Here is a 128,319-nt window from a genome sequence, read left to right on the forward strand (position 1 = left end):
GTCCTCATGGGCTGCAGTAAATTTCTAATATTGATTTGACACAATATGCTGCAGTTTTTTAAATGAGGGCCTGAAGAATTTAGTCCTGGCTGCAGCTTCTAGAGTGTGGGTCTGGATGGCAGTCTGGCAGTTCATTTATTTCAAATACTGGTGACAGGATTGGTGTCATGTGATGCAACACAATGATTTACAGACATGTTTAAGTCAAGTTTCTTATTAATTCAAAGGGGCGGTCGGGTAGCCTAGTAGTTAAAGCGTTCGCTCGTCACGCCGAAGACCCGGGTTCGATTCCTGACATGGGTACAATGTGTGAAGCCCATTTTGTGTGTCCCCCGCCATGATATTGCTGGAATATTGCTAAAAGCGGCGTAAACGCATACTCACTCACTATTAATTCAAGGTATGGTATTAGAATCAAAAAGTAAATTTGTAGAGTTTTAAACTTTTCATTCCTGTATCAACTTCATTTTCCCATTGTCAATCATTTCACAGTTGAAGTTGGAGTCAAATGGCAACAGAATGTATTACTGTTACAAACATTCATGACCTGTTCATTGTTTTGTTGAAAAGTTGAGTGAATCCTGTATTAAATATGCATGATGTACATCAGATATGGAGCACAGTTCTAAGACCGTGGAGACTTTGATCAACTCACAGAACAATGGGGAAAAGACATTTGTGATGGTACTGCTGTTTTTCTACCCAAGGGGTGCTCCTTTAAATGATGGGTCTGAAACGAAGACCTTTGACTATTTAGCTCTGTAAAATGTTCATATGATCAACCATACAGATGATAACTAGGATTAAAATATCCTTACTACCAAAGGGTGTTATGTTTCATTGTGGGTGCCTGTGCAGTGTTGTGTCCCCTGTTATGCAAGGATCTGCTGATTATCGATTCCAATCCCTGATTTGCCCTAATTGTGAGGTTTGTTTGGTCAGCACCATAAGTCATGGGTTTCACCATAGTGGAAGACATCTATGGCCTGTGACACTTGGGCTTTTGTCCAACAGAAGCTGACAGGCCTTCATTTTTCTGAAGGGGGGCACGGGTGGCCCAGTCGTCTGAGACGCCACGATTCGCTGTGCAGAGTTGCGTCCCTTGGGCACGCCAGAAACCTATGATTGTGGGTTCGAATCCTGGTTCGCCCTGATTATGTTTCTAGGTTTGTCAGCACCATACCCATGCTCGTGGGTTTCACCGAAGTGGTAAACGTCTGAGACTTGCATCACTTCAGGCTTTCCTCCCACATAAAGCTGACACGCTGTGATATAACTGGAATACTGTTAAAAGCGGCGTTAAACCCAACTCACTCACTATTCATCCTTTGTGGGCAGAAGGCGCTAAAGGAAGAATCAGCTGATGGATATATATTCCAAGGTAAAGATGTTACCTTCACAAATTGAATGCTCTGTCACAGCAGTGAATAACAAGTCAAAGATCAAACTGGCCAGGGTGCTACCTTGCACTAACACGTCCCACAGCAAAGATTACTAGTTATCATTTCAAGAGTTGGGTGGTGTGGTAGCCTAGTGGTTAAAGTGTTCGCTCGCCATGCCGAAGATCCGGGTTCGATTCCCGACATGGGTGCAAGGTGTGAAGCCCATTTCTGGTGACCCCGCGTGATATTGCTGGAATATTGCTAAAAGTGGCGTAAAACCACACTCACCCACTCATCTCAGGAATACAAAATGGAAACTGAACTTCTAACTACCGTTTACAAGTGTAATAGGAGTGCTACAAATCTGGGTTGTTTTTTACAACTGTACAGTTCTGATTTGTGAATATTCGGACAACCTTATGACCCAAATTACATAGCGGATAGGGGAGAAAAAGTGATTAGAGATCAGCATTTGTCCTGTTCAAACTTAAGATGGGGCAGTAGGGTAGCCTGTTGGTTAAAGCGTCGCTCGTCATACCAATCCTGGGTTTGATTCCCCACATGGGTACAATGGGTGAAGCCCATTTCTGGTGTCCCCCGCCATGATATTGCAAGAATATTGCTTAAAAAATGGCGTAAAACCATACTCACTCACTCACTCAAACTTAAGGGTTAAAAAGGCATTGACAGGCAGGCTCAGGGGTTCAAATATTCCTGGCCCAATAGAAAACTAGCCACGATAGGGGTTAGGCAGCTATTTCATAGTGTGACTTCAGCAATCTACAGGTGATGGGGATAGAGTGGGGATGGTGTGGAGGACATCCCACTGTGGACATAGGGTATTTGTATGAAATACATTGATCATATAATAAAGTTGAATATTGATTTTATTCTGTATTGTAGTTGACCCACTCATATATTAAAGATGCATTGCCAAAATGATCATTGATATGTAATGAATGGAAAATGGTGGTATGGTAAATGTGTGAAAAAAAGCAAAAATACATAAATATCATATGTGTATATTAAATATTAAAGTGAATATACTAAATTGTCACAATGTGAAAATCAGAGTAAAAGGAAATGTAACATTGGGTCAAGACGTGACATGACCCACTGTGCCCCTGGTTGAGCCTGGACTCACCCAACCATCCAGAAGTCCTCTATATACAAGTATGAAACATGAATAAGTGATATTTGTAATTAATATTGTACATGATGTCTTTGCTGTAACAGTCATGTATTTTTGATTAATTTGAATAAACAGCCATGTTTATGTTTTATCTGCATGTTTGTTTCCACCTGACCACTTAACCTCATCCCTGTTAAGATCAGGGTTAAGGGGCGCAGTGTCCCAGTCGTCTAAGGCACCGCGATTCGCTGTGCAGAGTTGCGTCCCTTGGGCACACCAGAAACCTATGATTGTGGGTTCGAATCCCAGTTCGCCCTGATTATGTTTCTAGGTTTGTCAGCACCATACCCATGCTCGTGGGTTTCGCTGAAGTGGTAAACCTGAGACCTGCATCACTTATGGCGTTCCTCCCACATTAAGCTGACACAACGTGATATAACTGGAATACTGTTAAAAGCGGCGTTAAACCCAACTCACCAAGATCAGGGTTAGAATTGGTCTTCAGCTACCCATGCTTGTCTTTAGAAGTTACTAACGGCATCAGGTGGTCAGGCTTCCTGAAATGGTTTCCCCCATGTATCCCAATTTCCTAAATCAATTGACAGCCTCCGTGGTCTAGTGGTAGAGCGTTCGCCTGGAGAGCGGAAGGTCCGGGGTTCGATCCCCGGTCGCGTCATACCAAAAGATGTTAAAAGATGGTACTTTTTGTTACCCTGTCTGGCGCTCGGCATTAACGGGTTAAAGCAAGGACTGGTCGGCTCGGAGTCAGTATACTGTGTCTGAGTGGGGCATTCATGTTAAACTGCGGCATGGTATCTCAGTGGGCTAGCACTATAAATCGGCATCACGTCGCTATATAAGTGCAATAATCTTGGGCGCGACGTTAAACCCAATTTCACCTCACCTCACCTAGATCAATTCTCGTGATGTCTGGATTTCCTGGTCCAGAGTTGATCATTTGCGGGTCCTTATATACCTGGAATATTGCTGAGTGCAGCTTAAACAACAAACAAAACACACTTCACTTAATCCCCAGGAAACACTGCTCCCAAAACCCCAACACCCACTTTGTATGCAGGTCAAAGTCACTGTGAAGACTATTCTTTGACATCTAAGTCCAGGGCCCACTTGCACAAAGCAATCTTAGCACTAAGATGATCGTAACTCCCATACTTTTACGTAGGCTTACAATAGTCGTAGCGCTGAGATCGCTTTGTGCAAGTGGGCCCAGGAAATAGTTTCGGTGTAAGTAATGAAACGAAAACCATCAAGAATATGAACATATATTTATTTACACATACTTAAGAGACAGAATGTCTGCAACCATAAAAAGCTAAAAACATGTTTGTTATATCTCCATTAGATATCATCAATTAAAACAATTGGAAACAGAACTGGTGGGTCCAAGGATGGCATGACGTCCGGAGGGCATCTTAACTACTAGCAGTTCCAACTGGGTAAGGGAGGGAACCCAGCACAGAGAATTGCAGCACCTTAAAGGGGTGGACGACCCCATCTTCCCGAGGCAAGAGAGTTAACTGACGTTAAAAGTCCATTTTCAACCCTTGCCGACCTAGGCTGGAATTACTGGGGTCGATCGTAGCGCTACCAGTGGCTATTACCAGTTATGTCCCTTCTAAGTCTCTCCTATGGACCAATCAGATTCCACCTCTCGTATCACTTGTGTTTGCTTCACACAAAATGGTGGCGCCCGGTCAGGACGATCTGATCGATGATCAAGATCTATATTGTGATAAAACGGGTCTTACATCGCGAAATGCATCAAATCACGTGAGCACCTTGATTAAAAACATGAAAAGATTTGGAAAATATCTGCTGTCAACGAGTTGGCGGTGCACATGCTTTGCAAATCCTGCAATCGACCGAAATCTGCACGACAGTTTATGAACCGGATTTCGATTTCGGTGCGCGATTTTGATTGGACTATGCATAGAGTCGTTAGTCAAGCCAAAATGTAACTCCATAATACCAGCCTAGTTCGGCAAGGGTGGAAACTGGACTTTTATAGTCAGTTAACTCTTCTGCTTTGGGAAGATGGGGCCACCCATGCTCGAGCTGCAAGATTGGCATGGAGAATCTCGGAACTTTTAAGCGAAATTCATGCATATTCATGTACTAAACCATCCACGAATATGCATGAATTTCGATGAAAAGGTCCTGTGCTTGTAATCAACATTTGTTGAACATTTTGTGAATATTGGTTTCAGGATATTAGGGACCTACTTTGTGACGAGAATTTGTTTCACTTGCAAACCGTGATATGCCACTCTAAGCAACCATGGAAAGTAGAGCGTTAAATAAAACACAGCTTTTGATCGTTATCATTACACTACGCCTAGTGTATATTTAAGATGGTGGAGGAAGCATGAGTCCGGCGTTTCCCAGCGTGACGTCGCACGTCAATTCAACGTCTAAATGAACGCCCTATGGCGACGTTATCAACCACTCCATAGACCCTCTAAACAGCGGCGCATCTGCGAAGTTGTCTACCTAACATCAATGCACAAGGTGGAGACACTCGCTACTGTGTGGAATTCTGTAAGGGACATTCTCGCGATCGCCACCTTTAAAAACGAGCTTAATTAATATGCCAAAAGTGCGAGATTGCGAAATGTCCTTACAGCATTCCATACTACTATGAACTTGCCGCTATCGTAGGCACTTTGGCGGGGTTCATATTGGCTGCTGCTAGTCCCCGTACCTTCAGACATTGTTCTCTCCATGTGATATAAGTGCTTCCGCGACAGCAAATATGTTCACGTGTCACAATAACTTTTGCTTTTGAGTGTATTTGTAGATAGAAAAAGGAATATTCTCGTATATACAAATCAATAAAGCGTAAAAGCTGAATAATTTTAGGATACGAAACTTGTTTGGTAGACAGTTAATATTGCCAGTCATAACACAGTGTCAAGACATAACACATACGGACACGGTGGGTTTGTTGAGGCCCTTCTTCCCGAGGCAAGTGAGTTAACTGACTATAATTTGGCTGGAATTCTGGAGTCACATTTTGGCTGAGTAAAGAGTCGAAACATTACGTCCGGTTCGTAAAAATCATGGACTTCAACGTTCAGATTTCGATCGACTGCGGGATTTGCAAAGCACGTGTACCGTCAACTAGGCATAGACAGATACTTTCCAAACTTTTTCATGTTTTTAATCAAGGTGCTTGAATGATTTGATGCACTTCGAGGGGTAAGACCCGTTTTATTACAATAAAGTTCTTGATTATCGATCAGATCGTCTGGACTGGTTGCCGCCATTTTGTTTGAAGCAAAATGCAAGTGATATGATAGTTGGAATCTGATTGGTTAATAAGATGGGCATTGAAGAGACATAACTCGTATCAGCCACTGGTCATGCTACGATCGAGCCCAGGAATTCCAGCCTAGTTAGGCAAGGGTGGAAAATGGACTTTTAAAGTCAGTTGACACCCTTGCCTCGGGAAGAGGGTTGAGGCTTTACTCTAACCAGGTCATTTAAAGAACACTGACAGGTTTTTACATTAACGTTATCTGCTTCCACCATGCAATGTTGGAAAGAAGACTGCCTCGTTGTCTCTTGGTATTTTTATCTTGACAGAGAGTATAGACTTTCGGATCAAAACCAATCTCATCAATATCAGATCTTAGTTCTCGCTATCGCAAAACAAAGATCTGAGGACATCCCATTTTGGGTCACGTCAGCACTACCTTTCATCAGACCAATCAAAGCGTCGCTTACCAGATCATGAAAGTGACAGTCGGAATGTGTTTTCTAATCATGCATCCCCGAAAACATTAACACGGGGTATTCCGAACGACAGTTACGACCCGTACGACTGATTCTGTCAAAATTATCGTCTACCTCTCGCTTCCATGGGATAAACATTTGAACGGAGGAGGCGTTGCACAGTATGTGGGAAGCACTGCCATACAATCGCAACCATATATTAGACATTCCGGAATGTTCGTCTGTTCAGGTTTTTTTAAACGAGAACTGTGTCAACATATTTTTCAACCGTAGTCTGTAATGGAAGTCGCCAGGTTGAAACGAGTGCCGTAAAGCTCGTGAAAGCTGCTTTCTAATGGGCTGATGTCGACTTCTTGTTAGTCGTTTCAGTGGTCGGTCAGAGTTCGCGAAAGGTCGTTCTGACGTGACCCGTAATGGGATGTCCTCAGATCTTTGTTTAGCGGCAGCGAGAACTTAGATTTGATTTTAATGAGATTGGATCTCAACCGAAGCTGTATAGCTGTGTACAAGGCGTTGAGATGTGCCATCTTGAATGCTGGTCTTCAATCCACAAATGTCGTGATGACATTAATCAAGCATCTCTCTCCAGACAGTTTATGCACACTCTGGTACCCCGAAGGGCATGGTCGTGGGTATAACGTCCTGGCGATATGGGGAACAAACTGCTAACATGAAAACAGTTCAGTCAGAAAATGAAGACACTTGGAGAAATTGGATCTAGTCTATGGCGTCGCTGTAGTCACGTCGTGATCGTGGTCGTGGTCGTGCACGTGTACGTGGACATACGTCAGGTAGAAGACGGCGCCGAGGAGGGCGCCGAGGAGGATAAAGAAGATGCCGAGAGTGATGGCCACGATGGATAGGTCCTTGGCGTTCTTGCCCTGCTCGGCCGCAACCTGCATGTCTCCACGTCTCTTGGCTGATCGGCTCTGTCAACACACAACACTTATTTAAAAGCTCCATTCACAGAAAAACAGGGGTGGTCGGGTAGCCCAGTGGTTAAAGCGTTCGCTCGTCACGCCGAAGTCCCGGGTTCGATTCCCGACATGGGTACAATGTGTGAAGCCCATTTCTGGTGTCCCCCGTTGTGATATTGTTGGAATATTGCTAAAAGCGGCGTAAAACCATACTCACTCACTCACAGAAAATCAGTTGTCACTGCCTTCCTCGCATTTTATTGAATACACTTCCGTTTACATCAAAGTGCCCTGTCCACAACAACTACAACGTTACATGAAATATACAGGTACAAAATCTGCAAACTGACGAGACCAAGGGAGATAACTTGCGAATGGTTTAAATACATTAACAGGTAAGGATGTTGGAATCGAACCTTTGACTTCATTGTGTTCCGGGAGTGATTGAACCATAAGACTAACCAGCGTCCCTTTAAGACTCCAACTGCCATTGGAGACAATTACTGGAAACTGTGAATAGGGCTTAACGCCGTGTTGAATAGTATTTCCGCCGATGTATCACAGCGCGTCCGTTTGATATGTGAAGCAAGCCAAGGGTGATTCAGGTCATAGATGTGTACTTTGGTGGTGGTGGTGGTGGTGGTGGTGGTGGTGTTGATTGTTGATGGTGTTTGTGCGTGTGTGTGTGTGGGGGGGGGGGGGGGGGCTGGTCAAGGTGTGTCCTGTTGGGAAGACGAGCATGTGACAAAAAACTAGGACGGTGGGGGGGTTGCCTATTGGTTACAGCGTTCGTCTGTCAAAGCCCGGGTTCGATGGGTACATCGTGTGAAGCCCATATCTGGTGTCCCCTGCCGTGATATTGATGGATTATTACTAATTACGGCGTAAAACCATACTCGCCCACTAAAAACAAACTCATTCACACCTGGTATACCGCAAATTGAGCTCCTGTCTATTCCTTATTTCCGTCTTGGTTATAAACGGCGGGTATATGCAATCTACGTCTATTTATGTACGATATACTTGTTGAAAGGACCCACTGCGTGTCAACAAAGTTCACCCATCAGATGGACAATTTTTCCCAACAGTACACGTCAAACCCTGTAGGCGTACGATAACGCCCTACATTACATATTCACATACCCTGCAGGCGTATACAAGCGCCGTGATGCCAGCCGGGGTGAAGCAGCAGAAACAAGCAAACAGCGCCAGCTTGAAGTGGCTTGTCGGTCTTTCCGAGAACATGGGGTCGTTTCCGTGGATGTCCTGTCAAGTAATAACGGTACATTGTATAAGCTCTAACTCAAACGACTTACTTTTTGACTTGCTGTGATTTTATGCGGTAAACCTTGTTTATATGCTGTATACGCCATAGTCGGCAATATTCCAGCTATATGGCATGGAAACCAATCTGGATCAGACAAACGAGTGCCTGTAGATCGATGCTCCTGGTGTCAATCATTTGATTATCTTGACCATACTTAATTATTAATAGACCGCTGGAATAAAATGCTGAGTGCGACGTTAAGCGAAAAGAATTGCTTGAAGCAAATGCAAGTGATATGAGAGATTGAATCTGATTGGCCAATAGGAAGGACATAGAAGGGACATAATTCGTAATGGCTACTGGTGGCGCTACGATCGAGCCTGAGAATGCCAGCCTAGTTCGGCAAGGGTGGAAACTAGACTTTTATAGTCAGTTAACGTGTTTTTATAGTCAGTAAGGGAGCTAAACCAACTCCCTGGCTCAGTCACATCTCCTACTCACCAGCCGTACCGCGGGCTCATCCAGGGGCTTGGGGGTGTAGGAGGCCAGGTACGCCCCATTGTAGACGGTGTAGGGGGTGGGGATGTCAGACGCTGGAACAAGATAGCAGGTTAATACAACGAAGCATAGCAACCATGACCTATATTGTCTATTACAGAATATACTCGGCGCCAAAAGAAACGCGAACAGTAGACACATATGGAGAAGTATGTATGTAAAAAGAGATGTTTCCAATGTGTACCAATTAATGACAAAACTAACAATCAGTGAAGTGTTACCGCAATGACTTTATTCTTATCACGATATGCGGCACATGATTTCCAAACTTTACACGCTAATCCTGCACGAGACAAATGGTGCATCTCGTGTCATGGATCTATGACGTCACATGTGATGCGTTCATGAGCGTCAGTTCACACACTATACCAGTATGTTGGTTTGTGTATCGAACCAATCTAACAATCTTGAATATGGGGAATTATTCTTATATTAATCAAAATGTATGGTATTCGCGTTTCTTTTGGCGGTGAGTATATAAACTGCCGGCCAAAAGAAAGCATCCACTTGAACATTAAATTTGACCAAATAATTATTGACAAACGTTATCAAAACGTACTAGGCTAAAGAAAGTCACCGAAACACTGCCAAATTAAGGTCCAAAATACAACCATGACAGCCGTATAAAATACGCCATCAAGAATAACCATGTCTTGTTTGTTTCATTTCTAGCCACCATTAAACATAGGTGTGTACTTTCTTCTGTCCGGCAGTATATGTGTGCAGCAAAAGTCTGAGGCGTCGTTTTGTTTTTGTACAGTTGGTCCTGTTGTGTAAGGTCGTCTGAGCTTTAGTTCAGCGTTAAACCCAACACTAAGGCTGAAGAGTGAGTTGGGTTTAACGCCGCTTTTAACAGTATTCCAGCTATATCACGGCGTGTCAGCTTAATGTGAGAGGAAAGCCCGAAGTGATGAAGGTCTCAGACGTTTACCACTTCGGTGAAACCCACGAGCACGGGTATGGTGCTGACAAACCTAGAAACATAATCGGGGCGAACCGGGATTCGAACCCACAATCAGAGGTTTCTGGCGTGTCCAGGGGACGCAACTCTGCACAGCGAATCGCGGCGCCTTAGACGACTGGTCCCCGGGCGGACGCTCTACCACTAGACCACAGAGGCGGCCTCATTCAGTTGAATACATACATACATACACGACTCAAAAGAAATTAAAGAACATATGATGTTTTCATATGACTACAGTTAATATGTTATGACACGGCATGAGAGATTAGCTGTAGCCATATGGAAATAATACAGGTGTTCTTTAACATATTTTTAGCGGTGTATCTAAAATCTACCGAAGCCTTAAGGGCCAATTGTTTTTTGTTTGATTTTTCGATACTAAGTTGAAATTTCAAGATACTAAGTTGAAATGTCAAGATACAGAAGTTAGTATCTTGAAATTTCAATTTAGTATCTTGAAATTTCAACTGAGTATCTTGAAATTTCAACTTAGTATCTTGAAATTTCAACTTCTGTATCTTGAAATTTCAACTTGAGATTTCAAGATACTAAGTTGAAATTTCAAGATAGTATCGAATTTTTTTTATAAATTAATGGCCCTAAAAGGCTTCCGTAAAAATCAAAACGTCCAAACATATTTCATCACAAAGTGAGATCCAAGTTAAACATCATGTACCAGCCTTATGATCCTTCAGTCACTGTACACGTCCGACTAAAACTTTATCCATGGGCACTTTTTTTAATCATTGTCCATCTATCATTCCGAGGTTTGCACGTTCTGCTTGGCGAGCAGGTTCACCCGAGGCCTCCTGACAGCGTCATCTGACACCGACCCACCAATCAATCACTCGGCAACACCCAGTCAGCACTCGTGCAACTTATATAGCAATATACCAATTAGCCTTGCTCTAAGGCTGTACTGAATGTTCATGGGTGTTTCGTAATTCTATCCTTATAATAGGCAAGTCTAGATATGTAGTCTCAGGACGCCAGTCTCTTATAGGGACACCTTGTTCATATTATTTCTATAATCAAGAAATTATGATTTGATCTATCAATTATTGCCTTAGAGACTTGTGCAAGTCTATATACCGATCTGTGTATAATCGACAACATTCGACCTGACTCCATCACTTGGAACAGAGGAAATAGATTAATTAAAACGACAGACGTGTGTCACAACCCGAGCTCCTGTGTTCCATTCTCGATTCAAACATTTGAAGGAAAGATACCACTTTAAAAAAGTTTAAAAGAAAAACAGATTAATTTCACATGTCTATAGTTAATCTGTTATGCCGACTGATCTTCTCATATGACTGTAGTTACTCTCATGACCGATTAATTGTAGTCATATGACAAACAGACCCGTGAAGATCCGGGGTAGAATAGGTCTTCAGCAACCCATGCGTGCCGTAAAAGGCGACTATGCTTGTCATAAGAGGCGACTAACGGGATCGGGTGGTCAGGCTAGATGACTTGGTTGATGCATGTCATCGATCCCAATTGCGTGGATCGATGCTCATGATGTCAATCACTGTATTGTCTGGTCCAGACTCGATTATTTACAGACCGCCGTCATAAAGCTGGAATATTGCTGAGTGCGGCGTTAAACAACGAACCAACCAACCATATGACAAACATCCGGTGTTCTTTTGACTAGTATTATGTTCTCAGCAGTAAAAAAACTTCTGAATATGGATGCTTTCGTGCTCTTCGACATATGCGATAAACAAACCAAAATAAACAAGCATGAAAAACTTATATCCCCCGCCAATATGACATGTCCGGTCCTCCGGAAACGAGCACGACTGCCATTGTCAGTCTAAGTCAAAGTCGTTGCCATAGAAACTCGAAAAATAATTTTTCCAAAATCCCAAACTATCAAAAGGCACCAGTTCCCCACTAGACTTATTTATGTGCCAAGTTTGGTTAATATATCTCACATGATTTTTTAGTTCTGCTCCGGAAACGAAACGTGACAGACGGACAGACAGACGGAAGGAGAGAACCCATTCCTAAAAATGACAGTGATCACTTGAAATTATTGATAAGTGCAGGCTAAACGTAATTCTGTTGAAGATTCCGGGGTATAGAATAGGTCTTCACCAACCCATACTTGCCGTAAAAGGCGACTATGCTTGTCGTAAAAGGCGACTAACGGGATCGGGTGGTCAGGCTGGCTGACTTGGTTGATACATGTCATCGATCCCAATTGCGTGAATCTCTGAATATCTTGGCATTTCATAATGTGTGTAGAACACAACAACAGCTCGACAGAATTTGAAGTTGAAAGTTTGATAAAGTACCGCAAATATTAACTTCAGACTTCACGCGATGAAATATACATCGTATTAATCAATGAGCGTCCATTTTTCCCATCGGAAAAAGGAATGAAATCATATTTATTTTTCAAGTTAACCAATCGATAATTAATCTGCAGCAACAAATGAGTATTTCAATGTTTAATACCCAAGATACATAATTACACGGTAGACGCAACATTACACACACTTCTGGCGGCACATGAATGTGCGTTGTAGTAATTTCCAGCATGAATTCTATACATACAAGTATGTTTTACGTTCGGCCAGTAAAAATGCATTATTGGTATTTTTCTGATAAATAAAATTGAATAATACTTACTTATTTTGGTCATGATTGCGTCCTATTTCGTACGGCGGATGTGCACGCGTGATCACTCCTGTATCCTGCAGCAGTGGGATGACGTCAGATCCTAGAAAAACTAACTCAATACACGACCTGACAATACACGTATTTATCGCTAAATGTTTCAGTGTTTCTTTAAATAATGTCGAAAGTATGTAACATTCTTCATAATTATATTCCCAAGACGTTGTCAATTGACAAAAAAAAACACAATTAAGTCAGAATAAACTCTCACCGTTAAGTTTTCTATTCATCCATCGCACACCTTCAAACCGTATTTCCAGAAGTGCGAATATTCTTACAAATAGATCAATTCAGATATTTTTAAGAGAGGTCCTTCTCAGCCGTGTATCGTTTTCTGCATCCAATGCTAACTCGATCTGAGTGTGATGCCCTCACCCCAGAGCTGCCGAGCCCCTACCCCCGGGCCGAAGTGACGTGAGTGATATATGCGTGCATGATCGCACCTTGAGGTGAGTAATTAGTCAGACGCCGGCGCATTACCTGACCATACCTTACCTGTACAACAACGCGGGCTTAATTGATTTATTATGTACGCGTTTCTTCCTGGGTGTCGCAGGATGCCATAACTGCCACCAAGAGGACATTTTTGTATCAGCTGCTATATTGTTATGTAAGACGGTCAAATTGTAAGATATAAGCATTAGGAAGAGGACCTCGTTGAGTCGGAATGTGCCTATGGCGATTCCTGGACAGACTGCCTCAAGGCGCAAGAGGATGTTTATCATTAAGACGACGAAGATGATCGGGGGTCTACAACGGATTTAGTTTGGTTTAACGCCGCTTTAAACATTATTGCAGTTCTATCACGGCGTGTCAGCTTAAGGTGGGAGAAAAGCCCGTAGTGATGCAGGTCATGGACGTTGACCACTTCGGCGAAACCCAGGAGCACGGTATGGTGCTGACCATTCGTCACCACTCGCCCCTTTCCGTAACCCGCAAGAAGACTTGTCCCGGAATAACACGAGTTGGTCACGAATGGGTGATGACAACCCGAGAAACATAATCGGGTCGAACCGGGATTCGAACCCACGATCAAATGTTTCTGGCGAGCCCAAAGGACGCAACTCTGCACAGCGAATTTCGGCGCCTTATACCACTGTGCTTCCTGTGCCCGCTCAACAGTGGAGTGTTAAGTTAGGATATGGCGGGGATACGCCTGTATAAGGATCTATACAGAAACGTCGCTCTGATAGTATAATAAAGAAGTTGTTATCCATAAATTATGTCTACCTTGGTTATTACAGTGTCGGACCGTGAAGATCCGGTGTAGAATTTGTCTTCGGCAACCCATGCTTGCTGTAAAAGGCGTCTATGCTTGTCGTAAGAGGCTACTAACGGGATCGGGTGGTCAGGCTAGCTGACTTGGTTGATGCATGTCATCGTATCCTAATTGCGTGGATCGATTATTTAAAGACCGCTGTCATATAGCTGGAATAGTGCGGCGTTACACAACAAATAAACAAACAAATTAGTGTCGGCGGTGACCTGACTGTCCTTGTTTCCCTGGAGAAAGTCAAAGTTCATTCGATCGACCTCGGACTTGTTATAGGAGTGGCTTCCTTACATAACTGTTGTCATAAATCTATACGAGTTAAGCCCACAGAGCAACTCTTCATTTCTTCCCTAAGAATAGGTGCTGACCCTAGCTGATGGTGAAATGCGCATCAATGAGTGAGTGAGTGAGTGAGTTGGGTTTAACACGGCTTTGAAAAGTATTCAAGTTGTGTCACAGCGTGTCAGCTAAATGTGTTCGCAAAGAGTGAAGTGATGCACGTCTCACAAACCCACAAGCACGGGTATGATGCTGACAAACCTAGAAACATAATCGTGAGAATTCGAACCATAACAGGTTTATGAAATGCTCAAGGGACACAACTCTGCACAGCGAATTGAGGTGTGTGTGTGTCTGTCTGCCTGCCTGCGCCTGCTTGTTCTTGTCCGGAGACCACTGGGATGCAATGCTGTAGTTAAACATGAAGACCCCACTCACACACAGTATACTGACTCCGAGCCGACCAGTCCTTGTATTAGCCCCATAATGCTGAGTACCGGCCAAGTACCATCTTTTAATCTTTTGGTATGACGCGGCCAAGGATCCAACCCCACCTTCCGCTCTCCCGCCGGACAATCTACCGCTAGACCACGGAGACGGTTGCAGTGCCTTAGTGCATATATGGACATAGTATCTATGTACATGTAAAACCAAAACAAACAGTTATTCGAATCTGTTTTCTCTTTGCATATTTTTTTTCATGAGTTTACTGTTTTGTTTGTTGTTTAAGGCAGCACTCAGCAATATTCCACCTATATGACGCAAGTCTGTAATTAATCGAGTCTGAACCACACAATCAAGTGATTGACATCACGAGCATCGATCCATGCAATTGGGATACGATGACATGCATCAACCAAGTTAGCGATCCTGACTACCTGATCCGTTAGTTGCCTCTTACGACAAGCATAGGCAAGCAAAACCAAAGGTAAGATATTGAGGACTTCTCAGCCTCCTTCTCAGCCGTAAGATACTCTAATATTGTGGCTCTTCATGTCTCACCAGCAATACGAGTCATAACATAACCTGTTCATTGTGAGAACACTGTTCGTGAAATAGAACAAGAAAAATCAGGGGAAGTTCATCTGATCTGTTTACCATATGACATCAGTTACAGTATGTCTCGGGGGAGCAGTCCAGTGTTCGCCTGTCAAGACAGTTGGGTTCGAGTCCCATCATTGGTATTTTGTGAGTCATTGCTGGAGTGGGGGGAAAAAGGAACAGAACAGCATGCTTGACGTAAATATAACAACAAAAAACATTTCCATAGTCAAAGAATATCTGCTATCAGCAATTCCGACGTGAGCATGTGTTTATAAACTACCATCAAATAGCAATGATACCAGGTGTTTGTGAAAAGGTGAGCGTATCCTGCCCCACCAGTGGAAGAACTGTCTAAAATGAAGATTGGATGGTCAACTTATGTTTCAGCCTAAGGGTGTGGTCCTGCTTCTGGTAAAACCCACTGATTTGCCAGTCAAGAATCGATTACTTACAGACAGCTGCGACGAAGCTGAAAGCGATGTTAATGTCCACTCACTCACGATGTGAATCCAAGATCACAAATTCTGTGCTGTGTTCACACCTGATGCGAGCACAAATCGTATGTAATGAAAACGTACCACAAATAAAATGAAACAAGACTTGAACTTTTAAGTAAGTCCGATATTCCAAAGTCTGATATTAAGTGTGCGTGTGCATGTGTGTACATTTGTACCTGGCAAATATGTGTCTTGTTTTTTAAAGGTATTGAAACACGGGAAATGATAATTGTTTCGTGTTTGATGTAATGACATGTTTTCCATCCTTGAGAACTCTGGAGGAGAACTCTTGAGATACCAGTGAATATCCGGGATAGAATAGGTCTTCAGCAAGCCATGGTTGATGTAAAAAGCGACTATGCTTGTCGTAAGAGGCGACTATGCTTGTCGTAAAAGGCGACTAACGGGATTGGGTAGGCAGGCTTGCTGATTGAGTTGATACATGTCATCGTATCGCAACTGCATGGATCGATGTTCATGTCAGTCACTGGATTGTCTGGTCCAGACTCAATTATTTACAGACTGCCATCATACAGCTGGAATATTGCTGAGTGCAGCGTTTAACAACAAACAAACAACAAAACTGAAGGATGACCACAATGTTGTATGGTTGATCATTGATGCCTCACCGTCCTTCATAATCCTGTGTTATCTCCATTCACCCCTTCTCTTCCCTGTGGTCTCTCATCACCAACTTATCACTCAATTTCTCCCACTCATGAAAGTCATTTGACTGGATGGCAATTTCAAGGGTGGTCTAACTCAAAAGGAGTCGAGCATATTTATTGTTTTAGAATTGTATTTAGAATTTAATACACTTATCCCCATAATCGTTCGATCTGTCTGAACTGAAGTGAACGTTATTCCACCCAGCTGCTATCAGCGGCATTAGAGGTACATCACTTAATACAAATATACAATATATATATCCACAGATTTACCGAGCATTGGCTTAAATTCGTCTTGCCCAAAGTTGAAAAAAGGACAATGATTTTAGTCATTCTTCTAAGTGAAAGACATGCTGTTCCTTTTGGTGTACTGTTGACAAAAACAAAGTTGCACCTGAGTATTTATAATGGACCAAACCAACATCAACATTTTCACCATGTTTATTCCCTTAAATATCATAAATTTTACAAACTCACTTTCAATATTCTTGTTTTCCAACAATGAAAAGTATTTTCTAATACTGCAAGCAGTAACAGCATCAACCCAAGCTCCGGGGTGATGCAGGATGAAGCTCAACATGTGGACACACACACACACACACACACACACACACACACACACACACACACACAAGCAAGGTTACCATGGTTACACTCACAACTGTACACCTCCCTTTTCGTCCAAAGCTTTGGTATTTTCATATTTTATTTCCCATATACACATGTTCATTTCAGCAAACAAAACCCCGCATGAAAGCATAATTTTATCTTCACAAACACACATAAGAACATTCTGAAACCAGGTAGTACATTTTTGAGACTGATGAAAAAAAAATGGCTGACATATCACGACTATTTTGTGGAACGTTTATTAAATTGTGCGCTCAGTCTTCCTCACATGTACAAAACTATATCGCCAAAAATATTCATAATCTCTAACTTCTTTTTTTCAGTATATTTGAAACACCAATGCCTGAGATGCAATTGTTTGTTTTTTTATGTCTTGATATAGCGGCCATAAAATTTCAACAGAAGGCACGTCCCAGGCCGCATACTAGGGTACTGAGACTTATTTTGATCAAATTTTACATGAACGTGCTCAGCCCCACATTGGGTGCTAATGTAGCGGCCATAAAATTTCTGAGTCCCATGATGGGATTCAAACCACAGACCTTCTGATCCGAGGTATGACGCCTTGTCCACATGACCAAAGAGGTTAACCCGGTCAGCAAGCTAACAAGGTAAGGATGTCATCTGTGGGATGTCTCCACGCCCTGCTACATTGACAATACAATCTCACTCTGACATGATGTTAAGTGCTGGTCCTGTGAATGTATCCGCTGAGCATCCAGTAACTCCTGTCTCTTCCTCCCCCAATACAAGATGATCACACTATAAGCCTCATGCATTCATTCCTACAGAATATACACATCTAAAGACATAGGCACATGGAGCCAATGCAATGATTCCACAAACACAAGCAGAGAAATGGCTTGGACTTGATGACTAAAACAAGGTGAAAATTGACCAGCAAAAAGTAACATCTTGATGTCTTCTATGCTATCACTATTGATATTGCCGGAGTAATTTTCAAAATTAACTTTTATCCTTTAAATAGAAATACACATACTACTCAAAAGAAGTTAAAGAACTTCAAGACAGGTTAACTAGTCATTGAAAAAATTAGGTGTTCTTTAGCTACTTTTCAGTATATGCTAATAGGGATGTGTGTTAAAATATCTTGGTGGAGTTGTCCCCCTTTGTTTCTTATTCTTCAGTTGTGATGACAGAGGACTTGTAGACAAAAAGAAAATGGCCTCATCTTGAGGATCTGACCAACTGATTCTGGCATCAAAGTAGGACTTATAATCTAAGATTGTTGCTGGCTGGGCCATCATGAAGCAGGCATCTTGCACAGGTATTTGATCGGCAGCATCTTGATCTCGCCGCCATCCGTTTTGATCACACCTTCGATTCCGTCAATACTGAGCAGGGTGCCAGTCAGTTCTCTCTCGTCTCCAAGGATGACCTTGGCCTGGAAGAGAGGATGAGTGAGTGAGTGAGTGAGTTTGGTTTTACGCCGCTTTTAGCAATATTCCAGCAATATCACGGCGGGGGACACCAGAAATGGGCTTCACACATTGTACCCATGTCGGGATTCGAACCCGGGTCTTCAGCCTGACGATAAAACGCTTTAACCACTAGGCTACCCGAAAGCCCCTGGAAGAGAGGATGAAGTCACAGTTAGACTTACAAATATTCTGTCAGTAGGAAAAGTAAATCAGTATTTACTCAAACAAAATATTTGATTTATGGACACAAAAAATATAACAAATAATTTACATTTGCTTTAAAATTGTGCAGGGAGGATTGTTGGGATCTGCACGTCCCAGCCTACACGCAATGTCCTCATGTAGATATCAAACCCAGTGCCACAGGTCGGAATATCCATTCAGCGTAGTTCTTCCCTGGGGAAGGTTTGGCCTAGGTACTTGTTTTGTAGGGTTGTGCACCTTTGCAATGCCAGGATCTGCTTATTGTGTTCGGACCCCAGATTCACCCTGATTATGATTCTTTGTTTGTCTCTGTCATACACATTCTCACAGGTTTCACTGAAAGATCTGAATCATATTTAATTTCTTCCACATAAAGCTGACATACATAGAGAATACTACACTCATTCTCATTAGATACCATTTTTAAGAAACTCGTGAACTTTCTATGGTTTCTGACCGAGCGAAAGCGAGGTCAGATACCATAGAAAGTCCACTCGTTTCGTAAAAATGGTATCTAACGAGAATGAGTGGTATTTTATTTATTCCCCATGTTAAATATATATTTAAGTGTAAATACATAACAACTTTCGTTCGTTGACAGACCAAACTGAAACCGGTTGCAAAATCTGGTTGTGCATGAATATTGATATATGACCAAATATGGGCATTGTTGACATGTTTATGCATACGCATTAACAACATGCGCCTGCTGTTCTGTTTGCAAACAAACCAGCACCAACGCTCAAGATCCTTTTGGAAGAAATTCTTCAACTTATGGTAATTCAAGCGCCATGTTGTCAGTACGCAGGACACCGATAAGAAAATTTGAAATGTCACATTAGCGCCGCGCTTTGAATATCGGACCAACAGTCACACACATCGCACTGCCGGGGTCCCGTCTGTGCAATCAAAATGGTTCGGTTAGAGGGAAATCAGACTGTTCGCCAAAGACATTCATGTTAACTGTACCCCCCTTTATACTGAAGACGTGAAAATCAACAAACTCAAATCTGCTTGCATGTCAGTGACAGCTTCGAACGATCGAAGGGCAAGGTCGCCACCGGAATAAGAAAAGACAACCGCGATCCACTCACAGCGTTTTACGCTAGAGATAGGGAATGTTATTGTTCACATTTAGGATGTTTGGGGCCACAAAATCAGAAGTCAAGCACACTTCCACGGGGTTTTCGAATGATTTGTATCGGAACTGTGAACTTTAAGTGATCTGGTCATGCTGTCGTGTTCGTTCATTCATGAACAACACCTCCCGAAACAGCGCCACAAAATACGCTTCAAAGGGGACACCGATGGCACAACCAGATCATCCCAAGTAAGTCTATATATCTGTCCAGATAGTTTAAACAGACTTAATTTCACCACGCTTATCCTTTTACGTTAAATCAAATTGAAAGTTGCGAAAATGGTCGGGTGCGTCATGCTCAAGGGACGCGCTGGATCGGAAGTCGTACATTGTAAATCGATTTATAGATCTAGCTCGATTATATGTCTGTAGGATCTCTATGCATAACTTATATAGAATGCAAACCGAATTTGATGCGTGTGACTATCTTGTTTGGTTTAATAAAGTGTTTGTAAATATCTCTCGTTCTCATGAATTTCTTCAGTTCTGCTTGGTAATCGCAAAATGAATGACGTCTCGCGATTTTTTATGGATGAAAAAAGTAGTCCCGGTGTGACAGAGGTCACGGTTATCCAATCAAAATGAATAAAACAAGGTCAACCTTGTACGACACACGTGTGACGTACAGATTCACACATTGTACCCATGTCGGGAATCGAACCCGGGTCTTCAGCGTGACGAGCGAATGCTTTAACCACTAGGCTACCCGACCGCCCCAATGACCACAAAGCAAATATGAAGTAGGTCTAACAAATTTAGCTCACCTTGTCCTGTTTTTCAGGCTGCACAGGTTCCAGGTGCTCACAGGACACGTTGACGACCTTGTCTTCATCCGTGATGTACACAGAACACATCCCTCCCTGGCAGCAAACAAACAGTTCAGACAATCAACTTCATTACACGAAGCCTAAACACTGATACAAGCTACACATTACAGGTGCAGTGACATCATGGGTACTTCAAATGGCACTAGGACATCTTCATGATTAGATATATCGATTGGACAGAAACACAAATCAAATTTCCAGTTGACAAACAAAGCAATTAAGCTGATGAAAAGCCTTTCGTTTCTTATCCTTTAACATAATGACCAGTCGCTTGTGAGTATAGAGAGTTCTGGGAACAGGCTCTGTGAGAAGCTTGGTTGCCAAGCACAGTGGAGAATTCTGACTGGCTGCAGCAATAGAGTTGAGAGCTCCAGGAACAGGCTGTAACTGTGAAGAGCTTGGCTGTAGGCCGCCAAGCACAGTGAAAAAGCTCTTACTGGTGTAACTCTGACTGGCTGCAGCAATAGAGTTGAGAGCTCCAGGAACAGGCTGTAACTGTGAAGAGCTTGGCTGTAGGCCGCCAAGCACAGTGAAAAAGCTCTGACTGGTGTAACTCTGACTGGCTGCAGCAATAGAGTTGAGAGCTCCAGGAACAGGCTGTAACTGTGAAGAGCTTGGCTGTAGGCCGCCAAGCACAGTGAAAAAGCTCTGACTGGTGTAACTCTGACTGGCTGCAGCAATAGAGTTGAGAGCTCCAGGAACAGGCTGTAACTGTGAAGAGCTTGGCTGTAGGCCGCCAAGCACAGTGAAAAAGCTCTGACTGGTGTAACTCTGACTGGCTGCAGCAATAGAGTTGAGAGCTCCAGGCACAGGCTGTAACTGTGAGGAGCTTGGCTGTAGGCCGCCAAGCACAGTGAAAAAGCTCTTACTGGTGTAACTCTGACTGGCTGCAGCAATAGAGTTGAGAGCTCCAGGAACAGGCTGTAACTGTGAAGAGCTTGGCTGTAGGCCGCCAAGCACAGTGAAAAAGCTCTTACTGGTGTAACTCTGACTGGCTGCAGCAATAGAGTTGAGAGCTCCAGGAACAGCCTATAACTGTGAGGAGCTCGGTTGTAGGCCAAATGCAATGCCCTATTGGGTGTTACTTCATTCAGAGTGGAAGTTCTAGTTTAGCACTGACCTCAGTATTGGAGTTAGGAATGGATTGGAGGAGGAGTTGAGTGGTTGCTACTTACAGTGACGCTCCTGATCTCCCCGGTCTGGAAGATGAGGTTGGGATCATCGTGGGTCTCCTTGATCTTCACCATGATGTCCTGCGTGTGCCAGTCAGCCATACTGTGGTCCATGGCTGTCACAGGCAAACACACGTAAGACGAGCAGAGGCGCTTTTACATTAGATGTTGTCATAGTTTTTGTGTGTCCTTTAATGCCTCACTCAGCAATATTCCAGCTACAGTAAACTACTGTTATAACGAACTCAAAGGGACCACTAATTTTAGTTTGTTATAACCATAGTTCGTTATTAGCAGATATACAGCATATATACAACAAAAGGCCGGAACTAAAAAATAAGTTCATTATATCGGTCAGTTTGTTATAAGCGTGTTCGTTATAACCTTGGTTTACTGTATATGACAGCAGCCTACATATAATTGTGTTTTGACCAGACAATCAGGTGATTGATATTATGAGCACTGACCCACACCGCCAGGGTACCATGACACAATCAACCATGTCAGAGAGCTTGATCTCCCAATCCATAAAATCACCTCCTATGACCAACAGTTTGGTGGTGACAAATTTTAACCCAGAATCCCCGAAGGGCAATATTTGGTTGTAATCTCAACACCAAAATAAAACCGGACCCGTGAAGATCCGGGGTAGAATAGGTCTTCAGCAACCCATGCTTGCCATAAAAGGCGACTATGCTTGTCGTAAAAGGCGACTAACGGGATCGGGTGGTCAGGCTCGCTGACTTGGTTGATGCATGTCATCGATCCAAATCGCGTGGATCGATGCTCATGATGTCAATCACTGTATTGTCTGGTCCAGACTCGATTATTTACAGACCGCTGTCATATAGCTGGAATATTGCTGAGTGCGGCGTAAAACAACGAACCAACCAAAATAGCAAAATGTGTACAACTAACACATGCATCCAGTACCTTGTCTGATTCATGGTCAGACCCCAATGTCACATGGATGTGATGTCAAAGGATACTGTCAGTCATATCTTGAGATTCATCTTCCATCCCCATCTGCACCCTTTGCTTCCAATATTTTTAGGCTTTAGACAATGATATGTAAATCTCAAAACATCATTTTTTTACTTCTTTAGGAAGTGATTTATATATGTGAGTTTGAAACTTCTCGACATCATCACATGCCTACCTGTGCCTGGTGTCTGTGGAGTGAACGGAGCCCCTGGGGTCATGGGGCTGTAACCCATGGGCGAGGGCGTGCCTGCGTAACCCCCGGGGGACGGGCTGCCCTGGTACCCGGCAGGGCTGGGGGTGCCTACATAGCCAGGACTAGGAGCTGCAACAGAGAAAGATGGCAGTGAAGCAACAGACATTTGTCAGCAACTCACAAAGCTACAGTCATTAAATAATCCAGTCAGGGCCAGACTGCCTCCATGGTCTAGTGGTAGAGCTTCCGACCGGTGAGAGGAAGGTCGGGGGTTCGATCCCCGGCCGTATCATACCAAAAGACATAAAAACATGGTACTTGTTGTTACCCTGTCTGGCACACCGCATTAAGGGGCTAAAACAAGTACTGGTCGGCTCGGAGTCAGTATACTGTGTCTGAGTGGGGCATTCATGTTAAACTGAGCCATGGTATCTCAGAGGGCTAGCACTATAAATCTGCACCAGTCCAGACAAGCAGCAACACACACATGCATGAACTTTGCTATATAAGTGCAATAATCTTGGACGCGGCGTTAAACCCCATTTCACCTCAACTCAAGTCCTTCCAGACAAACATATGACAGATTGATAGCAGAAGCAATGTTCCAGTCAAGGCAGGTGCCATCAAGCTGAAAGGGACATTTCACTCACCCTGGTAGCTGGCTGGAGAGGGGGAGGCCTGGTGGTAGGGGGAGTAAGCACTGCCTGGAGTCTGGGGGGTGTAGGGCCCCATGGGGCTGGGTGTGTCCGCCTGGTACCCAGGGGTGCCTGGGTTCGGAGTCGTGGCATAGTCAGCTGGAGAGGGTGACTCATCAAAGTTGAAGTCAAATTCATTTGGTCTGAAACAATGACAAACAATATTGCAAATTATCAGTCAACAATTACTTAGAACAAACAGTTCTTACCATTTTCAGTATTATTGTTATTAAATCGTGTCAACAAATTATACGCCAAAAACATTTTGAAGAGAGAGAACAATGCTTAACGTCCCAGTCAACAATAACCAACCTAGATCATGTAGATTACAATGGCCAGTAAATAATCAAGTCTTTGCCTTAAAAAACCAGTGCCAGTGACAAAACTGTTTTTCGCAAGTTCACATTCACAAACTGATCTTTGTAGATATTAATTGGTAAACTGAATTTTGTCATGTGAAACCACCTTAAGACATCAAGCAAACACTCTAATACACTAAAACATCCCCATCTTAACATGGCACTAAACACAAGGGTACCAAAACATCCCCATCTTAACGTGGCACTAAACACTAGGGTACCAAAACATCCCCATCTTAACTTGGCACTAAACACTAGGGTACCCAAACATCCCAACCTTAACATGGCACTAAACACAAGGGTACCAAAACATCCCCATCTTAACGTGGCACTAAACACTAGGGTACCAAAACATCCCCATCTTAACGTGGCACTAAACACAAGGGTACCAAAACATCCCCATCTTAACGTGGCACTAAACACTAGGGTACCAAAACATCCACATCTTAACATGGTACTAAACACTAGGGTACCATAACATCCCAACCTTAACATGGCACTAAACACTAGGGTACCCAAACATCCCCATCTTAACGTGGCACTAAACACTAGGGTACCAAAACATCCACATCTTAACATGGTACTAAACACTAGGGTACCATAACATCCCTATCTTAACATTGCACTAAACACTAGGGCATCCAAACATCCCCATCTTGAAAAGGCAATAAACATTTTGGTTTCCAAACATCCCCATCTTAACTTGGCACTAAACACCAGGGTACCCAAACATCCCAATCTTAACATGACACTAAACACTAGGGCATCCAAACATCCCCATCTTGAAGAGGCAATAAACATTTGGGTATCCAAACATCCCCATCTTAACATGGCACTGAACACCAGGGTACCCAAACATCCGCATCTTAACAAGACACTAAACACTACGTAAGATATCGGTTCTGACCTGGATGGCGTGTTAGCACTGGAGGGGTCCCAAGCGGATGATCCCGGGGTGCGGCTGCCTGGCTCATGGGATGGTGTCTGACTTCCATAGTGAGGCGTTCTGCTCCCATCCTGCACTGGTGTCTGTGAACCGTACATGGGAGTTCTGGAGCCACCATACATAGGCGTCTGGCCACCATACATGGGCGTCTTCTGGTAGCTGGAAGTGAAACCACCGACCTTCTGCCCACTGTGAAGAAAAGGAAAGAAAAAATTGGATAAAAAATCCCTCTCACACAACGAAATGTGCTAAGAAGTGATGATCAACTAAATTCTTTAATGATATCATTCATTATTGCAAGACAAAAGCTGAGGGCAAAATAATTCAATTATTAACCATTATGATGACGTCCTACTATTGCAACTATAGGTCATTATGAAAATTTATCCAGAAATTATATATCAACCATTACATGGTTAAAGTCAGAGAAATCACTCGAATAGGTTGATTCTGGAAGTAGAATCAATGGGTCCTGGGCCCACTTGCACAAAGCGATCTTAGAGCTAAGACTATCGTAAGCCAATGTTAAAGTATGGGAGTTACAACCATCTTAGCGCTAAGATCGCTTTGTGCAAGTTGGCCCTGAATGTTTATTCTACTTCCGGAATCAACGTTCTCATGATTTCTCCATTACGAACATCAAACTTTCCTATACACAAACTAACAAATGTCAGGCACATCAAAGGAACAGGGACATGTTGCAATGTAAATGGGAACTGTGGGACATGTTGCAATGTAAATGGGAACTGTGAGAGTGAATGTTGTTTTACGCTGGAGTCGGCAATATTCCAGTTAGCCTGCCTTCATGAGTGAGTGAGTGAGTTGGGTTTAACACCGCTTTTAACAGTATTCCAGTTATATCACGGCGTGTCAGCTTAATGTGGGAGGAAAGCCCCAAGTGATGCAGGTCTCAGACATTTACCACTTCGGTTAAACCCACGAGCACGGGTATGGTGCTGACAAACCTAGAAACATAATTGGGGCGAACCGGGATTCGAACCCAAAATCATAGGTTTCTGGCGTGCCTAAGGGACGCAACTCTGCACAGCGAATCGCGGCGCCTTAGACGACTGGGCCACCCATGCCCCCCCCCGCCTTCATGACGTACAAGGGCTAATGCAGGTGTAGATTTAACAACAAACTTGTATGTAGCCGGCAGGACTTGCTCCTTTTAAGTTACTGGCCCTTCTCTAAACTAACTGGCCTACAACCAAATGGTGGAGGCCGCGAAGTGGTCAAACCTGAGATCGCGTAGCCAACCAGCAGGGCTTTGAAAATGTTGGAATTCCTCACCCCTACAACGATTTTTTTCCTGCATTCCGAGATTAAATCTTAGCTTCCGTTTGCCTAATTCATGGCGATTTATGAGCAAATAATGATGTTGTTGTACACACCATTACAACTAGGGGGCTGGTTGTCATCCAATTAAATAAATTAAATATGCACAGAGAAGGGTTTAATTCTGACTAGCCCGATGAGCCATCTACTTTACGTTTCAGCAAGCCCTTTATAATTTTTACTGGCCACGGGCCAATGGGCCAGCAGTTAAATTGACCCGTCTCATGGGACTGCCCATGGCTGCCATCAAGGTAAAAGATACAGCAGCTTGTACTGACGTGAGTGTGGCGAGTCGACTCCTGTCTACAGAGATGGTCTTGCAGCTGGCATGTAGCTCCACTCTTGCTGTTGATTCGGTCGCATCCTTCACAATACCAATATAACCTGCACAGAAAAACATCTGGTCAAACCAACTAGTCAAACACATCAAACACACTTACCGGTATACCCAAAGGATTCAATTAAGAATTGACTTCAATATTTTTTGTGTTATTGGATATATAAACATGAAAAAAAGGTGCAGATTTACACACCAAGTGTTTTTCATGTTCATAAATCTTTAAACATAAAAACATTCTGCAATCAATTCTTATGGATAAATATGATAACAATAATAGTGAGTGAGTTGGGTTTAATACTTTTAACAGTATTCCAGTTATATCACGGCGTGTCAGCTTAATGTGGGAGGAAAGCCCGAAGTGATGCAGGTCTCGGACGTTTACCACTTTGGTGAAACCCACGAGCACGGGTATGGTGCTGACAAACCCAGAAACATAACCGGGATTCGAACCCACAATCATAGGTTTCTGGCGTGCCCAAGGGACGCAACTCTGCACAGAGAATCGCAGCGCCTTAGACGACTGGGCCACCTGATAACAATAAAAACTTTACAGACTGCTTACTTAATTATTAGAAAAACAAACAACTTCAGAAAACACTTTGAAACCATGACATCATTAGCGCAATAATGCAACGCAAGCAATTATCAACTAATCAAGAGACAGTTGTCCGTTAGTAGGTGTGGGTTTATGGACAAAGAAAATTTCTTGGTTAGTGAATCAAAATCCACGGAATCACTTTCTTTATGATCAAATGAAACAATGACAAAAGCTTAACCAGAAAACACATAATGTTTAGCAACATTGTGAACAAAACGAATTCAATTATATTCAACATTCTTTATGTACATGACCTAAACATGCTAAACAACTACACACAAAAAAAACATTTCGGGAAAGCCACATGGAGGAGACATCCACCTACCCTTGAAGGGGCCCTGTCTCACTCGGACGGTCTGTCCAATAAGCTCTCGGTCTCTCTTACTGATGCCGCCACGCCCTCTACCCGCGCCCCCTTGGCCCCCGCCCCCGCCCCCACCACTTGGGTGGGCGGGGCTGGCCAAACGGGGAGACATTGGCACAAATCCTCCAGCACTAAAGCTGGTGTTGCTTTGCTGCAATTGAAAAGAATGAGGAGATTCCAGCATCACTGAATGATACATTCACTGAATTACAGGTTTCAATCAGAGTGAGTGGGTATGGTTTTACGCCGCTTTTAGCAATATTCCAGCAATATCACAGCGGGGGACACCAGAAATGGGCTTCACACATTGTACCCATGTCAGGAATCGAACCCAGGTCTTCGGCGTGACGAGCGAACGCTTTAACCACTAGGCTACACGACCGCCGCTGGTTACAATCAGAAGTGTATGGAAGTCACACAACCAATTTTGCAGCAACGTTTAAACACTAGCATGCAAGAGTTATATCTGCTCACAAATAGTACCATATTCCACGTAATAAGCGCCCCGCTCTAATAAGCACCCACGGTGTTATTTGTTAATATATTGGCTAGTGAACAATCCCAATTGGCACCCCTTCCGATTGATCAATGTACACAAGACTTTTTTACTTGTGTGTAATATGCACCCTTAATTATGGGCAATTAAATTCTGGAAAAATGTGTTGGTCGTGTATAATATGCACAGACTTTTCTTTTGTATCATTCAGGCTGTCAGCATAAACTACCAAAATTACAATCTTTCAACTCTGTTTTTTTTTCACTAAAATAATATTCTAATAAGAGCCCCCTATTTCTAATTTTAAGAGCGCCCTGGGAGCTTATTACATCAAATACAGTATTACTTCATGGTATGACATATTTAATACATGTGCAAACAATATGTATATATACTGCATGCAAATGAACCCTTGGCCAAGTGGCCTATATTCATGAATAAACTTCTCATAAAGTATAACAAATATCTTTCATGTTCACTTATTGAACATTCTTGAAAAGTATTTTTGAAATCTACATGACATTTAGTCAAGATGTCATTACAAAATTTAAACCACAATTCCTCGCAACAATCCCTATTTTTTGCAGAGGTATTTTTTTACAAATCGTTGCCTACCCGTGATCCTCCTGCTAGCACAAGATGGCGAGTCCGGCACACGAAGTAACCACCATTTTCTGTCACCATTCTCGACATGAGGAATGCGTAGCTGCGGTACAGATGTTTGATCTCCCCAGATCGGCCCTGAAACACAACCATGTCATGACATTAACACACCGGCCCTGAAACACAACAATGTCATGACATTAACACATCGGCCCTGAAACACAACAATGTCATGCCATTAACACATCGGCCCTGAAACACAACAATGTCATGACATTAACACATTGGCCCTGAAACACAACAATGTCATGACATTAACACATCGGCCCTGAAAGACAACAATGCCATGACATTAACGCATCGGCCCTGAAACACAAAAATGTCATGACATTAACACATCGGCCCTGAAACACAACCATGTCATGACATTAACACATGGGCCCTGAAACACAACCATTTCATGACATTAACACATCGGCCCTGAAACACAACAATGACATGACATTAACACATCGGCCCTGAAACACAACCATGTCATGACATTAACACATCGGCCCTGAAACACAACAATGTCATGACATTAACACATCGGCCCTGAAACACAACAATGACATGACATTAACACATCGGCCCTGAAACACAACCATGTCATGACATTAACACATCGGCCCTGAAACACAACAATGTCATGACATTAACGCATTGGCCCTGAAACACAACAATGTCATGACATTAACACATCGGCCCTGAAACACAACAATGTCATGACATTAACACATCGGCCCTGAAACACAACCATGTCATGACATTAAGACATCGGCCCTGAAACACAACAATGTCATGACATTAACGCATCGGCCCTGAAACACAACAATGTCATGACATTAACACATCGGCCCTGAAACACAACCATGTCATGACATTAACACATCGGCCCTGAAACACAACAATGTCATGACATTAACGAATCGGCCCTGAAACACAACAATGTCATGACATTAAGACATCGGCCCTGAAACACAACAATGTCATGACATTAACACATCGGCCCTGAAACACAACAATGTCATGACATTAACGCATCGGCCCTGAAACACAACCATGTCATGACATTGACACATCGGCCCTGAAACACAACCATATCATGACATTAACACATCGGCCCTGAAACACAACAATGTCATGACATTAACACATCGGCCCTGAAACACAACAATGTCATGACATTAACACATCGGCCCTGAAACACAACAATGTCATGACATTAACGCATCGGCCCTGAAACACAACAATGTCATGACATTAAGGCATCGGCCCTGAAACACAACAATGTCATGACATTAACGCATCGGCCCTGAAGCACAACAATGTCATGACACTAACCACACCGGCCCTGAAACACAACAATGTTACGACATCTCGCCAGACTGACCCAGAAACACAATGTCATGATATCTCTCCAAACCAGTCTATTATTTCTCAATGTTAAACACAATTCAGGAACTCTAAACACTAAAAAGTCCCATGTTCATTCCCAAACAATCGACAAAACATCAAGTTCCACCTACTGACTGAGGTCCATCGATGACCTTGACAATGTCCTTGACCTGAATGTTATTGTTCTCGGAGTCCAGGGCGACTGCGTTCCGTGTGTCCTTCTTCCTAGTCAAGGACTGGGGCTTTAAGTTCTGTACCTAGAAAGTGGACGACACATTGTTTCTAAAGCCACATCTCACACAGGGTTTCAAATCACAAGGTCATGCTGACCATACATTTTGGGTGTTCAGATATGATGCTTTTGAGAAAGTCTCACTAGATTGTCTATTCACATTATATATATCAAAATAGAGTTGATTTCAGTTGCAAATAGCTTGTCTGCAACTTATTCCCTTGGGTTTCATTTGAGCATTGTTACAGCCTGCCAACACTTACGACAAACAATCAATCAGGATAATACATGTTGATATCTTTTGGTATCAAACACGTAAATAAGAATGGGCTGAAAATGCCATTACTGCAGCATTGGGTAGTTATCTTCCCAACAAACCTTGTTGTGTATGCTAGGGTAGATATCTCCCCAACTGACCTTGTTCTGCATGCTAGAGTAGTTATCTCCCCTACTGACTTTGTTGTACATGCTAGAGTAGTTATCTCCCCTACTGACTTTGTTGTACATGCTAGAGTAGTTATCTCCCCTACTGACCTTGTGAAGGCTTGAGTAGTATTCTTCCCTACTGACCTTGTTCTGCATGTTAGAGTAGTTATCTCCCCAAATGACCTTGTTGTACATGCTAGAGTAGTTATCTCCCCTACTGACCTTGTCATGCATGTTACAGTAGTTATCTACCCTACTGACCTTCTTGTACATGCTCGAGTAGTTTTCTCCCCTCCTGACCTTGTCATGCATGTGACAGTAGTTATCTCCCCTACTGACCTTATTGGGCATGCTTAAGTAGTTATCTCCCCTACTGACCTTGTTATGCATGCTGAGCACCTGGAAGTTCTCCTTCTCCAACCTCACAATGGCTCCCACTGTCTGGGCACTGCAACAAATGGACATGTTACCACTCATTGGTTGGACCAGGCAACAGGCACAAGGACACGTTACAACATTGAAACAGTAGTCAGTTATTTCATCAGCCTTTCAGCTTATTGTGGATCACAAGTCGCTGCCATTTTCCACTTTAGTGATGAGATGATATGGATGCAACTGGACGTGGACTTAAGTATCCAATGTGAGAACATCACAGTGGCTGCCTTACTCTACACACAATGTGAGAACATCACAGTGGCTGCCTTACTCCACACACAATGTGAGAACATCACAGTGGCTGCCTTACTCCACACACAATGTGAGAACATCACAGTGGCTGCCTTACTCTACACACAATGTGAGAACATCACAGTGGCTGCCTTACTCTACACACAATGTGAGAACATCACAGTGGCTGCCTTACTCCACACACAATGTGAGAACATCACAGTGGCTGCCTTACTCTACACACAATGTGAGAACATCACAGTGGCTGCCTTACTCCACACACAATGTGAGAACATCACAGTGGCTGCCTTACTCCACACACAATGTGAGAACATCACAGTGGCTGCCTTACTCCACACACAATGTGAGAACATCACAGTGGCTGCCTTACTCTACACACAATGTGAGAACATCACAGTGGCTGCCTTACTCCACACACAATGTGAGAACATCACAGTGGCTGCCTTACTCCACACACAATGTGAGAACATCACAGTGGCTGCCTTACTCCACACACAATGTGAGAACATCACAGTGGCTGCCTTACTCCACACACAATGTGAGAACATCACAGTGGCTGCCTTACTCCACACACAATGTGAGAACATCACAGTGGCTGCCTTACTCCACACACAATGTGAGAACATCACAGTGGCTGCCTTACTCTACACACAATGTGAGAACATCACAGTGGCTGCCTTACTCCACACACAATGTGAGAACATCACAGTGGCTGCCTTACTCTACACACAATGTGAGAACATCACAGTGGCTGCCTTACTCCACACACAATGTGAGAACATCACAGTGGCTGCCTTACTCCACACACAATGTGAGAACATCACAGTGGCTGCCTTACTCCACACACAATGTGAGAACATCACAGTGGCTGCCTTACTCTACACACAATGTGAGAACATCACAGTGGCTGCCTTACTCCACACACAATGTGAGAACATCACAGTGGCTGCCTTACTCCACACACAATGTGAGAACATCACAGTGGCTGCCTTACTCCACACACAATGTGAGAACATCACAGTGGCTGCCTTACTCTACACACAATGTGAGAACATCACAGTGGCTGCCTTACTCCACACACAATGTGAGAACATCACAGTGGCTGCCTTACTCCACACACAATGTGAGAACATCACAGTGGCTGCCTTACTCCACACACAATGTGAGAACATCACAGTGGCTGCCTTACTCCACACACAATGTGAGAACATCACAGTGGCTGCCTTACTTCACACACAATGTGAGAACATCACAGTGGCTGCCTTACTCCACACACAATGTGAGAACATCACAGTGGCTGCCTTACTCTACACACAATGTGAGAACATCACAGTGGCTGCCTTACTCCACACACAATGTGAGAACATCACAGTGGCTGCCTTACTCTACACACAATGTTAGAACATCACAGTGGCTGCCTTACTCCACACACAATGTGAGAACATCACAGTGGCTGCCTTACTCCACACACAATGTGAGAACATCACAGTGGCTGCCTTACTCCACACACAATGTGAGAACATCACAGTGGCTGCCTTACTCCACACACAATGTGAGAACATCACAGTGGCTGCCTTACTCCACACACAATGTGAGAACATCACAGTGGCTGCCTTACTCCACACACAATGTGAGAACATCACAGTGGCTGCCTTACTCCACACACAATGTGAGAACATCACAGTGGCTGCCTTACTCCACACACAATGTGAGAACATCACAGTGGCTGCCTTACTCCACACACAATGTGAGAACATCACAGTGGCTGCCTTACTCTACACACAATGTGAGAACATCACAGTGGCTGCCTTACTCCACACACAATGTGAGAACATCACAGTGGCTGCCTTACTCCACACACAATGTGAGAACATCACAGTGGCTGCCTTACTCTACACACAATGTGAGAACATCACAGTGGCTGCCTTACTCCACACACAATGTTAGAACATCACAGTGGCTGCCTTACTCTATCATGACCAGGTCCCCAAACTGGTACTGTCCCAGCGAGTCAACTCCTGTGGCCATATCAGTACACAGCTGTAGATCTTTAGGCAACACTTTCAGCTGAAACACACAACCAAACAAGTCAAACCTACTACCCAACACTCGAAAAAAAAAAATCCAATTTGAAATCAATATTATTTACAATTAATCACACAACTGATATGAATTTGGAAAAGTACCATGTACTAATACTTATTTTCAAAATATCTGTGGACTGTTATACAGACTCATGACCACCATGACAGCTCGGCCTGTGGGCAGCTTGGACATGATGTGGCCACTAAATATAACCACTAGGGCTGTTACTCGCGTATTTGGTGAAACGAACCGTAACCATTCATGAATCGAATTCGTTATTCATGGCCACTAGAATCGAATATTTATGAATATGCTATCATGTATATTTACATACCCTGTACCTAAAAATATCCATAACAACATATTATATGCATAGATTTCTTTCAATGACAACACTCTAATAATATTTAATTTGATAGTATTGTTTTCACTGGTCATTGTCGCATTTGAGCAGATACTAGTACCTGGATAAGTGCAGTATATAAATGTAAAATTTATTAATAATTAACAAACCATGTCAAATAAATTATGATGTTATTGTTTCACTGAATATAATAAATAATACATAAACTGCTGACTTGTTATTGTAATTGTGAATTAACATTCGTATTCGTTACCCTATATTCGTGATATGAATCGTATTCGCCTCAGTGTATTCGTTGCAGCCCTAATAACCACCCAGATCTAAGTACGTCCTCACCTCGTGCATGGTGAGATCAGAGAAGAGGACCACCATGTTGTCCTCCACCCTCACGATGAGTCCTGTGTCTCCTTCGTACCGTCCTCCGATGACCTTCACATGGTCCCCCATCTTGAAGTACTTCTGCAGCTCGTGGGCTGGGAACTCAAGTGGATCCTGGAAAAAATTATGTGTCCCATGATAAATACTCTTAATCCCATGCTATAACACAATGATTTATCACACCTCCATGTCAGAATTGATTAGATCAGATTGGTTCACGAGATCTTGATAAAATATTATGTATCCCGCCTCGGAGGGAAATATATAAGAATAAATCCCTTCTACCCCGCAACAAGCAAGACAGGCTGCACATGGATTTGAGAGGCAGAATATATCCCTTAAACTAAACTGAACAGCTGTTTTTTATCAATTTTGAATTTGTTTTAATTCTTTTACGATGTCATATTTCAACAAGTTGGTAAGACAAATTCATTGTAGCAGGATCACTTGGAGTACATTGGCTCCAGCTTGTGGCATAAAACACCATGTACCCCTTGTGATCCTGCTTCAACTTACCGTATTCGACGTAATAAGCGCCCAGGGCGGACTCAAAATTAGAAATAGGGGGCTCTTATTAGAATATTATTTTGGTGGAAAAACAGAGTTGAAAGATAAATTTCGTGGTTTATGCTGACGGCCTGACTGTTTATATACGACAGAAATATTTTTCCCGAATTTAATTGCCCATAATTAAGGGTGCATATAACACACGAGTGGGTATTATACACTAATAAATAAGTCTTGTGTACATTGATCAATCGGAAGGGGTGCTAATTGGGATTGTTCACTTGCCGATATATTAGCAATATCGCTGTGGGCGCTTATTAGAGCAGGGCGCTTATAACGTCGAAAACGGTATATTATAGCATTCAGGTAAAGCAGTTCATTGGGGTATCACTGTGATACAGTTGTCTGCATGTGCTCCTCACCTTCAGGTCCTCGTGTTTGGGCATGATGGTGATCTTGTTGCCCTCCGTGCGGATGACACGTCCCTGCAGATGCACCAACTCCCCCTCGCACACCTCCACCACGTCCCCGGGGGCCAGGTTGTGGGTGACCTCCGACGTCGATGACTTCTTCTGGGGTACCACTTGGCGGTGTTAAGGTGTACTGACATTCCAGGCTACAACAGGATTTACCTACGTTCTCTTCAGCAGTGAGAGCGTGAATGTTTGATCTACACTGTAGCCAATGATCTTACAGCTACAAAACAGCAGTCGGACAATAATCCAACCTGGCAAACTAGTGGTTGACAGTATGAGCATCTGAAATTGACACAAAATCAGCCTAGCCACACTTTTGTTTGTTTGTTGTTTCATGCCAGTCAGCAATTCCAGGAACATCATGACAAACCTGTGGTTGATATTATGAGCAACGTCCAATGCTTTTCGAGTATGATAACACACAACAGTCTTACTACAAGCAGTGATGGGGCTGATTCTAGCTCAGGTACCTGCGATTTACCTACATTGTATCTCCCCAACACATATTTTGAAACTGGCAGAGCTTGAATGACAGAAGGATACAATCAACATCAAGACCTTCCGGTGTGTTGTCAAACCTCTCCAGCTCAGACAGTGTTGGCTTCACTCCATCAGGAATCTGTCAACGATATAAAACACTCATTACAATCTCATATGATTGGCTCCAGAGTGAAAGAATGAGTGAGTGAGTGAGTGAGTATGGTTTTATTCCAGAAATAGGGACGTATATTTAAGTTTGGTTATAGGTCATGTACTAGGTCTGTAATGATGCACTGAAGTATCGTTATAGGTCATGCTTTGTTTGTTGTTTAACGCCGCACTCTGCAATATTCCAGCAATATGACGGTGGTCTGTAAATAATCAAGTCTGGACCAGGCAATCCAGTGATTGACATCATGAGCATCGATCCAAGCAATTAGGATACGATGACATGCATCAACCAAGTCAGCAAGCCTGACCACCCGATCCCGTTAGTTGCCTCTTATGACAAGCATAGTTGCCTTTTACGGCAAGCATGGGTTGCTGAAGACCTATTCTACCCGGATATTCACGGGTCTTATAGATCATGCAATGATACCAAACAATTCAGATTCCTAGTCCGGCTCATTTAATGGACCAGATTACCACACTGGGCCTGTGTTGGTTATCAATCTCACATGAGCAGTTGATGGAGAGTATCGGTACTCACAATGGCCGACATGACGAAGCTCTTGAAGAGGAAACCTTTCCGGTTGTATCTGTTTCCCTCGAATATGAGGAAGTCTCCATCAGTTGACACATCGCCACCAATAGCCCTGCAAGTTTCATCACATCATAGGTTTTCAGACATCGGATGTTTTCGGACGGACATATTTATCGCAATTACTTACGCTATAACGGGTTGTGTAGCATCACACAGACATAGTAAATACCCAGATGTTGGCTTGTTTTTAAGAGAAAGTTGTCTTTTACAAGTGAATGAGATGTTTTACACTTGTTCATGTTATTAGAGAGAAAACTACGAATGTTTTTTAAGTTTTTTAAAAGCCCATAACACAGGGATAATACAGCCTCATCCATGCACACTTAAGATGATAGGCATACAAAACAACTGCTTCTGGTTAAAAACAAGTACACTCACTCGGTAGAAAAACTTAGTAACACTGAAAGTTATACTCATATTGGTAGTGTTGGTGACACAAACAGACTTGGTATAACAGCCATCAAACTTTTCTGCATTTTTTGGTCTTGGCAAACACAAGTTACAGTTATGTAGGGGTGTTTTACTGATACGAGCGATGTTGATGGTGTTGGTGGTGTTGATGATGCTGACACATTCATCAAGGAAAAGATCCAATATCTACCTGACACCATCAATATCGAACAGCTTCTGTGCGGGGCGACGCTTCCGTTTCTTGTTTCTCTCGGCCTCCTGACTGGCTGAGGTACGGAACACTCCGCGGGGCTTGGTGAAGTCGATACGTGGGATCAGCTTCAGGTGCACCACGTTCTGGGATGGCTCCACATAGTCCACCTGCAAACAGTGAGGAACATGGAGAGTATAATCTGAATGAGCTACTGACAAAAAAACACAGATAGTTTCACCAACCAAAGGCAACAAAGAGTTGGTTGGATCATGCTGCAGCCATATTCCAGCCCTATCATTACATCAGATATTTAATCCAGTCTATACCAGGGATACCAATGTTTAAAGCATTGGCAACTGTCGAGTCAGCCAGACAAGCATGGGGTTCTGGGGACCAATTCTACCCTGGAATTCTCATGGGGACAAGCATGGGGTACTGGGGACCTATTCTGCTCTGGAATTCTCACGGCAACAAGCATGGGCTTCTGGGGACATGTTCTACCCTGGAATTCTCATGGGGAAACAAGGGGTACTGGGGACCTATTCTGCCCTGGATCCTCATGGAGAGACAAGTAAGAGGTACTGTGGACCTATTCTGCCCTGGATCCTCATGGAAAGACAAGTAAGAGGTACTGTGGACCTATTCTACCCTGGATCTTCATGGAGAGACAAGTAAGAGGTACTGTGGACCTATTCTGCCCTGGATCCGCATGGAAAGACAAGTAAGAGGTACTGTGGACCTATTCTGCCCTGGATCCTCATGGGGAGACAAGGGGTACTGGGGACCTATTCTACCCTGGATCCTCATGGAAAGACAAGTAAGAGGTACTGTGGACCTATTCTACCCTGGATCCTCATGGAAAGACAAGTAAGAGGTACTGTGGACCTATTCTGCCCTTAATCCTCATGGAAAGACAAGTAAGAGGTACTGTGGACCTATTCTGCCCTGGATCCTCAAAGAGAGACAAGGGGTACTGGGGACCTATTCTAACATGGATCCTCAAAGAGAGACAAGGGGTACTGGGGACCTATTCTGCCCTGGATCCTCATGGAGAGACAAGGGGTACTGGGGACCTATTCTGCCCTGGATCCTCATGGAGAGACAAGTGTGGGGTACTGGGGACCTATTCTACCCTGGATCCTCATGGAGAGACAAGTGTGGGGTACTGCGGACCTATTCTACCCTGGAATTCTAATGGAGACAAGCATGGGGTACTGGGGTCCTATTCTACCCTGGATCCTCATGGAGAGACAAGTGTGGGGTACTGGGGACCTACTCTACCCTGGAATTCTCATGGAGACAAGCATGGGGTACTGGGGTCCTTTTCTACCCTGGGTTTCTCATGGAGAGACAAGCATAGGGTACTGGGGATCTATTCTACCCTGGAATTCTCATGGAGACAAGCATGGGGTACTGGGGTCCTTTTCTACCCTGGAATTCTCATGGAGACAAGCATGGGGTACTGGGGTCCTTTTCTACCCTTGGTTTCCCATGGAGAGACAAGCATAGGGTACTGGGGACCTATTCTACCCTGGAATTCTCATGGGGACAAGCATGGGGTACTGGGGACCTATTCTGCCCTGGATCCTCATGGAGAGACAAGTAAGGGGTACTGGGGACCTATTCTGCCCTGGATCCTCATGGAGAGCTTTAAGCTTTAAGTCTTAACCGTCTCGAGTCACGATGAAGAGACAAGCATGGCAAATGGGAACCTGACCCTGAATCCCAAATAAGCAACAATGAGACGGGGGATCCTCAGAGTCATTACCTAAACAGTAACCATGGTAACATACCTGAGCAAGATCATCCTTGAAGACACCTCTCTTGAGTCTGACCCAGGACTTGGACTTGAGGTTGGTGGTCTCCTTCACCACTTTCATGACGTCCGTCATCTCTTTGATGGGAACCATCTGTACATAGACATAATATTGTTCAGGAAAATAATGCTCACAAAAATCACAGCTATGACATCCAAAGTATATTGTCATCCTAAAGGCGTGGAGCTGGGCACCATGATGCATATCGGAGTATGCAACTCTACTTTGGAGGGGGTCTCACAGTGCCACTTGTAGCATGCAACTGAATCTCAATACAGACCCCTACCTGTGCCCAAGTCAAATGGATCACTTGTCCTATTTATGCGACAAAATGCCAGCAATCAACTAATCAAAATGGGTACTCGTGTATAGCTGACAAAGCTGACAACACTAGAGTTACCTCCCATGGTCTGAGAGACGACACTCATACAATTGTTGACGGTGCTATAAATCACCCAAGTTGCTTCTACAAACCCCCTTATCACATTTAAAGTGAATGTATGGGTAAGAAATATATGTACCAATACTAAATCAAGTAAATTGTTTTAATGTTTGAGGGGCAGTTGAATCAGAGAATGTACATGTTTTGCTTGTTGTTTAACGCCACACTCAGCAATATTCCAGCTATATGACTGTGTAAATAATCAAGTCAGCACCAGATAATCAACTGATTGACATCATGAGCATCGATCCACACAATTGGGATACGATGACATGCATCAACCAAGTTATCTAGCCTGACCACCCGATCCCTTTAGTCGCCTTACGACAAGCATAGTCACGGAAATATATGCACCAAAACTAAATCAAGTACATTGTTTAATGTTTGAGGGGAACAGTTTGGCACTTTAAGCAGGGAACATACATGTGGACAGGGAACATTGAAAATATCAGTACGGGTCTCAGCCAATCAGAATCCCACGTTCACGTTCAAGGTAAGATAAAAGTGTCCCCCACCTGCTGTTGCCATAGACCGATCCTGAGGTTGCCCACTCCCTCGATGGCCTGCTTGACGTGGGTCTGCTTGTACGCCTCGATGTAGATGTAGCCCTTCAAGCCCTCCTTGGCGATCACAGACTTGATTTGAAGTGGCTGGCGACATACACATTGATTTGTCATGAATGGGACACAAGTCTTATTACTGCATGGCGAAAACAGAACGATTAACATGAGCTTCCCTCCTGGGCCATGTTTTTACAAAGCGATATTAGTGCTACGTTGATCGTAAGCTTATGGTAAAGTATGGGAGTTACGACAAACTTAGCACTAAGATCGCTTTGTCGGCCCTGTTTTTTAGTTCCCGTTCAAGTGGTACTTTATTGATAGTCGCATAAATCAGTTGCAGACATGACTTGTTTGTTTTGTTACTTTTTTAACACTGCACTCATCATTCGTCTTGCTAAATGACGCAGGTCTGCAGAGAATCAATCTGTACCAGACAATCCAGTGATTGACTCAAGTACATCGATCTACGCAATTGGAATACAATCAACCAAATCAGCGCGAGACAAATTCTAACTCAGATCTTCAGGGGATCGTAGAATGAACCAATTTCATTCACCGGTCCTTTTGATCATATATATTGTAACAACTTCCAAGTTTTGGTACTCTCTGCCAGTCCTATGGATATGTTAACCACCGACTAGGATTACAGGCCTACAACCAATATCTAACCGGATGCTATTTTAATTAGGATAAACTTTGTTTCTTTGTCTGTTGTTCAACACCGCACTCAGCAATATTCCAGCTATATGACGGCAGTCTGTAAAATAATCGAGTCTGTACCAGACAATACAGTGATTAACATCATGAACATCGATCCACGCAATTGGGATCGATGATATGCATCAACCAAGTCAGCGAGCCTGACCACCCTATCATCGATTAACACAACTGAGATACAATGACATGCACCAACGAAGTCAGCAAGCCTGGCCAAAGAATCCTGTTAGTCACCTCTTACGACAAGCATAGTCGCCTCATACGACAAGCATGTGTTGCTGAAGACCTATTCTACCCCGAATCTTCCAGGACAGCACAAACACGTAGTCCTGGCAATCTATTCTATCCTTGGACTTACTGTGCATTCCCTTTTTAATGCCTCACCTCATCTGTGAACTGATAGGCAATAAACTTCCTCATGAGATGAATGACGGTGGACTTCTCCTCACCCATCCTGCACTTGACAACCCACAAGTTGGGGTCCCTGAAAGCCAATCACTAGCATCAGCATCTCTGTGACTATTGGTGTATGTGCTGTATAAAAGTGCTGAACACAACAAAAATGATGAAATCAATAAATTCAAGCATCAGCAACAAGGCACCTTGTATACATAAACATAATGACCTGTGAAATGTGATTCGAACCAACAGTACTCAGTCAACTAAATCTAGTTTGTTGTTAACTCCACCCTCTCAGTGTTCGCGTTAACGCAGAAACCAGCGTTTTTCACGCATTAAAATCATATAAACACGCAAAAAATATTTTGCGCGCATGTTTTGCATGCACAGATTGTGATATACTTAATTTTGTATTAATACCATAAAATAAAAAACTATTCAAAGCTGATAGCCTGCTTACGATGTTCAGACGAAAATAAATCAAAACCTGGAAATTCCCATTGCTAAAAATAGAATGTGGCCAGATGGCGCTTTGAATCGCGTCCTTTATATTTCCATATAGGGTCTTTGGGCAACGGAATAACTAATCTCAGACACAGGACGTCATTCGTTACTATCGATGGAATTCCCTGGAAGTCGTTTGTTTCATCCAATCAGAGCTCAGCTTACAAGTAATAGTTGGTAATACGAACGATCATAAACAGAGCGATGGAAGAAAACTTCCACACATGGCCATGTGCTAACAACAGTCATATTTATTTTATTAATGTTAGAACGTTCATTATATCAAAACTTGACCGTAAGTTAAAGCTTGGTCATAATTATTAGCTGTACTTGTACTGATTTTATTGAAATAAAAACTTCACACGCGAAATATTTGAATTGAAAATTTATTATTTCATTTCTGCACACACTGTACAAAAACCTACCGCGAACACTGCCCTCTGCAATATTCCAGCTATATGACAGTGGCCTGTAAATACTGTGAACAACGATCCACACCATTGGGGTACGATGACACGCTATCAACCAAGCCACCTAGCCTGACTACCTGATTCATTTGTCATCTCTTACAACCAGCATATGGAGCTACAGATAAGCTTCGCATTTGCGTAAAACTATTCAAACCCAATTACTTTCAATTAACTTGCGTGCAGAAACGCATGCGTTAAATGAAAAACTCAATTGTTTGAAACCAGCACGCGTAAATACCCAAAGACGCTTTTTCAGCACGCGTACAACAGAGCTAATTTCCGAAACACAATTACAAGCTAATTTACTTTCCGAGTCAAGCCTATATTTAGAACCATTATATACATCTAAAACATCATTTCATCTCAAAATGCTTACTCATTTTGGGAAAAAACAAATAGAGTGATGAACAGATGAGTGAGAAAATAATGGTTACCCAATGAAAAATGTAATAACCCAAATAAAATAGAAACCTTTGAGTAAAGACTCAATTGCTCAAAAAGTTATCTGGAGATCTGGAGATGGCTGGGGACCTTTTCCAACCCAGAATCCTCTATATCTGGAACATCTTCACCAATTACTGGACACGAGCAGTGACAGGAGAATCTTTCATCAACCAATAGAGTGTACTCTTCCAAACTCAAGTACCTTTTGGAACAAGCCATAAAAAGATTAATACCTTTCGGATACTAAGGAGAGAAAGGAGTACTTACTTAACGCCAGGCAGCAGACCCTGTTGTGTGATCTCGTCTGACATCTCCTCTCCCTCGCCGTACCTCTCTGCGGCAGGTGTCTCCCCATACTTCTGTCTGTAGTACTCCTCGATCTCATCCTCACGTTGGCTGCTGCTCACCACAGACAAACATGTATTAGACACACACTTTATTATTAGTTTGTTTGTTTGTTGTTTAACGCCGACCTCAGCAATATTCCAGCTATATGATGGCGGTCTGTAAATAATCGAGTCTGTACCAGACAATACAGTGATTAACATCATGAACATCGATCCACAGAATTGGGATCGATGACATGCATCAACCAAGTCAGGGGGCCTGACCACCCGATCCCATTAGTCGCCTTTTACGACAAGCATAGTCGCCTTTTACGACAAGCACAGTCGCCTTTTACGGCAAGCATGGGTTGCTGAAGACTTATTCTACCCCGGATCTTCACGGGTCTATATGAGGGCAGTCTGTTGATAATGGAGTCTGGAGCAGACAATAAAGTGATTGACATCATGAGCATTGATCGAGCATTGATCCACCCTGATCCACCCATTTGGAATACGATGACATGCATCAACCAAGTCAGCGAGCCTTACCATCCAATCCTGTTAGTCGCCTCTTATGACAAGCATGGGTTGCTGAAAACCTATTCTAACCCAGATCTTCACGGGTCACACACTTTAATAGACACACAGGATAAGACATAACTGCCCCAAACAGGGTTTTACCCGACGCACAAATGTGTGTCCAGTAGGGAATGGATGCAGAAATAAAAAATACTGCATCCCCAGGAAGGCACAATATTCAATGTACCTACAGCACATCAAGGTGAGGTGAGGTGAAATGGGGTTTAACGTCGCGTCCAAGATTATTGCACTTATATAGCGACATGCATGCACGTGTATGTGTGTGTGGCTGCTTGTACTAGTCCGGACTGATGCCGATTTATAGTGCTAGCACACTGAGATACCATGCCACAGTTTAACATGAATACCCCACTCAGACACAGTATACTGACTCCGAGCCGACCAGTCCTTGTTTTAGCCCCTTAATGCCGAGCGCCAGACAGGGTAACAACAAGTACCATCTTTTAACGTCTTTTTGGTATGACGCGGCTGGGGATCGAACCCCGGACCTTCCGCTCTCCGGGCGGACGCTCTACCACTAGACCACGGAGGCGGTCTTACAGCACATCAAGAACAGCCATGAGCATCTGTTATTTCGTCCATCAATCATTACTACTGTCAACTTATCATAGATTCATTACAGGCTCTAAAGTAATTCTCTAAACATACAGTACACCAAACCATTTCATCACTTTACAGGACCCTCTTCTTGATCGAAGGACCATTAAACTTAATTATAGGGGTCCCCTGGACCATCAGTTTTGTAAGTCAAGGTAAAACCCTGATCCCCAAACCTCAGTTCTATTTCACATATTATTTATCATTTCCAAGATTCAAATTCATTCGCGTAACATGACCTTAACCCACAGGTAATTCCAGGTCTCTAGCTGTATGTTCAAGGTAACCATGGCAACACTTACTCCCAAAGGTGCCGCAGCCTCTGATGGTTCTCCATCTCGCGTGCGCTGTTCCCATCCAGCATGGTCTTCTTGTCGATGATGTCCTCTGCGCCCTCCTCCCACTCCACGTCATCCTCTTCGTCGCCCTCATCATCAACATCTGAAGGAAAGAAGAAACACGCAATTTATTGAAATCTTATTATTTCCAGTGCCATATTACAGATAGGAGTTTCTGCTTCTTTGTATGAAAATTGAAGTCTAAAAACACGACACCAGGTTCTTCAACAGATTCATTAACACACATACACTCTCACCTGTAATTGTATATGAAGCATAAACAAAGTCGTGATTGACTGTGCTGTGTTAGAAATTGGCACTAGACCTGTAGTCCTTGCCATACTGCCCAATCATTAAGGGATCACAAGGACTAGTAGCCTTTTTCAAGGTTTTTGCTATATATTATCATTAGAGGTGAGGTGAAATGGGGTTTAACGTCATGTTCAAGATTATTGCACTTATATAGCGACATGCATGCAAGTGTGTGTGTGTGGCTGCTTGGACTAGTCCGGACTGATGCTGATTTATAGTGCTAGCACACTGAGATACCATGCCACAGTTTAACATGAATACCCCACTCAGACACAGTATACTGACTCCGAGCCGACCAGTCCTTGTGCCCCTTAATGCCGAGCACCAGGCTGGGTAACAACAAATACCATCTTTTAACGTCTTTTGGTATGACACGGTCGGGGATCGAACCCTGGACCTTTTGCTCTCCGGGCGGACGCTCTACCACTGGACCACGGAGGCGGTCTTATTATCATTAGAAGCACCAGTGGACTAAAAATGTTAATTTCTACTGCTGCTGTGGTATATTTCTGAAGAACATGGGCCTTACCTGTAGTCATACAGTTGACATAGCAACGAAACTGCTCTCTGAGCAGACACTTTATCCACTTAATCATGGAGGAAGTCTAGGCTTGATAAAGAAAAAAGTATTATTGACAGAATGTACACACCAGCCTCCTCAATGATGAATTTGCTGACTCTGGCACGTTTCTTTCTTCTCTGACGTTCATCTTCATCTTCGTCATATGCCTTGAAGACAAATTAGAAAACATGAACATCATAACCATGGCAACTGAAAAGTCACAAGCAGGATATGAATGACTCTGTTTACTGACATATACTGACAGGCATGCACTCTGTACATTTTCCGATTTCAGCTATGACAAGTATTTGTCACAAAGTGACGAAATGTCCCCCGCCTGTATATACACCATAGTACCAAATATGAAGACAATCCAGCGATTAGTTCTTGAGATATTGCGGTAACACCGTTTTCCAACTCCAAAAACAGATTTGCCTGCTGTGACCTTGAAAATGGGGTCAAGGTCACCAAAACCGACTGGTGTATGCGGTGTCTGTATATACACCATAGTTCCAAATATGAAGACAATCCAGTGTTTAGTTCTTGAGATATCGCGGCAACACCGTTTTCTAACTACAAAAGCAGATTTGCCTGCTGTGACCATGAAAATGGGGTCAAGGTCACCAAAACCTACTGGTGTCTGCGGAGTCTGTATATACACCATAGTTCCAAATATGAAAACAATCCAGTGTTTTGTTCTTCAGATATCGCTGCAACACCGTTTTCCAACTCCAAAAGCAGATTTGCCTGCTGTGACCTTGAAAATGGGGTCAAGGTCACCAAAACCGACTGGTGTCTGCGGAATTTGTATATACACCATAGTTCCAAATATGAAGACAATCCAATGTTTAGTTCTTGAGATATCGCGGCAATAAACAGGTGGGACGTACGGACGGTCGTGAATACTATATCCCCCGCTTCGCGCTTTCGCGCGGCGGGGGACAAAAACAGGCAAACAGTTTTTCAGAGAAGTATGATTTCAATAAATGCTGTGCACTGTTCATATCAGTATGATCAAAATTGTGTTAACAATGATAAGTTCCACAAGTAATTAGTTTCATCCAGAACAAATATTGCCAATGTAAATGTAACGTGGGAATAATTTCTTTACAGAAATATAATACAAAAGAACATTTTCACTACAGGAACAGATAACTCTTTGACATTTACACATCAACGTTTTACAAAAGACTGATAATGCTGATTGTCTCTTAAAAACTATACCAATCACCTGTCAAGGGTGATGTACAAATAAAAAATGTAAAAAGAAAGCTCCAAAGAAATCCCTACTACATCATCTTCTTCTTCCTCCCCCTCGTCCTTGTCGCTCCCTTCATCACTGCCACTTCCCCCGCCATCACTTCCCCCGCCATCACTCCCCCCTCCCTCACTGCCTCCCCTAGGACTCCCTGCAGGGCTCCCACTCCCCGCATCGCTGCCCGCATCACTTCCTCGACTCTGGTCCAGCTGACCGCCCTGGAAACAAAACAAGGATCATTTCTCCATTCTGTTGTTTTTGTTTATTGTCTATTTAATGCTGCACTCAGCAATATTCCAGCTACTGACAGCGATCTGTAAATAATCCAATCTGAACCAGACAATCCAGTGATGGATATCATGAGCATCGATCTACACAATTGGGACACGATGACATGCATCAACCAGGTCAGCAAATCTGATCCCATTAGTGCCTCTAACGACAAGCATGGGACTCTGAAGACCAATTTTAACAAGATCTTCATCAGGTTCTCCATTCCATTCAGCATTCTAAGGATACTGATCTTGTACACATATCCACTGTATAAGTTCCTTGAACTTTTTACCAGAAAAGAAATCTTTTCACAAACATATTAAATAAAGCTAGTTCACCTATTTTAGCATTTCACAATATTAGTACTGGACATGCTGATGCAAACCATCTTGTGTTTAAAAGAAAATTAAAGAAACTGATAATTCATCTTAACATGCTTAAAGCATCCAAATCCAGATATTTCTACACAATGCAAGAATATTCCAAACTGAGTGAATGAGTAAGAGGAAGACAGTCCTGGCCAGCTTAGGTCAACTGAACCATGCTCCTGGTCTGAAACAATCCAGCCTTCAAAATTCATGCTAGTCTGTGAGCTCCAGACTACTAAATTGTGCTGAGGACAAGCCAAAATCCAATGATGGTAGTCCTCAATGACTATTAGCACTTGAGGGCTATTACTCTGACCTGTTCTCAATTTTGCTACAAATTGGAACTGAATAAAAATGACAGTAGTATATATATATGATAAACATGTTGGTATCATTAAACCAGGACCAGCTACAAACTCAAAGACTAGTGAAGTAAGGTGCCCACTAGTCCTCTTGACTAGTCTTCTGAAAAAGATAGAATTCCCAGAGCTCCAGATAAGCTTTTGGTGTTGTGGGTATTTTACCCATGCATTTTAAAATCATTGGGTATCAGTAATTCTATCTGCGTATTCAAATTTCTGTTACCCCCTAGTTTTTACACATGTGGGTATTTAAGTTAAATATTTAAAAACAATATTCATCTAGTCCCTGCAAACTAGTGTCGTGTGGGTTTGAGAGCTTTATAGGACTCAAAAATACCACGATACTTCCACACGAAAGTGTGATGGCAAATGATCGTGATGTAACTGTCATCGTGGAGTTTGGCAAGGTTGACGGAATGCCTGTTTATAATTTCAAAATATGTTGCTGATTTGCTAATCGAATACGCAGGGTTACTTCACAATATTTTGATGATACGCACAAATTTTATTTTTGTAGCGTATCTGTAATGTTCGTTGCGTATTTGATACGCTTGGGTTATATTTTACTGCATATTTCTCCATTTCTGATGCGTATTTCACGCAGATACGCAGCTAATCTGGAGCTCTGATTCCTAAGGTTTCCATCTTTTGTTTGTTTGTTGTTTAACACTGCGCTCAGCAATATTTCAGCTAAATGATGGCAGCCTGTAAGTCAAATCTGGGCCAGAATATTCAGAGATAGGCATGAGCATCGGTCAACAATATTTGGACAGAGTTCCATATAAGCCGCGTATCTGCGTAAAATAACATCAGAAATCCAGAAATATGCAGTAAAATAAAATACAAGCGTATCAAATACGCAACGAACATTACAGATATGCTACAAAAATAAGACTTGTGCATATCATCAAAATATTGTGAAGTAACCCTGCGTATTCGATTAACAAATCAGCAACTTACTTTGAAATTATAAACGGGCATTCCGTCAACATTGCCAAACTCCACGATGACAGTTACATCACGATCATTTGCCATCACACTTTCTTGTGGAAGTATCGTGGTATTTTTGAGTCCTATAAAGCTCTCGAACCCACACGACACCAGTTTGCAGGGACTAGATGAATAGTGTTTTTAAATATTTAACTTAAATACCCACATGTGTAAAAACTAGTGGGTAACAGAAATTTGAATACCCAGATAGAATTACTGATACCCAATGATTTTAAAATGCATGGGTAAAATACCCACAACACCAAAATCTTATCCAGTTAGGGTGGCCTCTTGCCGATGTGGCAATTCAATGTCCCATAATTCTGTGTAGAAATTCAGTTTGGCCTGTTTTTACATTTTTTCCCCCTTTTTGTTATCAATTAAGTATTAACTTGCATGAAGAAAGACACAAATAGTAACATACATTCATAATGTTTGTTTTAATGTACTTTTGGAAAACAATTAACAGTAATCTTGACTTAGAAAGGGAAAATGTTAAAAAAATGATGCAAAACAGTATGTTAATTTCAATTGGCAACTGCAAACTTCATGTGATGAATTTTGTAATAAAACTTATATCATTAGAATTGCAAATGCTTAAGGAATACTATAACGCACTGTAACGCGATGATTTTCGCCAACTTCCTGTGTAACGCGGTGGCGAAAAAATATCAAAAGCAGGAGAAATGTGTTGGAATTGGTGGACAAGCCATTCACGTGCGTTCAAGGGAGATAACCGAGTGCGGCTTATTTACCATCAGCTGCCAAGAAGGAGAAGCGGCAATAAAATATACACCTCTAAGTACAGGTTATCTGGAGCTCTGTTGGGATATTGACACGTCATCACCCAAGTCAAACGATGGGTGAGGGTGAGGGGATACAGTAATTGCAACTATCCCATTGCAGTACAAGAATGACAGACATACTGGAGACTTTCGCTACCCCTAAAACTTCCAAGAGATGCATCCAATATCTCTACCCAACACCACCCAATACTGACCTCACTTTCAGCGTCGGAGATGTCGCTGTCCTCACTGTCCGACATTTCTCAAAATTGCAATCAAAACTGAAAATAGATAATTTCTATGTTCACAATTGAAACCTATTCACCATGTTCACAGATTCAACCCAGCATTAAACCAAGTTCAAAGGAAACATGTGTTAGACCTAATGGTTAGTGATTGTTGTTAGATGGTTGATAATTTTAATAAAATATGCAGGGTTAGAAAAAAATTCTTAAACCCAACTTGTCCTGCTGGGCAAGTAGATATTATATTGTACTCATCCTGCACTATTTTCACTTGTCCTAATAATTTTAAAACAGTTTATGTACTCAGTTATTATTACCATTTGCAGTAATTAACCTTTGAGTTGAGGATATTTACGTCAGACAGTACAAAATAATTCACTGTCACCTACATTCATCTCCGCCCATTAAAGTCACACAGCAGTGAAAACTCTTGTTTTGTTTTTTTCTACTTCATTTTTTATCTGTTTGGTAATCAAATCATGTTTTTCTTGTTAACCTTACCACTGCCAATTAAAAACAGAGATCACACTCACAAAACCATTCACTTTTGACATTTGTGAATCAGCAACGAGTCACTTACCATGCTTACAACTGCAAAAAATAAACATAACTGCCTAACTTTAAAAGAGTTTCACTTTCTGTTTATTTCTTCAACAGACAGTAGTTCTTTATTTTAGGTTTGAAATTATCCTGAAGTGATATGACAAGTAAATGTACTCGCCCAGTAGGACAAGTGTTTCTTCACTTTTTTCTCGTCCTGCACATGCTGCCACTCGTCAATACAAACAGATGAGTGGATTTTTCAAGCCCTGGGATAAGGAATATATTTGTTTCCTTTTTCTTTTCAATGAAATATTTCACTTGTCCCTTCTGACTAACAGTGATCAGTTTTGACCAGATAAAGGGTTGCTACGACCGAATCGTCTGGTTTGGCACTGGTCCATTTTATCCCATATCCACGCTGACATCTTGAATATGCTTACTGTTTTATGTATGTGGTTCAGTGCAGTTTGTAGAATTAAGCAAATATCCTGGGCATACTATTTGTGCTAGAATTAGCATGTTTGCAGTCCATGGAGGCTGGCCAACAGAGCAAAAATACAGAGAGTTAGTGGGTTCAACTTTGAACAGTATTTCAGTTATATCATGGTATGTCAGCTTGATGGTTGGAAAGCCTGAAGTGACACAAACCTAAGATGTTTACTAGGGCTGCAACAAATACACCATGAGGCGAATACGATTTGTATCACGAATATAGGGAAACGAATACGAATATTAATTCACGAATACAATTACAAGTCAGCAGTTGATGTATTATTATACATAAATTATTTGACATGGTTTGTAAATCATTGATATATTAAACATTAATATACTGCGCTTATCCAGGTTCAAGTATCTGCTCAAATGCGACAATGACCAGTGACCACAATACTGTCAAATTAAATATTATAAGAGTGTTGTTTTTGAAGAAATCTATGCAATTAATATGTTTTAATAAACTTTTATGGATATTTTTAGGTACAGGGTATGTAAATGCACATGATTGCATATTCATAAATATTCGATTCTAGTGGCTACGAATAACGAATTCAATTCATGAATGAATACGGTTCGATTCACCGAATACACGAGTGAATTGTAACAGCCCTAATGTTTACCACTTTGGTGAAAACCATGAACACCGGCAGAGCTCCAGATAAGCTTTTGGTGTTGTGGGTATTTTACCCATGCATTTTAAAATCATTGGGTATCAGTAATTCTATCTGGGTATTCAAATTTCTGTTACCCACTAGTTTTTACACATGTGGGTATTAAGTTAAATATTTAAAAACACTATTCCTCTAGTCCCTGCAAACTGGTATCGTGTGGATTTGAGAGCTTTATAGGACTCAAAAATACCACGATACTTCCACAAGAAAGCGTGATGGCAAATGATCATGATGTAACTGTCATCGTGGAGTTTGGCACGGTTGACGGAATGCCCGTTTATAATTTAAAAATAAGTTGCTGATTTGCTAATCGAATACGCAGGGTTACTCCACAATATTTCGATGATACGTACAAGTTTTATTTTTGTAGCATATCTGTAATGTTCGTTGCATATTTGATACGCTTGGATTATATTTTACTGTGTATTTCTGCATTTCTGATGCGTATTTCACGCAGATACGCAGCTTATCTGGAGCTCTGACCGGTATGGTGGCAAACATATATGCAGTTGGTAGAACTAGTATGCCTGTTGATACTAATGATAGTACCATGTGAACCGCAATGGATGTAAACATGAGCTAATTCACACCCAAATCAATATGCAGAGAATGAAGCTATGAAATATTGTCTTGGTTTGTTAGTACCCAGTCAATACATCAAATCTCGGGAAATATCCCGTCAGGTCGGGAAATATTAACACCAGCAGTCGCAGTATGCTTTCAGTAAACTGGATAATGACAAGTAGTCGGTTTACCATTTCTGAAGAAACAGATACATTAGTCGCGTTTCAAGATAAGGTTGGGAGAGTATGATTTCTGGAAGACATATTGATCTAGTTTCATTTCTCTTCTTCGGAGACAGTTCGAAAAAAGACATGACAATCATTGTTCATAAACAGATGTTTACGTACTTCAAATAAACGAGTAACAGTGCTATTAGTTGCCTTAGTGATATATATTCAATTGGTCGAACATCTTGCATCCATTCTAGCAGGTACACGTGTTCAATAATAAAGAGGTATTCCCATATTTACCTCCAAAAGTTGCTGAAGTCACAAAATGCTTCTTGTTCACAGATGGCGCTCACAGATCCGCTTCCGGTTACGAGGTTGTCTCCCTCTAGTTACATGAAGACGTATTGTGGTAGAGCACCTATCCAATGTACATGACTTTGCATATCGCTCATCTCAATCCATACTGAACCGCAAAAGAAACGTCACTTCACGAAAATAATTCATGTTTCCCATTGAAATATCAATGCATTTTTCGGAAGGACCTCGTTTTTCACAATTGATGTTGACGGGCAAACAGTGACACAAATGTGAATATGGATATAATGGATCACCAAAACGCAGGACCATGGTTCAAAGTTCCGAAAACTTTCCCTGAAAAGCAAAATTCACTTGCGTTTCCAAGCAGTGTCCTGAATGTAAAAAAAAAGTCCGGGGGTCCGGGGGTCCAATCCCATTCACCCTTGGGGGTTACATGCAAGAATATAGGTCTCCAGCAACTTAGCTAGTCGTAAGAGGGGACTTGATAGATCGGGTGGTCAGGCTCGTTGACTTGGTTGATGCACGTCATCGTATCCCAATTGTGTAGATCAATGGGAATCGATGGTGTCAATCACTGGTTTGTCTGATCCGGACTCGATTATTTTCAGACCGACGTCATGCATCTGGTGAGGTAAGGTGAAATTGGGTTTAACGTCGCGTCCAAGATTATTGCACTTATATAGCGACATGCATGCACGTGTGTGTGTGTGGCTGCTTGGACTAGACCGGACTGATGCCGATTTATAGTGCTAGCCCACTGAGATACCATGCCGCAGTTTAACATGAATACCCCACTCAGACACAGTATACTGACTCCGAGCCGACCAGTCCTTGTTTTAGCCCCTTAATGCCGAGCGCCGGACAGGGTAACAACAAATACCATCTTTTAACGTCTTTTTGGTATGAACCCCGGACCTTCCGCTCTCCGGGCGGACGCTCTACCACTAGACCACGGAGGCGGTCCCCATGCATCTGGAATAATGCTAAGTGCGGCGTTGAACAACAAACAAACACAAGCTGGAAACCTTAGTTGAAATAATTGTAGAAACCACATTTTCCAAGGGAAAATTCATGTGTATCGAGTGCGGTGAGGTGAAATGGGCTTTTAACGCAGCGTTCAACATTATTGCACTTATATAACGACACGCATGCGTGTGTGTGGCCGGACTGCTGCCGATTTTATAGTGCTGGCCCACTGAGAAACCATGCCACATGAATACTTAGAGACAGCATACTGACTCCGAGCCGACCATGCAGTTTTAACCTCTTATGCCGAGCGCCAGGCAGGGTAACATGCAGTACCACCTTTAAGCACCATTGGGATGAAACCACCGACCTTCCGCTCTCCCCAGAGGCGGTCGCAGAAGTATTTAACTTGAAATTACCAAGAAGGTACACATGCAAACCTGACCCGTGAAACTCAGGGGTAGAAGAGGTCTTCAGCAACCTATGCTTGCCGTAAAAGGCGACTAACGGGATCGGGTGGTCAGGCTCGCTGACTTGGTTAATGCATGTCATCCATCTCAATTGCGTTGATCGATGCTCATGATGTCAATGACTGAGTTGTCTGATTCAGACTCGGATTATTTACAGACCGCGTATTATTTACAAACCGCGTCATATAGTTGGAATATTGCTGAGTGCGGCGTTAAACAACAAACAAAAACAAACAAACATGCAAACCTGTAGTCCTAACTCCTGCTATTTCCTACATGGTGATAGAGAATATCTTTCCACGCGACCAGTAACAGTCTGCCATTGCAATCTTCGTCTGCATGCCATGGGTTAATGAGAGGTTCAGGTGTGGGCAGTGGTGAGTGACAATATCATTAAACCCAGGCACATCTTTACGCACGGGTATCGTAAAGGTCTGATTTTAATGAGATTGCGGTGAGATCTATTAAGTGTCTTTGGTGGTAATTTATACAGAAATAAAGATTTTTTTCGAAATAAAAAGGGGGGGTTGCGGGGATGCCCCCCCCCCCCCCCCCTTTTTATTTCGAAAAAAATCTTTATTTCTTCTGTACCCCCCTTCTGTATCCGCCCCTGGAGTTAGTAAAGTGTAGGACAAAACACGTCAGAGGATTATTATGAGATTTAAAACCCGAATCCAAGAGATAAAACCGAGGATTTAAATCTCATAAAAAACCGAGGGGAAGTGTTTTATCTAACTTAGAAACCGAAAAAAGAAACTTAAAACAACATCTATCATACATACTTTCCATGAACCTTAAGAAGCGGGGATAAAATATCTGTTGCTGGCGTACTGGTACTTGGAAAAGACATTCTTAAAAGCATAGTGATTTATCACAACGGTACACTCACTAGGCTACAGATACGAAGATTGCATGTTCGATTCGTGGGAATATAAAGAAAACATTCGATATTACGTTACATTATATTGTGTTCAAATGCAAAATAAATTTCTTGCGAGAAACATTCACATGTTACAATATAACGGAAGTTTTATTAATAAAATCCCCGGGATATTATAACACCCCTGTTTATGACATTACCCCCACTTTAGGTTTATGACAGGATTATGGCATCTTTGTGGGTCGGAAGTAAAAAGTGACACAGATCGACTTGAGACTTTTACCATTTTGGTGGGAACCGACAAGCACGTGGGTGAAAGAAGCATGAATAATCTTGGGAGAATCTGGTATTTGACCCATGACATGCGTATTTATGCGTCTTGGAACACTGCCTTCTGTGGGAACAGTGATGTTGAAGAATGTACCAAACATGTATTTAATCGATATACATACACAATCAGCATGGGCTTGTCTTTAGCAAACCATTCACGTGTGCAGACCTCAAGACACTCTACGGCTGCTTTCGCTGGGAGAAATGTGATTCTTTTCTAGTTGTTGTGGGATCACGCAGATACATCACATTTAAACTTCCAACAGTGCAGTCCAGTTGCATCTGGAATGAACCATTTTGAACCCACATTCACTGTTACTTGACATGTATTGCACGGGAGTGGGCTTAACCACTGGTTGCGTTGAGGCGTTCCTCCATCAGTACAATCTTACACCTTTTGCCACCATCTGTCTCTTTGTAGCCAGATCTGAACCCATTCAGACTCTCTTTACAACCAGATCTCCTGAACTCATTTTAGTTCCTTCTCGCATACATGTCCTGAACACATTCAGTCTCTTCACACACCTAAATCTGAACTTATTCAGCCAGATCTCCTGAAATCTTTTCAGTCTCATTACAGTTACACCCAGATCTCCTGATATCTTTACATTCTTGCAAGAGCTATTTCAGTCACTTTACATCCACACAAAATAATTTAACCTGTTTTTGCAATCTTATCTCAGCTTGTTGCAATCCCTTCACAGAAAGATCTCCTGGGTATTTCTTACTTGCATCATGATGACATCCAGAGCCCATTTCACTCTCTGTACAACTCTGGATGCTTTACATTCTCTTTAGAAAGCCATCTCCTGGAAGTAACTTCTTGTTAAAGGGATTTTTATGTTTCTTTTGAAACAAAAAAAACTTAATTGCAAGTGCAAACTGTATGATGTGTTGTTGGGTCACGATGGCAGATCTCTACAAGCTTTACTCATGGAGTCAGATGCTGAAGCCATTTCACACATTGTCCCTATGTAGGGAATCAAACCCAGGCCATCAGAGTGATGAGCCAACGCCTAACCAACAGGCTACCTCTTCGTCCGGTTTTTGTTTGTTGTTTACCGCAGCACTCAGCAATATTCCAGCTATATGACGGCAGTCTGTAAATAATCGAGTCTGGACCAGACAATCCAGTGATTGACATCATGAGCATCGATCCACGCAGTTGGGATATGACATGCATCAACCAAGGCAGCGAGCCTGACCACCTGATCCCGTTAGTTGCCTCTTACAGCAAGCATGGGTTGCTGAAGACCTATTCTACCCAGGATCTTCAGGGTTCCGGTTCAATGAAGAAACAAGAAGACAGTCAGTGATAGAGAAATCTACATTTATTGTAGTAGAACATGGTAAAATGCCCACATTACAAAGAAACATTTTGTAGTTCAAGATAGCACCATATGATGTTTAGCTGACAAACACTACTAGTACTACAAGTAAGACATGGATTTAGCTCACAAACAGTTCCATGGCGCAGCGCCTCTGATCTGCAACAATACTTGATGTGCTATATATATATATATAAGATTTACACACTGAAGTACAGACACCCTACAGTGTAAAAAGTGTACATATTTAATTCTGTGAATTCTAGTATTATATATTTATGCAGGGTAACAATTCCAATTTCATTTTCTTCAAATGAAAGAAAAATATTCAACTTAACAATATCTTATGTGTATATACAACGTTTGTCTTGATTGTATTTGACCATAAAAGTAGTATTATAAAAATGGTTTCAATGATACACTTGAAAATAAACAACTCCTTGCACAACAGATGAATACGCACATGTAATATTCATAAACAAATATCTTTATGCTTAAAACCTCCTTACCTATCACAACAAAGTTCATATTATAGCTGTTTCTGTAGGCAGGGCCTGTTGCACAAAGCGATCTTAGTGCTACGGTTGTCGTAAGTCTATGTTAAAGTATGAGTTGCGATTGTCTTAGCGCAAGATCGCATTGTGGAACTGGCCCAGGTGTAGCCACAGTTTCTTGCAGAAGATGTACACTCATTCCTTCGTCCTTATAGCCCTATCGGAGCATAAGCTTGATATGATGTCCTCGACGAGCACTCTCTGTTCAACCAATCACATCCATACCACAAATGCTCTGTTGCCCAATAAAATACCCCAGCTTAAATTGCATGATACCCTCTTGACGTTTCCAGTACAAACAAATACGTAACACAAATGTGCTACTATGTAACATCTCAATCAATATTACATTCAGAGTGAGTGAGTGAGTTTGGTTTAACGCCGCTTTTAACAGTATTCCAGTTATATCGCGGTGTGTCAGCTTAGTGTGGGAGGAAAGCCAGAAGTGATGCAGGTCCCCGACGTTTACCACTTCGGTGAAACCCACGAGCACGGGTATGGTGCTGACAAACCTAGAAACATAATCGGGGCGAACCAGGATTCAAATCCACAATCATAGGTTTCTGGCGTGCCCAAGGGACGCAACTCTGCACAGCGAATCGCATCGCCTTAGACGACTGGGCCACCCATGGCCCCCTATTACATTCAGATTTCACAATACGGTTTACTATGCAATATTACCTTTTAAACATGCATTTGAGTAACAGACACATACCTTATTACCTTGATTCAAGATGAATAAATGAACATACAATACCATTTAGAAAGTGGTCAAATGTAACAAATGTTACACTGTCTTGGTAAAGTACAGATTCTTGCTGTGTGGGTTCGAATCCCGGACGGGACTCAACCCCGAAAAGATGAAGAACGTTCCCATGCCTCGGGAAGATGATGCACATTGGGTAGGTCTGGTTCTCAACACCAAATATTGGTTTCCATCTACAGTATATAATTATAAAGTCAGGGGCATGTTCAGCAACTCATCATCTCAATGCTGAGCTACCCAAATCATGCTGAGCACTAATCATATTCCATATTTCCTGATGCTGTTCCAATCTGAACTGTCTCTAGAATAAACAAACAGCTTCAGATCTATAGACAGCCACCACAATGGGCAGTGTTCCAAAGGGTTTGGCCAGACTTGGGAGTGAGCGACTTTGTCTAAAACCATATATTTCTGTTATATCACAGCATGTCTGCTTAATGGTTGAGAGTCGTGGTGATGGATGTTTACCCTCTTGGTGTACCAGGTATTATGCAAGAGAGCAAGTACAATAATCTGGATGGACCTGGGATTTGAACACATGACTAGCAGATCCCGGCACGGCGAAGTGACATTGTTGAGTGAGGTGAAGTGAGGTGAGGTGAGTAGAGGTGAGGTGAGTAGAGGTGAGGTGAAATGGGGTCTTGCCACTCTCAAGGTCATTGTACTTATATAGCAACGTCAAGGAAGTAGTGAGTGAGTGAGTTGGGTTTAATGCCGCTTTGGACAGTATTCCAGTTATATCGCGGCATGTCAGCTTAATGTGGGAGAAAAGCCGAAAGTGATGCAAGTCTTAGATATTTACCACTTTGATGAAACCTATGAGGACGGGAATGGTGCTGACAAACCTAGAAACATAAACCAGGATTAAAACCCATGGTTTTGGTTTCTGGCATGCCCAAGGGACACAACTCTGCACAGCAAAGTGCAGCACCTTAGACAACTGGACCGCCCGTGCCCCCATAACCCAAGAAAGGTGGTGAGGTAAGGTGAAATGGGTTTTGTCATGTTCAAGATTATTGCACTTAAATATCCAGGCAGTAGTAAGAGTCAGTCTAGTCAAGAACATAAAGCAAACAAAACATTTCACCTTAAACAGGTCCTAATACCATATCTACCTTGTCACGTAAATTAAGAAATCAAGGAAGACATATAATTTCGAATAATTTTGATGAGATTTCCGGAAAGCAAGCACTCTATCTTGTGGGTCACTCTCTACCCAGATCCTGGCTTAGAGATAATACTGTCATGATCTTACATGTAGAAGGATCTAATATATTCACATAAATTCATAAAACAACTTTTAAAACGTCCTTCATGTTCAGACCAGAATCTTGAGAATCACCCAAATATGGGACATATTATTCAATTCTTGGATCTCACAGATAATAGCATCCTATTATTGATCCCTGCTCAAATCCCAAAGTAGTATCTATCACATCATTTTTATCAACATCAACCTAAAAAATACAACTAAAAAAATCTAAGGATTACCCGATTCTTTCAAATTACATGACATATTAAGCATAAGGCTTAAAAAAAATAATAGTCTTGGTTCTCAGGCACTGCAACATCTTCATTAATTCTGCCGCATGTTTCTTTTGTATTTCCATTTTAATAAAACCCCAAAAGAATCCTAATACTTAAAAACAATGTGATCGAATATAGCACACAGTTACTTCCCTTTACATGCGCACTGCTTTACTGCACATCTCGTGTTATGGTCATGGCAGCAATAGGAGTTTGTATGCTTGTTTATGTAGGGAGGCCTTTCCAAAGTTGATGGTACACAACAGTTTACTTGAACAAGCAACAACAAAACAACACCACCCATCCACACTATATTTTCAAAAGTCATTGCCTGAGAACCAAATCTTATATTTTTTTTAAGCCTAATATGAAAAAATTGGGAGGTCCTTAACTTCTTTCAAGTGGTATATAACGCATAACAATTTCATTTAATAGCTAAAAGCAAAATTATTCCTAAATAATACAAATTATTAAATTACTGTTTCATCATGGTAAGATGCAAGAGGATGAATAAGAACAAAGCTCCATCTCGAACAATCAATAAAACCATGGTTTTCGTCATAGGTAAGGAGCAAGACACTAAAATATTAACTCACTAAAACAGACCCTATTATTACCCCAGTGTAAGTTACAGGATAGAAGTCTTCATACAACGTATGCATGAACAACTATAAAAAGTGTTTATTTTAAAATTATATGCATGAGGTGTATTTCATAAAATATGTAACAGTAAAAGCACAATACTAGAGAGGTAGATCTTAAAGTTGGGATGGAGAATGAATTCTTCACCAATGATAATCCATATTATGTATAGAGTTTGGTACATTAGTTTGAAAACATTTGTCACAACATGGAGGACATACAGGTATAAATGGCATCGTACAGAGGTCTAGTATTTGTTGAATATAGCGTTGTCAAAATATTATGTCAAAATACAGTGTACTGTAAACATTGATTGAATAAGTGGTCTGGAAAATATTATATTTGTTTAACAAACGAAGATGCTTATTACCTAACAACTATGAAGACATTCTTGATAATGTATGAAACAAACAACATACAGACACACAATCAGGTGATCAAATCTCACAAATCATTGTCTCGTTAACAAATGAATGCATATCTTTTCTCATAAATTTAATTTGCTATCATTAAATGATGCATATTTCACATAGCCTAGTACAAATCAAGGGAAGAACAATCACATAGAATAATTCATTACAAATATTAATCCACTCTACATACAGAGCAAATTCCTATTGCTAATATGGAGTATAGAGCAATCATCTTAACTGTGATTTATCGATGTTTAAAATTCATATACATATGATCACACAAGCCATACCCCGTAAGAAATGTCCTAATTTATAATCTCTTACTAATCAGAGTAACATTTGAAACAGACTGAATCACTGCCCATTCACCTCCAGAGGAACAAAATGCCATTTGATGTCTCACACAACATGTAAACGCTGAAGTTGTGTGACACACGTGAAGACGACATAGACAAACACCAATTGCACAATCACAAAGAAACATAGAGGACAACAATCATGAACCATTCAGTTCCTGTACCATACAACGCCTGGACCTCCACCTGGACCTGTCCTAGCTGAGGGAAGTTCATGCCACGCACACTAATGCCCATGTGTTTGTGCGCTCCTCCGGAGTCACTGACAGCAGTGTCCGAAATAACTGCCCGTGGCTAGTAACTTTTCAGTTGGGCTGTATGAAATTTTCCACCTGCCCGACTGTCTGGCACATAATTTGAAGACTATTTACGTATTCACTTTTATTATAACTCCTCGTAGATTCTCAAATACTTGTTTGCATTATTTCAACTGAATCAAGTCGAAAACTGCCCTTGTATTTTGCAGATCTTCAATATTTACAATGTCTGAATGCAGGCAGGTAACTTTGAAGATCGGCACTCAACACATAAGAGTCACTTGCCCAACTGTCTTGTTGGTTTTAAAATTATTTCAAACACTGACTGACAGGCTGTCTATAGACAATAATCTGCAGCCTGAGTATAGAATATTTCTCAGTCCAGTTAGAACAGCCCATGGACACTAAAACCTACTGAAAATGATGCCAAAACACCGCCTAGTAACTTAAACAATGTCTTGGCTGCAGTGACACTGATTATCCACATGTTCAAAATTTCAACTCAATTTGGAAATAAATTTGAATAAAATATTAACTTTTCGTTTCTATTTAAAACAAATTCCTAGAAAGGTATTAAAACTCATGTTCACCAATGTACTTCAGGTTTTCAGTATGATTGAGCTTATCTCAGCTAAATTCCAGTTTCAGTTAGATCTTGGGTAAATAAAACAAAAATATGATTATTTCCAACTGAAATGGACAAATTGCAACTGTGGTAAATATAAAGTAAATAAGTATTCAGGGAGAAAGGAAACAGAGGTAGAGTAATCAAGTGATCACTTTCACATGGAATAATGACAGAAACTTGTGTTATCCTATTGCCGTTCTACAGAGTAGAAATACTACCAGCAATAACGTGCACTTGTGTGATTATAAACCTTCTAATTAAGCAGGAATCATATTTCACGTATTTATTCTTATTTTTGAAATCTTAAAAATGCAAAACACCTACTTCTGATATGTTGTTACCATAGCAACCATGCATATGTCTTCCTGCATCAAATGTGTTTAGCGACAGGTGATTTACAAATATGATTCCAAATGATTTCAGATAATAATGGTGGTAACCATAGTAACAATGAAATGAAAATAAACAAAGACCTGAATAAATTTGACCTGCAGTAACTAATGAGGTAGAATTAGTATTGCTTTCAACATGACAAGGTACGGAGAAAAGTAACCATCTTTTGACGTTACAGAACGATTCATAAAAAAATCATTTCAATTTAAGTTCAGTCTATAAACACCTGGACACGGTATAAAACTTGATTGGTTTGAAACTTTAAAGATAAAAGTAGCAAATTCAAACATAATTCTAAAATCAAACAATAGACTTTTAGTGAATAAAACAGTCATGTTATTATTTGTCTAAAAATAAGGTAAAATATCAATATCAACAAGTTCAAACCCAACAAGTAACATGCATAACTTATTTGAAACACAATTAATATTTCACGGTATTTAACTTAACCTTTCCAAACAATGGGTTATCCATAATAATATGCCAGGATCCTGAACTTATAAAAGGTTATCTGTTCATGTGCAAAATGTATTGACACAACCCTGTCTTGATAGGTTATCCGTTATTCCATTTTAAGAGTGGCCACAAGCCTACTTAATAATAGGTCATCCGTTATTCCATTTTAAGAGTGGCCCCAAGCCTACTTAATAATAGGTTATCAGTTATTCCATACTAAGAGTGGCTACAAGCCTACTTAATAATAGGTTATCAGTTATTCCATACTGAGAGTGGCCACAAGCCTACTTAATAATAGGTCATCCGTTATTCCATACTAAGAGTGGCCACAAGCCTACTTAATAATAGGTTATCAGTTATTCCATACTAAGAGTGGCCACAAGCCTACTTAATAATAGGTTATCAGTTATTCCATACTAAGAGTGGCTACAAGCCTACTTAATAATAGGTCATCCGTTATTCCATACTAAGAGTGGCCTCAAGCCTACTCAATAATAGGTTATCCGTTATTCCATACTAAGAGTGGCCACAAGCCTACTTAATAATAGGTTATACGTTATTCCATACTAAGAGTGGCCACAAGCCTTTCCTTATAATAGGTTATCTGTTATTCCATACTAAGAGTGGCCACAAGCCTTTCCTCATAATAGGTTATCCGTTATTCCATACTAAGAGTGGCCACAAGCCCTTCCTAATAATAGGTTATCCGTTATTCCATACTAAGAGTGGCCACAAGCCTTTCCTAATAATAGGTTATCCGTTATTCCATACTAAGAGTGGCCACAAGCCTTTCCTAATAATAGGTTATCCGTTATTCCATTTTAAGAGTGGCCACAAGCATTTCCTAATAATAGGTTATCCGTTATTCCATACTAAGAGTGGCCACAAGCCTTTCCTCATAATAGGTTATCCGTTATTCCATACTAAGAGTGGCCACAAGCCCTTCCTAATAATAGGTTATCCGTTATTCCATACTAAGAGTGGCCACAAGCCTTTCCTAATAATAGGTTATCCGTTATTCCATTTTAAGAGTGGCCACAAGCATTTCCTAATAATAGGTTATCCGTTATTCCATACGGAGAGTGGCCGCAAGCCTTTCTAAATAATAGGTTATCCGTTATTCCATACTGAGAGTGGCCACAAGCCTTTCCTAATAATAGGTTATCCGTTATTCCATTTTAAGAGTGGCCACAAGCATTTCCTAATAATAGGTTATCCGTTATTCCATACTGAGAGCGGCCGCAAGCCTTTCTAAAGAAATGGTTATCTGTTAATATGTCAATGTAGCCACACTCCTGACCTACTAGGTTGCCAGTTTATCAGTATTAACTCGAGCCACAATCCTGTCCTGAGAATAGGTTATCCGTTACATCTTAATGAGTAGTTACAATAATAATAATAATAATAATAATATTAATCCTTTTTTCATTGGTAGTGTGGCCACATCCTGTCCCTACAGTAGGTTATCAATTTAGTAGTCCTTGTCCTTGGGATGGGCATCTGATATTTTCATAAAGAGCAACCAACTAGGTTAAAATATAGTCCACATCCTTCTACCAAATTAATGGTAAAAATCAAAGGTCAGTTGGAGTAGGTATTGTGAGGCCATCGTGTCGTGTGCATGTGTGTGTATGGTTATCTTAAGGTTTAGGGTTGGTTAATATGAGGTAGATCCGATTAAAAAAAATATACATTAGACGAGTGATTGTAAAATAGCCACAACACTGCAAATTTAAGATGTCAGAAGTTGAGAAAGTAGGTCTTACTCTAACGGTTCCGCTGGATGATTCCTCAGTACCCTGGGCCATTCCCAGAAGAAATCAGCCAGACTAAAACAATTCTGGATTAACCAACCATGGCCACATGGCACTGTCCACTTACTTGAATACAGACATCCAAACCAGTACCAGGGTAATTGTCCACAAAGACTTACCACTACATTCTTCTTTGCTTGGATTAAGGATCCGCTGATATTAAAATTTGAAAATTCAGAAAATCAAATCCAAAAGTTTTTTTTGATATCACCAACATAAAAAGATCGCTTGACAATAAAACTGACAATGAAACGCAGCTGTCAGATTTTAGATCTATAATATTTCTAAGAACCCAAACCAGGTAAGACTTAGTTTTTTATCACCTAAAATCCATATCAAACCTTAGTATAAATAAAATATTCCAGTATAATGCTTTTCTTTTTTTGGACACATTTTTCACGATCAAAATCCGTAAACCCCCAAAAAGTAAAGAAAGACTGGCCTGGGCAGGGTTTCTGGTTTAAACAGGGTCTGGCCCTACATGGTTTCACTGTACAGGATTACACGCGTACAATCGGTATACATGGCATCCTGGCCCCTCCTGGTGCCAGACTGGTCCTAATCTCTGCCTATTTGGATGATCAGCAGTTTTCCATCACAATTAAAGGACCAACTATTTGATGTATTCTGGGGCTGGGATTTTAATAAATAAATAAATTGTTCTATGAAAATAAACATAACCCTGAATAATATTTACCTGCAGTAACTAATGAGGTAGAATTAGTATTGCTTTCAACATGGGATGGATAAAAGTGACATCTTTTGATGTGTGATACTGATGTTCATAGAAAACCTTCAAGGAAATACTTGAGAAATACAATTTTGTCTCAGGTTTCAGAAAAAGGGGGTTGACTGGATATGCTGGATGTTTGGTGAAAAATGTTATGGGGCTCTCAATAATTGTTTGGATGCTCCTTTCAGACCGCTTAATGTACGTGGAAAACCTGAAAAGATGCAGGTCTCAGACGTTTACCACTTTGATGAAACCCAGGGGTATGGTGCTGACAAGCCTAAAAATATAATCTGGGTGAACTGGGATTCAAACCCACGATCAAAGGTTTCGTGCATGCCCAAGGGACACAACTCTGCATGGCGCCCTATGCCACCTGTATGTCTTGGAAGCAGTGACCCCCACTCGATCTGTACCAAACAAAGACCCAAGGCCTCCCAGTATATCAAATGTCGGTCCCTGAACTGCATGAACTACTGCACTCCATCCACAAAGCATAAACTTCCCACAAACTAACACAACACAAACCTTCAAAAGCTCTTCGGGTTGAAACAAGAAGGTCTGATTGTTTTCAATAATGACGCACCAATATTGCCCTTTACAATATTTCAAAAATAGAAAATGTCACAAGATGATACACAAAGACAAGCTACCATTGGATGGTTCACCCATAATGTACATGGGTAGAAATCACATTCATATTTGTCACAATGATATTTAAAATGCATCATGATACAAAAGCAGCTTGAACGACATGGCCTCATATTCCAGATGAAGTCGTACTATAGTGGCTTGCTGTATGAACCTACACCAGCATCACCACAGTTTAGAAGACTCAAGCAGCGTTAGAAACAACAGTCTTAGTCCACTATACCTTATAATAACAAACAGCAAAACCCTAAAACTTGGCAAATTAGTACCAGTCCTTATGATACCTTTACTATTGGGCAGTTGGGTAAGGACTACAGGTTTAGCGCCAGTTTCTAACGCTGCTCAAGTGGGATGGAAGGGCACACTGCTTGAGTGAATGTTTGTCTAAAGCCACTTTGAACAGTATTTCAGTTACGTCACACATGTCAACTAAGTACATGTATGTCCAAAGCCTACAGTAAAGCTGGGCTCAGACATGTCCCATTTGTAAAAACCATGAGCACAGGTAAACCAACAACTTACAACTTAAAAAGAATTCATCATTGTCCATCCCAAAATTGATCCAAGGATTCTAAACTTAGTGCCCATGGCAAGCAAATTGGAAGGAAATAAAATTATTTTGTTCAAATTGGCTCTAAAAAATACACAAACATTTTTCAAAATTCAGAGGTATTTTAACATTGCACCTCAGTGCGATACTGTAAAACTAAGCATTAATGCCTCTTCCATGTTATTGCCGCTGTTGTCAGTGATATACAAATTACCTCCACAAACCATATATTAAAATGAATTGGAAAAATCATAATCCCAATTTGGGAAGTTTTACTGACACTTCCTGCAGATGCAGGGCCTATAGGCCTTTGAGAAGGTCAAGATAAATCCCTTAACAATAAACATGATAAATTAACAACTAATTTTGTACCTTGTCATAATACAAATAATAAAAATGAACACAATAATTAAACATTCCCTGTACCAGAAAATAACAAATCACTGGTCAATCTGGTACACGGCAATGCCAGTGTTGCCACGGTCACATCGATCTGGAGTATGAGGCCGGATCATTTATGCTTATTTATAGTCTCCAGTAAAGATGATGTTTTATCCTGATTGTTGTGGTTTGGTCTTGCAGACCCGACAACCTGTGAAATACTTGTCCAGAAAATGCTGCTGTTTTCGTCCCTGAGATCAAAGAATGTACCAGCAGGCTGAAGCCTTGGTTGGACTCTACTAGTGGTGACCCAACTGTCAACGAGAGACGTATGTACAACATGGGGGTGTAATGAGTGACGAGGCTGGACTTGTACGGACATCACCACAGAAAATAAAACCAGTGCACTTATTCTGTTTCATGGATGAACCTGCCTGTAGTCTTGCAGAATTTAAAATATGTTTTGTAGTAGTAGTAGTAGTAGTAATAATAATAATAATATCACTTGAAAGTATGCTTAATTATAATAATAAAAATAATATCACTTAAAATAATAGTAATAATTTCACTTGAAAGTATGCTTAATAATAAGAATAACAATAATAATAACACTTGAAATAATAATAATAATAATAATAATAATAATAATAATAATTTCACCTGAAAGTATGCTCATATAAAAAAAACCTATGCCTTGGTAACTCTGTAAAGATGTTTTAGATACAATATAGGAAACAAAAACAAGCTGTATAACGCATTTGCAAAACAACATAAATTTTAGGTTTTAAACTTTACAATCAACAAGCTGAAGCTTGCCCTTGTAGCATGTTGTAGTTGGCCATTTGTTTTGACTCTGCATCGTCATCCATGAATCCATGAAACAAGACCGTGCAGCCACGACTGTAGGATGTGCAACAAATGCAAGGGAGGGCGATACGATACGTATTGCACTGCAAGGGTCATGATGCCATACATATCAAAACACCAATGTTGAAGATGGGAGCAATACTGCATCTTGTGAGTTCTCTATGTACCATATCATTCTATTGCAATATGATACGGTCTTGTTGTATTCATACATGGCACCAGAAACTTCAACCCTCCGAAACAATGCTTAACAATGCTTAAAGTGAACAGACCTCGGAATACAAGCCACATCCTGACTTCACAAATCTTTACACCCCTATACCCATACACACTAGTTACAAAGCAGCTCTGGACATTATGACTTTCATCTACACAACATTGAATTCTTTTATATAAATCTAGAACTGAAAATACAGTTTCAAAATAAGAACTCCACACATTCTCAAATACACCAAACACATTGTGAGATCAGTTCTTATCAAATTATACTGTTTCCCCCTGTTTTGGGCCCGAAGTGAGGATTCATGTTCCGAAGTGATGACCGATGCCGTCCCAAAGTGCATGTCAATATGTGGACCAGCATGACACAAACATGTCAACACAAACATGAAGTGGTCCATCACTGAATCCTCGTATCTACAGTGGGGTTTACACTCTCATCTAGAATGTCACTCTCCTCCTGCAATAGCAGAATTCAAATTCTAAACCTACAAATTCTCATGCAAATGTCTGAGGACGATATAGTCATCCTAAATATTTGAGAACTATTAAGCATCAGAACATCCTCACTTCAATGGCAGAATGGATTCAGAAATAGTATCATTATCTGCTATAATGTTATCAGGAAAAACATATCAGACAAGAGTTTGTGGGTGTTGTAAATGTGTATCAATCAATCCATGGTGTTGCTGTTCAACTTCTTATTATATATCATCAGGACACACAAACACAAACTGACACGCTGAATCCCACAACAGCCCATATCACAAACAGATTCAGATTATGTGAGAAATATCATTCAGGTATTATGATGCCTTGAACAAACTGTTCATATCATTTTCAAGTTTCAGCTTTCTGAGCCTTATGGAACTTTTTTCAAAAACATGAGATCTTCTGAATATCTCAAAAGGAGACCAAAAGATAATGACATGAGCTCAACTGGCTAATATGTTCTTGGGACCTGAAAGTTCACTCAGACTAAACAAATAACAGACAGTAACATGACTTTTGAACCCTTAGAGCTAGCTATACTTGATGTGATGACATTGATGTGATGAAAAGCCATCCACAGTCTCACATGCTGGAGTCACAGCTTGTACACCAGTATAGTTGTTGTATTGAGTACAACACCAGTGTCAGACTGTATTTAGTACAACACCAGTCAGACTGTGTATTGAGTACAACACCAGTGTCAGACTGTATTTAGTACAACACCAGTCAGACTGTGTATTGAGTACAACACCAGTCAGACTGTGTATTGCGTACAACACCAGTGTCAGACTGTGTATTGAGTACACCAGTCAGACTGTATTGGGTACAACACCAGTCAGACTGTGTATTGAGTACAACACCAGTCAGGCTGTGTATTGAGTACACCAGTCAGACTGTATTTAGTACAACACCAGTCAGACTGTGTATTGAGTACAACACCAGTCAGACTGTGTATTGCGTACAACACCAGTCAGACTATGTATTGAGTACAACACCAGTCAGACTGTATTGAGTACAACACCAGTCAGACTATGTATTGAGTACAACACCAGTCAGACTGTATTGAGTACAACACCAGTCAGACTGTATTGAGTACAACACCAGTCAGACTGTATAGAGTACAACACCAGTCAGACTGTATTGAGTACAACACCAGTCAGACTGTATTGAGTACAACACCAGTCAGACTGTGTATTGAGTACAACACCAGTCAGACTGTATTGAGTACAACACCAGTGTCAGGCTGTATTGAGTACAACACCAATCAGAATGTGTATTGAGTACAACACCAGTCAGACTGTATTTAGTACAACACCAGTGTCAGGCTGTATTGAGTACAACACCAGTCAGGCTGTGTATTGAGTACAATACCAGTGTCAGACTGTGTATTGAGTACAACACCAGTGTCAGGCTGTATTGAGTACAACACCAGTCAGACTGTGTATTGAGTACAACACCAGTGTCAGACTGTGTATTGAGTACAACACCAGTGTCAGGCTGTATTGAGTACAACACCAGTCAGACTGTGTATTGAGTACAACATCAGTCAGACTGTGTATTGAGTACAACACCAGTCAGACTGTATTGTGTACAACACCAGTCAGACTATGTATTGAGTACAACACCAGCGTCAGACTGTGTATTGAGTACACCAGTCAGACTGTATTGGGTACAACACCAGTCAGACTGTGTATTGAGTACAACACCAGTCAGGCTGTGTATTGAGTACAACACCAGTCAGACTGTATTGAGTACAACACCAGTCAGACTGTGTATTGAGTACAACACCAAGCAGGTGTACAACATAAGAAGTAACCTGAGAATCATGAAAATATTGGCACAAATGAATTATGCTTGGTAGAGACAAATTTGGGTCACCACTTTCAAGAACACTAATCCTGAAATTTCTTAAATATTATTGGTCATTGCGTTTATGATTATTTCATGCTTGTGCCTGAATATTATGTAGGCTTACGGAGAGGAGCGCCCTTTCCAATAGCTGAAACACTGTGGATTAAGCACCAGTGACTTTGGCATTGACTCGGACAAAATAGCTCAGAATTGTCTTTGTCTCCTTATAATGACCCAAAACATACTGAATGTGAAGAAGCCTATCTCAGGTTCTTTAACACCATCAAACAAAGCCAGTTCACACATGTTCACATGGAATCTTTACAGCAGCATACAAATACTGTTGGCAACGTGGTATTATACCATCACTTGGCTCCTGATCAAGTTGTCTCCCTTCCCTTGAGAGTTGTCTCCCTTTCCTTGAGAGCTGTCTCCCATTTTGTGTGCCAAACTGCAAACAAGATTAGCAGCATTGATATGCGGACTTTAACAATAGCCCATTTTCACAACAAAATGGGGGAAAAACCAGAAAGAAACATTTCTTTTGTCTTCTTTCGATGTAACAAAGTTTGAAAAGGCAGTAACTGGGTTTAAAGATAATTCCATACAGGACTCCCTTCAACCAACTTCAAGGATGTTGACACAAGCCACCACAGGCCAAGGAATTCTTCTTCAACTATCAGGAATCTTCTTTCACAAAATCTTCATCCACAGTACCACCAAACCTGGCTCAGACAAAGACCTCTTTGAACATAACTGTGACACCTTTATCCAAATGCCAGTGATGAATGAAAACACACAGAATAATCTCCCCTTCCACTCACAGCGGTACAGATACTAATCCCAAGCTACATCACCCTCACAATTACTCCAGCACTCTACAATCAGTGTAGCAGTCACTTTTGTATGAAGTCTCCAATCATGGGCCCAAATAAGCTGGAGTTATCCCCCCTTGAACACTGGAGTTATCTCCCTTGGCACTTTGTCTCCTAAGGAGCCACATCTTCCTCTGCCTTTGGTATATCATAAATCTCCGAAAACAATGGTGGTAGGGCCACATGTTCCCAGTGTCCTCGGTACCACTTCAGTGTTTCCTGGTGTTTTGACCCGAGGGTTCTCAGTTCAGGCAATTTCATTATGATGGAGGCGAACAGATTCTCTTCTGTGGAATGGTTCCGGCTAACCTGAAGTTTTAAAGCTTCTATCAAATTGTCCTGAATTTTTTCAACAGATTTGGAATCAGACAGGCCTTGTCGATCTGAAAGAAACACAGAATATCAAGATGAGAATGTGAAACATTAGCTAGATGCAGTTACTAGCTCATCGTAATCACAATTTGATACTTCTGACTGTTGGGGTCATATCCGTCAATCACTTGACATACTGGCACACCAGTGGCCTATCCTTAACCATTAGGCATTTATCTTTCACAAAAAATAAAGTGATGATGGAAAATCCAAATCCTGGCACACGTTTTCACACACATCTTAAAACTACTCTCATTCTATGTTACAGACGTGGTGGGGACTTGTTTCTAAAAGTTTTCTGAACTAGTTGAGATCAAGAAACTACAAGATTATACCTCAGGGTTTTACACAATGCACAAATACAAAGAACGGACTCAGAAAAAAACATACAGCGTCCCAAGGTTTGCACAAGCATATTCATTGTACCTACAGCACACAAAGAGCAGTGACTGGTGTCTGTTATTTCCTCCATCAATCATAACCACTGTACACATGACCATTGATTCATTCCAGGCTCTTAAGTAATTATGTAAATGTAAAGTACACCATTTCAATACAGGAAAATCCTGCAAGGACCCTTAAAATTTATTAATAGGGGTCCCCACTTCTGTAAGTCAAGGTGAGGTGAGGTGAAATGGGGTTAACGTCGCGTCCAAGATTATTGCACTTATATAGCGACGTGCATGTACGTGTGTGTGTTTCTATGGCTGCTTGTACTAGTCCGGACTGATGCCAATTTATAGTGCTAGCTCACTGAGATACCATGCCGCAGTTTAACATGAATACCCCACTCAGACACAGTATACTGACTCCAAGCCGACCAGTCCTTGTTTTAGCCCTTTAATGCCGAGCGCCAGACAGGGTAACAACAAGTACCATCTTTTAACGTCTTTTGGTATGACGTGGCCGGGGATCGTCGGGCGGACACTCTACCACCAGACCACGGAGGCGGTGTAAGTCAAGGTAAAACCCTGTTACTTGTATGATAATAGGGTAGAAGTAACTGCCGTACCAGCTGAACTTAACACAATGCCTGTGAAGAGGCCCACTTCTGTATCATTGAGGTTTAGGACATTAAAGCTGGCAGCCACATCAAACATGGACGACACAAATTCAGGCTGAAAAAGAGCAGAATAAACAAGATTACAATTGATACATAAAAACAAAGCAAAGTAAGTTCTGTGTGACAAAATGTAGGGTACGGATCAACACTATTGAGAGAGTCACCAGGTTCACACTAAAACATTTATTTGTTTCTGTTGTTTAACGCTGCCTTCAGCAGTATTCTAGCTATATAACAGTGACTCTAAATAGTCAAGTCTGGACCAGTGATTGACGTCATGAGCAATGAACCATACCATTGGGGTTCAGTGACACACAATCTGTCAACTAAGTCACCGAGTCTGACCACCCGATCTAACTGATCGCCTCTTAACACTTTCAACACCGTAGGCCGGTATACCGGTCAAGAAGCATCGAGTCCCCAGACAAAACGTTCAGAATAACACGATTTAACAAAAATCTTTCGTCAACTTCTGAAATTTATCAAACACGAGCCTGGTATCACAGCTGTAATTTGATTGGCTGCCTTAGGTCACGTGCTCAAAATTGACCAATCACGAACCTTGTAGCAGATTTCGGCAAAAAAGTGTCATAAGAAACCAATTTTATTCCAATGAAATCGCTTGATATAACAACGAAAAAAATAAGGCGATGTTACGAGCGTGTAGATGGAGGAATAAGCTTTCCAGCGATGTGTCATATGCCAGTCATCGACGAACGTGTTATTCATAAGAAGCCTCGAAAACGGGGGTATTTCTTCATGTTACTGAGCGGACAGCCGCTGTTATCGGGAAATGGGTGATGACAGATACTATTTATAATTCTTCTTAAAATGATTTTCCAATTACATAAACAATGAAAATAAAACAGAAATAGGTAAGTGGATTTAATGAAATCTTATATTTGCCGAAAATCGTCTAGTTTTCGTTTCCTTGGTCCTTAATCTGGACGTTAACAACGTGTTAGCTTATAATTTTTATTTACAACGAAGTTAATAAAGTTGTAAATGCATTTTCTTAAATAATGTGAAAAACATAACTTTCATATGTATAAACCATAGGATCAGACCTTTCAAATGGTGTATAACATGTAGTAGCAAAGATATTTTACATGCAGATATTTTCTTTGATAAATGTTGGCTTCATCTATCACACAAAAGTCTCTGGGAACTCGCTGTCACAGCAGTAAACACTTCTGGTTGGCTGGTGTTGAAAGAGTTAAGAACAGCATAAGTTGCTGGGGACCTATTCTAACCCGGATACCCACAACCAACATAGGTTGCTGAGGACCTTTTCTAACCCAGATACCCACGACCAGCATAGGTTGTGGGGGACCTTTTCTAACCCGGATACCCACGACCAGAATAGGTTGCTGGGGACCTATTCTAACCAAGAATACCAACAACCAGCACGGGTTGCTGGGGACCTATTCTAACCAAGAATACCCGAAACCAGCACAGGTTGCTGGGGACCTATTCTAACTCAGAATACCCACAATCAGAATAGGTTGCTGGGGACCTTTTCTAACCCAGAATACCCACACCAGCATGGGTTGCTGGGGACCTATTCTAACCCAGATACCCACGACCAGAATAGGTTGTGGGGGACCTTTTCTAACCCGGATACCCACGACCAGAATAGGTTGCTGGGGACCTATTCTAACCAAGAATACCCACGACCAGCATAGGTTGCTGGGGACCTATTCTAACCCAGATACCCACGACCAGCATAGGTTGTGGGGGACCTTTTCTAACCCGGATACCCACGACCAGCATAGGTTGCTGGGGACCTATTCTAACACAGATACCCACGACCAGCATAGGTTGCTGGGGACCTATTCTAACCCAGATACCCACGACCAGCATAGGTTGTGGGGGACCTTTTCTAACCCGGATACCCACGACCAGCATAGGTTGCTGGGGACCTATTCTAACACAGATACCCACGACCAGCATAGGTTGCTGGGGACCTATTCTAACCCAGATACCCACGACCAGCATAGGTTGTGGGGGACCTTTTCTAACCCAGATACCCACGACCAGCATAGATTGCTGGGGACCCAGCATAGATTGCTGGGGACCTATTCTAACCCGGATACCCACGACCAGAATAGGTTGCTGGGGACCTATTCTAACCTGGAATACCCACTGCACCAAGGGAATAGATAATTACATCTAATGTCTTGAGGTATTTGGATGGACTGGGTTCCTATCTTAACCATGTAAACAGCACCCTCTTCACGTTGTTTATATTGATGACATAGTAGGTAGTCTTTTTTATCCATACTACTCATCTTGCAAACTGAAGTCTGCATTATTGAATGAAGAGTGAGTGATGGAGTTGGGTTTAACGCCGCTTTTAAGTATTCCAGTTATATCACGGCGTGTCAGCTTAATGTGGGAGGAAAGCCCAAAGTGATGCATGTCTCAGACGTTTACCACTTCGGGGAAACCCACGAGCACGCTGACAAACCTAGAAGCAGAATCGGGACGAACCGGGATTCGAACCCACAATCATAGGTTTCTGGTGTGCCCAAGGGACGCAACTCTGCACAGCGAATCGCGGCGCCTTAGACGACTGGGCCACCCGTGCCCCCTGAATGAAGAAGTACCTTTTAAACAGTACAAATACATATAATTTGGGCCCCAATACATATTGCAATATGGAGGCAATACAAGTCTCTGTATTGGGATATGTTGCAAGACGATTTATGTGTCAACACCACATTCCACTCGCGCTACAAAACCAGAGACACGTCGCGAATGTGCAAATACGGTTGCACTGGTCACTTACAGAGTACACAACATCTAGTTCATCTTTGGGTATAATACTCCCATCCTCAAACGTCACAGAGTTCTCTTCCTTGTTGAACATACGAGCCATGCGAGTGAGCCAGATCTCAAAGAAACCCGTCTTGATTAATATCAGCTGGTCATCTTGGGACAGCTCAGAGAAACCTGGAGAGAGGAACATAATGTGATCAGTAACAGTTGGAACAACAACAACTACAACAACAACAACAACAAAACAACAAAAATATGCCTATTTAAAAAAACGCTATGACTTGGACAGTTTGGAGTCCATTTATAATGCGCCATACCACTCAAGTCAATGATTTTAATTCTCAGCTCCCTGGGGAGTATACTGCTCAAAATGGTGAGCAACAGTACACAAGACACTGTCTGCACAATCTTAGACAGCTCTACAAAGCTGAGAAAAAAGATAGTATTGAATATAGACTCAACCCGCACCCACAAAGGTAACTTACAACACTCTGTATTGGTGAGTGAGTGAGTACGGTTTTACGCTGCTTTGAGCAATATTTCAGCAATATGACGGAGGGGAGACCAGAAATGGGCTTCACTCTCTGTATAAGTATGAATTAGTCTCTCTCTAAGCTAACTAAACCTGTCATGTCATGCTCTTTAACTGTTTTCAGTAGTAAATTACTGTATTCGACGTAATAAGCGCCCCACTCTAATAAGCGCCCACGGCGATATTTGCTAATATATTGAGTAGTGAACAATCCCAATTAGCACCCCTTCGGATTGATCAATGAACACAACTTATTTATTCACATATAATACGCACTCGTGTGTTATATGCACCCTTAATTATAGGCAATTAAATTCTGGAAAAATATATCTGTCGTATATAAACATTTCAGGCTGTCAGCATAAACCACGAAATTTACAATCTTTCAACTGTGTTCTTTTTCACCAAAATAATATTCTAATAAAAGCCCCTATTTCTAATTTTGAGAGCGCCCTGGGCGCTTATTACGTTTGGATTTCTCCAGCTTCTTTAAGAAAACTCAACTGAATATGGACTTACCTGGCACTCTCTTAGCGAACTCTACGACACTCTGTATTGAGGGAGTTATGAGTGTGGAGAGGTGCTGCCACATGAGGAGTCTCTGGGCCTCCAGCTCTTCCGCTGTAAACTGAACTGGTTGCTCTGGTATCTTAATCTGCTGCATCTGTTAAGCAAACAGCTCAGGTTAGTGACGACCACAGATTACACTCCACAAAGTGTCACACATGTACTGATTTATAAAACTGAATTCTTATCTTTAAAACACTAACTTTTCAGTCGAGAGATGCTCTTAACCGAAAAAGCACAAAAAATTTCAGTTTACTTTATGATTGAGCTTCATACAGTTATCACTTAATGACGAAAACAGTGAAATAGTTCAATTCATTTGGTAATTCAAATCAAATTCAGACATTGAATGAATGGTGAGAGAGACATAGATCCTATGCTTGACTGTGATTAATTACGCCGCTTTACATCCCGGCAGGCGACACCTGAAATGGGCTTCACACATTGCACCCATGCATCTTTAGCATGACGAGCTAACCCTTTAACCACAAGGCTACCCTACCGAACCACCTAAACCCGAGTCACTATGACAACAGAAGCAGTGGAACTGACCAGGGTCGCTGGCTTCCTCTGAATGACCTTGATCTTGTCCTCGGTGAGGCCGCAGTGTGTGTGGTGGGCCTGGGAGATGCTGAGGATCACGTCGTAGATGGCCAACTGTTTGTTCTCCAGGGCTGTCTGGTCCTGACTGGAGTCAGTCGAGCTCACACGCTGGTCATCCTGGCTCTTGGAGCGCTTCGGGACGCGGCCATATCGCACAGCTGAAAGTAGGCATTAACCAAGTATATTCTGGCTCTTGGAGCGCTTCGGGACGCAGCCATATCGCACAGCTGAAAGTAGGCAATAACCAAGTTTATTCTGGCTGATACTGGTGAATTAATCTTTGGTCCCATGGAGATTCTGAGGAAGAATATAGGTCCCCAGGATCGAGCGATAAGGCCCAGTAACTTTGTTGATGCTTGTTGTGTCGATCAATGCATGATGGATCAATAGATTGTATGGTCCTGACTCGATTATTTACAGGCTGACGTCATATAGCCAAAATACATATGCGATGCTAAACAACATACAACCCACACCAAACAAATTAATCTTTGAAAGATTAGTCAATATCTTTTTGAACAGATGAAGTGAAAGATCCCATTATCGAATAGCCGAGTGGTCAACAGTTCCATAAGAACTAACATCAACACTGACTGAGTTAGGCCATGCTGTATGAATGAAGTTTGTGAGGACTTAATCCGACCAGTAACCAGTAGATTCTGACAGCAAAGGGACACAACTCTGGACTGTGGGTGGCATTTACTAGGTCCATAGCTGAATAATTTCAGCAATTACTGGAATCATTAACAAAATATTTCAGTTCCATAAACTCCATTATTAGTTATGTTTTCAGACATTGTTTGTTTGTTGTTTAACGCCGCACTCAGCAATATTCCAGCTATATGACAGAGGTCTGTAAATAATAGAGTCTGGACAACCAAACCAGTGATTGACATCATGAGCATTGATAAAAAATAATTGGAATACAATGACATGCATCGACCAAGTCAGCGAGCCTGACACCCGAGATCCCTATAGTTGCCTTTCACGACAAGCATAGTTGCCTGTTACGGCAAGCATGGGTTGCTGAAGACCTATTCTTCAAGTATCTTCAAGGTATTTCAGGCATTGATAACAGATCCTATTGAAAGAAATGAGTAATTCCGGTACTTACAGTCCCGAGACATTCCCACAGCCAGACATTTCTTGAATCGGCAATACTGACAGCGGTTGCGATTGAGTCGAATAACCATGCATTTTCCGTCCCGTAAACAACGGTACTCAATCTGCTTCTGTATACTTCTGCGAAAGAAGCCCTGAAAAAAGCAGAAAAGAAAACAAAACATAAATCTCTTTAAGAACATTTCAATTCAATGATGGAATACTTAAAACAGCGTTAGAAATTGGCACTAGTCCTATAGTCCTTGCCAAACTGCCCAATAGTTATGGTATTATGAGGACTAGTAGAAATTTGCCCTTTTTAAGTGTTTTGCTATATGTTATCATTATAAGGACTAGTGGTCTAAAACTGTTAGTTTCTAATGCTGTTAAACAATGAAATCTAACAAGTATTTGTCACAGAGTGACGAAATATCCCCCGCCTGTACACCATAGTACCAAATATGAAGACAATCCAGCGATTAGTTCTTGAGATATTGTGGCAACACCGTTTTCCAACTCAAAAAACAGATTTGCCTGCTGTGACCTTGAAAATGGGGATAGGTCACCAAATCTGACAGGTGTATGCGGTGTCTGTATATACACTATAGTTCCAAATATGAAGACAATCCAGCGATTAGTTCTTGAGATATCGCGGCAACACCGTTTTCTAACTCCAAAAGCAGATTTGCCTGCTGTGACCTTGACAATGGGGTCAAGGTCACCAAAACCGACTGGTGTCTGCGGTGTCTGTATATACACCATAGTTCCAAATATGAAGACAATCCAGTGTTTAGTTCTTGAGATATCGCGGCAACACCGTTTTCCAACTCCAAAAGCAGATTTGCCTGCTGTGACCTTTAAAATGGGATCAAGGTCACCAAAACCGACTGGTGTCTGCGGAGTCTGTATATACACCATAGTTCCAAATATGAAGACAATCCAGTGTTTAGTTCTTGAGATATCGCGGCAACACCGTTTTCCAACTCTAAAAGCAGATTTGTCTGCTGTGACCTTGAAAATGGGATGTCACCAAAACCGACTGGTGTCTGCGGAGTCTGTATATACACCATAGTTCCAAATATGAAGACAATCCAGTGTTTAGTTCTTGAGATATCGCGGCAACACCGTTTTCCAACTCTAAAAGCAGATTTGTCTGCTGTGACCTTGAAAATGGGATCAAGGTCACCAAAACCGACTGGTGTCTGCGGAGTCTGTATATACACCATAGTTCCAAATATGAAGACAATCCAGTGTTTAGTTCTTGAGATATCGCGGCAACAAACAGGTGGGACGTACGGACGGACGTACGGACGTACGGACGTACAGACGTACGGACGTACGGACGTACGTACGGACGGTCGTGAATACTATATACTAAAGGGATAAAAACAAATAATTTGTGATGCAACATGCACTATGACAGAAGTACTAGTGAGTCCCATGGTTGAATCCCAGCAGTAAGCAATAGTGGTGAAACGATACAGTAAATTCACGATATGATACGTATTGTGATTTGTATATTCACGCTAAACCTTGTGGAAACCTTTTGAACAATAATATTTCAGAGCAGGTTTATAAACCATCATGCATCTAACTGTTTGAGAGCCATTCTAGAAGTTGGAGAGAAAGCAGAAAACATACAACTTCTGATGTACAGCATTTAGCAACATCCCGAAGTAGATTCTTACACCGTTATTGATATTGCACCCAAGTAACCATGGTAACAGCATATGGTGTTCCCTGTCTGTTGCTATTAATGATGCTTCACAATGATTGTCAATCAAGAAAACTGTTGTTAACAAGAAAGAAGTGAGCAAAGCTCACATACCCCCGTTATCCCCGCTGGTCAACAACAAATAGTAAATAGTTTGTTAATTAATGAAATATTACATACTTCTAACTGATTTTAACTTCAATGTTTTAAAAACTAAGATTGAGATCCAGTGACAATTGCCCCCCCCCCCACCCTCAAATCTCCCATGTTACCAGTGTTCACTACGAGGAAGTTGATCACCATGAACACCTTTGAATAAAAATGTGATTGAGGAGTTACATAAGAAGAATTATCAAAAGGACCAAACATTGTTGATATAAAAACACATAAAAAAGGTACAATATCATATAAGAAAATCAATAAATTCCATCTAGCCTTAACAGATATGGTAAAGAATTCATAAATTCAAACTAACACAAAGCACAGATACTTATGATGATCTACATGTGTGGAAACAATTTTGGAAAATATATTAGCTATACCATGTATACAAAACCAGTCATCAAAATTTCTAAATTCCAACATGTTTCCATGAAAACAGCAAAAGAGAAAACTTTCAGAATTTTATAAAAGATAAAAAACAATCATAGTGGTTAATGTAGCAAGTTTGCTGAAGCTAGGATACATAATATTGTAAACAAGGATCATACAAAAACTCTACCCATCTAATTTATGTTTCATCATGATTTCATGGAAAAGGCAAAAATAAAAAAAATTCAGAATCTTCAAACTAGCAAAAGGCACAAGTACTCATTGTGGTAAATGTGTGTAGCAAGCTTGATGAAGCTAGGATGCATAGTTAAAAAGATATAGGCCGTACAAAGCACCAGCCCTAAAAGTTTAAGTTTCTTAATGTTTCCATAGAAACTGCAAAAATTAGAAAAATTCAGAATCTCCAAACTAGCAAAAGGCATAAGTACTCATTTTGGTAAATGTGTAGCAAGTTTGGTGAAGCTAGGGTGCATGGTTAAAAAGATATGGGCCGTACAAAACACCCACCCTAAAAGTTTAAGTTTCTAATGTTTCCATGGAAACGGCAAAATTTAAAGAATTCAGAATCCTCAAACTAGCAAAAGGCACAAGTACTCACTGTGGTTAATGTGTGTAGCAAGTTTGGTGAAGCTAGGGTGCATGGTTAAAAAGTTATGGGCCGTACAAAAGCTCGGACTGGACTGTAGGACGGAACGCTATATACCCCCGGTTTACTTTGTAAACGGGGGTATAATTAAGGGAACTCCTGGGGTCCTTGAAGTAGTTTGATCTAGCTATCTCCTAAATCCAACCTTCAGCAATTGGGCAATAACAAGATTCCCTTAACCTGTTAACTTTCAAGCTTAATTTTTAAACACTGTCACACATCATGAGAAACTGACGTATTTCAATTGCTTGCCCTATGACAGTACTAAATTGATAGAATCCCAAAACGTTGGTGGTTTGCGGATAGTATGCATAACAATTGATAGTTCCAATGATCGCACTTAGTTATAAATATCACAATACTATCTCAATAGTGGAAATAGACCCAATAGTCACCATGGTTACCGTCAGACTCAAGTGTTGAGATACATATTGCATAACGAGGAAGGTATGCAACACCCCATAAGGGAAAAAGATATTGCACAGATTAATTACAGATTTTTAGAAGAGTCTGTGTTTTCATATATAAATTAAAATTTTTTTTAAATTAAACTGGACTCGAACATGGGTTTGGATTAACATCGCTTTGAACAGTTATCCAGTTATATAATGGAGTGTCAGCTTGATGTTGGGGGAGAGGTCAAAGTTATGTTAACCACTGTTGAGAAACCCTTATGCACTGGTATGGGGACGAAAAACCTAGAAACGTTAATTACAGCAAACCGTCATCATAGGTTGCTGACTTGCCTAAGGGACACAACTCTGCACAACGAACGCCTGTGCCGTTCCATTCCCAACTGAACACAAAGTACTCCTTCAAGGACATCAAATGAAAGTGATTGAGTGAATGTGTTTGGTTTAATGCCACTTGTAACAGTATTCCAGTTACATCGCGGCATGTCAGCTTAATGTGGGAGGAAAGCTCGAAGTGATGCAGGTCTCAGAGCACAGGTATGGTGCTGACACACTGTACCTAGAAACATAATCGGGGCGAACCAGGATTCAAACCCACGATCATAGTTTTCTGGCGTGCCCAAGGGACGCAACTCTGCACAGCGAACACCTGTGCCATTCCATTCCCAATTGAACACAAAGTACTCCTTCAAGGACATCAAATGAGAGTGAGTGAGTGAGTGTGTTGGGTTTAACGCCACTTGTAACAGTATTCCAGTTACATCGCGGCGTGTCAGTTTAAAGTGGGAGGAAAGCTCGAAGTGATGCAGGTCTCAAATGTTTACCACTTCGGTGAAACCCATGAGCACGGGTATGATGCTGACATACCTAGAAACATAATAGGGGTGAACCGGGATTCGAACCCACGATCATAGTCCAAGGGAGGCAACTCTGCACAGCGAATCGCAGCGCCTTAGACGACTGGGCCACCCGTGCCCCCACATCAAATGAGAAGAGGTGTGGTGAAGTGAAGTGTGTCACGTTCATACAGTGATGTAGCATGCATGTGCATGTGTGCGTGAATGATTGTATTTGTCCGGATAAATGTCAGTTTGATAGAGCTAGTAGCACCAATGAGACACCATGCCGGGTTTAACAAGGATACCCCACTCTGATACACTATACAGACTCTGACCCTACTGGGGCTGTTACGATTCACTCGCATATTTGGTGAATCGAACCGTAACCATTCATGAATTGAATTCGTTATTCATGGCCACTTGAATCAAATATTTATGAATATGCTATCTTGTATATTTACATACCCTGTACCTAAAAATATCCATAACAACATATTATATGCATAGATTTCTTTCAATGACAACACTCTAATAATATTTAATTTGAAAGTATTGTTTTCACAGGTCATTGTCGCATTTGAGCAGATACTAGTACCTGGATAAGTGCGCTATATAAATGTATAATTTATTAATAATTAACAAACCATGTCAAATAATTTATGATGTTATTGTTTCACTGAATAATATAAATAATACATAAACTGCTGACTTGTTATTGTAATTGTGAATTAATATTAGTATTTGTTACCCTATATTCGTGATATGAATAGTATTCGCCTCATAGTGTATTCGTTGCAGCCCTAGACTCTACCAGTCTTTGTTTAAGCCCCTTAATGCCAAACCTCAGGCAGGGTAAGAACAAGTACCATCTTATAACATATGAGGTGAGGTGAAATTGGGTTTAACGTCGCGTCCAAGATTATTGCACTTATATAGCGACGTGCATGCACGTGTGTGTCTGTGGCTGCTTGTACTCGTCCGGACTGATGCCAATTTATAGTGCTAGCTCACTGAGATACCATGCCGCAGTTTAACATGAATACCCCACTCAGACACAGTATACTGTCTCCGAGACGACCAGTCCTTGTTTTAGCCCCTTAATGTCGAGCGCCAGACAGGGTAACAACAAGTACCATCTTTTAACGTCTTTTGGTATGACGCGGCCGGGGATCGAACCCCGGACCTTCCGCTCTCCGGGAGGACGCTCTAGCACTAGACCACAGAGGCGGCTTATAACATATGAAGGCCAGGGATTAAACGCCGACCTTCCACTCTCTGGGCAGACACTCTATCAATTGAGAAGAAGCCGATGAACGGCACTACTTAGAATGTGACTGATATTTGCAAAGCGTGCACTCACCTTACATCCTTCACAGGAAGTTACACCATAATGGTAGCCTGACGCCCGGTCGCCGCATACCTTGCAGGGTACGAACGACTGCTTAGGACTGTTGAAATCGGCAGTCCCGAGATTGCTGTCGGCTGGAAAATGAGAAGGATCACAAGATGAATCTACCTGTGTACTCAGCACTCCATAGATCTAATTTCTGGATTGAAACTATGAACACCGTGATGGCGTGATAGTTAATGGACCATGCTGTAGTCAGCAATATTGCATACCGTATTCGACATAATAAGCGCCCAGGGCGCTCTCAAAATTAGAAATTGGGGGCTCTTATTAGAATATATATTTTTGAGTTCAGAGAGCGTAAATTTCGTGGTTTATGCTGAAATGTTTATAAACGACAGATATATTTTTCCAGAAATTAATTGCCCATAATTAAGGGTGCAAATAACAAACGTATTATGCACGAATAAATAGCCTTGTGTACATTTATCAATCAGAAGGGGTGCTAATTGGAATTGTTCACTAGCCAGTATATTAGCAAATATCGTCGTGGGCGCTTATTAGAGCGGGGCGCTTATTACGTCGAATACGGTATGTATGAGAGGACCTGTAAATCGACTGGTGAAGACAACCAAGTAGTGCTGATGTGAACGCAAGATCCTCATTGTAAATGGTATAATTTGGTGATACAATCAGCCAGGTCATTGGTTGGATATAAAAGCAAAATATTTTCCCTGCATGGGAATCCTCTGGATAAGCTAGTCTGAACTTGGCACTGCTTATGTCTAGTCTGAACTGGATATTGTTAACTCTAGTCTGAACTGAGCACTGTTTATCTCTAGTCTGAACTGATTGCAGCTTATCTCTAGTCTGACTAGGCACTGTTTACACTTAGTCTGAACTTGGCAGTGTTTACATTTAGTCTGAACTTGGCACTGTTTACATTTAGTCTGAACTGGGCACTGTTTATCTCTTGTCTGAACTGGGCACTGTTTACATTTAGTCTGAACTGGGCACTGTTTACATTTAGTCTGAACTTGGCAGTGTTTACATTTAGTCTGAACTGGGCACTGTTTACATTTAGTCTGAACTGGGCACTGTTTACACTTAGTCTGAACTGGGCACTGTTTATCTCTAGTCTGAACTGGGCACTGTTGACATTTAGTCTGAACTGGGCACTGTTTACATTTAGTCTGAACTGGGCACTGTTTATCTCTTGTCTGAACTGGGCACTGTTTATCTCTAGTCTGACTAGGCACCGCTTACCTCTAGTCTGAACTTGGCAGTGTTTACACTAAGTCTGAACTTGGCACTGTTTACACTTAGTCTGAACTTGGCACTGTTTATCTCTTGCCTGAACTGGGCACTGTTTATCTCTAGTCTGACTAGGCACTGCTTACCTCTAGTCTGAACTGGGCACTGTTTACAATTAGTCTGAACTAGGCACTGTTTACAATTAGTCTGAACTGGGCACTGTTTATATCTAGTCTGAACTGGACACTGTTTATACTAAGTCTGAACTGGGCACTGTTTACAATTAGTCTGAACTGGGCACTGTTTACACTTAGTCTGAACTGGGCACTGTTTACACTTAGTCTGAACTGGGCACTGTTTACACTTAGTCTAAACTGGGCACTGTTTACACTTAGTCTGAACTGGGCACTGTTTACAATTAGTCTGAACTGGGCACTGTTTATATCTAGTCTGAACTGGACACTGTTTATACTAAGTCTGAACTGGGCACTGTTTATCTCTAGTCTGAACTGGGCACTGTTTACACTTAGTCTAAACTGGGCACTGTTTACACTTAGTCTAAACTGGGCACTGTTTATATCTAGTCTGAACTGGACACTGTTTATACTAAGTCTAAACTGGGAACTGTTTACACTTAGCCTAAACTGGGCACTGTTTATCTCTAGTCTAAACTGGGCACTGTTTACACTTAGTCTGAACTGGGCACTGTTTATATCTAGTCTGAACTGGACACTGTTTATCCCTTGTCTGAACTGGGCACTGTTTACACTTAGTCTGAACTGGGCACTGTTTATCTCTAGTCTGAACTGGGCACTGTTTATCTCTAGTCTGAACTGGGCACTGTTTACGTTTAGTCTGAACTGGGCACTGTTTACATTTAGTCTGAACTGGGCACTGTTTACATTTAGTCTGAACTGGGCACTGTTTACACATAGTCTGAACTGGGCACTGTTTATCTCTAGTCTGAACTTGGCACTATTTATCTCTAATCTGAACTGGGCACTGTTTACATTTAGTCTGAACTGGGCACTGTTTACATTTAGTCTGAACTGGGCACTGTTTATCTCTAGTCTGAACTGGGCACTGTTTATCTCTAGTCTGAACTGGGCACTGTTTATCTCTAGTCTGAACTGGGCACTGTTTACATTTAGTCTGAACTTGGCACTGTTTATCTCTAGTCTGAACTGGGCACTGTTTATCTCTAGTCTGAACTGGGCACTGTTTATTATTACTACAAACTAGGCCTGGCTATGACCACAAGTATTGCTGGACCATGTAACAGCAGGAGAGTTCAAACATTTCTATCGCTTGCACTCTGTCTGAAGAAACTAAACTATTTGCATATCAATTACTGTTTCAACATCACACTACATCCTTGCGATTTTTTGCATCCACTGAAATTGAAGCGACTACTTTCAACATGTTCAAAAGGAATATTATTCAGATCATAACACAAGTACAGTTATCTGATAATCAATAAATGGGAAAATGATGTTTCCACACACCATGCTTGGATAATAATCGTTCCAGGTCCTTGTGCAGGATGAGGAAACCATACCATAAATCATTATTAACATCAAGCAAAGGAAATCTATATACTGATATAAGATGGCTAGGTGATAAATCATATAGGACAATGAAGTAAGAAGCGCGGTTTATTTCAGGTTTAAACATTGGTCCATCATGACGTCATTTCTGGTGATTGGAACATGCACTGACAACTTGATGATGTTGTATATTGGACGATGTTATTCTTGAGAAGGGAGTGCCTGGAGAGATGGTCCACATAGATGTAGCTCGGCAATGCAGATAGCCACGATGGTCGAATGATTGTATCCAAAAGCGGGAGGGATATGACTCGGTATTGGGAGAAAAGGTACAGGTAATCAACGTGAGGATTTTGAGAATATACAGGAAACACCCACCTCTGCATAAAATGGACTTGTCTGACATTGCTGAGATCGGATTCTATTGAGGGAGACAATTTACTCAAATATGGGTAAATATTTTTAAAGCTTGTACATTTTATCATCATCCTTAAAGTGGTCGTTGTTTATCGTACAATTAACCATAAGGGTCAGAGTTAAATAAGTCTTCATTATACATGTCGCAGGTGAACCTTGGTTGACCTCAGCGAGTGAGTAGGGTTTACGCCACTTTTAACAATATTCCAGCAATATCACAACAGGAATAGAAAACGGGCTTCACACGATGTACCATGTTGGGAATCAAACCTGGGACTTTGGTGTGACAAGAGAATGCTTTAACCACTAGGCTACCCTACCGACCCTTGGTTGACCTGAGGCCTCTATGAATGTTGTGGCCACATGTCACATGCTAAACAGCTGCAAGCTGTATCCCTTACATGTGAGGATGTGTTGCGATGGGTTAACCATGTTAACTACTTGTTTACAGATGATGCTGTTAAAACCATACATGTGAGGTAGTGTTGTGATGGGTTAACTACTTGTTTACAGATGATGTTGTTAAAGAACAACATCATCAAACATTGTGAGGGTGTGTTGCGATGGGTGAATAAACTGTTTACAGATGATGTTGTTAAACCCTTACATGTGAGGATGTGTTGTGATGGGTTAACTACTTGTTTACAGATGCTGCTGTTAAAACCATACATGTGAGGATGTGTTGCGATGGGTTAACTACTTGTTTACAGATGATGCTGTTAAAACCATACATGTGAGGTAGTGTTGTGATGGGTTAACTACTTGTTTACAGATGATGTTGTTAAAGAACAACATCATCAAACATTGTGAGGGTGTGTTGCGATGGGTGAATTAACTGTTTACAGATGATGTTGTTAAACCCTCACATGTGAGGATGTGTTGCGATGGGTTAATTAACTGTTTACAGATGATGTTGTTAAATCCTTACCAGCCATAACGAGTGTTGTTTTAACGGGTCTGCGTTTTGGCAGGTCTACGTTTTGGGGGGATACCGTTGCGATGGGTTAATTAACTGTTTACAGATGATGTTGTTAAACCCTCACATGTAGACATGTAGACAAATACCCTTGTCCAGTAGACAAATATGATAGACAACTCAACAAAATACCAGGACAAGTTATTTTACAATCAAACAGTAGATAATATAGATTGAGTTAACTTGCATATTTTTACACAACTAGCAAGCTCACATTTAAATAATTTCTTGTGAAAACTAACCTACACACAATAGAGAGTTATGGATTGCCCGAGCATGTGGATTGCTGTTGATAGCCCCTGTGCCACAGCTTGGAACAAATGCTGGAACTGCTAATGTGTTTTAACACTCTTTTGCACATATATTGGAAAATTTACACACATTTTCAAAAGAAATATCCCTAAACATGTTGAATGAAATTGAATATGGTTTTCAACCGTTTCATTATGTTCATAAATATTTAGAACGAAAATAACCCGCATCAGAAACAATGCCCGGCTGAATGCGTGACATGTCCCCTTCTTCTGACAGCGATGTTTACGGTGCACATCTGGTGGACAGATATCTGTTCCAGTGGCTGGCCCCGTTATTACACAGTGCAGTATGGTTAGTATGGTTATTATTCACATCCGAGACATGAGCAACAGTTCCATATCATCATCATCATCCCCATGCATCCCGAAGAGGCTGGGAAGAGATCACTGGACCAGGCTCGTCACAGTTCACTGATAATCCAAATTAGCATCATTCAAAACAGCTGCTGATACCATACACAAATAAATTGACTATTTTGAAATATAACCAAACTGAAAAGGCTATTTCGAAATGGGACCAAACTGAAAGGGCTATTTTGAAATATGACCAAACTGGAACGGCTATTTTGAAATGGGACAAAACTGAAAGGACTATTTTGAAATAGGACCAAACTGAAAGGACTATTTTGAAATAGAACCAAACTGAAAGGACTATTTTGAAATAGGACCAAACTGAAAGGACTATTTTGAAATAGGACCAAACTGGAGGGGCTATTTTGAAATATGACCAAACTGAAAGGACTATTTTGAAATGGGACCAAACTGGAAGGGCTATTTTGAAATATAACCAATCTGAAAGGACTATTTTGAATTAGGACCAAACTGAAAGGACTATTTTGAATTAGGACCAAACTGAAAGGGCTATTTCGAAATATAACCAAACTGAAAGGGCTATTTTGAAATAGGACCAAACTGGAGGGTCTATTTTGAAATGGAACCAAACTGAAAGGACTATTTGGAACCAAACTGAAAGGACTATTTTGAATTAGGACCAAACTGAAAGGACTATTTTGAATTAGGACCAAACTGAAAGGGCTATTTTGAAATAGAACCAAACTGAAAGGGCTATTTTGAAATAGGACCAAACTGGAGGGGCTATTTTGAAATGGGACCAAACTGAAAGGGCTATTTCGAAATATAACCAAACTGAAAGGGCTAATTTGAAATAGGACAAAACTGAAAGGACTATTTTGAATTAGGACCAAACTGAAAGGACTATTTTGAATTAGGACAAAACTGAAAGGGCTATTTCGAAATAGGACCAAACTGAAAGGACTATTTTGAATTAGGACCAAACTGAAAGGGCTAATTTGAAATAGGATCAAACTGAAAGGACTATTTTGAAATAGGACCAAACTGAAAGGACTATTTCGAAATAGGATCAAACTGAAATATTTTCAAATATGACCAATACGAAAAGGACTATTTTGAAATATGTCCAACCATCACAGACTATTTTGAAAAAGAAACAAACTTCATCATGTTCATTACAGATTATTTTGACATAAACCAAACTTAATGGACTATTTTGACACAGCTGAGGTGAAATGAGGTTTAATGCAGTGTTCAAGATTATTGCACTTACGTAGCGATGTGTACGTGTGCGTATGCTTGTGTGCTTGTGTGCTTGTACTAGTCCGGACTAAATAATAGCGTTAGCCCACTGAGATACCATGCCAAAGTTGAACATGAATACCCCTCTTAGACACAGTATACAGACTCCGAGCCGACTACTCCTTGTTTTAGCCCTTCATGCCAACTGCCAGGCAGGGTAACAACAAGTACCAGCTTTTATCGTCTTTTGATGTGAAACGGCCAGTGATCAAACCCCCGACCTTCCACGCTCTGGGCAGACGCTCTACCACTAGGCGTTTTTTAAAATATGACCAAACTCTATGCACTATTTTGAAATAGGAACAAGCTCAAAGTACTATTTTGGGATATAACCAATCTTCAAAGGAGACACAATGTATGGGTTAACTTTTTATAACTGTAAATGCAACGTTTAGGTATAGATCCTTATACTTTTGTCAAGCAAAGTAATATATAACTCAGAATGACATAATCTGTTATTTGAAGCAGAAACATCATTTGCATTATCAGAAGATGTTTGGGCTCTGTTTGACAAAGAACAGAAATAAAAAATTGATCTATTTCTCAACCTTTTCCGGCTGTGCTCTCAGATTTTTCTTTTCAGCCATGGTTTATTAGCTATGGAAAACATGTAAAGGAACGAGTGAATAGCCTCTAGCTATCTAATCTTAATAACAACGTTACCAGAATCCAGAATAACGACCTTGTTCTTCATAATTATTTTGAACTTTTCGATTCACAGGTTCAACCAATGCTTTTACATGGTTTCAAAGTATGGGGTTTTCAGAGGTTTGAGTCTATTGACAAAATACATTTAATGGGATGTCAACAACATCAAATGCCAGTCTACCGACCCCTTATCATAGGTAATGGGGTTTCCTCTTTATATATTTCTAATGTCTGCTGTATAAGCAGCGTTAGAAATTGGCACTAGTCATATAGTCCTGTCCAATAGTAGGACCAGTAGAAATTTGCCCTTTTAAAGGTTTTTTTCCATATGTTTTATAATCATGATAATAAGGTTGGTTAGTTGGTTTGTTGTTTAACGCCGCACTCAGCAACATTCCAGCTATATGACACCGTTTTATAATAAGGACTAGTGGGTTAAAACTGTTAGTTTCTATCGTTGATAAGGCAATGATAAGGTATTAGTCTTAAATTTGCGAACGACAATTACCAAAAATGTCAAATAATGTGTCTCAATATAATATTGCTTACACAACATGGGCTTCCAAAATATGAAAGCTTTTTTGTTGTGGGCTTGCTTAAATGTGTTGAAAACAAAGAGTTGGGAATGAGATATGTTTATTAATATTTCACTACCAAATCTCGTAAATATGTTTTATGAAAACTGGAGTTCTATATTAGCACAAAGTTCAAGGTATCTTACACACAGGTCAAAAGTCAACTTGGAACAGAAAACTATCTTATTTCCTTAGCATCCAAGAAATATATTAGGTTTAGACTTTGGTGGTATTGCTTTAACTTAAGATTTAGACAACAGAAATCCAGTCCTAAACATTTACGACTTTGTCTATTATGATGATTATGAAGTCCCATGTGGAAGATGAGCATCATATTCTGTTTTGGTATTTAACAAATATGTCTTAAGGAAAATGTATATTGAAAAACATTTTTGTGTTTCGTTTGACAAATGACCTCTCAGTTGGACTCTGTACACACCAATTTAGCTATAATTCTTGAAACATTAATTGTAATGATTTGTTGGTTTGATTAACGCCGCACTCAACAATATTCCAGCTATATGATAGCTGTCTCTTAATAATCCAGTCTGGACTAGACAATCCAGTGATTGATATCATGAGCATCGGTCATCCTAATGGGGATACGATGACATGCATCAACCAAGTCAACGTGTCTGTCAATCAAGGTGCATGTTAGCACCACACAAACCAAGGTCAAGTTCACTGAGGTCCAGTTTAATGAGAAATGTTAGGCAATGTCTAGTTACCCAAGTTTTAAGTAAAGAAAGGTTCCTGCTTTTAATCACAGTCTGCCATGACAAACCTGAAAGTAAACTGTCTAACAAATCTGTTTTGGCAAGGAACATGATGCACAAAGAAACCATACAAATCAACCATGTTTTCACTTTAGCCATGTTTTCACTTTAACAATGTTTTCACTTTAGCCATGTTTTCACTTTAACAATGTTTTCACTTGAGCCAAGTTTTCACTTTCTTTTACAATTTTTTCACTTTAGCCATGTTTTCACTTTCTTTAACTATGTTTTCACTTTAGCCATGTTTTCACTTTAGCCATGTTTTCACTTTCTTTAACAATGTTTTCACTTTCTTTAACAATGTTTTCACTTTAGCTGTTTTCACTTTCAACCAAGTTAATATGCTAAAAATTACTAATACTCTTGTCAAACAGGTGAAGAATTTAGATGTGAAGCTGGGGCAAAATGAGTTCCTTAATGGCAACATGCCTAAACAGGCAGCTAAAGAAAGCCCACCAACGCCAACCATTGTTATCGGTAACAGGCGCCATCACCACTAATGACTACAGAAGCAGGGATAATTACGACTTTATTCAAAGCCCATCAACTATTGATTTTTGGTGAAGACTTACACACTAACATGCTCAAGAATTTGTCTGCTTCTTGCAGAGTAATGGATTGTTCTCCATGAAGATTTCAACAGGATCGAAGCAAGGAGGTTGTTTTGATCAAACAGGGGAAATAACAATGTGAATGAGGATAATAGAAACAATTGATATCAAATCATGATTCCAAGTAATGTAACCAAGGAGACGTGTCTTTGATTACCTTTCCATCTTCCAGGAATAAGTAAACGGTTTGAACCTGATGATGTCATCATAGGCAATACATGTATTGAGTTTTATCATGTTTTATTCAGGCCTCAAAGTTTAAATTTTAACCAAGTAGCCATATGGCTACAAGTATTTTTTTCCAGGTGGCCAGTGGTAAAATCAAGAAGTCAAGCCAATATTGTACATGTTGTAGGTAGCCAAATGCATTTGAAATTGTCTTTATCAAATAACTATTATAATATGTACAAGTTACAGCACTAGTCTTGAAATTGTATATTAGTGGAAACTGTCCTTGAATTTTGTTATTTGTGACTCGAACAATGATGCAATTTATGCTGCTAGATTATATAGGTATATCCTTGCTTATCCAATGAGCATTGTCAACTAAAATAAACTACTAAATACATTAATATTTATGCATTTTGGTTCATTGTCGACTTTAGAAGGAATTATTTGCGAGTACAATTATTAGCAGACATGCTTTCCAAGATCAGCTGTTATTTATTTTTGTGTCTACAGATGTGTAGCAATAGAATTTAGTCACCACAAGGTATTTTTCTAGGTAGTCATTTGGCTTCCTCTGAATTCTAGACAGTAAACAAACTGAAATTTAGGTTGCATTAGCTACCGCTTTAGTCGCAACTTTGAGGTCTGTTATTGATGCATAATGCATAATGCATAATGCAATGGTAAGCGTAATAATCAATACTGATGTTGGCTGTCTTACAACCATATTGACATTTCAACTTCAGTGAGTCTCCCAAGAAACGTAGGTGCTTCATAATTGATGCTCTCATTTAGCAAGTTCAATAGCTATATAGAATTCTTCCAAATCGATGCATACAATTCATAAATGTCACAAAACTTCAATAAGTGACATACGATCAACTGTAAACAATTCTTCCTTGTGTTGTTTGCTCTACTTCCTCAAACATGTATTCTTCATGAATATTTAATTTGACCCTGTTGTAGTATGGTTTGTTTGGTTTGTTGTTTAACGCCGCACTCAGCAATATTCCAGCTATATGACGGCGGTCTGTAAATAATCGAGTCTGGACCAGACCATCCAGTGATTGATATCATGAGCATCGATCCACGCAATTGGGATCGATGACATGCATCAACCAAGTCAGCGAGTCTGACCACCCGATCCCGTTAGTCGCCTTTTACGACAAGCATAGTCACCTTTTACGGCAAGCATGGGTTGCTGAAGACCTAGTCTACCCCGGAATCTTCACGGGTCTGTTGTAGTATGGCTGGGCTGTTGATGATGTGACATTAAAATCCACCTCGTTCACTATACAGAGATTATTCTTTTCAATATGTCTGTCATAGCATTCTTATTGAAAATCAAATTTATATCAAACTTATTTCAGTATGAATATCATGAATTTGTAAACATGGTTTTCCATGAGTGTCGTGTAGATTATTTCACTTTCTTAACATGACAAGAAAGTTTGGTTTGTTTGTTTGTTGTTTAAAGCCACACTCAGCAACATTCAAGCTATATGGCAGAGACCTGTAAATCATAATCTGGACCAGGCAATCCATTGATTGACATCATGAGCATAGATCTACGCAATTGAGATACAACAAGTATTTGTCACAGAGTGACGAAATATCCCCCGCCATATACACCATAGTACCAAATATGAAGACAATCCAGCGATTAGTTCTTGAGATATTGTGGCAACACCGTTTTCCAACTCCAAAAACAGATTTGCCTGCTGTGACCTTGAAAATGGGGTCAAGGTCACCAAATCTGACAGGTGTATGCGGTGTCTGTATATACACTATAGTTCCAAATATGAAGACAATCCAGCGATTAGTTCTTGAGATATCGCGGCAACACCGTTTTCCAACTCCAAAAGCAGATTTGCCTGCTGTGACCTTGAAAATGGGGTCAAGGTCACCAAAACCGACTGGTGTCTGTGGTGTCTGTATATACACCATAGTTCCAAATATGAAGACAATCGAGAGGTTTAGTTCTTGAGATATCGCGGCAACACCGTTTTCCAACTCCAAAAGCAGATTTGCCTGCTGTGACCTTGAAAATGGGATCAAGGTCACCAAAACCGACTGGTGTCTGCGGAGTCTGTATATACACGATGGTTCCAAATATGAAGACAATCCAGTGTTTAGTTCTTGAGATATCGCGGCAACACCGTTTTCCAACTCCAAAAGCAGATTTGCCTGCTGTGACCTTGAAAATGGGGTCAAGGTCACCAAAACCGACTGGTGTCTGCGGTGTCTGTATATACACCATAGTTCCAAATATGAAGACAATCCAGTGTTTAGTTCTTGAGATATCGTGGCAACACCGTTTTCCAACTCTAAAAGCAGATTTGTCTGCTGTGACCTTGAAAATGGGATCAAGGTCACCAAAACCGACTGGTGTCTGCGGAGTCTGTATATACACCATAGTTCCAAATATGAAGACAATCCAGTGTTTAGTTCTTGAGATATCGCGGCAACACTGTTTTCCAACTCCAAAAGCAGATATGCCTGCTGTGACCTTTAAAATGGGGTCAAGGTCACCAAAACTGACTGGTGTCTGCGGAGTCTGTATATACACCATAGTTCCAAATATGAAGACAATCCAGTGTTTAGTTCTTGAGATATCGCGGCAACAAACAGGTGGGACGTACGGACGGACGTACGGACGGTCGTGAATACTATATCCCCCGCTTCGCGCTTTCGCGCGGCGGGGGATAATGACATGCACCAACAGAGTCCTGTTAGTCGCCCCTAAGTCTTACACCATGCCTGGATTGCTGAAGATCAATTCTAACCTACATCTTTACAGGTCATCTGAATCATTGGATGCATCGAAAAAGAAGCTTACTGGCTTAACAATCAGCGGTAGAAACTAACATTTTTAGTCTACAAGTCCTTATAATCATTACCTATATCAAAACCCCTAAAAATGGTAAATTTCTACTAGTCCTCATGATACTTTAAACGTTGGAAAGTTTGGCAAGGACTACAGGACTAGTGCCAATTTCTAACGCAGACAAATCTTTTATAGATCAAGTTTGATGCAACAAACTTTGTTGTTTGTCAAGATTCTCAACATCATTTTCTGAATACACTCAGAATGCTGTTGTAGATGCTGTTAACACAGAAACCATGCCGTGATGCAATCAACCCGTTTATACATTGTGAGTGAGTGAGTGAGTTGGGTTTTACGCCGCTTTTAACAATATTCCAGTTATATCGCGGCGTGTCAGCTTAATGTGGGAGGAAAGCCCGAAGTGATGCAGGTCTCAGACGTTTACCACTTCGGTGAAACCCACGAGCACGGGTATGGTGCTGACAAACCTAGAAACATAATCGGGGCGAACCGGGATTCGAACCCACAATCATAGGTTTCTGGCGTGCTCAAGGGACGCAACTCTGCACAGCGAATCGCGGCGCCTTAGACGACTGGGCCACCCGTGCCCCCTTATACATTGTAATTATGGCACAACAAATGAACGCTGTTTGTTTTCACTATTAACTTGCACTACTGATTAGTGTTTATTGGAACCGTTAGTAAAGCAAACATTTAAGGTCAGAATCACTATTTTTTACTTAGTGTGTGATTGTGATCAATACTTGTATCGAGAACTAAAAAAAACGCATTCCACCGATGCATCATCTGACAGTGGTAATGAAACTTGTAGGCATGACAGGTAGGACTAAGTCATGTTCTTCTTTTTGTAGAAGATCCATACACACCTCACACTCACAGTTTTCGAAATTAATGGAGTCTTGGGGTCTTTGAGATTTGCTCCCATAGCATGTGTATCATTTGAGTCAAATATTAAATTCTTAGCATTTTCATGATATAATCCATAGTCATAATCATGGTAATGTCACAATGTTAATATACAGAGCGCCAGATAAGCTGCGTATCTGCGTGAAATACGCATCAGAAATGCAGAAATACAAAGTAAAATATAATCCAAGCGTATCAAATATGCAACGAACATTACAGATACGCTACAAAAATAAAACTTGTGCGTATCATCAAAATATTGTGAAGTAGCCCTGCGTATTCGATTAGCAAATCAGCAACTTATTTTGTAATTATAAACGGGCATTCCGTCAACCTTGCCAAACTCCACGATGACAGTTACATCATGATCATTTGCCATCACACTTTCTTGTGGAAGTATCGTGGTATTTTGGAGTCCTATAAAGCTCTCGAACCCACACGGCACCAGTTTGCAGGGACTAGATGAATAGTGTTTTTAAATATTTAACTTAAATACCCACATGTGTAAAAACTAGTGGGTAACAGAAATTTGAATATGCAGATAGAATTACTGATACCCAATGATTTTAAAATGCATGGGTAAAATACCCACAACACCAAAAGCTTATCTGGACCTCTGTAATATACTGCTAAAAAACATCGAATTCTTTCACATTACGTTACATGGTTAATCTGTCTTGACAAAAAGACACATAAATTGTTCAGGTGATACAGAAAATATATATCCAACATGCTCATGAGACAAGTGCTATGCTATATTTTTATGATTTCTATTCACATGAAAAGCTTTTTGAATAAAAAATGGCTGAGCATCACTCAGTATCTCTAGCGATGTCAGTTGGTGACTCCAAACAGCGTCACCTCAGTCTACATTGTTTCTCTGTTAAACTTTTAAAACTGTTTACATATTCATGATCATGATGATGATGTGACGACAATGATATAAAAGTGGCAAATGAGTTTCTTATACTACCGGGTAGTATTTTCCCAGCATATATCTATGTCACTCGTCTCCATTTAGTCTATTCTTGTCATCAAAATATTAACACGGTGATCATAACTGCAGCAAAATTTCAGTTAAAATTGCAAATAATAGTACCCTGTCTCACTGCGTATTAATCTTATTATTCATGTTGTATTTTGACTCTTGGATATGACAAGCACCCATCAACATTATCATGATTATTGTTTGTTTGTTGTTTAGCGCAGCACACAGCACACAGCAATTTTCGAGCTATATTGTAGTTTATAAATAATCGAGTCTGGGCCAGACAATCCACTGATTGACATCATGAGCATCAATCCACGCAATTGGGATACGATGTCATGCATCAACCAAGCCAGACAACCCGATCCCGTTAGTCTTCTTTTGCCACAAGCATAGTTGCCCCTTACGGCAAGTATGGTTTGCTGAAGACCTATTCTATTCCGGATTCTGGATGTTCACAGGTCCCCATGAAAATAAGAATGACACAGGATTTCTTTTTCATCACTAAATGTACAGGCTTGATCACATGGATCTAGACATATCATTTAACATGTTAAAGCTCAACTGACAACCCAAACTTGTTGCCTGGCAACCCATTTACAGTGCTTATGTTGGAAGAAAGTTCTTCATGATGTAATAAAACATTGGTTTATTTCCAAAGAGGCATGAACATGATGAATGGGGGCTGAGGATGTATTTCATCAGAAGTATGTTAAGTCAAAATGTGGACTTTCAGCATGTTTGGCTATTGGTAATAAAATGAACAGTAAGGGTGCTATGGTCTTAATAGTTAATACAACTTCCTAGTTCATACGTAATATTTTTAAATCATGAAAACACATTGTATTACACGTCACAAAGATTGATATCCTTCAGAACACAATCTGCTTGTACACATAGAATCTACAATGTTATTAGTCTTTGTCAAAAGTGACATTAACAGTGCTCAACAAAAAATAGATCTATACCTAAAAATGGTTTGAGAAATAAATTAAAAGAACCTAGCCCCACCACAACATCAAAAGTCTGGACTGGAGATGTAATTGTTGACGTTCATGCCAACATCTTCTGTTCACGGATGTTACTTGTGCAAGATGACAGACTAACAGTAAACAGTCGTGATTCTGCAATTCAGTTACACAAGGTATAACGAACATGATATTACATAAATACGACTTAGGACAAGATATATTTACCTTCCAGCGTGATTCTTTGCGACGTGGTAGAAGGGCAGTCAAGTATGGGAGAAATCCCCGATGTTGTTGCGATCGTTGAACCCGCAATTGGATCAGCTGGAGAACCGCCACAGCTGAGTGACGGACCGCTGTCACCGACAGATATTGTGGTAAGAGCAGAATTGTTCAACACACTGTCAGCTATGTCTAACGCTTGATCCAAAGTGTTTCTCTTGTCACCCACTGTATCCATTCCCCTGACTTACAACTGACATATGGACCTTTGTAAAATAAGCAGAAAACGTGAAAATATGTGATCGTATCAAGCGCTGAACAAAGGAAGTCCCCTTTTTGTACTCAGCTCAAGCGCATTGGAAACAATCAAAATGCATGCAAATGCACGTTTCAGACATACCCGGTTAGCTAAATTCCCATCATTATCAACTTCTCGATGGCTTATACAAACACGTGCACACAAATTACACGCGAACAGCAAAAGTGGTGCACACAAATACTATATTCACTTCTCCAAAACGACCGAAATGCAGGTCAAGATGGCGGCTGTAATTTACCTTGGTCTAAGGGTACGGCAGTGTTTCCCATTTACCATCTATCGTTTTGACTTAAATAAGCTGGTTATAAATGAATTGTAATTTGCAAGAACACGAAAAACTTATATGGATAATAACGTCAATTCTCTGTATTGTGGATTCATAATATTCAGCCTTATATAATACCACATAGTCAAACAAACAATTTTGCAGGTGCCCGTCATTGTATCGGACCTTTTGGAACTAGGTAATGATTTGTAAATACCGCGATTGGAAACAATGAAAAGGTCGAACGTACTTAAAGTATACAAAAACAATTCTAGTTCATGTACACTAAAACATTTGTTTCGCGTACCTAGCCCTCTCCTCACTCTCCAAAATGTTTGTGTTTTTATTTCGATGCCATGATAGCTATATTATAACGCTCTATGACGTCACAAGAATGACGTCACGAGGAATGTAAATTTAGGCTCGCCATTTCGCTTAGATCTACATGTAAGGACACGGTTTATAGACATCGATCAATCACAGAAAAAATGCCTAATTAAATTATTTACAATAAACAGTTTACATATGCGTTTAAAAAACAACCTCTAAAAGGTCTTAATATATTTTCAAAAATATGTAAAAGGCAACAGAAAAAACAACAATTTTGTGATTACTTTGTTATATTTTCCTCAGCAGTATGATCATTTTAAGCATACACGCACCTACAGAAGTATTTATGGCTGATGGCATACATTTAATCAACTAATTCAAAACCAATCGCCTTTTACACAAAACTAGACATTACAACAGAGCTCACGAAATAGTCTTCGGCCATACTTACTTGCTTTTAGTCTTGTCCATCTTCTGATCCAACATACCCATTACAGCACACAGAGCGAGGCCGGTAGTTTTTTCTTTGTTTACTAAATACATCAACGGAATATGCCTTGTGACATAAGCACTAATAGCTCCGTGAGTTATGCCAGTTGCATGATTTATGAATAACGCACTAGTCAGTGCCGGGCCTGCGGAGAGGCTTGGTATTACAGACGGCCTTCACCTTGAACCATTCATCAAAATAGAACTCTATCGATCTAGGGAAAACGTAAACATCTTAGTTCGGGGATCGGCGACCTTCACCTTGAGATCCTTAGATAACAGGGACTCAATTACCATTACATAACAAAGTGATGTCCTGACAAAAGTATTCTTCGAACCTTTTTCGTGAAGTCTTTATAATGAGGCGTCAACTTAATGTGTTTGTCAGGGTTCTGTGTTTTGCTCAAGAAACATTCGTGATGCTCCGGATGTGCGTGATTCAGCTCAGAAGGATCCAAGACTCACACGACTTTCTTGGGATATATCCAATTAATTTCCATTATAGAGTTAGTGAGTGAGGATTGTTTTACGCCGCGTTTACCAATATTCCAGCAATATCACGGCGGGGGGACACCTTAAATATGATTCACACATTTTACCCATGTGGGAATCGAACCGGGTCTTCGGCGTGACGCGCGAACGCTGTAACCGCTAGGCTACCCGACCGCCCCGGACATTATATAAGGGGTTACTACATGGTAAGGTGTTGAGTTTTTTCTGTTCTTAAAATTAAATTACAACACAAACATGTCATTTTTTTAAAAGTTGTATATGCTGTGATTAAAATAAATAAAAAATAGTCGGATCTTATCTGCTGTAACTAATAAGGGTAATGTGTGATTAAAATAAATTGGTTTCTGAATTGCTTATTGCATTATGTCTATTCGATATTTCAAGTTCTCTAAATGTTTCTGTATGGTAGGAACATGGTAATTAATCAAAGTATAATTAAAAAGTACTTAATATTCGGTTCATGATGTCAATATACCTGTGTTACACATGGATTCGCAATAAAATGACTATTGATCACGGTTAAACACGGCATGGACGGTAGGGTAGCCAAGTGGTTAAAGCGTTCGCTCGTTCCACCGTTGGCCCGGGTTCGATTCCTGACATAGGTACAATGTGTGAAGCCCATTTCCGGTGCCCCCCTGTCGTAATATTGCTGGAATATTGCTAAAAGTGGCGTAAAATCATACTCAGTCACTGACTCATGAACGTTATGATAAACGTTTTGTTTGTTTGTTGTTTAACGCCACACTCTGCAATATTCCAGCTACATGACGGTGGTCTGTAAATAATTGAGCATGAACCAGACAATCCAGTGGTTGACATCATGCGCATCGATTTACACAACTGGGATACGACGACATGCATCAATCAAGTCAGCAAGCCTGACTACCCTATCCCGTTAGTCGCCTCTTACGCCAAGCATGGATTGCTGAAGACCTAATTTAACCCGGATCGTCACGGGTATCATATTACAGATGAGTGTTAACATTCTGACGCCATTTCATGTGAGGTGAGGTGAAATGGGGTTTAACGTCGCGTCCAAGAATATTGCCCTTATATAGCGCGTGAGTGCGTGCGAGTGTGCGCGTGTATGTGCGTTTGGGTGTGGCTGCTTGTACTTGTCCGGACTGATGCCGATTCATAGTGCTAGCCCACTGATATACCATGCCGCAGTTTAACATGAATACCAAACTCGGACACAGTATACTGAGCGGATCAGTCCTTGTTTTAGCCCCTTAATGCCGAAAGCCTGGCAGAGTAACAATAAGTACCATCTTATGACGTCTTTTGGTATGATGCGGCCGGGGATCGAACCCACGACCTTCCGCTCTCCGGGCAGACGCACAATTGATGTTACGACGGTGATGTTAGACATTTATCTAAGCAAAACGTTACTATACACTATACATGTATTTCTCAATCTATACCCTGCACATGATGGACTATATTTCTAGCCGTCACATTTACGACGGTGATTTTCCACATACTTTTCAAGCTAACGTCATATGCGATGCTGCAATATCAAAGATTACCGCATTTCCTCTATTACACCCCTCAAGTCATACGCCGGGTCATACGCTCTGTCCACCAAATAGAAGCCGGGCTTCCTATCCAGAGTACATCATTTGAACCGCCGTCATGTTTTTTTGTTTTGTTTGTTTGTTGTTTAATGCCGCACTCGGCAATATTCCAGCTATATGACGGCGGTCTGTAAAATAATCGAGTCTGGACCAGACGATCCAGCGATTGACATCATGAGCATCGATCCACGCAATTGGGATCGATGACATGTTTCAACCAAGTCAGCGAGTCTGACCACCCGATCCCGTTAGTCGCCTGTTACGACAAACATATAGTCGCCTTTTACGGCTGAAGATGTAGCTCGAATATTGCTGAGTGCGGCGTTAAACATCAAATAATTTTTTTATTTGAAGTTTACACGATATACGGCTTCTCCATTGGACGAGAGGTCGGTCACATGACCCCGAAATTGACGTTCATAAGTGTATGAACGACACAATTTGACGTTCATACGTTTTTCACGAGACCGTGTTCTTGAAATGACGTAAACACTGACGGACTACTGAGGTAGTTCTTTACAGACCTTTCTCATCTAATCAGGATATGATTTGAACACATGTGCTGCGTAAGATGTTTCTGGAGAGCAAGTTGTGCATCCATACGCTCATGTCACCTCTCTTTTTGAGGAACTATTTTACTCCGCGATATAGCTGGTTGTTGTATGGCTGTCAGTGTAAACATGAAGTCACACCTACTAAATAAAATCTTTTGAGGTAAGAAATTGTGATAAAAAATTTATAAGAATTGACCTTCACTTTGTCGCAAGCTCCGACGTTCATACAGTTTGGCCCTCACTCTATGAAGGTTCATACTCCAATGAACTCACACAAAGTGAAGGTCAATTCTTAAACAAACAATGATCAGTTGATAAAATTAATTACCCCTATCACATTAACTGACGGCATGTAATGATTACTTTCATCACGAAATAATGACCGTTTCCTGCAAATGTGCACCTTGTATGAGGTGAGGTGAGGTGAAATGGGGTTTAACGTCGCGTCCAAGATTATTGCACTTATATAGCGACGTGCATGCACGTGTATGTGTGTGTGTGTGTGTGTGTGTGTGTGGCTGCTTGTACTAGTCCGGACTGATGCCGATTTATAGTGCTAGCACACTGAGATACCATGCCGCAGTTTAACATGAATACCCCACTCAGACACAGTATACTGACTCCGAGCCGACCAGCCCTTGTTTTAGCCCCTTAATGCCGAGCGCCAGACAGGGTAACAACAAGAACCATCTTTTAACGTCTTTTGGTATGACGCGGCTGGGGATCGAACCCCGGACCTACCGCTCCCCGGGCGGACGCTCTACCATTAGACCACGGAGGCGGTCTCCCCTTGTATGACTAGAATCAGGGACTTCCTCAGGTTATTAAGTTGCCATTGTGCCATCATTTAACAGTATAGATGCTGTGTCAACGGCTGGCGAGAAATGAATATACACCCGGCGGTCTAATATAGGAGGGGAGGGTCGGGTAGCCTAGTGGTTAAAGCGTTCGCTCGTCACGCCGATGACCCGGGTTCGATTCTCGACATGGGTTCAATGTGTGAAGCCTATTTCTGGTGTCCCCCGCCGTGATAATGCTAGAATATTGCTAAAAGCGGCTTAAAACCATACTCACTCACTGGTATATATAAAAGTTGGGTGCTGCCCAATACGCACACTTTGAGTCCGTGTTTATGGCTTGTCGTGATATACAGCTCACTCACTCACCCAGTGGTAGCATTTATACCTTTGCGTTCATAATTTATCAAGAATTCCCCTTATAGACTAATAGAGGAGGAGTGAGTGCGTGTCAGCGTATAATGTGAGAGGAAAGCCTGAAGTGATGCAATTCTCAGACGTTTACCACTTTGGCGAAACCAATGAGCACGGCATGGTGCTGACAAACCTAGAAACGATCATGGCGAACCGGAATTCGAATCCGCGTTCACAGTTTTCTGCCCAAGGGACGCAACTCTGTACAACGAATTGCGGCGACTTAGACGACAGGACCCCAGTACCCGTCTTATAGAGGAAATACGGTACATTCGATCTTTTTTTGCAGTGGGGTAATCTGCACTGAAAGCGCAGGACAATCACAAGGGAGCGAATATCTGCTACAGGTATATCACCAGTAGCAGCCATACTACAGAGACAGATGGATGGTTCTACACGCTGGTTTCCATGAATTTCATGAATACATTAAAACGTAAATAATACATAAGGGACGTTGTTCTTTCCTCAGTCATAAACATGTCACGTGTTGCCTCTTCACTGTAAGAAAACCAACTTTGTTTTCATTTTTTTCCGAAGTTTAATGTATCGTTTGGGAATATCTTATTATATAGTTTGTTTGTTTGTTTGTTTGTTTGTTGTTTAACGCCGCGGTCTGTAAATAACCGAGTCTGGACCAACTAATCCTGTGATTGATATCATGATCAACGATCCACGCAATTGGGATACGATGACATGCATCAACCAAGTCGGCGAGTCGTAAAAGGCGACTAACGGGATCGGGTGGTCAGGTTCGCTGACGATGTTGATGCATGTCATCGTATCCCATTTGCTTGGATCGATGCTCATGATGTCAACCACTGGATTGTCTGGTCCAGACTCGATTATTGTCAGACCGCCGTTATAACTGGAAAATTGCTGAGTGCGGCGTTAAACAACAAACAAAAAAACATTACGCAGTCGATTACGGCTTCTGTATTTCGATATGAGTCTGTCACTTTGTAGACAAAACAAATGTTTCGTTGGAAAATAGATACAGGATACGCTCAAACAAAATTCTATTTGATATATAAATATTGTCACTTGTTGCTTTTCCAATTGGAACCCAAAGGTTAACTCAGTAATCGGTTCGCGAAGAACTATATTGTGAAATCAGAAAATGAGTGAGTGAGTTGGGTTTAACGTTGCTTTTAACAGTATTCCAGTTATAACACGGCGTGTCAGCTTAATGTGGGAGGAAAGCCCGAACTGATGCAGGTATCTGACGTTGACCACTTTGGTGAAACCCACAAGCACGGGTATGGTGCTGACAAACCTAGAAATATAATCGGGGCGAACCGGGATTCGAACCCACAATCAAAGGGTTCTGGCGTACCAAAGGGACTCAATTCTGCACAGCGAATCGCGGCGCCTTAGACGACTGGGCCACCCGTGCCCCCCAGAAAATGACTACACAAGATCAAATCAAAATTAACAAATTATATTGAAACACACAATATTTGGTTTACAGTCACGAAGGGTAATGGAATTGGTCAAATAAGTGGCAGCAATAAGTAACATGCCCAACAACAAATGTGGGGCGGTCGGGTAGCCTAGTGGTTAAAGCGTTCGCGCGTCACGCCGAAGATCCGGGTACTAATTCCGACATGGATACAATGTGTGAAGCCCATTTCCGGTGTCCCTCGCCGTGATATTGCTGGAATATTGCTAAACCTCAATCACTACAACATAATTATGTCAGTGCACTCAATGTCCAGAATGTTTCATTGTCTCTCTTCCTGAATCCTGAATCCTGAATATTGATGGAAGCTTGCAGGAATTCGGCGTTTTCAGACATGCAACCCATCCGCACTCGGCAAGTAGATGAGACGCAAGTCAGGCCGTAAAAGGCCTCAAATCGCTGTCATGTCGCTCTTGAAGCCAGTCTTCTAGAAACTGCCCTGCCCCATCCCGAAACCTTTCAAACCATCAAGCCTGTCATGTTTGGCAACAACATCCAGGAACGGTAACTCTTATTTACTCGCTGCCGATGTTTGCCTCTAAAATCTGGCCACAACAGCACTCGACATATTTCCTGCGCTTCAGTCATTATCTGCCACTAACAATTATCACAAATTAACTTGCACAATCTCTACTGCTACAAACAACTCTCCCACTTCAAGAGAAAACAGTTTGAACGCAGTGAACACGTCTTTTAAACTTACAACTTCAAGGAGATAGTGTACCTGTCATACTCTATTTAAAGAAGAAAGTGAAACCCAGTGCCTGTATGAATACCTGTATTAAATGGCATTTCCGGTTAAAAGAGAGACTCACTGTATACATGTGAACAGCCACCCCGTATGCAGATAACTATGGACAATTCTTAACCCGTAACACTGACTACAATTTTCTAGCCGACTCTGATTGTAAAAATAGCACATGCTTTAAAGTAATTAAATGAAATTAAAATCACTTGGTCACTTACAAACACAACTAGTTGTGAAATGTTTATCGCTTTAAACCAAGTCTACATTAGAAATAGCCTCTACTTGAATTTACTCACCGATTGTGAGGCGCAGCTAAACTTATTGTGAAAACATCACATGCTTTAAAGTTTTATTTACCTTCACTCAAATTAACTCTATGTCAAACTGAGTCTGGCGGACATGTCAAGAAATTGGACGACAGATATACTATATATTTGATATTTATTTTAGTAAGCAGGAAATAAATAGTAATTTTATAGATATTTCATATATATCTCCCCTTTCTGCTGGCAGCCGACATCACCAGAATGTTTCTGTGGATAACGGACCGTGTCCCTGCCCAAGAAAAAACTTATATACGACAACATAACATAATAAAGCATGTAAATAAAGCATATATACCACTACATAAATTGTTCTTTTCGTTATTAAAAATAGAGATGTCGTTTTCGCCCGACAATTAGTAGCCGCTTTCGTCAAATCAGGTGCCGTTTTCGCCCGAGAAATCGGTGACCTTTTGCTGAGGTGCCGTTTTTGCCTGCACCCACACTGATCACTGGAATTGTTGTTTGAGGGTTTGGTCAAATATTCGCTGAAGCTTTGTTAATCCAGTTTCTTTTTGACAAAAACCTTGCATTTGACATTTCATTATCTGAAATGTCAAACATCTAAAGCAGAAGACAAAATAACGGGATTGCAATGGCGTTTACTGTTATCACAAGAACTGTGATGCAGCATTAATCAGATTGAAAACAACCCCAACAGAGACATTAAATAGGCCGGGAGAAGCTGCAGAGAATTTCAACGTTTTTTAGTGGTTTTATAACACTGAAGTTTAAAATGCATACAGCGTTTGGTTATTCTCGTCACACGCAGTTCTTTAAAGTCATGTGGCCTGACAAAGGAGCTATTGTCTCTGTCAAGTCATTGGAAGATATATAAACAAATTGTTTGACCGAGCTTCAGTAGAATATTCCGTGTACCGAGAATAGAAAGTTGAGAATGAAAACAGTTATTTTTCCAAATTTGGAATTGAGGAAGAGAAGGTATTATTCCAGAAAAGCCGGTATTCATTGGCAGTGAATAGGCCAAAAGATTTCCGCGATCAAATCCCAAGTTACAACGTTTTTCAGCCAATCAGATCGGAGTACACGCTACATTCCTATTAATTTAACATGTTTATTTTAACACGTGTGTCAAACAGTTCTAACGAAACTCATAAAAGAATTCATGTACCCCGCTTTCGCTCGGGAAATACAAGATTTCTGACACTTGTTTCATAAAACCAGTGTGACACAAATGCTTGTTTAATAACCTTTATTTAATATATAATTCAGTGTGAAAGACTGAGTTTTCCGAAGTTGAGAAAAGCGATATATATATTCATTGTAGTGAACATAACACTTTTATATTTGACGGAACTATTGTCATACCAGAGTTACCTCTCCTCAAATTGTCTCCCTTTATCGTAAGTGTGCCGTACACAAACTGTTGACTTCCTTTTTACTTGAGTTCCACACTGGCATGGCAAAATAATGACGGCTGGTCATTTATGGAGTTAATATCGCTTCATGTCGTTTGTTATTCTCTTGAAAATGTTTCGTTATAAACTGTACATTTCGTCAATCGAGACTGTTCGTTTGCAAAGCGCCATTTTTGTTACTTGACCAGCGTGTATTCTTTCGCTTCGAACAGCAATCTCGTAGTTTTCAAGAATATATTTTGTTGAAGTTGATTTTGAATTTAATCATATATATATGTATGATATAGAAGTTTCGTTACCCTAAATAATTTTTGTTACATTTGTTTATATTTTATGAGAGTTTGCAAACGCGAAACTACTTTTTAGTCGCAAATACAAGGGGTAGTGAACCGTCTCTGTGTGTGAGTAAGGAGAATTTGGGTTTCAATGTTTTGTAATGAAATAATTAAATTTTATGGTAGACAACTGCACAAAGAGTATATCAAAAATATCACGTTACTCTCATAGAGTGACGGGTGAAAATATCTCCTTTCTACCCCCGTCACTCGATGAGAGAAACGTGAAATTTCACGAGACATATGAAATACCCTCCATAATTTAGCATCAATGATTGGCATATCACACTGTAACAATATCTAGCATGAGACATTAATTACAAAACCTAAAATCATACTAGACTTTTAAGAGGTCATTTATAATTTTATTTTAAATACTTATTTTTATTTTTTAAAATCCCCGTCACCATGGTTACCTGGGGGAGGCCCGTCTGCTGCACGTGACAATGTCCCACCGTCCACGCGGAGCTGTGTGCCTGGATTCACACCGCCTGGCCCTGATTGTATAACTTTATTTCTCCGGTTGTCGATCACGTGACTGAAGGCTATCATTGTTCGCATCAAATCGCATCATGTTGAAACCTTTCAACCGTTGTAACACTGTAATGGTGGCGAGACCAGGGTGCGGCTCAGTGAACAGCCCTCCCGCAATGCTCAATGCTATTTCCAGGCTTACTCTCACTGCCTGTATTGTACATGTACAATTTATAGAATATTTAATAGACATAAAGCAAATGGAGGCCAGTTAAATCGTATGTGTAAAGCCCATTCTAATGTTCCTGTTGTAACTGACTGACTCACTCACTCACTGCCGTCATATAGCTGGAATATTGCTGAGTGCGGCGTTTAACAGCAGATTCACTCATTCACCGCAGTCATATAGCTGGAATATTGCTGGGTGCGGCGTAAAACAACAAACAGACTCACTCATTCACTCACTCACTCACCGCCGTCATATAGCTGGAATATTGCTGGGTGCGGCGTTAAATAATAGACTCACTCACCCACTCACCGCAATCATATAGCTGGAATATTGCCTTGTGCGGCGTTAAACAACAAACAGACTCACACACTCACTGACCGCAGTCATATAGCTGGAATATTGCTGAGTGCGGCGTTAAACAACAGACTCACTCATTCACCGCAGTCATATAGCTGGAATATTGCTGAGTGCGGCGCGTTAAACAACAAATAGACTCACTCACTCACTGACCGCAGTCATATAGCTGGAATATTGCTGAGTGCGGCGTTAAACAACAGACTCACTCACTTACCGTAGTCATATAGCTGGAATATTGCTGAGTGCGGCGTTAAACAACAGACTCACTCACTCACCGCAGTCATATAGCTGGAATATTGCTGAGTGCGGCGTTAAACAACATACTCACTCACTCACTCATTCACTGACCGCAGTCATATAGCTGGAATATTGCTGAGTGCGGCGTTTAACAACATACTCACTCACTCACCGCAGTCATATAGCTGGAATATTGCTGAGTGCGACGTTAAACAACAGACTCACTCACTCACCGCAGTCATATAGCTGGAATATTGCTGAGTGCGGCGTTACACAACATACTCACTCACTCACTCACTCACTGACCGCAGTCATATAGCTGGAATATTGCTGAGTGCGGCGTTAAACAGCAGACTCACTCACTCACCGTAGTCATATAGCTGGAATATTGCCGAGTGCAGCGTTAAACAACAAACAGACTCACTCACTCACTCACCGCAGTCATATAGCTGGAATATTGCTGAGTGCGGCGTTAAACAACAGACTCACTCACTCACCGTAGTCATATAGCTGGCATATTGCCGAGTGCGGCGTTAAACAACAGACTCACTCACTCACTCAGTGAAATGGTTATTGGATGGTGATGTATTTGATACGGATATCCTAGGCGATATTACATGCAACATATCAAGGAGTAACTCACAACAGGCGACTGTTGTCAGCCCGGTAACGTTAGTCATGTTTGGCCCTTTCCAATTTCCCAAACGTATACTTTCTTTTACCCGGCAGTTTATTATAACAAATACCGTATTTCCTCGATTAAGAATCCCTGGCGTTTCTTTCTTTCAGACACTCTTTACCAAAGGCGTTAAATCGTAAATGGGGAAAATTTCGTGCATAAAAAACTACCCGGCGTTTATTCGAGGTCCGGCGTTTAATCGAGACCCCGGCTTTTCTCAGACTGTTCCCTCTCTCACCCACGGATCCGTGAAGGTCCGGGTTAGAATGGATCTTCAGCAACCCATGCTTGTCGTAAGAGGCGGACCCGTGAAGGTCCGGGTTAGAATGGATCTTCAGCAACCCATGCTTGTCGTGAGATGCGACTGACGGGATCGGGTGTTCATACTCGGTCGCTGACTTGGTTGATGCATGTCATCATATCCCAATCGCGTAGATCGATGCTCATGGTGTCAATCACTGGACTGTCTGGTCCAGATTCGATTATTTTCAGACCGCCGTCATATAGCTGGAATATTGCCGAGTGCGGCGTTAAACAACAAACAAACAAACATTGGGGGACTGTGAGCAAGTGTAGATCACGGAACAGTCAAGTTCCCACAGTTCCAGGTCAGTGAGCCACGGGTGAATAGAGGTGACGTTCCACGTGATCGATCAGCGTTAAGTGTCTACTGCACCACGGGTTGTTTAGTGTGAACCCCGCCTGATGCATGACACCTCTACATGTAACACACAGGACCACAGCCAATGTAACAGAAACACAAGCACTGACAACAGGATCACAGACGCATTAACGATAGGATCACAGACGCACTAAAACAGGATCACAGACGCACTAAAACAGGATCACAGACGCACTAACAACAGGATCACAGACGCACTAAAACAGGATCACAGACGCACTAAAACAGGATCACAGACGCACTAAAACAGGAACAAAGACGCACTAAAAAAACAGGAACATAGATGCACTACCAACAGGAACACTGACGCGCAAAATCGTGAGTTGTGCAGAATTTTGTTGTTAAACAATGTCTGCGTCCGATAGTATGTATTTATGCGTACTGGCCTGATCATCTGCTGTTATGTCCAATGCATAATCACCTGTCATGTCAGCTGTCCATTGGGGCGAGTTAAAATTTACAGTTCAGCGTCCAAACATGAATTAAATTTCCATATTGATGCGTTTTATGAATATAATTTACATGTCTCCAGAACTTATGAGTGTGACAAGCATGGTGACAGTTTAATGGTGATAGTTTATGGAGATCTGATGATGTTTGGTGTGTGTGGTGGGATCGATTAATGCTTGCCGAAGTTTTGTCGTCTGCATATGTTGACAGTGAACTTTTTACTTACCTGTCCTGGTGCTATGAATGTGCGTGTGTGTGTGTGTGTGTGTGTGTGTGTGTGTGAGGGCGTGCGTGAGCGCGTGTGTGTGTTGTGTGTGTCTGCGTCTGTGTGTATGTGTGTCTCTCTGTGTGTATGTGTGTCTGTATGTGTGTGTATGTGTTTCTGTGAGTAGTGTGTGTTTGTATATGTTATGTATACTGTTTGTCAGTGTGTGCATGTATGTGTGTGTGTGTTGTGTGTGTGTCTGCGTCTGTGTGTATGTGTGTGTGTCTGTATGTGTATGTGCATGTGTGTGTATGTTTGTGTATGTGTGTGTCTCTGTGAGTATGTGTGTGTTTGTATATGTAATGTATGTATACTGTTTTTTTCAGTGTGTGCATGTATGTGTGTCTGTGTGGTGTGTCTGTGTGGTGTGTGTGTGTGTTTGTATATGTTAGCTATCTGTACACTGTATATGTGTGTGTGGTGTGTGTGTGTTTGTGCATGTGTGTGTATGTTTGTGTATGTGTGTGTCTCTGTGAGTATGTGTGTTTGTATATGTTATGTATGTATACTGTTTGTCAGTGTGTGCATGTATGTGTGTCTGTGTGTGGTGTGTGTGTGTGTGTGTGTGTGTGTGTTTGTATATGTTAGATATCTGTACACTGTATATGTGTGTGTGTGTGTGTGTTTGCCATGTGTGTGCATGTGTGTGTATGTTTGTGTATGTGTGTATCTCTGTGAGTACCTGTATGTGTATATGTTAAATATACATGTATATGTATACTGTATACACATGTAATAGCGGTGTGGCACGTGATGTGGTGTGGAAAATATACAGAAAGCAGCATAGATGATGATAGCAACACCCGACCCCGTGCAACACAGGATACTCACACACACGCACGCGCAAACCGCACGCACAAACACACACGCACACCCACACGCAAGCAGGCACAAGAACCATCAACTTGACAGCCAATTCCCATCGTTGCACAAACCCTGTCTCCGTCACACACACACCCCACCCCACCCCAACCACCCCTCCCGTTTGTTACACGCGCGTACACTGTACATATCTGTACCGTTGGGGCGACACAGCATACTGCAACCAAGAGTGTTTACAGATGGCCTTGAAGCCAATACAGAACAGCTCGCTCTCACTGCCTGGTGCATTGTTATGTGTGCAAAGAAAGGGTGACTCACGGCAGAAGATTATGCTGGTCTAAGATGAGCATGACTTATGACGTACAATGGTCAATGAAAACGCATATGAATCATAAATATATGTTGCTATGGCAACCTTTAGGATTTCATCTTGGATCTTTTTATACCCACGGTGAAAACTAAATATAACACCAGGAATTGTTAAGATTTAATTACGTACCACTCCCGGCATTGAATGCGAAGGTACTTGCTTGGCTTCAGAGTAAACAACACTCACATGTTCCTGTGAACACCTGACATGAGCGACGCGGGCAGTGTTGTTTGGTGTGTGTGTGTGTGTGGGGGGGGGGGGGGGGGGGGGGGGGGGAATCTGCTTTCAGGCTTTTAGTTGGGCCTTCACTGCTGCCGCCAAACGACAGTGCCCGTAATTATATGACCATGTCATACGTCAGGCTAGGTACATTAGGGTTGTGCCAGATGGTTTAAATCAACAACCTTGACCTTGAATTACAGCTGCAGTGAATGAGTGGATCGATGTTTTCTCATCAAATCAGCAACTGTACAGCAAATAATTAATTAAAATATCAGTTTTAGAAAATGATATCTAAGTGAATAATCAACAATAAAATTAGGATACTGACTGAATAACAGTTTGGCTCTGACAAGAACAATAGGAAACTAATAGTAACAGTTGGGCTCTGACAAGAACAATAGAAAACTAATAGAAACAGTTGGGCTCTGACAAGAACAATAGGAAACTAATAGTAACAGTTGGGCTCTGACAAGAACAATAGGAAACTAATAGAAACAGTTGGGCTCTGACAAGAACAATAGGAAACTAATAGTAACAGTTGGGCTCTGACAAGAACAATAGGAAACTAATAGTAACAGTTGGACTCAGACAAGAACAATAGGAAACTAATAGAAACAGTTGGGCTCTGACAAGAACAATAGGAAACTAATAGTAACAGTTGGGCTCTGACAAGAACAATAGGAAACTAATAGTAACAGTTGGACTCAGACAAGAACAATACTAAACTAATAGAAACAGTTGGGCTCTGACAAGAACAATAGGAAACTAATAGTAACAGTTGGGCTCTGACAAGAACAATAGGAAACTAATAGTAACAGTTGGGCTCTGACAAGAACAATAGGAAACTAATAGAAACAGTTGGGCTCTGACAAGAACAATACTAAACTAATTGTAACAGATCGGCTCTGACAAGAACAATACTAAACTAATTGTAACAGTTCGGCTCTGACAAGAACAACAGGAAACTGACAGTAACAGTTGGCTTCTGACAAGAACAGTAAGCAACTAACTGTAACAAAAGAATGACAGCGTGCTCTGTATGGTTCTAACCCGATGTATTTAATCATATCAAGAGAGTCACGTGGGTAAGGCGCTAATCTAGGATTCGAACCCACAAGCAGCTCCAGGAACTCAGCCCACTGGGCCCCTAGTGTACCCGGAGCATCATGTTGACAGCACCCGGATAGTAAAACCAGCCGGTGATACATTATAACACAGGGGATTCGAAAGATAGAGGCGACATAGCGTGCTCTGTTACAGGACGTCATGTGACTGCTTCACCCATATCTCTTCTAGGATACATATCAGGGTATCAGTGCCTATATATGAGTTATGGCTGCTACATTGTGATTGTCACAGCATGCGGAGTTAGACGCGACGGACTAAGCAGTGGAGGTTATTAATGTGGCTTCCTCTCGTTTCAAACAGCGATGTTGTGATACAGTTCTTGCTGTATTGTACGTCGTTATATCGAGGGATGTGTTGATACAGTTACTGCTGTAGTGTACGTCGTTATATCGGGGGATTTTTTTTATACAGTTCTTGTTGTATTGTACGTTGTTATATCGAAGAATGTTTTGATACAGTTCTTGCTGTATTATACGTCGTTATATCGAGGGATGTTTTGATACAGTTCTTGCTGTATTATACGTCGTTATATCGAGGGATGTTTTGATACAGTTACTACTGTATTGTACGTCGTTATATCGAGGGATTTTTTGATACAGTTACTACTGTATTGTGCGTCGTTATGTCGAGGGATTTTTTATACAGTTCTTGCTGTATTGTACGTCGTTATATCGAGGGATGTTTTGATACAGTTACTACTGTATTGTACGTCGTTATATCGAGGGAGTTTTTGATACAGTTCTTGCTGTATTGTACGACGTTATATCGAGGGATGTTTTGATACAGTTACTACTGTATTGTACGTCGTTATATCGAGGGATGTTTTGATACAGTTACTGCTGTATTGTACGTCGTTATATCGAGGGATGTTTTGATACAGTTACTACTGTATTGTATGTCGTTATATCGAGGGATGTTTTGATACAGTTCTTGCTGTATTATACGTTGTTATATCGAAGAATGTTTTGATACAGTTCTTGCTGTATTATACGTCGTTATATCGAGGGATGTTTTGATACAGTTACTACTGTATTGTACGTCGTTATATCGAGGGATTTTTTGATACAGTTACTACTGTATTGTGCGTCGTTATGTCGAGGGATTTTTTATACAGTTCTTGCTGTATTGTACGTCGTTATATCGAGGGATGTTTTGATACAGTTACTACTGTATTGTACGTCGTTATATCGAGGGAGTTTTTGATACAGTTCTTGCTGTATTGTACGACGTTATATCGAGGGATGTTTTGATACAGTTACTACTGTATTGTACGTCGTTATATCGAGGGATGTTTTGATACAGTTACTGCTGTATTGTACGTCGTTATATCGAGGGATGTTTTGATACAGTTACTACTGTATTGTATGTCGTTATATCGAGGGATGTTTTGATACAGTTCTTGCTGTATTGTACGTCGTTATATCGAGGGATGTTTTAATACAGTTCTTGCTGTATTTTGTAAGTCCTCGAATCACGACTGCGTGAGAAGATCATCCAATCAACATCGGTTTTGTCTGCCCTAGACGGGGCGGTGGGTAAACCTACTGGTCACTCCAAAGGCCCGGGTTCGATTCCCCACATGGGTACAATGTGTGAAGCCCATTACCGATAGTCACTGATATAATATAATCGCCAATGATATCCATATCAAAGTTATTACAACCATTTCTTTTATTTTCAGCCACCACCAACCATGGGTGTATACTTTCGCGGTAGTTTAGCTACCAGGATAAGTTGAGATGTGACCTGACAATTAACCCCTTATGACTATGTATGAGGTCCGCCCACTGGCGCGTACCATTGTGAAAACAGGGGAAGAGGGTGGTCCGCGACAAGTCGTACGGTGGATGTATGCCTGTCCTGTCTCGGCTGACAACGAGTTCATTAAAAATGTAGTCGCGAATTTAGGAGCACATAATAGCTCGTGCTGATGTGATGTACCCAATTACTTGCATAGATAACAACAGTTGAGATGTACTGTGACAATGAAGGGAATATATTTGCTGTAAATATGAAAAACATTTTTTTACCCCAGGGAGCAATAATGAATACTGTCATGTCATTCACCAAATGAGTGTGAAGCTTGATACCTTGACGTAGTGATAGTTGACTCAATGGCTTTCTCCTTAATTAATCCCATGTGATAGCACCGCGTTGAAAAGCAACGTGTAATATGTTCTAATTCCCGTGCACTGTGTGTGTTTGTTTGTTTGTTGTTTAACGCCGCACTCAGCAATATTCCAGCTATATGACGGCGGTCTGTAAATAATCGAGTCTGGACCAGACATTCCAATAATTGGCATCATGAGCATCGATCCACGCAATTGGGATACGATGACATGCATCAACCAAGTTAGCGAGCCTGACCACCCGATCTCGTTAGTCGCCTTTTTCGACAAGCATAGTCGCCTTTTACGGTAAATATGGGTTGTTGAAGACCAATTCTACCCCGGATCTTCAGAATTGGTGTGTCCGTGTCTTAACAGCCACGCGTGAAAGTTCCAATCACAGAACTATTGTGTTACTTTGTTTATCGCATCTCTATTCCACATATCAGCTGCAGTGGAAAATAAAAGCCATCGTGAGTCTCCGTGATACACATAAGTTCAAAGTTTACCCTAGCTATCACGTTTATTTGCAATGCAACACAGTCACATATGTTAGCGTACCATGGCCGAGCTTCTGTTATGCATGACATTTCCGCTGGTTATACGTGTTTTGCTTCGAAACCGATGAAACTCGAGCATGACATGCATATTGCTATATTGTGATCTACGTGGTTTAAATTGGTTCACTCTCACACACACACACACACACACACACACACACACACACACACACACACACACACACACACACACACACACACACACGCACGCACAAACACACATACGCACACACACACATAAATATCTCTATTTTGATGGCCTGTTTCTTATTTATGCTCATGAGTGAGTGAGTGAGTTGGGTTTAACGACGCTTTTAACAGTATTCCAGTTATATCGCGGCGTGTCAGCCAGCACGGGTATGGTGCTGACAAACATAGAAACATAATCGGGCCGAACCGGGATTCGAACCCACAATCATAGGTTTCATGCGTGCCCAAGGGAGGCAACTCTGCACAGCGAATCGCGGCGCCTTAGACGACTGGGCCACCCGTGCTCCCTTATGTTTATGAGATTCCATTCATAATTTCGTGAGGAAAACGCTCTGTTTGTTTGTTTGTTGTTTAACGCCGCACTCGTTGGTCGGTTTTGTGTCTTTGCAGGAATTACTTTATTTTTATATCATTTTATGTCCTGTTAACATCAATTCAAGCTGAACATCGCTCTCAAACAATGACCACCTTCTCTGAAAATTGCGTCTTGTTTGTCGGTTCTTGTTTTCGTTGGTTTGTGACTTAAGGTTATCGAATGAACATTGCCTTTGTAAATGGACCAAACATGGGATTGACAAATGAAAGTGAATCGTATATCTTGAAGGTAACGGAAAAGTACGTACGATGATGAATGACTAGAGAGTGAGTGCGCGAGAATGGTTTTACGCCGCTTTTAGCAATACTCCAGCAATATCACGGCGGGGGACACCAGCAAAAGGCTTCACACTTTATTCCCATGTTGGGAATCGAACATGGGTCTTCTGCCTGCGAGACGAGCGAATGCTTTAACCACTAGGCTACTAATGACTGAGGAAGCGGGACCTCTCACAATGGTGAGACGAGGTGAGGTGAAGTGGGGTTTACCGTCGCGTTCAAGATGTGTGCGTGCTTGCTTGTTTGTACTAGTATGGTCTAAAGCCGGTTCTATATTGCTAGTCCACTGAGATACTTTGCCGCAGTTTAACATGAATACCCCATTCAGACACAGTACACTGACTCCAAGCCGAGAAGTCATGTTTTATCACCTTATTGCGAGCGCCAGGCAGGGAAACAAAAAGTACCATCTTTTAACATGTTTTAGTATGACTAGGCCGGAGATCGAACCACCGTCATTCCGTTCTCCGGGTAGAGACTCCATCCACTAGACCACAGAGGCGGTCACCTCGCAATGATAGTTTATTGTTCTACTAATGGTTTCTTTTTCAGATAATCATCATGTGCGCAAAACTCCATGTTTGGAAAGGCAAAGAACATGATGGCGAGATAGCAGGTCATGGGGGGCTTGAACTCTCAGGCGGGACCTACATCAGCTGGCGACGGAACATGTTTCCAGACGACAATGAAAGCCAGCCAATAAATCCGACGACGTTGGAGGACGACTGCAACTTTGAAGGGCGAGCAGCCGACAAAACCTTCCCGGTGCACGCGTCCGAGATTGACGAGTACATTATCCTGAGGTGGTGGCGGGAGTGGCAGACGAGACGAGAGTGGAAGAAGCAAGGGGAGATAACTCCATGTTTCACTGTCCTTGAGGCCATCATGGCCGGTCGGGGATGGAGCAGAAGTGAGAAGGGGGTCAGAATGGACCCCGGGGAGCTCGTGGATCAGGTTGCGAGGTTAGGGGTCATCACCAGGAACGAAGGATGCGTCATTCAGTGATGTTCTTTTCCGGACATGGAATCTGTTACGTCGGATAATCGAGACTGGTTGTTCTCTGGCATTGACGTTTTATATTTAGGCACAGAGCCGGACCCATGAAGATCCGGGGTAGAATAGGTCTTCAGCAACCCATGCTTGCCGTGAAGATCCGGGGTAGAATAGGTCTTCAGCAACCCATGCTTGCTGTAAAAGGCGACAATGCTTGTCGTAAGAGGCGACTAACGGGATCGGGTGGTCAGACTCGCTGACTTGGTTGATGCATGTCTTTAAGCTGCCACCATTTGTTTGGATATTTTTCAAGTGATCGTTTTCGCGAACACATGGTTTCATCACTGATTTTCAGTGATCCATGCATATAATATTCATCGTTATTTTGCCTTTAATGCCCAATGGAATCTGTTTCGTCGGATAATCGAGACTGGTTGTTCTCTGGCATTGACATTTTTTTTATTTAGGCACAGGGCCGGACCCATGAAGATCCGGGGTAGAATAGGTCTTCAGCAACCCATGCTTGCCGTAAAAGGTGACTATGCTTGTCGTAAGAGGCGACTAACGGGATCGGGTGGTCAGGCTCGCTGACTTGGCTGATGCATGTCATCGATCCCAATTGTGTGGATTGATGCTCATGATGTCAATCACTTGATTGTCTGGTCCAGACTCGATTATTTACAGACTGCCGTCATGTAGCTGGAATATTGCTGAGTGCGGCGTTAAACAAAATATTAATAATAATAAGATTCTGTTCTAGAATCCCCACATGCCACACTGGGTAAAGGATTTTGTGACCAAGTGAATAAAGTGATTGTATATTCTTCTTCGGTGTTTTTGCTCTTGCCATAAGTTTTCTGTCTGCATATGTCAGATAGCTGAACAATGAAGAACAAAGCGTGGTTTATATAAAGAAATAAACGATGAGTGGGAGTTGTTTATCGCACAATAAAACACTCCTGGGAGGTTACACCACGAGATGTAGACTAACATCTAGTCTCTGAAATGAACATATCGTACAGAAATAACAGTTGTTCAGTTATCTTAATAAAAATATATGAAAAGGGAGCCCAGTGATTCTCTTCATTTTCAGATACTGCAGTAATCTAGACTTGCCAAACATTAGACTTGCATGGGCTGTATTTGATTTATATTTGTATCAGGGTCTATATTGGATTGAGTATTGTTTTACGCCGCTTTTAGCAATATTCCAGCAATATCACGGCGGGGGACACCAGAAATGGGCTTCACACATTGTACCCATGTCGGGAATAGAACCCGGGTCTTCGGCGTGACGAGCGAACGCTTTAACCGCTGGGCTACCCGACCGCCCCCTCAGGGTCTGTAAGACAGACTACACGAGGGGTGCAGCTTCGTTCTTCATTGTTCTTTGCGATTTATCGCGTATCTATCTTAAAGTTCCCAATAAAACATTATTATATCATGACGTCATGTCTGGAGATTCGAACATGCGCTCGCGACTTGATGGCGTTGTTAATTGGACGACGCTGTTTTTGAGAGGGTAGTGAGTTGTTCCTCCTAGATGAAGCTTGGCAGTGTAGATAAACGCAGTGACCGAAGGATCGCGTCCAAAGTGGGAGAGATGTGACCAACTGTATTGGGAGAAAAGGGACAGACGTGAGAATTATGTTTGTTTGTTTGTTTGTTGTTTAACGCCGCACTCAGCAATATTCCAGCTATATGACGGCGGTCTGTAAAATAATCGAGTCTGTTCCAGACAATCCAGTGATTGACATCATGGGCATCGATCCACGGAATTGGGATGGATGACATGCAACAACCAAGTCAGCGAGCCTGACCACCCGATCTCGTTAGTCGCCTTTTACGACTAGCATAGTCGCCTTTAAGGGCAAGTATGGGTTGCTGAAGACATATTCTATCCCAGATCGTCACGGGTCGTGAGAATTATGAGAATATGCGGGAAAGATCAAATTTAACAACCTCTTCATAAAATAAAACCTAACAAGGGACGCATAAAACCCAATGTACCCCGAGTGATCCTGTTTCAACGAATATATCTTACCAACATGTTTTAATATGACATTGTAAAAGAATTAACACAAATTCAAAATTGATAGAAAACAGCTGTTCGATTCAGCCATCAAGCCATCAAGTCGCGAGCGCATGTTGTGCTATGTCACATGACTTCCATTGACTCGGGGTATGAGCTATTTATTCTGCCTCTCAGAATCCACGTGCAGCCTGTATTGCTCGTGGCGGGGTATAAGAGATTTATTCCCCCGCTGAGAAGATCACGTGGACCAATCAGCTCTCATCATTCTGACATGGAGGTATGATAAATATCTGTATTATGCCCCAAAGTGAGATTGACCAATCAGAGATCAGAACTACTGACCCCACATACCGTCAGTCAAAATCCAAGATGAACGTTACTGACCTAATATGAGACCGTATACCGTCAGTGACAGCCATCTTGGATTTTGCAACACCCACTTCACATATGTCATATGAAAATTCTGGTACAGAAATTCGTTATTCGACACTGTTTTGTGTCTTTATGTCATTAATTGTGACGGCAACTTACGGAAGCCTTTTAGGGCCATTTAAGAAAAAATAAATCGATACTATCTTGAAATTTCCAGATACTAAGTTGAGATATAAGAAACTAAGTTGATATTTCAAGATATAGAAGTCGAAATTTCAAGATACTAAATTGAAATTTTAAGATAGTATCGAAAAATATATTTAAAAAACAAATGGCCCTAAAAGGCTTCCGTAGCAACTAAAGCCACCATAGCTAATAATATACGTCTTTGACCTGACATGTCTGGGTAGTTGTTATGTTTACGTATAACAAACAAAATAGTATTGATCTGTATTTGTGGGAGTCATCTTTCACAATTCAGCATGTTTCAGTCCAGTAACATGCTGATAATATACAAACAAACAAACAAACAAACAAACATTGAGAATCAAACCCGAGTCTACGCCGCAAACGATTCAACCGCTAGGCCATCCCCCCCCCCCCCCCTCCTCATGAAGAAATCGAACACGTCATTGACCAATATTATGCTGCCACTGCATTCGTGACCAACTCGTGTTATTCCGGGACAAGCCGAATAGCGTCTTCTTTCAGGTTACGGAAAGGGGCGAGTGGTGACGAATGGCTGCCACTGCAGTGCTAGCTTAGCCCCAAGACTGATCACAGACAAATACACTCTGTGTCTCTGTATCACGGACCAAACCGTCGAGAATCTCCACCTCAAAGGAATAACCATTTACGTAAACCAAAAGAGCCCTGTGCCTCAGCCTCCAGAGACAGCTAAATAAAGTTGACATGTCAATAGGCTGTGTTACAGAGGGGGCCGTATATAGCATGGCGTCAGGGCCCTAAGGTAGAATCTGACCCAGTTCACAGCTCGGCCTGTACATCAATCAGTGTATAAAGTGCCAGAAATCTGCATCTGTGGATCTGTGGCTCCCTGAACAATGATATTTATAATGTCCCGGGGGGCACGGGTGGCCCAGTCGTCTAAGGCGCCGAGATTCGCTGTGCAGAGTTGCGTCCCTTGGGCACTCCAGAAACCTCTGATTGTGGGTTCGAATCCCGGTTTGCCCCGATTATGTTTCTAGGTTTGTCAGCACCATACCCGTACTCGTGGGTTTCACCGAAGTGGTAAACGTGAGTTGGTTTTAACGCCGCTTTTAACAGTATCCCAGTTATATCACAGAGTGTCAGCTTAATGTGGGAGGAAAGCCCGAAGTGATGCAGGTCTCCGACGTTTACCACTTCGGTGAAACCCACGAGCACGGGTATGGTGCTGACAAACCTAGACCCATAATCGGGGAGAACCGGGATTCGAACCCACAATCATAGGTTTCGGGCGTGCCCAGGGACGCAACTCTGCACAGCGAATCTCGCCGCCTTAGACGACTGGGCCGTCCATGCCGTGACCTGTGAAGATCCGGGGTAGAATAGATCTTCAGGAAGCCATAAAAAGCGACTATTTTTTTAGAAAAAAATGTTTTTCGAGTTTCCATGGCAACGACTTTGACGTAGACCGAACATGTCATTTTAGCGGGGGATATTAGTATTTCAGATTTTGTTTACAGCTGAAACATTGCTGACTCTAGGTCCCAACAACAACAAATGACCCCCCACCCCCACCCCCCACCCTATTCTACCCTTTAGTTACTTATATGGAGATACCCAATTGAACTGTGTCGCATAGATGATTAGGCTGTGTTTACAGCTGAGGTACTCTCAGTAAGCTACGGTGGCCCTTAAGGGACATGGAGTCTGTTTTTCAATATTTTGATATTTCACTTACTTTAATCGTAACCTTTTGCAAATTAACACAATTTGTCATACAAATATGTGATAAATCTATATAAAAACAACCGAAAACATGGAAAATGTACTTTCAGGTAGCTATTGAATCGCTGAAATGTGAAGCGAAAATGTCAAAAACTACAATGGAAATGTCAAAAACAAAAACGAAAATGTCAAAAACTAAAATGAAAATACAGAAAACTATTTCCACCGCGGTAGAAATATATTATCACCGCGGCATTTTCATTTTAGTTTTTGACATTTTCGCTTCACTTTTCAGCGATTCAATATCTTCTTTATACATGATTTATCACATATTTGTATGACAAATCGAGTTAATTTGCAAAAGGTTACGATAACAGTAAGTGAAATATCAAAATATTGAAAAACAGACTCCATGTCCCTTATGGGCCACCGTAGTAAGCAGATAGATGGGTTTGAAAAACTGAAAAAGACACACAAGCCTGCGGGAACATAACTGGCACAGACATCAATATGACAAAATTAGAAAACAACAAACTTAATGTTACACAAACCCTGTGTATATATGCTTGTATGCTATTAATAATATGGAGTGAAGCCTTTTTCAGAAAAAAAAGTTGTTTTGACCAACGACGCACATTTACTTCAAAATGAAGCTTTGAAATAGACAAAACCTATCCTTTGAAGACTATAACAACTCCACTTCCGTTAATAACCATCTTCCCGGGGCATGAGTGTCCACTAGTTTATATCAAAGACAGCTTCCACAATACTTTGATATAGGCGAGTGACGCACGCGCGCGGTGATGGTTAATAGCTATAAGATCGAATCATAATTGGCAGGCGGCTTTAAGCGTGTTAGTGCGCATATGTAACAAGAAGTTTGTCTTTTCTCTGCGTTTAGCCAATATTAACGCCAGCGGACATACCTGAAAATAAAACACACATTTGCAAAGTTGGTTGGTTTGTTGTTTAACTCAGCAAAATTCCAGCTATATGACGGCGGTCAAACAAACAAACAATATGGATGGATATTTCCACCTCTAAAAGAAAAATGTATCAATGTGATCTTTGTCTGGAGGGTGGTACCATTTTCCTATAAAAGGAAACTGTATGGTTCTCAGTTGAAATGTGTAGTCAAAATAAGAGATTTTACGGGTGCCTCGGGAGATTTTATATTCCACCGTCTCAATCTTATTAAAATCAGATCTCAGTTCTCGCTGCCGCTAAACAAAGATCTGAGGACATCCCATTACGGGTCACGTCAGACCGACCTTGCGCGAACTTTGACCGACCAATGGAATGACCAATCAGAAGGCAGCTTTCTCCTGCTTTACGGCACTAATTTCAAATTGGCGACTACACTTCGAAACATATTTTGACAAATTCTCGATTACAAATTTGAAACCTGAACAAAAGAACATTCTGGAATGGCTAATAGATGGTCTACATTGTATGGATTCAGTCGTTAAACCCGTAACTGTCGTTCGGAGTTATAGTTTTCGAGGTTGCATGATTAGAAATCACATTCCGACTGTCACTTTCATAATCCGGTAAGCGATGCTCTGATTGGTCGGATGAAAGGTCGTTCTGACGTGCCCCTAATGGGATGTCTTCAGATCTTTTTTTAGCGGTAGCGAGAACTGAGGTCTGATTTAATGAGATTGCCACCGTCTTTATATAATCTTAAAAAAGAAAAGAAACGTAAAACGGATATTTTTGGCCATAAAAGCAAAATTACCGGACCAAGAGGTGCAAAATGAAGAGGTTTAGTGACAAATGTCCCAGATCAAAATGATCACAACAAGGACATGCAAACCATTAGTGCATAAACAAAAGGGCCATGGAGCTTCACGTACTGCACGTGCAGCAGCACTAAGAACGGTTTTAAAGTCATAGGCCGATTGCAGGCAGGGGAATTCTGATCAGTAGACGCCAGGGTTTTCAATGTAGCGCCCAGCACCATCACAAGGCTATGGGATCGGTTTCAACAGCATGGGTCAACACGTGATCGGCCAAGGTCGGGACGACCAAGAGTAACCAACCCGCCCAAGTTCGCCACCTACGTGAAAGGGCGACCACAGCCACATCCCAAATACCCGGACTGCACAGAATCTCCGACCAGACCGTACGAAACTGTTTAAGAGCAGCAGGTCTACGAGCAAGACGTCCTGTTCGACGTGTCTTACTGAGTCGACAACAGCGTCAATAATGACTGCATTGGTGTCGTCAACGCAGGGTATGGCCTTAACTGCGATGGAGAGATGTCTGGTTCAGCGGCGAATCAAGATTTCTCCTCCATCGAGGGGATGGAAGAGCACGGGTCTACAGACGTGGGGGAGAACGTTACGCCGAGGAAACTGCGTACAGGAAGTGGACAGGTTTGGTAGGGGTAGCGTTATGATGTGGGCGGATATATCTCTCATCATGGCAGGACAGGTTTGGTCCACATCCAGGGCAACCTTACGGCCCAACGAAACATCAATGTCCAGCAGAACAACGCTCGATCGCATACAGCACGGATCACAAGAGCTTCTCTACACAACAACAACGTTGATGTTCTCCCCTGGCCCTCCAGATCCCCGGATTTGAAACAGATAGAGCACCTATGGGATGAATTGGATAAACGGCTACGCCGACGTCAACCACAACCCCAGACGTTGCAGTAGTTGGCCTTTGCGTTGCAGGCCGAGAGGGCTACCATTCCCAAGGATTTTATTCGCATACTCGTCTCTTCCATGGGTCGGAAACGACAGGCCGCTATAGATTCCAACGGGGGACATACGCGTTTTTTATGGTAGCTGACCTTCACCTTGGACTTGTCCTATGTACAGATAACTGTTTGTTTGTTTGTTTTTAACGCCGCACTCAGCAATGTTCCGGCTATATGACGGCGGTCTGTAAATAATCGACATCAAGTGATTTATATCATGAGCATCGATCCACGCAATTGGGATATGATGACGGATAACTGAGATGACTACTGTCACCAAGTGTTCTCTCCACAACATTTTGACTCAATACCTTGTTCTTTTCCTCGTACAAATGTATTTTTTCTACCTCATACAAATCTGGCTTTGCGTTTCTTTTTTTGAAGATATATACAGTAAACTACGGTTATAACGAACACGCTTATAACGAACTGACGGATATAACGAACTGACATTTTTGGTCCCGACTATATGCTGTTGTTATATTGGATATATGCTTATAACGAACTTCGGTTATAACGAACTAAAATTAGTAGTCCCTTTGAGTTCGTTATAACCGTACTTTACTGTATTTCCAACCCCGGCAATTTGACCTTGAAACAAGTATATTTTTATCACACTGCACTATTTTTTCAATCCCTAATGCCAACTTAACTAATTAAACAGTCGGAAAACATTACAAATATTCTCACTCGATAACGGCTGTCTCATATTGCTCGTGTTGTGCCAGTGAAGATTGTTGTAATTTAATCGTGTTGATTGTGAGTAACAGCAAATGACTGAAACGCCAGTAAAATGACAGCTTGATAGTTCGAGAGTGAGTGAGTACGGTTTTACGCCCCTTTTAGCAATATTCCAGCAATATCACGGCGGGGGACACTAGAAATGGGCTTCACAAATTGTACCCATGTCGGGAATCGAACCCGGGTCTTTGGCGTGACGAGCGAACGCTTTAACAACTAGGCTACCCGACCGCCCCTGATAGTTCGAGAGGTTTCAGGATGTGGTAGTTTCTAGAAGGCTGGCTGTACCTGTAAAAGAAGCCTCCCATTAGTCGCCTTTTTACGGCAAGCATGGGTCGCTGAAGACCATTTCTAACCCGGGTCTTCACGGGTCGGCCCCTGTACGACCTGACTTGCATCTTACATGTCTAGTGCGGACAGGTTACCTATCTGAAAGCATCGAATTCCTGACAACTTCCAACACTACCGGGGGCGGTCGGGTAGCCTAGTGGTTAAAGCGTTCGCTCGTCACGCCGAAGACCCGTGTTCGATTCCCGACATGGGTACAATGTGTGAAGCCCATTTCTGGTGTCCCCCGACGTGGTATTGCTGGAATATTGCTAAAAGCGGCGTAAAACCATACTTACTCACTGGTATACTTAAAAAGTTGGGTGCTGCCCTATACACACATTTTGAGTCCGTGTTTATGGCTTGTCGTGATATACAGCTCACTCACTCACCCAGTGGTAGCATTTATACCTTTGCGTTCATAATTTATCAAGAATTCCCCTTACGTCTGGAGAAGAAATAATTTGAAGTTGAACCCAGCTTACTCGTTTTTCCTTAGTCCTGGAAAAATCGCAGCGTCCGTGTTTCATATTTTACGAGCGCTTCACGTCCGAACTGTGAATTAAACAAACAGTAAAGTATTCTGCCTGGCAGAATGAATTTAAATGAATTTCATGTACAGTGAGTGAGGGAGTATTGTTTTACGCCGATTTTAGCAATAGTCCAGCAAATAGACTTCACAAATTGTACACATGTGGGGAATCGAACCCGGGCCTTAGGCGTGACGAGCGAACGCTTTAACCACTAGGCTACCCCACCGCCCCTCGAGGACAGTCTAGGTCAGGCGGCAACAGATGGGGGGACAGGATGCATGACATGTTTTCACATATAATATATTATAAACAAATATAATTGCATCCAGCTGTCATGGGTAGACAATTATCTCAGTGAAATAAATGTTCTCGTTTTAATATAATGACATTTGAACAAAAGAAAATGGAACATATGACTAATGTCGTGTCAAAGTGTTCGTTATATCTATATTCAGTGTAGTCACACCTTTGCCCCACCAACACCTACATTGCCCATGCATATTCTGTAACAGGCTGCGTGAACTCACAACAGCGAGAGAATATTCTGTTTAAAGCAGCGATATATATGTCTAACAATAACCGTGACGTAGGTCCTCGGCAACCCACGCTTGTCCAAGGAGGCAACTATATGCTTGTCCTATGAAGCGACTATGCTTGCCCTAGGATGCGACTAACGGGATCGGGTTGTCAGACTCGCTGACTTGGTTGATGCATGTCATCGTATCCCAATTGCGTAGATCAGTGCTCATGATGTCAATCACTGGATTATCTGGTCCAGACTCGAATATTTACATACCGCCGTCATATAGCTGGAATATTGCTAAGTGTGGCGTTAAACAACAAACAAACAAAGCACTGTTGAGTCCAGTGCGTGGAGTCCATGCATGACGCCTGCATTCGATCAGTAAATAAAGTACTGCAGTAAACATGCAAATACTCAAGTTAAAAAATGCATTGGGTTTTAAACTTGGTACACAACCTTTAGAGCTAATTTCATTAATAATACTTTTGGGATAAGCCAGGAGTTTACAAACTTACGGTGCTATTGAAAAGCACATGTAAAGTAGCTGTAAATCGGTCTCAGGATATTTAATATTCCACCATTAATGCACCACAATCACATATATAGTTCGGCCTCGAGCTATACTCTGTCATTATGCCAATTCGTATCCCAATTGCGTGGATCGTTGCTCATGATGTCAATCACTGGATTGTCTGGTCAAGACTTAATTATTTACAGACCGATGTAATATAGTTCGAATATTGCTGAGTGCGGCGTTAAACAACAAACAAACATTTTAAAAATATAATTTTATATTAAGTCTTTTCCCCAAATAATACCCTCCCATCTGTCGATCTGTAATTACGCTTGTTGTTATTCTATTTTATTTTATTTTTAAATTTAAACTGCGAATTTGGACGCAGGAAACTCAAAAATGTATTGGTTAAAGGTGATTTGCGAATGTTATGCAAATGAATGTAAGGCTCTGCCGGTGAACTTAACACCCGTGCAGAATCATTTTCCGCATGGAGATTTCCGGCCCATATGATATTTCATACAAGTACATTGAGAATAATTGATCTGTGCCCTCGGTTAGGTCAAGCTCTAGATCCAGAGCATAACAATAAAAAAGAAACACGATTGATTATATCGCTGCAATAAAAAGCC

At 41.4% G+C, this 128,319-nt stretch overlaps 4 protein-coding genes across 6 annotated transcripts; 1 reads left to right on the forward strand and 3 right to left on the reverse strand.

Annotated features, from left to right (window-relative positions):
• Positions 1–6,657: 6,657 nt before the first annotated feature.
• On the reverse strand, positions 6,658–13,022 carry LOC124138205 (proline-rich transmembrane protein 1-like). The gene is made up of 5 exons (XM_048386673.1): positions 12,879–13,022; positions 12,620–12,710; positions 8,956–9,047; positions 8,331–8,453; positions 6,658–7,199 (listed from the first exon to the last, which is right to left on the reverse strand). Exons 2-5 carry the CDS (start codon positions 12,630–12,632, stop codon positions 6,993–6,995), a joined length of 435 nt encoding a protein of 144 aa, XP_048242630.1. The 5' UTR covers positions 12,633–12,710; positions 12,879–13,022; the 3' UTR covers positions 6,658–6,992.
• Positions 13,023–16,853: 3,831 nt separating this feature from the next.
• LOC124138184 (transcription elongation factor SPT5-like) lies at positions 16,854–52,392 on the reverse strand. Its single transcript, XM_046504717.2, has 26 exons — positions 52,318–52,392; positions 49,542–49,607; positions 46,581–46,766; positions 45,379–45,457; positions 44,381–44,519; positions 42,823–42,954; positions 41,123–41,222; positions 39,974–40,108; positions 38,993–39,109; positions 37,197–37,366; positions 36,542–36,647; positions 35,896–35,971; positions 35,299–35,459; positions 34,328–34,483; positions 33,512–33,609; positions 31,234–31,303; positions 30,329–30,454; positions 28,773–28,898; positions 27,623–27,812; positions 26,638–26,743; positions 24,983–25,210; positions 23,672–23,859; positions 23,004–23,150; positions 21,848–21,960; positions 20,610–20,705; positions 16,854–18,463 (listed from the first exon to the last, which is right to left on the reverse strand). The coding sequence occupies exons 2-26, from the start codon at positions 49,584–49,586 to the stop codon at positions 18,323–18,325; spliced, it is 3,231 nt and encodes a 1,076-aa protein (XP_046360673.1). The 5' UTR covers positions 49,587–49,607; positions 52,318–52,392; the 3' UTR covers positions 16,854–18,322.
• Positions 52,393–67,059: 14,667 nt separating this feature from the next.
• LOC124138185 (ecdysone-induced protein 78C-like) lies at positions 67,060–99,582 on the reverse strand. 3 transcript variants are annotated; one of them, XM_048386401.1, is made up of 9 exons: positions 99,460–99,582; positions 98,101–98,360; positions 83,275–83,396; positions 77,764–77,905; positions 76,599–76,807; positions 75,999–76,143; positions 74,958–75,121; positions 72,116–72,221; positions 67,060–71,114 (listed from the first exon to the last, which is right to left on the reverse strand). In XM_048386401.1, the coding sequence occupies exons 2-9, from the start codon at positions 98,330–98,332 to the stop codon at positions 70,846–70,848; spliced, it is 1,389 nt and encodes a 462-aa protein (XP_048242358.1). In that variant the 5' UTR covers positions 98,333–98,360; positions 99,460–99,582; the 3' UTR covers positions 67,060–70,845. The 3 variants fall into 3 exon arrangements, with proteins under 3 accessions (XP_048242358.1, XP_046360676.1, XP_046360675.1); XM_046504720.2 differs by lacking the exon at positions 99,460–99,582 and adding an exon at positions 98,495–98,635; XM_046504719.2 differs by lacking the exon at positions 99,460–99,582 and having other exon boundaries at positions 98,101–98,635.
• Positions 99,583–110,237: 10,655 nt separating this feature from the next.
• On the forward strand, positions 110,238–118,554 carry LOC124138186. The gene is made up of 2 exons (XM_046504721.2): positions 110,238–110,575; positions 117,599–118,554. The coding sequence occupies exon 2, from the start codon at positions 117,608–117,610 to the stop codon at positions 118,049–118,051; it is 444 nt and encodes a 147-aa protein (XP_046360677.1). The 5' UTR covers positions 110,238–110,575; positions 117,599–117,607; the 3' UTR covers positions 118,052–118,554.
• The last annotated feature ends 9,765 nt before the right edge of the window (positions 118,555–128,319 follow it).

Source organism: Haliotis rufescens, unplaced genomic scaffold (assembly GCF_023055435.1).
Source record: "Haliotis rufescens isolate VD_foot unplaced genomic scaffold, xgHalRufe1.0.p SCAF_6, whole genome shotgun sequence".
Classification (NCBI taxonomy): domain Eukaryota; kingdom Metazoa; phylum Mollusca; class Gastropoda; order Lepetellida; family Haliotidae; genus Haliotis; species Haliotis rufescens.

What these genes read in the sequence shown, in the direction of transcription:
- LOC124138205 (XM_048386673.1), bottom strand. An exon ending in ATGAGCCCGCGGTACGGCTG is followed by an intron (nt 8,454 to 8,955) that starts GTGAGTAGGAGA and finishes ATTACTTGACAG; the next exon opens with GACATCCACGGAAACGACCC. An exon ending in CGCTTGTATACGCCTGCAGG is followed by an intron (nt 7,200 to 8,330) that starts GTATGTGAATAT and finishes GTGTGTTGACAG; the next exon opens with AGCCGATCAGCCAAGAGACG.
- LOC124138184 (XM_046504717.2), bottom strand. Translation starts at nt 49,586, where the DNA reads ATGTCGGACAGTGAGGACAGCGACATCTCCGACGCTGAAAGTGAG. An exon ending in TCTCCGACGCTGAAAGTGAG is followed by an intron (nt 46,767 to 49,541) that starts GTCAGTATTGGG and finishes TTTTGTTTCCAG; the next exon opens with GGCGGTCAGCTGGACCAGAG. An exon ending in CCAAACACGAGGACCTGAAG is followed by an intron (nt 34,484 to 35,298) that starts GTGAGGAGCACA and finishes AATTTTTTCCAG; the next exon opens with GATCCACTTGAGTTCCCAGC.
- LOC124138185 (XM_048386401.1), bottom strand. Translation starts at nt 98,332, where the DNA reads ATGGATACAGTGGGTGACAAGAGAAACACTTTGGATCAAGCGTTAGAC. An exon ending in GTTCGCTAAGAGAGTGCCAG is followed by an intron (nt 75,122 to 75,998) that starts GTAAGTCCATAT and finishes TCCTCTCTCCAG; the next exon opens with GTTTCTCTGAGCTGTCCCAA. An exon ending in AACTAGATGTTGTGTACTCT is followed by an intron (nt 72,222 to 74,957) that starts GTAAGTGACCAG and finishes GCTCTTTTTCAG; the next exon opens with CCTGAATTTGTGTCGTCCAT.
- LOC124138186 (XM_046504721.2), top strand. Translation starts at nt 117,608, where the DNA reads ATGTGCGCAAAACTCCATGTTTGGAAAGGCAAAGAACATGATGGCGAG.